Here is a 144179-nt window from a genome sequence, read left to right as displayed (position 1 = left end):
AAGAAAGGGAACTGATCGAAATAGGTGAACGAGTTAAAGCCGAACAGTCAGACAGACAGAGAAATGCCCTTATTAAGGGTATGTATCCTCTTCTTGCCGAGGGCTTGTCGAAAGCAACCCCGGAAGCACCATGTAATTTTCCGCCACCATTAGTTCCGATTAAGCTACGTCACAAACCGACCGCAGCTGATATTTTTCTCTCGTCCTATTTGGACGACACGGTCCCAGAATATGCAAATCCTGTTCCGCCCGCTCCTGTAAATAATGTAATTCCTGTTCCTCCAGCCACCGGGGCACCTGTTACAGCACCTGTTATGGTACCCCCGGTCCAGCCCATAGTACAAGTACCCGCTACATCGGTCACTCTGCCAGCACGAAGAGTATCAGTTGACGATTCTAGTTTAGGAGCCGCGGGGGGAGGTCCTCCTGGTACCCCGCCGCCACACAAACGTGTAACGTTAGTCGAGTTACATGAACGTGCGTTACAGCGTACGCCCAAACATCAGTCCGTTGCAGATATCAAGCGAGCTCTTACCGAATGCCGTTATGATCCAGTCCCAGGCGATGATAATATGGTTATATATTCATTGCGCGTAAGACGGGTGACCGAGTATTTGGACACCCTACCGAATATGAAAGAAGATCTAGACAGAATATATCGTTTCATCCGTACAGGAGAGGATCCAGACAGTATTGGCGAAATCATGTCTCTAAGGAAAGCTGAGACTCAGCTCATGCTTTTAAAGTTTCTAATTAATTGTTTAATAAGGGAACAAGATTATCCGACTAAAGATCCGACCGAAATGAAAGTCCTGACAAGGTGGAGTGATAATATAGCCGAGGGAAGACACAGGACACTCAGTTGTATAGAAAGTATGTACAAGAAAATTCGTAAGGAAATAATAAGGTTACACGAGAAACGCAAAGCAGCACAAGTAAGCGAGAAAGAAGACGATTCTGATACTGAAGAGGTAAACGACGAGAATCCCACCAGAATAGCGTATGTAGGTAGAACTAGACTTCCCGACCGACATTCACGCCTAGAACACAAGAAAGTTTCCCTTTCTCCAGTACCAGAACAAGGTTCTCTCGAACAAGTATTTCAAGCTACCGATCACATTCTGAAATCACGAATCGGTTATAGTGAACTTAGTACTATGCATGAACAAGAACTAGCCCGATCAGCAGTTCGATGGACTACTGATTCTACCACTTTTCCAGACGAAATAGTGGCACAAATGTTTCTGAAACTGCCCCCAGCCGAGCAGCGACTGGTGGGTATGTATATGATCCAGCACCTCATTTCATTGTATGAGGGACAGCATTCTGATCCAGGTCCGTTACATGATGTTCTGAACGAGTTACTCCAGTATAGATGGAAAGGTTTAGGTACCGATTTAATTAGTGTTATTCTAGAACAGCGCCACAAATATAGAACGTTTCTGAATCCGCATTTTGTTCATGTCCCACCTCCAGAAAATAAATCCTTTTACATAGATAGACAGCATCCGTTACGAGAAGTACACCCAGTTAGGACAGCGGGTGGTGAAATGCAACGAGTATTTGTTTACACCCCTATAACAAAGATGGAACTCTTAGAGATGAAAAAGTTAATTCCCTGTCATGATAAAGATCCAGCAGGGTTCCACTGTGAATTAAAAGACATGCTCCGTATGGGAGAATACACGTATCCAGATATCATTAAAATGTTAAAGGTCCTGTTGCCCGCAGGGTATATGAAAAACTCAAGGAAAAAGAATGGGAGGTGGGAGAGAAAAAGATTGATTGGACAGCTCTAGAAGCTGAAGATAAAATACGAGTACCAGGTACCGGTCTTGGGGACAAATGTAAAGAATTGCCCGAGTTATTGATACAAGTTTTGCCAAGGTTACTAGCCACGAAAAAGGAAGATTGGGATGCAATCTCAGCATGTAAACAGAAACAGGATGAAGACACTAGCGATTTTTATTCTAGATTTGAAAAATGCTTTATTATTAACAGTGGTTTGAAGACAGGTAGCGAGTCATACCCTCATCTTTTTGTTACTAAACTAGTCGAGAATTCAAGTCCACAAGTTAAAAATCGAGTTTTGAAAGTCGAAAGTACCTGGCAAGCTAGTACCCCGTCACAAATGCTTCAGATGCTCCAGTATCACCAGAATAGAATCAGGGAAGAGCAAGAACACGAAAGGAGACGTATGAAAGACACGAAAATGAAAGTACTAGTTGCACAATCTGTTCCACAAGACAGTCAGAAGAGGGGTCCGAATCAAGCCAGTCATCCTGCAGCTCCCGTTAAAGGGACATGCAATTATTGTAAACAGCCAGGTCATTTTATAAACAAGTGTGCAGTTCTGAAACACAATATAGCCACTGGTAAGACTAAAGAAAGACCACGTCCGCCTAGACAAGAACAAGTTTCACAGACTTCTCAGTCACCACAGAATGCACAACAGACAGTTCCAGCACCGCAGCCTATCGCTGCAACACAGCATGTTACACAGCAGATGTACCAGTATGCCCAGACAGAGTATCCAGAGTATCAACAGTATTCATGAAACAGCCTAGAGAGGGAGATAGGCTTGCCTCTCATCGAGATACCTGTAGATCAAGAGGGTCCCTATGTACACAGTCAAGTATTAGGGAAAGACAGAACGTTTTTGATTGATACAGGGGCAAGTAGGACTACTATCAGTCATGACGAGGTTCCAGGGGCTCCGCTCTCAGGCTCTAGAAATGTTTCCCTTGGATTTTCAGGAAAGCCTATTGTGAACGAGATTTCAAAACCAGTTTCTCTAGAAGTTGGTCCATTGTCCCGCACTACTGATTTATTACTTACGAAATCATGTCCAGAAAATTTATTAGGCATTAAAACATTGAAAGAATTAGGTGCAGTTATTTGCTGCTCTCCAGAAGGAATACGATTGTTTTTACGCGACTTTAAAGGTCACTATGTATTACGAGATTTTGATCCAAGATTGTCCAATGTTCCGCAGCATTTATGGGCGCAAGGTCCAACTGATGTAGGTTTTATGCAAATCACACCCCATCGTGTGACTCTCAAGCAAGGTATAGTCTTGCCACGAATCAGACAGTACAGATTGCCACCTGAGGCTGTAGCAGCCTTATCCAAAATTATTGATGAGCTCATCGCTCAAGGAGTGGTTGTAGAAACTGACTCCAATGTATGTAATTCTCCTATCATTCCAGTCATGAAACGTACTGATCCAAATGCACCTCCAGTATATCGATTAGTGATTGACCTTCGAGAACTTAATAAATGTATCATACCCCAGTATCCAGTAGTCCCAGATATTTCATCCCTATTGACAGCTATTGATTCTGAAGCTACATTTTTCACTGTCATAGACCTCAAGAATGCATTTTTCAGTGTCCCCATTCATCCAGACAGCCAGTACCTTTTCGGTTTTTGTTTAAATGGAAGGAGCTATAAATTCACACGAGCTCCTCAAGGTTTCCCAGAAAGTCCTAGTATTTACAGTCAAGCACTTAAAAGACAGCTAGACAATATTCACATGCCAACTGACACTGCCCTGCTCCAGTATGTCGATGACCTATTGATCACAGCCCGTTCTGAACGTGACTGCGAGCATGCGTCACTTACAGTCCTGTATTTTCTGGCCGAGCAGGGGCACAAGGTGTCCCCTTCCAAATTACAATTCTGTGTCCAGCAAGTGATCTACTTAGGCCACTTACTGTCCAAGTGGGGTAGGCAGTTGACACCAGACCGTATCCAGTTGATAGCGAGTCTTCCACAGCCCAAGACACAGAAGGAGGTACGAGCTTTTATTGGCCTCACTTCTTACTGCAGACAATGGATTCCTCAGTATGCATTTCTAGCCAAGCCACTGATACAGTTAACGACACAGGAGGCAGCCGTATCGACTGTCCTCCCTTGGACATCTGAACATACACTTGTTTTTAATGAATTAAAGAAAGCCTTATGCCAAGCACCTGTTCTAGCTACACCGAACTACAGTAAGCCTTTTACACTTTTTGTCACAGAACGTGATGGTACTGCATTATCTGTTCTCACACAAGATCAAGCCGGACAGTACAAGCCCTGTGCTTATTTTTCGAGCACATTAGATCCAGTAGCCCAGGCTCTGCCTGCGTGCCTCAAGTCAGTTGCAGCTACAGCTCTAGCTATCAGACAAAGTGATTCCATAGTATTAGGACACTCCCTGACAGTACAAGTTCCACACTCTGTGGAAGTTCTTTTAAACCGAACACAGACTCAGCACTTGACAATTGCACGTTTAACAGGTTATGAACTGACACTGTTCCAGCCACACATAGAAATCAGACGCTGCAACGTTTTAAATCCAGCTACACTGTTACCGTCAGTTACTTCAAATCCTGCCACACATAACTGTGTGGAAGTCATTAACACTATGACTAAGCCAAGACAAGACCTGACAGACATTGCATTACCTAATCCCGACCTTACACTTTATGTGGATGGTTCATGTATGAGAACTAGTACAGGAGAACTAGTAGCCGCGTATGCAGTGACTACTGACACCGAAGTTATAGAAACACATCGTATTGACACCTTGTCTGCTCAAGCAGCAGAGCTAGTTGCTCTGACCCAAGCCTGCATACGTGCCAAGGACCTGAAAGTAAACATATATACAGATTCACGTTACGCATTCGGAGTTGTACACGACTTCGGGGTGCTCTGGCAGGAGAGAAGTTTCATGACTTCTCATGGAACCAAGATTCAGCATGGTCTCCTCATTCAAGCTCTGTTAGATGCAATACATTTACCGACAGCTATCGCTATCATGAAGTGCAAGGCACATACGAAAGTTACTGACATCATTTCCCAAGGTAACGATCTAGCAGATCGAACAGCCAAGCTTACAGCTCAGACCCCAGACATTCCAGTTAACACGACACGGACACTCACTCTAGATCCGACTACTTGTATGACAGTTAAGGACCCTACACAAGATGTCATAGACATACAGTTACATGCTACTCCAGAAGAAATCAAGAAATGGTCCGAACAAGGAGGGGTCCAGACAGATCAAGGATGGGTGACGAAGGGAAAAGCCACATGGTTTCTCCCCGACTCTATGGTTCAAGTCATTATTAATACCGCACATAGTCCAGCACATCTAGGAGAGAAAGCTATGTTAGACAGTATACAGAACCTCTGGTTCAACAAGCACTTACGAGCTGCAGCCAAGCAGAAAGTCCGTACCTGTATGATATGTTGCCAGTTCAATCCAGGTAAAAGTGTCCCGGTGGAACAAGGTGGATTCCAACCCCCTGACCACCCTTTTGAAGTCCTCCAGATGGATTATATTCAGATGGAGCGATGTCGAGGTTTCAAGTATGTCCTTGTAGTTGTATGCGCTTTGTCCAGGTGGACAGAAGCATATCCAGTTCCAGATTATACAGCAGCGACCACTGCCAGGCAGTTGGTTCATGAATTCTTTCCCCGTTATGGACTCCCTAGGGTCGTGTATTCTGATAACGGCCAGCCATTCTCATCTGAGTTGATGAAACATGTTTCCCTTCTGTTAGGGTACCAGTGGAAGTTCCATTGTGTGCGCCATCCTGAAGCAGCCGGTCTCGTAGAGAGACATAATCAGACCCTGAAAATCCGCATTGCAAAAGTTTGTAAAGAGAAAGGTGTAGACTTGCTAGTTGCCCTGCCAGTTGCTTTATTCTTCATGAGGATGGTTGCACATTCCAGATCAGGTCTGTCCCCGTACGAGGTCGTATTCGGCCGCCCCCCAAACATGTGGGGTACACCTAGACCCCGCAGTATTACAGATGTTTCCAGTAATATGCTGACAGATTACCTAGCTTCCTTGATGTCTGCCCTACACTCTTGTCATTCACAGGTTGCCGCCGCATTTCCAGACAACACCGAGGTGAAACCGCATGAGGTCATTCCAGGCGACCTCGTATTGGTCAGGAACTTTGATCGTTCAAGTCCGCTGGAGCCTCGCTGGAAGGAACCGAGACTAGTCCTTCTGACCACCCGCACGGCCGTGAAGTTGGAGGGCCGCAAGGGATGGGTCCATCTGTCCCACATCAAGAAATTCCATGGACTTCGTAAAAAGACATTCGAAAAGGACTGTTCCATTCCTAAAGACTGCCTGAAACCAGAACTTAAATCTGAATTAAAAGTTCCTCTGTTAGAGAAAACTCCGCAGCAGGAGTATAAGTTAAAACTCCGGTCTAGTAAAATAAGTCAGCCAGTTTAATTGTCTAAGTCCCTCTCGGGTGAAACGGTTAGACAGGTATCTGACATGTATGAGATAGACCCCCATAGTGAGAGAGTTAGTCAAAACTCTATACGATGTATCGTTTTTCTAAGTTTCTTATTGTTTCTAAGTTTGATGGTTACTTGCACAAGTTATGCATTGCATTTATGTTTTCCAATTTCTCATGTAAATAAGTTTTCTAATGCTACAGTAGAGCACACATTTAGTGATCTGCCTCCTCACGAGTTATCCTATCGTCTTGCTATGCGTAATAATACATTCATTAGAATGTTACACTATTCACACCAGACCAGCAATGCCACTAATTGTTGGGTGTGTGGTCGACTCCCCCCTTTCCAGACACCGAAGGGAGTTCTGCCACTCTTTCCCTATCCGTTTTCACATAATGGTTCGTGTGGAGCATGGTCCACGTTAACGTCATCCTCCAATGATATGTCCCTTCTGAATAGAGCATGTTTTCCAGACAAGCAAGGTCTCCCCCATAGAACAGGGTTAGATCTAGAAAATGAAGTATATAATTTAGGTAATTATTCTTCGAATTTTATGGTATTGAATGTTCAGTCTGATACTACTCCAGACTTACCTGCTATTTCAGTACTACCAGTCAGAGGCGAATTATGTGTCAGAAAGAATGGTTCCGCACATGTAGGACATAGTGATTGTACTACTACTGTCGAGTATAGTGCCAGTGGGAAATCTATTTTCAAAGCCTCACGTCATTCTTATTTTGTTTGTGGTCAGACCGCATATATTCGTCTGCCCCTCGATTGGGATGGAACAAGTTACATTGCCTTCCTACTGCCACCAGTTTTTCTAGCCCCATCTGATTATCACAGAAACACACATCTAGTACACGTCAGACCTAGAAGGGAGATCGAGTCCCCAATTGTCGATCAAACTGAAACTACTCTAGAACAGTATCAAGACTTCAATAAAGGTTTCTTCTTCTTTATAGGCCCTGTCCAGAATAGTAAGTTAATACGTAGGTTAACCAGAACCCTCGAAGCAGTAGTGAATGAGACTACTTCTGCTCTAGGTAACTTAACCGAAGAGCAATCTGCTATGAGATTTGTCGTGCTCCAAAATCGTCTCGTTCTTGACGTCATACTGGCCGATAGAGGAGGAGCATGTAGAGTCATCGGATCTAGTTGCTGCATTTTCATTCCTAATAACGCGCTGTCTGTTTATTCAGCTATAACCAGACTTCATAAAATTGCCCATCAGTTACACCAGAATCCAGGCACCTGGACATGGTCCAGTTGGCTCTGGAGTATTATATCTGCCTGGGGATGGAAAGTATTGTCATTCCTAGGTATTGCAGTAATGATCATATTCAGTTGCTGCCTCTGTATACAATGTGGCCCTGCGATTTGCGGCATGTGCGCTACCTCTTGTATTCCTAGTCCTAAATCCCGTTCCAAGACAATTCGAGACGAGCAAATGATGCTATACGAAATGATAGATGGTATCATGAATATAGATGTTTCCTGATGGAAACGTAGGGCACAAGGAGGGAATGTGGAAAAGTAAATTTTACCATGTCATATGTGCCTACGTGTTCCCCATGTTATGTCATATGTGCATGATCGATATGCATGTATTCCCCTCTGATCGATTAAAGACGCAATTACAGTTGTGTCCATCTCTAGTATGTCAGTTTCCAGTCCTCGTGAATACAACGAATATCAGGCCTATGTAAAGCTACGTTGCCACGTTTTACAGTGTGCATGTTAATTCATTGAATTGTCCCCGTTTCTAGGCCTCAAAAGGGCCCGGACTCAGATTCAGCTCCTGTCTCCTGAACCCTCTCCGAGGAGCGATACAGCCCCCACCTGTATCCCTGACCCTTCACTTACTTCATGCCTTGCAGTGCCCGGCCCGGCCTGGCTCTGCCTCCCAGTCTGCCAAGAGTATGTTATGTTTCTAGTTATCAGTCCAGCCCTCCTTCTCTGCATTCCTAAGCTACTGAATCGCATCAATAGTTTCCGTCATGGTCTAGCCTTTATGTCTCCATGTAAGAGAAATACTGTATCAATATTCATAGAATATTCCTCGCACACGCACTACATATAGAATTATGCATGCACCAGTCTTAGTGTCTGTTAGCCTTTGCCCTGATAACTTTTGGATTCTATCAACATGTACTATAAACACCAGATACTAGATATGCCTGGGTACATGTCGCTCTGACACTCCAGACTTTCGTCTCCTCTTCTAGGGCAGAAGTCATAGCCCCCAGTTCTCCCTGGTAACACGTCATTGCCAGTTTGCGCGCACCACTAGGTTAGAGGTCCCAGCTGCTCAGGTAGCCCCCTCCATGTTTCCGCCCCTTTTTATGACATATTCTGTTACGTTTACATCACATGTCTATGTATACGCCCTGTACACGCCTTCTTGTTACATCATTTTGCCCTTATCTTTCGCGACTGCTACAAACCACGCCTACTGCTACGCCCCCTGTATTGAATGTAATGTATTTGTTTAACTATAAATATTGTGCATTGTTATTAAAAGTTACCCCTTATGCTCCCAGATCCTGCCCCCGGCAGCTGCCATCCCATTCCCATGCAGGCTGTCCTGTTCTTGTCCTTTATGCTTAATTAAAGCCTGTCAACTCTAGCTACCTCGTATCTTGACTCTTATTTATTGAGCTACCCGTTTATTGATTATAGTCAAAAATAGAACCGGTAATTAATTATTTATTTACCACAAGGTAGCCCCCTCCATGTATCCACCCATTTATGACACTTCTGTGACGTTTTCATCACATGTCTACGTGCACGCCCTGTGCACGCCTTCTTTGTACGCCCATATGTTCTTATCTTACGTTTGTCACTTGTTACGCCTACTGTATGCAATGCAATTATACTGTTTTACTATATATACTGTGTAATGTTAATGAGACGTTGCAGCTGCCATTCCATTCCATTGCATGCCACTTCATGGTCTTTAGGCTCGAGCCATCCGATTAAAGCCATTCTGACTCAGATATCACGGATCCTGCCTCTTATTTATTGAGCTATCTGTTTTAGTTAATGTATAGAAAAATAGTACCGGTAATTAATTATTTATTTACCACAGATGGTAGAGTCACGGTGCTGTGGTGGAGGCTGTTGGAGCCTTCAGTCCCTGAAGGTTGAATCAGGTGGCCAGCTGACTAGTCCTTGATGTCACTCTGGGTTCCGGTGTTCAAAAGATGCAGGTTCTGTCCTTCTCACCCAGGCAAGAGGGCAGCAGGTAAGCACAGGTGGGCAGCAGGCCAGCAAAGAGGCATTCCTTTCAGCAGCACATCAGTCCTTCTTCCTGCACAAAAACAATCCTGCCAGGCTTTTTCCTCGTTCTGTGTGTACTGCTGAATGATGCATGCATTCAAAGAGGAAAGAAAAATGAGACAGAAATATTTCTCCTTGTCACGACTCTCCTGGAGAGGCGTATCTTTTTGATGCATTTCCATATTTACAAGGTCTTGTAAATCTGTGAATGTGTCAATAGATGTTACGTGGGATTACACACGCAACACCCATGAAAACGGCTCCCTGGCGTACAGTAATGCAATGCAGCTCTTTGCACCGTGTTACATCGCTTGAGATTTATGACGCAAAGCAGGGCCACACTTGGGTGGCTTCATAAATCTTATTTTACATTTGCATCACTCTTGCACCACGTTGCGAGGTGCAAGAGCAATTCAAAGAGACTTATAACAATGCTGCTTGGTGTTTGAGTTCCAATATTTATACCCAGTTGTACCTTTGAAGTGGGATAAGCTTCTAGAGGCATGGCTCTGAAGTGCACAGGTGCCCTGCCTTCCTTGCCCTGGCTCCAGACTAACTACAGGGGGAACGCAGCCCTTTGCATTGAGGTAGGATACAACCTATTCAAGTGTAAGTGGGGTTGTGGCCAGCTCCTTCCTTCCCTCCTGCCAGTGATGGCCCATCAGGCACACCTAAGCTCCCCAGTGTGTGTGGGTGTCTAGGAGGAATACACAAAGCCCAACAGTCAATTGCACACAGCCATGTAACCCTGTGACACGGTGCAGGCACCAAATTGATAAGGCAGGAAACTGACAACTTTCTAAAAGCGGCATTTCCAAAACTGTAATTTAAAATTTTACCTCACCCTAAATTAGGAATTTTCAATACGATTTCAAAGACACTAAAGATGAAGGAGCATCTGTTGAAGGATAGGACTGTCATAACATTAACGCAAAGCATCTGTGTAAAAACATTTCATTAAGTCCGTATGGAAGATTAACATGGGTTTTCATCTTCATATTTTAACAGCGACCCCTGACGAAGGGCAAAATGATTGCCCGAAATGCATGGGGACTAAGAGCATTAGCTGTAACACATGAATTAATATTCCAACGTGACGTAGTACGAGGCCTGGATTTGCGCAACTACCTTATGCGAAACAAAGGGGCGTTTGGACAGTTTTATTGTGTGTAAGCAAGTCAAGCTGGATGAAATAGGAAAACTATGGAATAAAATGAACTTGAACTTGAAAAGTTTGTTACGTATTCTTGTAGAAGCTGTGCGATTGGTTTGCAGCAACGTGTAGATGCAATTCTTGTATGTATTCTGAAGCGAGACACGGTCCCAGTCAGCACGCAAAAAGGATTCAAAGAATTAATCCTGAGAAAATTCACAAACAAGGTGTGCAACTACTTCCTTTATGCAAAAGGTTTAGTATGCCAGGTCGAAACGGCAATGAAATCTGCACACACAGGCTGCAAAGATAGGCCTGAGAATATTAAAAGTGCTACTTTCGTGGGTGGCACAATCAGTGCTGTGGTCCCCCTAGTGGCATTTTATTTACAGCCCCTGGGAAAAAGGTTGTGCCACCTTACTAGGGACTTACAAGTAAATTAAATATGCCGATTGGGTATAAGCCAATCTCACTATCTTTTAAGGAGCGGCCACACGCACTTAAGCACTGGTCGGCAGTGGTAAAGTGTGCAGAGTGCTACGGCCATCAAAAACTGCGGCAGCAGAACAGAAGGTCTGAGGGCAAAAAGGGGAAAAAAACCACACCAAGGATGCTAAGCTTAAGAGTGATGAGTTAGTTATTTGGGGATGAGGAAATAGTCCCTTGTGCATTGGAAGCCCTGCATATGAGGCAGAGTGTTACACCTAAGAGCAAAAGGTGAGAGAATAGGTATCCTTGGGTAGAACAAAAGCCCACTCTAAATATGATTTAACCCTTTCGAAGCGGCTGGAATTCCCCCGCGGTGCAGGCGAATTCCACACGTGCGCAAATCAGATAGCCCCCGGTTGTCCGACGCACACACCGACCGTGACGTCGGACGGCCGAAGGCGTCCGAAGCATGCAACGGGTTAAAGAACTGGGACAAACAACAAACCTGGCAATCCGAGACCTGGAGACACCCAATCTGGAGTCCTATGCACTAAATTCGGGCAGATACTGATCCTGGCTCCAGCCCTCTTCACTCTTTCAACCGGAAGAGCAGCGAACACTTGCGTCACAGTTTCCTTCACCTGCTCTGCCCTCCCCAGGCCCTCATCAGATGCACTGTGGACTCGGAAGTTGGCACTACATGGATTTACCACCTGTTCCAGCAGATGGTAAATGGGTCTGGATATGGGTATAACAATTCCCTGAAGTGGGAAAATGTGTATTTAGATGCGGTATTCCTGGGTTTGCCTGCTAGTTCCTGTTCCTGTGGTAGGAGCTGCTAATCCGTGGATTAAGCAGCTGGGATTCCAGCACTCAAGCATCTAAATCCAGGGGCTCCGAGCAGAGCTTGCTAAAACAGCGCCCTGGGTGAAGAGAAATGTGGCACCCTTGCTGAGGCGAGCTAATGAAATGCGGTGTTAAAAACAGTGCCCCCTGTGTGATAATGAAGGATTAAAACCACTTTAAACTGGCAAATCATAGAAACACGAGCAGGCAGGGACACGGACCAGGCTGGGGCAAGAGAACAGGGGTGCTGCTGCTGGTATTCAAGTGCAAGTCTGGACTTCTTACAGCACTTCACACCTGTCACATTCGGCAATCCGTTCTAGAGAAATGCGGCGTCACTTCTAATGGAGGAAGAACTGAAGGAGCAGCGGCTCCTTGCGGCCATCTGAAGTACTGCAGGCATTCAGAACCGGCCGGAAGTAGACTGGCTCTTCTTGTTTATGTATTTATTTATGTATTTTTATAGAGCGCGGGCTTTACTCCAAGGCGTCAGAGCGCTTCACAATAGGACCAGTGACGTTACATGAGGAGAATGTTACAAAAGTACATGTTACAGAAGCAAACGAGATACAAGAAGAGGAATAGTACAGCTTTAGTAGGATCCACTCACAAACACCCTAGGGTGACACTTGTACAGGCAAAGAATACACATTGATAATAGGGAAAGAACTTCCTTGGGGGACTTGAAGGGCGTGTATTAGTTCTGGAAGTGTCTCTGGAAGAGACGGGATTTGAGATTAGTTTTGAAGGCTGGGGAGGAGGTGGTGGTCCGGGGCTTTGAGGTCCGTCTTGAAGGCCTGGGAGGAGGTGGTGGTCCGGAGCTTTGAGGTTAGTTTTGAAGGCCTGGGAGGAGGCGGTAGTCCGGAGCTTTGAGGTTAGTTTTGAAGGCCTGGGAGGAGGTGGTGGTCCGGGGCTATGAGGTTAGTTTTGAAGGCCTGGGAGGAGGTGGTGGTCCGGGGCTTTGAGGTTAGTTTTGAAGGCCTGGGAGGAGGTGGTGGTCCGGGGCTTTGAGGTTAGTTTTGAAGGCCTGGGAGGAGGTGGTGGTCCGGGGCTTTGAGGTCCGTCTTGAAGGCCTGGGAGGAGGTGGTGGTCCGGAGCTTTGAGGTTAGTTTTGAAGGCCTGGGAGGAGGAGGTGGTCCGGGGCTTTGAGGTTAGTTTTGAAGGCCTGGGAGGAGGTGGTGGTCCGGGGCTTTGAGGTCAGTTTTGAAGGCCTGGGAGGAGGTGGTGGTCTGGAGCTTTGAGGTCCGTTTTGAAGGCCTGGGAGGAGGTGGTAGTCCGGGGCTTTGAGGTCGGTTTTGAAGGCCTGGGAGGAGGAGGTGGTCCGGGGCTTTGAGGTTAGTTTTGAAGGCCTGGGAGGAGGTGGTGGTCCGGGGCTTTGAGGTCGGTTTTGAAGGCCTGGGAGGAGGTGGTGGTCCGGGGCTTTGAGGTCAGTTTTGAAGGCCTGGGAGGAGGAGGTGGTCCGGAGCTTTGAGGTCAGTCTTGAAGGCCTCGGAGGAGGTGGTGGTCCGGAGCTTTGAGGTTAGTTTTGAAGGCCTGGGAGGAGGAGGTGGTCAGGGGCTTTGAGGTTAGTTTTGAAGGCCTGGGAGGAGGTGGTGGTCCGGGGCTTTGAGGTTAGTTTTGAAGGCCTGGGAGGAGGTGGTGGTCCGGGGCTTTGAGGTCCGTCTTGAAGGCCGGGGAGGAGGTGGTGGTCCAGGGCTTTGAGGTTAGTTTTGAAGGCCTGGGAGGAGGTGGTGGTCCGGGGCTTTGAGGTTAGTTTTGAAGGACTGGGAGGAGGTGGTGGTCCGGGGCTTTGAGGTCCGTCTTGAAGGCCGGGGAGGAGGTGGTGGTCCGGGGCTTTGAGGTCCGTCTTGAAGGCCGGGGAGGAGGTGGTGGTCCTGGGCTTTGAGGTTAGTTTTGAAGGTCTGGGAGGAGGTGGTGGTCCGGGGCTTTGAGGTTAGTTTTGAAGGCCTGGGAGGAGGTGGTGGTCCGGGGCTTTGAGGTCCATCTTGAAGGCCTGGGAGGAGGTGGTGGTCCAGGGCTTTGAGGTTAGTTTTGAAGGCCGGGGAGGAGGTGGTGGTCCGGGGCTTTGAGGTTCGTTTTGAAGGCCTGGGAGGACGTGGTGGTCCGGGGCTTTGAGGTTAGATTTGAAGGCCTGGGAGGAGGTGGTGGTCCGGGGCTTTGAGGTTAGTTTTGAAGACCTGGGAGGAGGTGGTGGTCCAGGGCTTTGAGGTTAGTTTTGAAGGCCGGGGAGGAGGAGGTGGTCCGGTGATTTGAGGTTAGTTTTGAAGGCCTGGGAGGAGGTGGTGGTCCGGAGCTTTGAGGTCCGTCTTGAAGGCCTGGGAGGAGGCGGTAGTCCGGAGCTTTGAGGTTAGTTTTGAAGGCCTGGGAGGAGGTGGTGGTCCGGGGCTTTGAGGTTAGTTTTGAAGGCCTGGGAGGAGGTGGTGGTCCGGAGCTTTGAGGTTAGTTTTGAAGGCCTGGGAGGAGGTGGTGGTCCGGGGCTTTGAGGTTAGTTTTGAAGGCCTGGGAGGAGGTGGTGGTCCGGGGCTTTGAGGTTAGTTTTGAAGGCCTGGGAGGAGGTGGTGGTCCGGGGCTTTGAGGTTAGTTTTGAAGGCCTGGGAGGAGGTGGTCAGGGCCGGCCTAAGGCATGTGCAAGCTGTGCACCTGCACAGGGCCACCAAACCCCAGGGGCCGCCACGCCAATATAGATCCTTAGATACATATTTGTGTGGCGGCCCCTGGCAGGGATTTGGCGGCCTCGGGCCCCCTACCTACACTCCCTGCTCAGGGCTCCGTGAGCCTAGAGCCGGCCCTGAGGTGGTGGTCCGGGGATTTGAGGTCGGTTTTGATGGCCTGGGAGGAGGTGGTGGTCCGGGGCTTTGAGGTTAGTTTTGAAGGCCTGGGAGGAGGTGGTGGTCCGGGCCTTTGAGGTTAGTTTTGAAGGCCTGGGAGGAGGAGGTGGTCCGGAGCTTTGAGGTTAGTTTTGAAGGCCTGGGAAGAGGAGGTGGTCCGGGGCTTTGAGGTTAGTTGTGAAGGCCTGGGAGGAGGTGTGGTCCAGGCCTTTGAGGTTAGTTTTGAAGGCCTGGGAGGAGGTGGTGGTCCAGGGCTTTGAGGTCCGTCTTGAAGGCCTGGGAGGAGGTGGTGGTCCAGGGCTTTGAGGGTAGTTTTGAAGGCCGGGGAGGAGGTGGTGGTCCGGGGCTTTGAGGTTCGTTTTGAAGTTTGGGAGGAGGTGGTGGTCCGGGGCTTTGAGGTCCGTCTTGAAGGCCTGGGAGGAGGCGGTAGTCCGGAGCTTTGAGGTTAGCTTTGAAGGCCTGGGAGGAGGTGGTGGTCCGGGGCTTTGAGGTTAGTTTTGAAGGCCTGGGAGGAGGTGGTGGTCCGGGGCTTTGAGGTTAGTTGTGAAGGCCTGGGAGGAGGTGTGGTCCAGGGCTTTGAGGTTAGTTTTGAAGGCCTGGGAGGAGTTGGTGGTCCAGGGCTTTGAGGTCCGTCTTGAAGGCCTGGGAGGAGGTGGTGGTCCAGGGCTTTGAGGGTAGTTTTGAAGGCCGGGGAGGAGGTGGTGGTCCGGGGCTTTGAGGTTCGTTTTGAAGTTTGGGAGGAGGTGGTGGTCCGGGGCTTTGAGGTCCGTCTTGAAGGCCTGGGAGGAGGCGGTAGTCCGGAGCTTTGAGGTTAGCTTTGAAGGCCTGGGAGGAGGTGGTGGTCCGGGGCTTTGAGGTTAGTTTTGAAGGCCTGGGAGGAGGTGGTGGTCCGGGGCTTTGAGGTTAGTTTTGAAGGCCTGGGAGGAGGTGGTGGTCCGGGGCTTTGAGGTTAGTTTTGAAGGCCTGGGAGGAGGTGGTGGTCCGGGGCTTTGAGGTTAGTTTTGAAGGCCTGGGAGGAGGTGGTGGTCCGGGGCTTTGAGGTTAGTTTTGAAGGCCTGGGAAGAGGTGGTGGTCCGGGGCTTTGAGGTTAGTTTTGAAGGCCTGGGAGGAGGTGGTGAGGGCCGGCCTAAGGCATGTGCAAGCTGTGCACCTGCACAGGGCCACCAAACCCCAAGGGCCGCCACGCCAATATATATCCTTAGATATATATTTGTGTGGCGGCCCCTGGCAGGGATTTGGCGGCCTCGGGCCCCCTACCTACACTCCCTGCTCAGGGCTCCGTGAGCCTAGAGCCGGCCCTGAGGTGGTGGTCCGGGGCTTTGAGGTCGGTTTTGAAGGCCTGGGAGGAGGTGGTGGTCCGGGGCTTTGAGGTTAGTTTTGAAGGCCTGGGAGGAGGTGGTGTTCCGGAGCTTTGAGGTTAGTTTTGAAGGCCTGGGAGGAGGAGGTGGTCCGGGGCTTTGAGGTTAGTTTTGAAGGCCTGGGAGGAGGTGGTGGTCCGGGGCTTTGAGGTTAGTTTTGAAGGCCTGGGAGGAGGTGGTGGTCCGGGGCTTTGAGGTCCGTCTTGAAGGCCGGGGAGGAGGTGGTGGTCCGGGGCTTTGAGGTTAGTTTTGAAGGCCTGGGAGGAGGTGGTGGTCCGGGGCTTTGAGGTTAGTTTTGAAGGCCTGGGAGGAGGTGGTGGTCCGGGGCTTTGAGGTCCGTCTTGAAGGCCTGGGAGGAGGTGGTGGTCCAGGGCTTTGAGGGTAGTTTTGAAGGCCGGGGAGGAGGTGGTGGTCCGGGGCATTGAGGTTCGTTTTGAAGTTTGGGAGGAGGTGGTGGTCCGGGGCTTTGAGGTCCGTCTTGAAGGCCTGGGAGGAGGCGGTAGTCCGGAGCTTTGAGGTTAGTTTTGAAGGCCTGGGAGGAGGTGGTGGTCCGGGGCTTTGAGGTTAGTTTTGAAGGCCTGGGAGGAGGTGGTGGTCCGGGGCTTTGAGGTTAGTTTTGAAGGCCTGGGAGGAGGTGGTGGTCCGGGGCTTTGAGGTTAGTTTTGAAGGCCTGGGAGGAGGTGGTGGTTAGGGGCTTTGAGGTTAGTTTTGAAGGCCTGGGAGGAGGTGGTGGTCCGGGGCTTTGAGGTTAGTTTTGAAGGCCTGGGAGGAGGTGGTGGTCCGGGTCTTTGAGGTTAGTTTTGAAGGCCTGGGAGGAGGTGGTCAGGGCCGGCCTAAGGCATGTGCAAGCTGTGCACCTGCACAGGGCCACCAAACCCCAGGGGCCGCCACGCCAATATATATCCTTAGATACATATTTGTGTGGCGGCCCCTGGCAGGGATTTGGCGGCCTCGGGCCCCCTACCTACACTCCCTGCTCAGGGCTCCGTGAGCCTAGAGCCGGCCCTGAGGTGGTGGTCCGGGGCTTTGAGGTCGGGTTTGAAGGCCTGGGAGGAGGTGGTGGTCCGGGGCTTTGAGGTTAGTTTTGAAGGCCTGGGAGGAGGTGGTGGTCCGGGGCTTTGAGGTTAGTTTTGAAGGCCTGGGAGGAGGTGGTGGTCCGGAGCTTTGAGGTTAGTTTTGAAGGCCTGGGAGGAGGAGGTGGTCCGGGCTTTGAGGTTAGTTTTGAAGGCCTGGGAGGAGGTGGTGGTCCGGGGCTTTGAGGTTAGTTTTGAAGGCCTGGGAGGAGGTGGTGGTCCGGGGCTTTGAGGTCCGTCTTGAAGGCTGGGGAGGAGGTGGTGGTCCGGGGCTTTGAGGTTAGTTTTGAAGGCCTGGGAGGAGGTGGTGGTCCGGGGCTTTGAGGTTAGTTGTGAAGGCCTGGGAGGAGGTGTGGTTCAGGGCTTTGAGGTTAGTTTTGAAGGCCTGGGAGGAGGTGGTGGTCCGGGGCTTTGAGGTCCGTCTTGAAGGCCTGGGAGGAGGTGGTGGTCCAGGGCTTTGAGGGTAGTTTTGAAGGCTGGGGAGGAGGTGGTGGTCCGGGGCTTTGAGGTTCGTTTTGAAGTTTGGGAGGAGGTGGTGGTCCGGGGCTTTGAGGTCCGTCTTGAAGGCCTGGGAGGAGGTGGTGGTCCAGGGCTTTGAGGTTACTTTTGAAGGCCGGGGAAGAGGTGGTGGTCCGGGGCTTTGAGGTTCGTTTTGAAGGCCTGGGAGGAGGTGGTGGTCCGGGGCTTTGAGGTTAGTTTTGAAGGCCTGGGAGGAGGTGGTGGTCCGGGGCTTTGAGGTTAGTTTTGAAGGCCTGGGAGGAGGTGGTGGTTCGGGGATTTGAGGTTAGTTTTGAAGGCCTGGGAGGAGGTGGTGGTCCGGGGCTTTGAGGTTAGTTTTGAAGGCCTGGGAGGAGGTGGTGGTCCGGAGCTTTGAGGTTAGTTTTGAAGGCCTGGGAGGAGGAGGTGGTCCGGGGCTTTGAGGTTAGTTTTGAAGGCCTGGGAGGAGGTGGTGGTCCGGGGCTTTGAGGTTAGTTTTGAAGGCCTGGGAGGAGGTGGTGGTCCGGGGCTTTGAGGTCCGTCTTGAAGGCTGGGGAGGAGGTGGTGGTCCGGGGCTTTGAGGTTAGTTTTGAAGGCCTGGGAGGAGGTGGTGGTTAGGGGCTTTGAGGTTAGTTTTGAAGGCCTGGGAGGAGGTGGTGGTCCGGGGCTTTGAGGTTAGTTTTGAAGGCCTGGGAGGAGGTGGTGGTCCGGGTCTTTGAGGTTAGTTTTGAAGGCCTGGGAGGAGGTGGTCAGGGCCGGCCTAAGGCATGTGCAAGCTGTGCACCTGCACAGGGCCACCAAACCCCAGGGGCCGCCACGCCAATATATATCCTTAGATACATATTTGTGTGGCGGCCCCTGGCAGGGATTTGGCGGCCTCGGGCCCCCTACCTACACTCCCTGCTCAGGGCTCCGTGAGCCTAGAGCCGGCCCTGAGGTGGTGGTCCGGGGCTTTGAGGTCGGGTTTGAAGGCCTGGGAGGAGGTGGTGGTCCGGGGCTTTGAGGTTAGTTTTGAAGGCCTGGGAGGAGGTGGTGGTCCGGGGCTTTGAGGTTAGTTTTGAAGGCCTGGGAGGAGGTGGTGGTCCGGAGCTTTGAGGTTAGTTTTGAAGGCCTGGGAGGAGGAGGTGGTCCGGGGCTTTGAGGTTAGTTTTGAAGGCCTGGGAGGAGGTGGTGGTCCGGGGCTTTGAGGTTAGTTTTGAAGGCCTGGGAGGAGGTGGTGGTCCGGGGCTTTGAGGTCCGTCTTGAAGGCTGGGGAGGAGGTGGTGGTCCGGGGCTTTGAGGTTAGTTTTGAAGGCCTGGGCTGAGGTGGTGGTCCGGGGCTTTGAGGTTAGTTGTGAAGGCCTGGGAGGAGGTGTGGTTCAGGGCTTTGAGGTTAGTTTTGAAGGCCTGGGAGGAGGTGGTGGTCCGGGGCTTTGAGGTCCGTCTTGAAGGCCTGGGAGGAGGTGGTGGTCCAGGGCTTTGAGGGTAGTTTTGAAGGCCGGGGAGGAGGTGGTGGTCCGGGGCTTTGAGGTTCGTTTTGAAGTTTGGGAGGAGGTGGTGGTCCGGGGCTTTGAGGTCCGTCTTGAAGGCCTGGGAGGAGGTGGTGGTCCAGGGCTTTGAGGTTACTTTTGAAGGCCGGGGAAGAGGTGGTGGTCCGGGGCTTTGAGGTTCGTTTTGAAGGCCTGGGAGGAGGTGGTGGTCCGGGGCTTTGAGGTTAGTTTTGAAGGCCTGGGAGGAGGTGGTGGTCCGGGGCTTTGAGGTTAGTTTTGAAGGCCTGGGAGGAGGTGGTGGTCCGGGGATTTGAGGTTAGTTTTGAAGGCCTGGGAGGAGGTGGTGGTCCGGGGCTTTGAGGTTAGTTGTGAAGGCCTGGGAGGAGGTGTGGTCCAGGGCTTTGAGGTTAGTTTTGAAGGCCTGGGAGGAGTTGGTGGTCCAGGGCTTTGAGGTCCGTCTTGAAGGCCTGGGAGGAGGTGGTGGTCCAGGGCTTTGAGGGTAGTTTTGAAGGCCGAGGAGGAGGTGGTGGTCCGGGGCTTTGAGGTTCGTTTTGAAGTTTGGGAGGAGGTGGTGGTCCGGGGCTTTGAGGTCCGTCTTGAAGGCCTGGGAGGAGGCGGTAGTCCGGAGCTTTGAGGTTAGCTTTGAAGGCCTGGGAGGAGGTGGTGGTCCGGGGCTTTGAGGTTAGTTTTGAAGGCCTGGGAGGAGGTGGTGGTCCGGGGCTTTGAGGTTAGTTTTGAAGGCCTGGGAGGAGGTGGTGGTCCGGGGCTTTGAGGTTAGTTCTGAAGGCCTGGGAGGAGGTGGTGGTCCGGGGCTTTGAGGTTAGTTTTGAAGGCCTGGGAGGAGGTGGTGGTCCGGGGCTTTGAGGTTAGTTTTGAAGGCCTGGGAAGAGGTGGTGGTCCGGGGCTTTGAGGTTAGTTTTGAAGGCCTGGGAGGAGGTGGTGAGGGCCGGCCTAAGGCATGTGCAAGCTGTGCACCTGCACAGGGCCACCAAACCCCAAGGGCCGCCACGCCAATATATATCCTTAGATACATATTTGTGTGGCGGCCCCTGGCAGGGATTTGGCGGCCTCGGGCCCCCTACCTACACTCCCTGCTCAGGGCTCCGTGAGCCTAGAGCCGGCCCTGAGGTGGTGGTCCGGGGCTTTGAGGTCGGTTTTGAAGGCCTGGGAGGAGGTGGTGGTCCGGGGCTTTGAGGTTAGTTTTGAAGGCCTGGGAGGAGGTGGTGTTCCGGAGCTTTGAGGTTAGTTTTGAAGGCCTGGGAGGAGGAGGTGGTCCGGGGCTTTGAGGTTAGTTTTGAAGGACTGGGAGGAGGTGGTGGTCCGGGGCTTTGAGGTTAGTTTTGAAGGCCTGGGAGGAGGTGGTGGTCCGGGGCTTTGAGGTCCGTCTTGAAGGCCGGGGAGGAGGTGGTGGTCCGGGGCTTTGAGGTTAGTTTTGAAGGCCTGGGAGGAGGTGGTGGTCCGGGGCTTTGAGGTTAGTTTTGAAGGCCTGGGAGGAGGTGGTGGTCCGGGGCTTTGAGGTCCGTCTTGAAGGCCTGGGAGGAGGTGGTGGTCCAGGGCTTTGAGGGTAGTTTTGAAGGCCGGGGAGGAGGTGGTGGTCCGGGGCATTGAGGTTCGTTTTGAAGTTTGGGAGGAGGTGGTGGTCCGGGGCTTTGAGGTCCGTCTTGAAGGCCTGGGAGGAGGCGGTAGTCCGGAGCTTTGAGGTTAGTTTTGAAGGCCTGGGAGGAGGTGGTGGTCCGGGGCTTTGAGGTTAGTTTTGAAGGCCTGGGAGGAGGTGGTGGTCCGGGGCTTTGAGGTTAGTTTTGAAGGCCTGGGAGGAGGTGGTGGTCCGGGGCTTTGAGGTTAGTTTTGAAGGCCTGGGAGGAGGTGGTGGTTAGGGGCTTTGAGGTTAGTTTTGAAGGCCTGGGAGGAGGTGGTGGTCCGGGGCTTTGAGGTTAGTTTTGAAGGCCTGGGAGGAGGTGGTGGTCCGGGTCTTTGAGGTTAGTTTTGAAGGCCTGGGAGGAGGTGGTCAGGGCCGGCCTAAGGCATGTGCAAGCTGTGCACCTGCACAGGGCCACCAAACCCCAGGGGCCGCCACGCCAATATATATCCTTAGATACATATTTGTGTGGCGGCCCCTGGCAGGGATTTGGCGGCCTCGGGCCCCCTACCTACACTCCCTGCTCAGGGCTCCGTGAGCCTAGAGCCGGCCCTGAGGTGGTGGTCCGGGGCTTTGAGGTCGGGTTTGAAGGCCTGGGAGGAGGTGGTGGTCCGGGGCTTTGAGGTTAGTTTTGAAGGCCTGGGAGGAGGTGGTGGTCCGGGGCTTTGAGGTTAGTTTTGAAGGCCTGGCAGGAGGTGGTGGTCCGGAGCTTTGAGGTTAGTTTTGAAGGCCTGGGAGGAGGAGGTGGTCCGGGGCTTTGAGGTTAGTTTTGAAGGCCTGGGAGGAGGTGGTGGTCCGGGGCTTTGAGGTTAGTTTTGAAGGCCTGGGAGGAGGTGGTGGTCCGGGGCTTTGAGGTCCGTCTTGAAGGCTGGGGAGGAGGTGGTGGTCCGGGGCTTTGAGGTTAGTTTTGAAGGCCTGGGAGGAGGTGGTGGTCCGGGGCTTTGAGGTTAGTTGTGAAGGCCTGGGAGGAGGTGTGGTTCAGGGCTTTGAGGTTAGTTTTGAAGGCCTGGGAGGAGGTGGTGGTCCGGGGCTTTGAGGTCCGTCTTGAAGGCCTGGGAGGAGGTGGTGGTCCAGGGCTTTGAGGGTAGTTTTGAAGGCCGGGGAGGAGGTGGTGGTCCGGGGCTTTGAGGTTCGTTTTGAAGTTTGGGAGGAGGTGGTGGTCCGGGGCTTTGAGGTCCGTCTTGAAGGCCTGGGAGGAGGTGGTGGTCCAGGGCTTTGAGGTTACTTTTGAAGGCCGGGGAAGAGGTGGTGGTCCGGGGCTTTGAGGTTCGTTTTGAAGGCCTGGGAGGAGGTGGTGGTCCGGGGCTTTGAGGTTAGTTTTGAAGGCCTGGGAGGAGGTGGTGGTCCGGGGCTTTGAGGTTAGTTTTGAAGGCCTGGGAGGAGGTGGTGGTTCGGGGATTTGAGGTTAGTTTTGAAGGCCTGGGAGGAGGTGGTGGTCCGGGGCTTTGAGGTTAGTTTTGAAGGCCTGGGAGGAGGTGGTGGTCCGGAGCTTTGAGGTTAGTTTTGAAGGCCTGGGAGGAGGAGGTGGTCCGGGGCTTTGAGGTTAGTTTTGAAGGCCTGGGAGGAGGTGGTGGTCCGGGGCTTTGAGGTTAGTTTTGAAGGCCTGGGAGGAGGTGGTGGTCCGGGGCTTTGAGGTCCGTCTTGAAGGCTGGGGAGGAGGTGGTGGTCCGGGGCTTTGAGGTTAGTTTTGAAGGCCTGGGAGGAGGTGGTGGTTAGGGGCTTTGAGGTTAGTTTTGAAGGCCTGGGAGGAGGTGGTGGTCCGGGGCTTTGAGGTTAGTTTTGAAGGCCTGGGAGGAGGTGGTGGTCCGGGTCTTTGAGGTTAGTTTTGAAGGCCTGGGAGGAGGTGGTCAGGGCCGGCCTAAGGCATGTGCAAGCTGTGCACCTGCACAGGGCCACCAAACCCCAGGGGCCGCCACGCCAATATATATCCTTAGATACATATTTGTGTGGCGGCCCCTGGCAGGGATTTGGCGGCCTCGGGCCCCCTACCTACACTCCCTGCTCAGGGCTCCGTGAGCCTAGAGCCGGCCCTGAGGTGGTGGTCCGGGGCTTTGAGGTCGGGTTTGAAGGCCTTGGAGGAGGTGGTGGTCCGGGGCTTTGAGGTTAGTTTTGAAGGCCTGGGAGGAGGTGGTGGTCCGGGGCTTTGAGGTTAGTTTTGAAGGCCTGGGAGGAGGTGGTGGTCCGGAGCTTTGAGGTTAGTTTTGAAGGCCTGGGAGGAGGAGGTGGTCCGGGGCTTTGAGGTTAGTTTTGAAGGCCTGGGAGGAGGTGGTGGTCCGGGGCTTTGAGGTTAGTTTTGAAGGCCTGGGAGGAGGTGGTGGTCCGGGGCTTTGAGGTCCGTCTTGAAGGCTGGGGAGGAGGTGGTGGTCCGGGGCTTTGAGGTTAGTTTTGAAGGCCTGGGCTGAGGTGGTGGTCCGGGGCTTTGAGGTTAGTTGTGAAGGCCTGGGAGGAGGTGTGGTTCAGGGCTTTGAGGTTAGTTTTGAAGGCCTGGGAGGAGGTGGTGGTCCGGGGCTTTGAGGTCCGTCTTGAAGGCCTGGGAGGAGGTGGTGGTCCAGGGCTTTGAGGGTAGTTTTGAAGGCCGGGGAGGAGGTGGTGGTCCGGGGCTTTGAGGTTCGTTTTGAAGTTTGGGAGGAGGTGGTGGTCCGGGGCTTTGAGGTCCGTCTTGAAGGCCTGGGAGGAGGTGGTGGTCCAGGGCTTTGAGGTTACTTTTGAAGGCCGGGGAAGAGGTGGTGGTCCGGGGCTTTGAGGTTCGTTTTGAAGGCCTGGGAGGAGGTGGTGGTCCGGGGCTTTGAGGTTAGTTTTGAAGGCCTGGGAGGAGGTGGTGGTCCGGGGCTTTGAGGTTAGTTTTGAAGGCCTGGGAGGAGGTGGTGGTCCGGGGATTTGAGGTTAGTTTTGAAGGCCTGGGAGGAGGTGGTGGTCCGGGGCTTTGAGGTTAGTTTTGAAGGCCTGGGAGGAGGTGGTGGTCCAGGGCTTTGAGGTTAGTTTTGAAGGCCGGGGAGGAGGTGGTGGTCCGGGGCTTTGAGGTTAGTTTTGAAGGCCTGGGAGGAGGTGGTCAGGGCCGGCCTAAGGCATGTGCAAGCTGTGCACCTGCACAGGGCTGCCAAATCCCAGGGGCCGCCACGCCAATATATTTCCTTAGATACATATTTGTGTGGCGGCCCCTGGCAGGGATTTGGCGGCCTCGGGCCCCCTACCTACACTCCCTGCTCAGGGCCTCCGTGAGCCTAGAGCCGGCCCTGTGGTGGTGGTCCGGGGCTTTGAGGTCAGTTTTGAAGGCCTGGGAGGAGGTGGTGGTCCGGGGCTTTGAGGTTAGTTTTGAAGGCCTGGGAGGAGGTGGTGGTCCGGGGCTTTGAGGTTAGTTTTGAAGGCCTGGGAGGAGGTGGTGGTCCGGAGCTTTGAGGTTAGTTTTGAAGGCCTGGGAGGAGGTGGTGGTCCGGGGCTTTGAGGTCCGTCTTGAAGGCCGGGGAGGAGGTGGTGGTCCGGAGCTTTGAGGTTAGTTTTGAATGCCTGGGAGGAGGAGGTGGTCCGGGGCTTTGAGGTTAGTTTTGAAGGCCTGGGAGGAGGTGGTGGTCCGGGGCTTTGAGGGTAGTTTTGAAGGCCTGGGAGGAGGTGGTGGTCCGGGGCTTTGAGGTCCGTCTTGAAGGCCGGGGAGGAGCTGGTGGTCCGGGGCTTTGAGGTTAGTTTTGAAGGCCTGGGAGGAGGTGGTGTCCGGAGCTTTGAGGTTAGTTTTGAAGGCCTGGGAGGAGGTGGTGGTCCGGGGCTTTGAGGTCCGTCTTGAAGGCCGGGGAGGAGGTGGTGGTCCGGGGCTTTGAGGTTAGTTTTGAAGGCCTGGGAGGAGGTGGTGGTCCGGGGCTTTGAGGTTAGTTTTGAAGGCCTGGGAGGAGGTGGTGGTCCAGGGCTTTGAGGTTAGTTTTGAAGGCCGGGGAGGAGGTGGTGGTCCGGGGCTTTGAGGTTCGTTTTGAAGGCCTGGGAGGAGGTGGTGGTCCGGTGCTTTGAGGTCCGTCTTGAAGGCATGGTAGGAGGTGGTGGTCCGGAGCTGAGGCGGAAGGAAGTTCCAGATTCTCACCACGTTGCCTGAAAAGGATTGGGCCATCGATCTTTCCTTCTTGAAAGTGGGAGGTTCAAGCAGAAGATTTTCTGCATTACGTGACGGTCTCGAGCCTCCAGAGAGTTTCAGTTTATTCGACAGGTAGCGCGGAGAGGAGGAGTGCAAGTCTTTGTGGGTAATGCAGGCAGTCTTGTAGATAGCTCTAGCCTCGATGGGAAGCCACCAAGGAGGGCTATGTACGTAGCAAATCCAAAGGCACCGGATCAGACTTAAGGAGCATTTTAACATAGGGCATTGTGACTTGTCTGGGGACCTCGCGGCACTACCATTACCCAGTGTGACCATGCCTGGGCATACAATGAACAAGGCAAACCGAGCTAAGCCTCGTATCTGGAGGCGCCAGGGGGTCTTATGTGTAGACACACACACATCTAGGGGCATATTATCAAGAAATGGCGTTAAAATTATCGCCGCTTTAGTGGCAAAAAACTGCTGCTAAAGCGGCGATAATGGGCTTGGTAATATGCCCTTGAGAATTCCAATAGAAGCCCATATTCTGGTGTCTGCAGAAAATAAGGAGTTAGGTCCCGGGTTACAGGGTCAGCTGGACCATAGAATAATTTATACAAAGAGAAATGCTGGCCCTGCGATTTTTGATAGCTATATTTTGAGCAACAAACCAAATCCTTGTTATGATTTGTATGGTCGAATTTATTTAAACCATTTACTTTTTCATATAAATCTCATTAAGTTAAAGCATTGATTGCATGAGAAAAACACTACGTACAATCCAGGGACTCCCTGGATTGGTTTGGAGTGCACTTGGGAGCGTGTGTTTCTTCAAGATCACCAACATTTAGAACATAAAAACGAACATAAAAACGAACTGAAACCGGCTAGAAGTTAGAAAAACAGGGGAACTGCATTTAAACAGCCCAAGCGCCAACAATAAGGTGCAATAAGACGTGTCCACCGCCGGCTGGTGGGTGGGAGCTGATTTTTGTCCCACGCACGGCTGTTTCAAATATTTACCAAACAGAAGTGCAGACTACTGGTTTGAAGAACCGAATCTACATTGATTGAATAGGATCTCTTGAAAATTGAAAACCCGCTGCCAACTTGAAAATAAAGAAGAATAATACGAGAAAGCCCTGATGAGAACTTGCCAAATGCCAGAGCGAGTTCGAAACGCGTCGGCAATAGCAGAAAGGAATTGGCAATAGCAGAAAGAATTCAAGTTTATTTATCAGACAATTGAAAATTTGTATTTGTTACAATTCATTTTGTTTTCTTTTCCTTACTGCAAATAGCTTCATTGCTTAATACTACATAACGACTGATGCTTCTCGTATGATCGTATTTGTATATTTATGTACACTTAATGATTGGATGTCATTTTGTCATATGTATTTATGTATTTTTGTTAAAATTCTTTGTCAAATGTTTTTGTATAAATTGTATGTACGTAGTGTTTTTCTCATGCAATCAATGCTTTAACTTAATGAGATTTATATGAAAAAGTAAATGGTTTAAATAAATTCGACCATACAAATCATAACAAGGATTTGGTTTGTTGCTCAAAATATAGCTATCAAAAATCGCAGGGCCAGCATTTCTCTTTGTATAAAAAAAAAAAAAACATATTCTGGTGTCAACATGGGCTTCTATTGGAATTCTCTACGGCACATTATCAAGCCCATTATCGCCGCTTTAGCAGCAGTTTTCTGCTGCTAAAGCTGCGATAATTTTAACACCGGTCCTTGATAATATGCCCCCTAGGGCGTGTGTGACGGAGTAAGGAATACTTGTGTCTTGTTGGAAATCTAACGCAGCCAATATCTGCTTTGTGACAAGAGAGGCCAGCTTAACGTCTAAGAAAAACACAAACCCTAATAACTGACAGCGTTTGGCAGCGTGACGTGACGCACAACAGCTCAAGGGTCATATAACAAACTATTCCTCCAATGCTTGATTGGCCGTCGAGTCACACTGCTACATCATCAACAAAACGGGCCGGCCCTGTGCCCTGGTGACAGTACAACATGAACAGTTACAACACAAAATAGAGCGACCAGACACAGTCAAGGGTTACACAACTAAATAGCCCTCCAAAGCTTGACTGGCAACAAGCCGAGGGCACTACCACAACATAGAGGACTCTGCTTGGCAGTGACATCACGCACTCAAGGGCACGAGGGCTCGTCAGTGCTTGGCCATGGACACACAGACAGTGGCTCATTGCAGCATGGCGGAGTGCGGAGTCATAATCAACATATACAACTACATGGATCCGCGCTGTCAGCAGAGAAACAAACACCACACAATCCAGGGTCATCCCAAACGGGCCTGTCGCTTCTCCAAAGCCAAGGATTGGATAACACAACGGCGCGCCACTCGGCAGATAGGCACTCCACCATCAAAGGGCATGCAATCATAGGTTTTTCACAGCTTTTCTGAATGACAAGTTACTTTACAACAGAATGGCTGGTCGCTGCTTGGCAGGGTCACAGGGCACATTGACTCCTGCTCGTTCACATAGCAAGAACAGAAACAGGTCATCTCAACTTCATTTCCCCTTCTTCACATTTTTTTTATTTTAATTTTATTTTTTTATTTCAGTAAATGTTTATTGAAATTATATTAAAGAATCGTGGAGCCCCAAGAGTGGCTGCTCAAGCACCCTCTAAAATGGCAGGAATCAGCCCCATTCCGGACAGCGGCTCTTCAGGGGAGGGGCTGTGAATGCCCCCAGCACGAGTGAGGGGGGGTTGATGCTTCGAAGACAGACAGGGCCGGCTGTAGCGCTGGTGCCCCCCCCCCCCCACATCCAGCTCCACGAGTCCTCGCACTGCCACCCTGCAGCACCGCCCCACGTGTCTCCATAGCCCCCCTCTTACATACATCGAGCATTACTCATACCGGTGTAGGGCGTCAGAGCACTTTACATCACACACACATTATATAGAGGCGATGAATCATTCAGGCTATAAGAAACATGACATCACACAACGAGGATTACCAGATTTACGAAGCACAGTGTGATCCACCAGGAAGCAGCATATTTTAAGGTACTTTTTTCTAGAGATTTAAAACATAACACGTGGTTGGTGTCGGCTTCACTAATAAGAATATATTTCAACCAAAATGTTTTTAGCAACATTAGGACAATAAAAGACTGGTGTCAAAAACGATTTTCCAACCTATACCATACAGTTCTTTAATGATAGTTCATTTGCCTCTATAATTTATTTGGATTGTAACTTATGAACTGCAAGTAACAAAACGATCTCTGTGACAAAAGCAGTAACCCACTGGGCTATCCACCTTAAATGCAGTTAAGTAATCTGCAATGTAGGATTATTTGCAGCAAGCATATTAGCAAAAATAAACTTTAGGAACCAAACTTTTATTGGTGTTTGGGAGTTCATATTTATTGAACTGTTTTTGAAAGTAAAGGAGGCAAAACTTAATGTCACCACACCATTCATCAAGACAGAAATGTTAACATTTTTAGTTCAGCTACGCAATTGCAATCTTCCTATTCTGTGTGACTTTAATTCACAGGTCTAACCTTTTATAGCATGCAGCAAATCTGAAACACTATACCAAGTTGAATGTTGCTTTCTGTATAGATTTTAAACACTGTACCAAGTAAATTGTTACTTACTATATGGCTTTTTTTCGAGCTACCTTCCTAATGCACATTTTAAAAATGAAACAGGCGAACATCACGTAAAACACTTTGGGGCAGATTAATGATAACTGGCGCATCCCCAGGGATGTGCCAGTTATTTTGCGCCGCTGCTCCGCCACCCATGGTGCGCCGCATTGGACCATGGGGCAAAAACGGCACAGATGCGTGACGCATCTGTGCCGTAAAGGTGGCGCATTGCTGGAGTTGCTTCGCAAGCGCGACGCAGCTCCAGCAAGGCTCGGGGGTGCCCCATCTTTACAATGCTGCGTCAAGACCTACGCCTGCTTCAAGCAGGCGCAGGGTTTTGACGCAGCATTGGCCTGAAAGTGACTGAGTGAAATCTTATAGATTTCACTCGGTCACTTTTGCGAGGCGCACCAGCCCCGGAACGCCCACCCTGCGCCGGAACGCCCACAAGTGGTGCAGGGCTTTACAACGTGACGCATCTGCCTAGATGCGTCACGTTGTAAATGGTCGTAGGGATGCGCCACGTTTACGCCGCAGTTGCGTGACGCAAACGTGGCGCATTCCCAACATAAATCTGCCCCTTTGATGGATCAATCAATGTGACCAGCCTGACCTTTAATGCACAACCAAGAACGGAACTCACTTTCTACGCCACTGTTAATCCACGAAAAAGAACACAACATTTTGCTCCAGGTGCACTCTGCAAGCATGTGGGCAATGCGAATGGTGCTGATGTATGACCACAAATGGTGCAGACCGAGCTTGACACCTGGTGCAGTGGCACCGGTCGCCCCGCCCTAAAGCCGGCCCTGTTCGAAGATCATCCACCACGTCATCCATAGTGAACCTAATATTCGGATCTGTTTTAAGCATACGGGAGACAATGGGCGCGTATTTCGATCCACGAAGCAAACTCTTAATATTTTTACGACTGCAGTCATCCCAGTCAAGCCGGTACCCCAAGAGTACTTCTGCGATCACCTTCCCCATCGACCAGACATCGGACGCTCGGGTGCGAATGTATCCGTCGCGGGCTTCCGGGGCGGCGTACTCTTTGAACCCCTTGTTTACACCGGTGGAGTAAGGATTGCCGCTTTCAGTGTAGTTAACAAACTTGGCTAATCCCAGATCAATAATCACGGCCTCTTTTTTTGAGCGTCTAACCTGTAGCAACAGAAAAAGATATTCGTTATTGTGCAAATTAATTGAAAAAATTAGGTCAAGGAAAGCAAAAATCATAACAGAAATAAAACAGCAATGGGCAAATGTCTGACAGACAAGTGCATTAAAAATGTATGTACAGCTAGAGAAGCCTCAACCTCATAGTAGCCAGACTTAGGGCCAGATGTATCAATATTGGGAATAGCGATATCCTAATTGTGATTCTCTGCGAATCGCAATTAGGAAATCGCTATTCCTATTGTATGAAACTCAGGGCCACATGTTTCATGTATTTTATTGGTCGCAAATGGCCCGATTCGCAGAAATAGGTGGTAAAATGTGAATGGGTACCGACCACATTTCGGTCACTAAACGTTCTTACATACCACTGCGATTCGGTATTAGGAAGGGACGTCCCTTGCTGATAGCGAATTTGCCCGCTTTCCTTAGATCCACGGAGCCCCAAAGGAAGTCATGGGAGGCAGCGTATCAAGGCGGCAAATTGTATGTAACCTGCAAGACAAAGTTTTTAATCTTTGTAGCTTTTAATTTAGAAGGCTGAAGAATGGATTAAGATTGATGTGATGGATCCCGCTGAGTTAGGAAGTAATAAACGAACACATTTAAGTTCTAATAAAAAAAATGTATATGGTACAGTAGACATGGTTATTATTAGGCAAATTACACACACAGAACTACATACTTTACATACAGAACCTGAAACTATAATTTACAGAAGTCTTGGGCGATCTCACCCTGGTTCATAATTTAAAACCAGAACTGACTTTGTTGATGGACTCCAGTTTACTACATCAAATGCTTTGGAAAAGTGTTTGGTCATTTTAATCCAGAGCAAGACAGGTGTTGCCAGGAATTGTCCAAGGTCCCTTCCTGCAATTGGGACAGAAGTTTATGTGCCCGAACCTGTTCAGTCTCCGACTGTACCCTGAGGAGCAGAATTACTGAACCAGCCACAGAAATCTAACACTATCCTCCACTGCGTAGGACTGTGATATGTGTGTATTTTTCCACCATGTTTCTACCAAGGGAGAGTCTCAAGTTCTCACTCATAACATAAGACGCAGGATAGAAAAATGAAACAAAGTGAAATAAAGAACAAGTTACTTACCTGTAGACTGTGGTTCTCCCGTATTGACATCTTTTAAAGATTCACATGCGTGAATCTTCCCGCGTCGTCATGGTGGGAGTCCCACAGTACTTGATCAAGCAGTACAAAAAGGACTACTCTGAAACTATTGCAAAAGCCATTGGAGTTTGCTAACTGTAGGAGGCTGGATTAGTATATGGTGCAGACTTATTTAAGTGAAGCACCTTGCACTAATTCAGACAACCCTTCTGGTGAGTTTAGTGATCTTAGACAACCTTAGGAAGCTCTCTCAGTGGTAGTTGTGGAGAGCGGCCTTTGGGATTAGTGCAGAAGGAGTGCTAAGCAGCTTGTCTTACCAGATCTAATTACTTAGTGTAAATTACATGAAAGTGAACCACACAGTGTATTTATAAAACGAAGTCTATTTATTATATAACAATAACACTGGTATATCTCCTACCCGGAGATATCAACACAAATACAAACAATACTTCAATTGTAATCAGGTAAGCAAGAACAATACACAGTGGTCTCCAGAGGGAGACCAACCCATATACTAAGGAAGAGGAATGTGAACTGTGACCGAAGTCGGGACTTAGACCAGGAGACGCTGAAGAGTTGGGGACACAAGGATCCACCCAAGGGAAGTAGCCCGGAATCCCACAGAGGCTGTGTGCAGAGTGGAAACACAGCTGTGTACTCAATATATGTCAACAGGAAAGTTGTGGTAGCAGTTTTCAAGAAGAAGGACCCTGAAAAAACACTGCGGAAGACATAACGTTAGAGAATCACCCCACCCATAGATACCCCAGGAACCCGGATACCTACACAGGGAAACCGGGTGCATAGGTGCGAAGTGAGGTCGGAAATCACCGTAGACCACAATAGAGGACTTCAGTAAAGATACTGCTGGTGAAGACTGTGCAAGTGTCCGGTGGAATCCAAGGATGGATCCTTGAAGGGAAGAACCTGCAAGCAGAGGGGACAGAGTCTATACCACTCGGAAGTGACAAAGTGGCATGGAAGAGCAATGACCACGGATGACAGAATATGACAGAAGATGCAGGAGTGATGACAGTGACCTTGTTGGTGCAGCTGTGAGGACCAGGCGACACCGAGGAGCCGTTCACTAGCTGTCCCACGTCGAAAGTCAAGAACTACGGGTTTGGTGTCCCGTGGATGCACCAACAGGCCTTGGCAGCAGAAACAGACAGGGAAAACGATGAAGGAGCAACGTTAAGACCAGCAAGGGACTCACCAAGCACAGGAGAGACAAAGAAGGCCCTGAGCAAGCAGGGAAGCCCACTGAAGCATGATATGACCCTCTAGAAGACCCACAGGCCTAAGGCACAGGAGTCGCAAGAGCACCTCGAGCACCTCACCAAAGAAGAAGGCCACGGTGCAGAGGATAAATTAATTAATCGATCAGGGGTTTACAAAGCACACCACTCACCCGTAAGGGTCTCAAGGCGCTCGGTGGGGGGATGGTTGGGGTTACAGCTCCAAATCAGTTGAAGAGTCAGGTCTTGAGGTCCTTTCTGAACGTGTGCAGGGTCGGGGAGCTTCTGATGTTCACAGGGAGCTCGTTCCAGGTCTTGGCTGCGATGTAGGTGAAGGCTCTCCCGCCTGCTCTGTTTCTGCGGGGGACCTCTGCCAGGGCGAGGTCGGCGGAGCGGAGGTCCCTCTTGGGTATGTGGAAGGAGACTCTCTCGTTGAGGTATTTTGGTCCGATGTTGTGGAGGGATTTGTAGGCGTGGGTGAGGAGTTTGAAGATAACCCTCATCTCGACGGGGAGCCAGTGGAGGTCTCGTAGGTGTTGGGTCATGTGTTTGTGACGCAGTGTCCTGAGGACGCGTTTGGCTGCGATGTTCCTCCATGGTTTGGAGTTTGTGTAGAAGAGTAGTGTTAATTCCGGCGTAGAGGGTGTTGAAGTACATGTGTGCTGGTTATGAGCGCGTGGGTGACGGTCCTTCTGCAATCTGGGGGGATCCATTTGAAGGTCTTGCGGAGGATGCACAGGCAGTTTAAACTGGTGGAAGCGACGGAATTGATCTGGCAGTTCATGGAGAGGGAGGAGTCGAGGATGATGCTGAGGTTCCGGGCATGGTTTGTGGGGGTGGGTGGACTCCCAAGGGCAGAGGGCCGCCAGGTGTGGGGAACAGTGTTTACAACACAACTTTTACCACGCAGTACCTTTACCACCCAACTTTTACAATGCAAGTCGTTACAACGACTTGCCCTGGGGGGCGCTGTAGGATAGGGAATAGTTTAATTTACTATTCAAAACCTTCCCTACTATCCACGGGGACTGGAGTTGGAATAGTAAATTAAACTATTCACTATCCAGCGCCCCCAACGCAAGTCACAAGTCATTGTAACGACTTGTGTTGTAAAACCTGCGTGATAAAGGCATGCGTTGTGAAAGCATGCGTAGTAATGACATACATCCACCAGGTGTTGTCCCAGGCCGAGGTGCAGGGTCCGAGGATAAGGTCATCTGTTTGGTGGGTGTGGTGAGGACAAAGATCTTGGCATGAAGAGATGCTGGAGGCTGGAGCTTCTAGTTGTCCAAAGATCTCTGGAGTGCAGAGTCAACAAGTCTTGGCAACAGCAAGTCCACGTGGCGCACAGGGGTTTGGTCCCAGTGGTTCCAGCAAGGGGCACTGGCCTCAAAATTGCAGAGAGGACAGGTCAAGCATGGAGAGAGTAGCAAAACCACAACCTGTGTTGCTGAGCCTTTCAAAGTCTGTGGGACATCAGGAGCAGCAGAACGGTGAACTTTGTTGCGGTGCCTGCAGATGCAAAGGGGTGACTAAGCATGGGTGTAAAATCCGTTCCGCTCGCGGAATTTGCGGATTTTCTGCAAATTCGCAATCCGCGAACTCTCGCGAATTTGCCAAAAATTCGCACACAGCAGATTTTTTTTGCTTGGTGATACAATTTTGCAGCGTGCGGCGTTCACTTACCGTCATTCAGCGTTTGCAGAGTTGTTTTTCTCCATATTTTGTGTGTGCTGCGCCATTTTGGATCTTGCTGCGGGATCCCGCGGGAGTTTGGCGACCACGATTACGTCATCGCGGCTTGCCACCTTGCAGAGCACGCATCGCGAGAGTTCGCAATTGCGAACACGTAGATGCGGCGGGCAGCAACAATCTCGCACTCGCGAAATTGCAAAATTTGCAATTCTGCACAAGAAATCCACCAGCAAGCAGCATAAACCTTCTAGAAATGATGATTTTTATCAGAATACCTCCTCAGGTTGACATTTGCCAGCACTTTTTTTTGCAAGGAGTCCATTTTGGGGGGGAGGAAGGAAGTGCCCCACAGTCTCCAACTTCCTGTTCCTGTCCAGCAGGCTCCTCCCAGGGCTTTCTTCATGTGCTGGTCACTTTCATTTGGATCTTGACCTGGAAGGATTACTTTTTGTGGATGCTGCTGGATATTTGGATTTGAGGCCTTTTTGACTTTCTTTGGATCACTTTTGGATCAGAAATCAACTTTCACAAGTAAGTTTGTTTGGGGCATTACAGTTGCTGCAACTACAATTTTTGAACTTTTTCAGAACATTAAATAAAATATATTGTGGGTAGCCACAGTATCCAGTAGGACCAGGGTTAGTTATGGGTGCATGATACAACTGTTTTGTTGAATTTCAACATAATTGAGGCCATGGATGGGCTGGGATTGTGCTGAATTTTGGCGTTTTTGTCGATTTTTTGGGGCTGCTGTTGGAGCCTTTTGCCCAGGGGTAGTGAGTGGTGCATGGACTGAGTCTGCCTGTGGGGTCTCTTTAATGTAAACATCCTGGATGGCATTGGATTGTGGTGATTTTTGTGTGTTTTTCGTTTTTTTGGGGTGTACTGTTGATGTGGACTGGCCATGTGGGTGGTGGTGGCCATATTGAGTGCTGGTACAGGCAACATGTGCTTGGGGAGCAAGGGGCCATTTTGAAGACAGGCAGTGTCTGAGGCCTGCACCCATTTTGCCTAGCTTTCATCCATTATGCCCAGGGGTAGTGTGGGGTGTCTTCTTGAATTTAAACATCATTGAGGCCATGGATGGGCTGGGATTGTGCTGAATTTTGTGGTTTTTGTCGATTTTTTTGGGGCTGCTGTTGGGGCCTTTTGCCCAGGATGCTTCCCGGCTCCCTTTACCATGGTCTGGGCAGAAAGGAAGCTAAATAATAAAGAAGAAATAGAATAGGGAAGAAGAAAAGAAAACAGTTTAAAAAAGTAGTTTAAAATTAACCAAAAGTAGAAGAAAACACAAAAATATAGAGCTAGAAAAATAGAGAGATAGATAATAAGTAAATTAGATTAAAAAAAACTTCAAACAAGCAAAGGATGGCAGAGATTCAGAGAGGATACAGAAAGCATGCCCAGAACCATAGCAATGAATGAGAAACAAGATGGCCGCCCCCGTTCACGACCGCGTGGGTAAGTTCGCGTGAGATTTTCCTCGCGATCACACGCGAAATTGTACTAGCGAGCCGCACACTTTGCGAGATTACACATAGCGCCCAGAAACGGAATTACGTCACGCAAACAAGATGGCTGCGCCCATGTACGAACGCTAGGGTAACTTCGCAAACGTTGCGGTACAAGCGGCTTGCGAACACGCAAAAAAGCACGCAAACAAACACGCCGCAAAAAAAACAAATCGTGTATTCGCACGAATTCGCGGCTTCCGAAATCGATCTCGCACGAATTTGAGCCCCGCGAATCGCGCGAAATTGCAGAAAAACGATTTTTGCAAAACTGAAAGCACTCAGCAGGTGCAAAAGTACAATCTTACCATTAGTAACCATTCCCTCTAGTGCTTCCTGAGGGGCCCCTCCAGAGTTCAGTTGCCTATTTGCAACTATTCTATGACCCTGCTCTGACCCTCACAGCAGGCTCATAGAATAGCTACAAGTGGGCCACAAAGGTCCTGTGAAAAAAAATTGCACTGCAACAGAAAGAAAATTACAGATAAGGAAGCAGGTGCCAGACTGGCAGTTTAAATTCAGTGACACATTAATCAACCCCAAATTAATTCATGTCAGTTGAAGCAGGGCAGGTGTGCTTGCTTTTTTTCACCCCCATAATCTACAGTGATAAACCAACCAGAGGGTGGCAGTGATGTACCAGAGGGTGGCATGGTTGTACCAGAGGGTGGCAGTGGTGAAACAGAGGGTGCTGTGAACCTGTGATGATGAATCAGACGTAGAAACAACATAGTCACGGCCGTTGCGAGCCGACAAGTAAGCTCACAATTGCGAACTGGTACACAACCCTCGCGAACTGGCAGAAACCCTTGCAAACACAAAAAAAAAAAATCCGCACATTCGCGAGAGTTCGCGGATTTTGCGAATTGCGAATCCGTAAATACGCAAGTTCGCGGATTGCCAATTCGCAAAATCCGCCCATGCTTAGGGGTGACTTCTTCGCTCCAAGGGAGATTACTTCAGGTGTCCTTCATTCCTACAGGTCTGTTGAGGATAACGGATGAAGCACAGAAACAGCCGACAAAGAAGATTTGCAAAACAGCGATACCAAGAGCTGCAGGAGTTCCAGGCAAAGTCCAAGTGTCCAGATGGTCGAAGAGTGATGTGGTTTCAGGCTTGAGTCTTGTCCCACAGGTAAGTGCCTGTATATCCCAGGAAAGGTGTCCCTCCCAGAGGATGTGCTGGACATATAGGAGGATACTCTCATGTCCTTTGTCCAGTTTTGCACCAGAGTGGGAGCCAAGGGCTCCCAGAGCTGGTTCTAACGTGAGATTGTGGGACCCCATACTGGTCTCGAGCGGGACACCCTACGAGGGATGTTAAACCACTGTGAGCTGGAGTGTCTGTACGCAGAAACATCAGCGTCTCTGGTCAGTGTATCGGACGGGAAGTCTCGATCTCCTCTAGCTATCTTAGCTGCGAAGTATATACACCCATAGGTCTCCTCAGGGGTCCTACCTTGCTGTGTTACTGTGTCTGCCTAAGGATTGCGTCGGGCCTGAACTTTATAAGTAGATTTTTTACAGGAGATGGCAGTCCTGATTTGCTTCCAAGAACCCTCATGCATAATATATGAGATTTCGAATAGGGAAAACCGGCATTCTGAATGCAGTGTAATATCTAGGTAATAGGTCAGTCCCTGTAAACCGTGACAAGTGTAATGTAGGGAGAGAATATAGGTGAAGGGTAACGTGTGTACTAAGGCCTATATGGAATATAACACCCTAAGGAAAGGGTTATGCAAGGAGAGCACTAAATGAGCCCTTCAAATCAGTCTAGCGGTGCTAGCAAGCAACCCCACCCTGTCCCAATACAGTCAGTCTTGTCTGGGAGATGGTCACACCTCCTTATGATAGGAAACCTATTGACCTGCCTTCTCCTGCTCAAGCTTAGCTCAACAGCTGGAGGTCAGAATCATGTCTCTGGCAGCAGCCGTAGTTTGCTGTCCGGGTCTAGAAGATTGGTACCGGGAGCACTGAGGACCCCTGGAGAGCTTTACACTGCATGGAATCATACTTCCATACCGTTTACGGTGTTGGGGTATGCTTTCAACATGTTTGATACCAAACACACCAGGGTTTGTTATAGACAGTTCAGAGATAGTCATTGCATAATGACGCATGGCCACTCTATGTATCGTAATGGCTGAAGCACTGACAGCCCGGGATAATGGACTCCAAGGGTCATAGGGGTGTCCTGCTCATGCAGGGGCACCCTCATACTTAGAACTGAGCACCCTATCTTCAGGATTGAAAGGCCTGCCTTAGGGATACTTATAGGTTTTAAGGGCAGTGACCTCAAATTTAAGTACATTTATATCGGTCGTAAGTGGTGCTAGCACCAGCTTACAGAGGCTGCTATGGCAGGCCTGGAGTCACAATTTGAGTGGTCTCTCAAGGGTGGCAAAATACATGCTTCAGCTCATGGGAGAACCCTGGTGTTCCTATTCCCTGGGTAACTTAGTACCATATACTAGTGACTTACAGGGGTGCACTAGTACAGGGGTGTCCAAACCTGTCCTGGCGGGCCGTATCCATGCCATATTTTTGGGATATCCCCATCTGGGGATTACGGTTCGATCCCCGGTACCGGCGGCAGATTCTGGGGGGAGTATGGTTGCAAAGCTGAAACTTAAAGGAATTGACGGAAGGGCACCACCAGGAGTGGAGCCTGCGGCTTAATTTGACTCAACACGGGAAACCTCACCCGGCCCGGACACGGAAAGGATTGACCAGATGGCCGAGGCGATCCGGGCGACCAGATGGCCGAGGGGATAGGGGCGACCAGATGGCCGAGGGGATACGGGCGACCAGATGGCCGAGGGGATCCGGGCGACCAGATGGCCGGGCACGAAAGGGATGCCATCTGGTCGCCCCGTGCCCCGACGAAGGAGGGAGCGGGCGCCCGGGGCATGGCGGGCCGGAGGCCCGGGGCCCCAGCCGGGCCACAGCCATGGAGGCTGCCAGGGGCCGGCGGACCCTTGTCCTGGGCCCTGGGTGGAGCGGCAGCCCGGGGGACCGGGCCCAGGGCCGGAGCGCCTGACCCGGGGCCCCAACCGGGCCCCTGGACCCAGCCGGGGCTCCCAGACCTGGAGGCGCAGGGGAAGCCTCCCCGGGCCCGCCGGACCCCGTCCCGGGCACCCTGCCCCGCGGCAGGACCCAGTACGGAGCCTGGGGTGGGGAGGCCACCCTCCCCGGGGCCCTCAGGGGCCCCGGGTGGGGCTCCTGAACCCAGCCAAGCACGGGGAGGCTCCCCGGGCACCACGGAACCCCGTCCCGGGACTTTGGCAGTGCGGCAGGCCGGGGGACAGGGACCAGGGCCGGAGCACCCGACCCGGGGCCCGGCTGGGCCCCTGGACTCAGGCGGGGCTCCCAAGCCCGGAGGCGCATGGGACGCCTCGCCGGACCCATGGAGCCCGTCCTGGGCATTGAGCCATGCCGTTGGCCTGGAGATGGGTGCCCCGGACGCCCGGGGGAGGTCTGTCCAGGACACATGGAGCCCGTCCTGGGCATTGAGCCATGCCGTTGGCCTGGAGAAGGGAGCCCCCGGACGCCCGGGGGAGGAGTGCCCGGTACCCGTGGAGCCCTTCCCGGGTACTTTGCAATGCCGTTGGCCTCCTGGAGATGGGTGCCCCGAACGCCCGGGGGCGGGCTGCCCGGGACGCATGGAGCCAGTCCTGGGCACTTTTACATGCCGTCGGCCTGGAGGTGGGTGCCCTGGACGCCCGGGGGAGGCCTGCCCGGGACCCGTGGAGCCCTTCCCGGGTACTTTGCCAATGCCGTTGGCCTCATGGAGATGGGTGCCCCGGACGCCCGGGGGAGGACTGCCCGGTACCCGTGGAGCCCTTCCCGGGTACTTTGCAACGCCGTTGGCCTCCTGGAGATGGGTGCCCCGGACGCCCGGGGGCGGGCTGCCCGGGACCCATGGAGCCCGTCCTGGGCACTTTTACATGCCGTCGGCCTGGAGGTGGGTGCCCTGGACGCCCGGGGGAGGCCTGCCCGGGACCCGTGGAGCCCTTCCCGGGTACTTTGCCAATGCCGTTGGCCTCATGGAGATGGGTGCCACGGACGCCCGGGGGAGGCCTGCGCGGGACCCATGGAGCCCGCCCTGGGCATTGAGCCATGCCGTTGGCCTGGAGATGGGAGCCCCGGACGCCCGGGGGAGGACTGCCCGGTACCCGTGGATCCCGTCCTGGGCACTTTGACATGCCGTCGGCCTGGAGGTGGGAGACCCGGACGCCCGGGACCCATGGAGCCCGTCCTGGACACTTTGACATGCCGTCGGCCTGGAGGAGGGTGCCCCGGACACCCGGGGGAGGCCTGTCCGGGACCCGTGGAGCCCTTCCTGGGTACTTTGCCAATGCCGTTGGCCTCATGGAGATGGGTGCCCCGGAGGCCCGGGGGAGGACTGCCCGGTACCCGTGGAGCCCTTCCCGGGTACTTTGCAACGCCGTTGGCCTCCTGGAGATGGGTGCCCCGGACGCCCGGGGGAGGTCTGTCCGGGGCCCATGGAGCCCGTCCTGGGCAGTGTGACATGCCGTCGTCCTGGAGGTGGGAGCCCCGGACGCCCCGGACACCCGGGGGAGGGCTGCCCGGGACCCATGGAGCCCTTCCCGGGTACTCTGCCATCCTGTTGGCCTCCTGGAGATGGGTGCCCCGGACGCCCGGGGGAGGTCTGTCCGGGGCCCATGGAGCCCGTCCTGGGCAGTTTGACATGCCGTCGGCCTGGAGGTGGGAGCCCCGGACGCCCGGGGGAGGGCTGCCCGGGACCCGTGGAGCTCTTCCCGGGTACTTTGCCATCCCGTTGGCCTCATGGAGATGGGTGCCCCGGACGCCCGGGGGAGGTCTGTCTGGGACCCATGGAGCCCATAATGGGCAGTTTGACACGCCGTCGGCCTGGAGGTGGGAGCCCTGGACGCCCGGGGGAGGGCTGCCCGGGACCCATGGAGCCCTTCCCGGGTACTTTGCCATCCCGTTGGCCTCCTGAAGATGGGTACCCCGGATGCCCGGGGGAGGTCCGTCCGGGACACGTGGAGCCTGTCCTGGGCATTGAGCCATGCCGTTGGCCCGGAGAATGGAGCCCCGGATGCCCGGGGGAGGGTTGCCCAGGCATATCTCATCTGGTCCCCCGGGCAGAGAACTGCCAGCCTGCGAGAAGTGTCCAGGCGTACCCTGTCCCTAATAATCCGGAGGAAAATTACCCCCCTTTCTTGTAATCTGTGCACTCGAGGGGACAGAGGGGACCCAAGGCGCAAAAGTACCCGACCTCCTGGAGACCTTGCTGGGATCGGGGAGGCAAATGGCACCTCATCGGGACTTCCAGGGAAGCCCGGCCATCTGGTCGCCCCATTGGAAAGCATTGCGTGCGACCAGATGGCCGAGCGGAAACGTGCGACCAGATGGCCAGGATCGAAAGGACTCCCAGCTCCCCATCCATCCCAAGCCTTCGCGGTAGGGTTCCTGACTGCCTGCCCACGCAAGGCAGGGCTCTTGGACCCCGGCTGGGCCTCAGGCGCAGGTTGGGCCACCGGAGCTCTAGGGCCCGGACGACCTGGGGGAGGAATGCCCGGGACCCGTGGAGCCCGTCCTGGATACTTTGAAATGCCGTCGGCCTGGAGGTGGGTGCCCCGGACGCCCGGGGGAAGCTGCCCGGGACCCATGGAGCCCGTCCTGGGCATTGAGCCATGCCGTTGGCCTGGAGATGTGAGCCCCGGACGCCTAGGGAGGTGTTGCCCAGGCATATCTTATCAGGTCCCCCGGGCAGAGAACCACGAGCCTGCGAGGAGTGTCGGGGAATACCCTGTCCCTAGTAATCGGAGGAAGGCTACCCCTGTTTTTTGGAATCTGTGCGCACAGAGTGACGGAGGGGACCCAGGCCGCAGAGGCGCCCGACCTCCTGGAGCCCTCGCTGGGATCGGGGAGGCAAATGGCACCTCATCGGGACTTCCAGGGAACCCCGGCCATCTTGTCGCCCCATTGGAAAGCATTGCTTGCGACCGGATGGCCGAGCGGAAATGTGCGACCAGATGGCCGGGATCGAAAGGACTCCCAGCTCCCCACCACCCACCTTCGCGGTAGGGTTCCCGCGTGCCTGCCCACGCAAGGCAGGGCTCAGGGACACTGGCTGGGCCTCAGGCGCGGAGTGGACCACCAGAGCTCTCGGGCCCGGACGCCTGGGGGAGGACTGCCCGGGACCCGTGGACCCCGTCCTGGGCACTCTGATCTGCCGCCGGCGCCGGGGATCGAACCGTGATCACCAGATGGGGATATCCCAAAAATCTGGCATGGATACGGCCCACCAGGACAGGTTTGGACACCCCTGCAGCTAATCTGGAGTGTACCTAAGTACTCACCATGCCCAATTTCAGGAAGGAGCACAGAGACTTGGGGTCCTGGTGAGCAGAATCCCAGTCAGAATAGTCAGAAAAACATAGCAACACCAGGCAAAAAGTGGGGGTGACCACGCAGAAGGATGATCGTACCTTCCAACAAGCGCCCTTTCAGAATTTTCGACTTTTAAAAAGTAATGACAACTGCTGTAAAGAGACCTATATGGCCCATGTTCATGTCCCAGGCTATAAGCCAACCAAATCCCTAGAGAAACTTGGGCTTGGTTTCCAACTGCAAATTTGTGACATGTATATGTCCCACCGCTTTCATTGATCACCAGCTGATAACAGTACTCTCAATAATGACTTCCTCTCGAACCTAGGGGTACCTATCGGAACGGTGTTTAGGTCGATGTCAACTAGGAGGCATTTTTCATTGAGGGGTTTTGAGTGACATCATATGTATGTCAAGTCGTCTTAAATTTCACCTTAAGGTGACATCCCCGATGAGAATAGCTATGAGCCATGACTTTCTTGTTGCATATAGCTTGTAAATGGTTTATCAACTACCTGCAACGCCAAGTTGTCATACCTGTTGTTGTCAGTTACCCAACTGCAATTGCGTTTTGTATGGGTCCCAGACTCAGCTATGGAGATCCTGGAGTCAGAGCATCAGACAGGATTCACTCATATGGAGGGCAGGTCCTGTGTTAATGAAATATATACAGTCACTTCACCAAGCCAACGTCAGATAAGAGAGGACATATTTTGGCCAGTGGCTACCACTTAGTGACATGCTGGTACCACTGCACCATCCGATTCTGGGATCCCAGGTGGTGCTGGGGTGATAGGCGGCTGACCTGGAGCAAGGTACACCAGTGGGCATGATGCACATGCAGCGGGTAACAAGATGTGCATAGTTGTGCCAAGGTGGTGAAGAGAAGACGCAGTCAGTGCCTGCTCCACATAGGCCATAAGGTTGTAGTTTCTATTGGAGACCAGATTGGGAGGACTCTTTTAGTATGATCAAATGAGGCCTGCTCAGGGATGGACGTGTTTGAACAGAGTCTTTCTACTATTTTTTATAATGGGGAATATATTCCTTTTAGCCCTTGGCTAGGAGATGTCACATTGAGCACCAGCATTGCAGCTCCTTGCCTTTGCAAACAATGTATCTCCTCCAAGGTTGCTTTCAAATTAGAAGCAAAAAGATTCCTCATGAATATGTTCTTACCTTATTAGGATGCGCGATTGTCTGCTCTAATGTATTGGACATATGTTTTGTAATTGTGCAACGTTCCGTCCATCACTTGTGTGTTTTGCTGTTCACCCTATGTGGGAAGGGTATGCCCAGACGTGGGTCCTGTGCTCACTAAGCCACTGGAGTCAAGCTATCCTGGCTGAAGACGGCTGATAGCCAGAAACCAGTCCTAGGATGCTTGATTTCGGTCTGGGAAAGACATAGCTTGGTAGTTCGGGCTGGACTGTTCCCATGAAGCACAGGGTCAAGACTGATTTGCATATGGCCATGTCTGAACTGCAAGGCAGAGGGTAGAAGGGTGCAAGGCAGAGGGGAGAAGGGTGCAAGGTAGTGAATAGGGTGCAAGGTAGAGGGGAGAAGGGTGCAAGGCAGAGAGGAGACGGGTGCAAGGTAGAGAAGGGTGCAAGGCAGAGGGGAGAAGGGTGCAAGGCGGAGGAGAGAAGGGTGCAAGGCAGAGGGGAGAAGGGTGCAAGGCAGAGGGGAGAAGGGTGCAAGGTGGAGGGGAGAAGGGTGCAAGGTGGAGGGGAGAAGGGTACAAGGCAGAGGGGAGAAGGGTACAAGGCAGAGGGGAGAAGGGTGCAAGGCAGAGGGGAGAAGGGTGCAAGGCAGAGGGGAGAAGGGTACAAGGCAGAGGGGAGAAGGGTGCAAGGCAGAGGGGAGAAGGGTGCAAGGCAGAGGGGAGAAGGGTACAAGGCAGAGGGGAGAAGGGTGCAAGGCAGAGGGGAGAAGGGTGCAAGGCGGAGAGGAGAAGGGTGCAAGGTAGAGAAGGGTGCAAGGCAGAGAGGAGAAGGGTGAAAGGTAGAGAAGGGTGCAAGGCAGAGGGTGAGAAGTGTGCAAGGGAGAGGGGAGAAGGGTGCAATGGGAAGGGGAGAAGGGTGCAAGGGAGAGGGGAGATGGGTGCAAGGCAGAGGGAAGAAGGGTGCAAGGCAGAGGGGAGAATGGTGCAAGGTAGAGGGGAGAAGGGTGCAAGGCAGAGGGGAAAAGGGTGCAAGGCGGAAGGGAGAATGGTGCAAGGTGGAGGGGAGAAGGGTGAAAGGCAGAGGGGAGAAGGGTGCAAGGCAGAGGGGAGAATGGTGCAAGGCAGAGGGGAGAAGGGTGCAAGGCAGAAGAGAGAAGGGTGCAAGGCAGAGGGGAGAAGGGTGCAAGGCAGAGGGGAGAAGGGTGCAAGGCAGAGGGGAGAAGGGTGCAAGGCAGAGGGGAGAAGGGTGCAAGGCAGAGGGGAGAAGGGTGCAAGGCAGAGGGGAGAAGGGTGCAAGGCAGAGGGTGAGAAATGTGCAAGGCAGAGGGGAGAATGGTGCAAGGTAAAAAAGGGTGCAAGGCGGAGGTGGAGTTGGGTACAAGGGGGAGGGGGAGAAGGGTGCAAGGCAGAGGGGAGAAGGGTGCAAGGCAGAGGGGAGAAGGGTGCAAGGCAGAGGGGAGAAGGGTGCAAGGCAGAGGGGAGAAGGGTGCAAGGCAGAGGGGAGAAGGGTGCAAGGCAGAGGGTGAGAAATGTGCAAGGCAGAGGGGAGAATGGTGCAAGGTAAAAAAGGGTGCAAGGCGGAGGTGGAGTTGGGTACAAGGGGGAGGGGGAGAAGGGTGCAAGGCAGAGGGTAAAAAGGTACAAGGGGGATGGTGATGAAGTTAAAAATGTGCCCCCCCCGGAAACATTTCTGTGGAGGCCCATGGAACACACACTACTTTGTGAGAGAGAGTGGGAGGGAGTGGGGAGAGAGAGAGTGGAGAGAGAGAGTGGAGAGAGAAAGAGTGGAGAGAGAGTGGAGAGAGACAGTGGAGAGAGAGAGAGTAGAGAGAGAGGGTGGAGAGAGTGGAGGGAGCCAGTGGAGAGAGAGTGGAGAGAGAGAGTGGAGAGAGAGTAGAGAGAGTGGATGGAGACAGTGGAGAGAGAGTGGAGAGAGAGTGGAGAGAGAGTGGAGAGAGAGTGGAGAGAGAGAGTGTAGAGAGAGACAGTGGAGAGAGAGACAGTGGAGAGAGATTAGAGAGAGTGGAGAGAGAGTGGAGAGAGAGAGTGGAGAGAGAGTGGAGAGAGAGAGTGGAGAGAGAGTGGAGAGAGAGAGTGGAGAGAGAGTGGAGAGAGAGTAGAGACTGACTCAGAGACTGAATACTGACTGACTGGCTGAGAAACTGACTGAGAGAGAGAGAGAGACAGGGCCGGACTGGCCGTAGCGGGCACCGGGCAATCCCCTGGTGCGCCGCACGGGTGGGGGTGGGGGGCGTTTTGGGGCTCCTGGGGGCGTTTTTGTTACAGGTCCGTTTTTACAGCATAGCTGCAAAATCAGCCATGTAACAAAATCGTCCAAAAACCGGCCCGGCAAAGAGCTCGGCGGCACCCACAACCCCCCCGGGGGGAGGGGGGCAGCCGAGCACTTTGCCAGGGCCAGTTTTGGTTCCCAGTCCGGCCCAGGAGAGAGAGACTGGCTGACTGACAGAGTGACTGACTGACTGACAGAGAGAGACTGATTGAGAGTGAGACTGACTGATAGAGAGAGAGACTGACTGTCAGAGAGACTGAGAGAGAAAGGCAGAGACTGACTGCCTGAGAGAGCTAGACTGATTGACTGCAAGAGAGACTGACTGACTGAGAGGGACTGACAGAGAGAGACTGACAGAGAGAGAGACTGACAGAGAGAGAAACTAACTGACTGGGAGAGAGAGCGACTGACTGGGAGAGAGAGACTAAGAGAGAGAGAGACTGAGAGACTGACAGAGAGAGAGACTGACAGAGAGAGAGACTGACAGAGAGAGAGACTGACAGAGAGAGAGACTGATAGAGAGAGAGAGAGAGACTGACTGAGAGAGAGACTGACCAAGACTGACAGAGAGAGAGAGAGAGACTGAGAGACTGACAGAGAAAGAGAGACTGAGAGACAGAGAGAGAGAGACTCACAGAGAGAGACTGACAGACAGAGAGAGAGACTGACAGAGAGAGACTGACAGACAGAGAGAGAGAGAGACTGACAGAGAGGCTGGCTGACTGCGAGAGAGAGAATGACTGACTGAGAGAGACTGACAGAGGGAGAGAGAGACTGTCTGGAAGACTGACTGACTGAGAGAGAGAGAGACTGCGAGAGAGAGGCTGATAGAGAGAAGGACTGACAGAGAGAGAGACTAACTAAGAGAGAGACTGACTAAGAGAGAGAGACTGACTGACTGAGAGAGACTGATTGAGAGAAAGACTGACTGACAGAGAGACTTGACTGACAGTGAGAGACTGACAGAGAGAGAGAGACTGAGAGATTGACAGAGAAAGAGAGACTGACCGACAGAGAGAGAGATTGACTGACAGAGAGAGACTGACAGAGAGAGAGACTCACAAACAGAGACTGACTGACAGAGAGAGAGACTGACAGAGAGAGAGACTGACAGAGAGAGACTGACTGACTGAGAGAGAGAGACTGAATGACAGAGAGAGATAGACTGACTGACTGAGAGAGAGACTGACACAGAGGCTGGCTGACTGTGAGAGAGAGAGAATGACTGACTGAGAGAGACTGACAGAGGGAGAGAGAGACTGTCTGGAAGACTGACTGACTGAGAGCGAGAGAGACTGCGAGAGAGAGGTTGAGAGCGAGAGACTGACAGAGAGTGGGACTGACTGACAGAGAGAGAGACTGAGAGAGAGACTGATAGAGAGAAGGACTGACAGAGAGAGAGAGGCTGAGAGCGAGAGACTGACAGAGAGAGGGACTGACTGACAGAGAGAGACTGACTAACAGATAGACTGACTAAGAGAGAAAACTGACTGACTGAGAGAGACTGATAGAGAGAAGGACTGACAGAGAGAGAGACTGACTAAGAGACAGACTGACTAAGAGAGAGAGACTGACTGACTGAGAGAGACTGATTGAGAGAGAGACTGACTGACAGAGAGACTGACTGACAGAGAGAGAGAGACTGAGAGACCGACAGAGAAAGAGAGACTGACCGTCAGAGAGAGAGATTGACTGACTGAGAGAGACTGCCAGAGAGAGAGACTCACAGAGAGAGACTGACTGACTGAGAGAGAGAGACTGAATGACAGAGAGAGATAGACTGACTGACCGAGAGAGAGACTGACTGACTGAGAGCGAGAGAGAGAGAGAGAGAGAGACTGTGATGGAATTGGGGTCCAAAGTGTGCATGAAGCTATGCAGTGCCTCTTAAGATTGCTGTTGTCTACTAATAAAAATGTATTATCAAAATGTGCTCTTTGTAGTTACATCTGCTTTTGAAATACTGCATTGTCGCTTTGTCTAATGTTTTAAAACGTAAACGAGAAGGAGCAGTGGATGCACTTTTGTCAAAACTGAACGATGAGTGGGCCCGATGTTATATATCATGACAGGAGTCTGCATCAGGAAACCCACCTAAAATTGGGCACATTTCCCCGGCCTACTGATGGCAGGGACCCTGTAACCTATGATAGCCTGCTGGCAGACTAAGCCCAACCTTTACCTCCACCATCCAGTGTTACTTATCGGCTGTATTGGTGACAGTGGCGTAACAATATTTATTTAGGAGTTTTATATAGTGCTAACTGGACCCGAGGGTATCAGAGCGCTTTACAGCAAGTAAATTATGAGCAAGTATGCAGTACTGAGTATAGACAAACATGTGGATCAAGCCGAGAATAGGACGAACAAAGGCGCAGTTGCGTGGGCGGGCAAGGAGGATGCAGTTCAAACAGGGCGCCCCTCCAAAGGTTGCTTTGTTCACACCGGACGCGAGTCCAGAAAGATTTTCTTAATCCAAATCAGTGTCACTGGTCAAAATATAAGGAGTGCAGGCTGGAGTGCATCCTTGGCTTCTATCGGTTCGTTCGAGAGCGGTCGAGGAAGAGGATTTTGAGCAGATTTTTGAATTTGGGAAATGAGGGTATCGTTCTGATGTGGGGGGGGTTGGAGTTCCAGATTTTGGGGGCGTTTCCGGCAAACGATTTTGTCGCGGATTTCTTATTGCGAGATGTCAGTGGGATGAGTAGCAGAGTGTTGGAGCTCCTGAGGTTTCTGGACTGGCCGGCCTTTTTGAATTTGGCAGCCAGGTATTCCGGTTTGTCTGTCTGCAGGGCTTTGTGGGTGAGGCAGGTTGTTCTGAAGCTGGCTCTCAGTTCAATTGGGAGCCATTTGAGTTCTTTGAGTGCAGGGGCGATGTGATCAAATTTCTTAGTACCAGTGTCCATTCTGGCTGCTGCATTTAACGTTGTTTTCAGGGGGCGAGGTGAGATTTAGAAGTCCCCATCAGGGCTGCAATCCCGTAATCAATTCTGGAGAGCACTAGTGCTTAGGTTGCTTGTTGCAGGTCTTTGGGTCGGAGGAAGGGTTTGACTTTGTACAGTAATTTCAGATTGAGGAAGGCACTTTTGCGGATTTTGCAATATGTTTTTTCATCTTTAGTTTCGGGTCTAAGGTGATACCTAGAGATTTTACCGACTCCGCCAGGATGAGGTTGCCATTGAGGGCATCGATAGCTTTGAGCTATTCCGCGATTTGTGGGTTTTCGTCTTTATTGGAGATGAGGAGTATTTCCGTTTTCTCTTGGTTGAGTTTTCGGTGATTATTTGAGAGCCAGTCTTGTACCTCCATGAGTGTGGCGTTGAGTCTCTGGATGTCAGCACTGGAGGAGGTTTCCAGATAGAGTTGTGTGTCATCCGCATATAGGTGGAAAGGGATGTTATATTTCCTGAGTAGGGAGGTAAGGGGTTCGATGTAGATTTTGAAAAGCTGAGGGGAGAGCACTGATCCTTGTGGACTCGAAGTTTTGAATTTTTATTCTTTGTGAGCGGTTGTGGAGAAAGGAAGAGAACCAGTGGAGGACCGTCTCTTCAAGACCAGCCCTTTCTTGTAGAGTCTTGATGAGCAGTTTGTGATCGACTGTATCGAATGCAGCTGATAGGTCTAGGAGGATGAGAAGGCAGCATTGGTCTGAGTCCAGTGATTTGTGAAGATCGTCTATGACATTAAGGATTGCAGTTTCAGTGCTGCCGCCTTTACTGAAGCCAGATTGGTGGGGGTCTAGGAGATTGATGTTGTCCAAGTGTTGGGCTAGCTGAGGGAGTACACATCTTTCCAGGATTTGGACAGAAGGGGTAAGTTTGATACAGGTCTAAAGTTGTTAAGATCATCAGTGTCTAGCCCCGTCTTTTTCAGCAGTGGTGTGCCTTGGCCAACTTTGAGGCAATCCGGAATGACTCCTGAGCTCAGTGAGCTGTTGATGGTCTTGTACCATAGCAGAGCTAGGATGAGCTTCATGTCCTTCGTCACTTGAGGAGGAAGTTGATCCAGGGCGTGGGATGAGGGTTTAGCATTGGAGATTAGGTTGATATTCTCTGCTTCCTGAATGGGAGTGAAGGAGGACCATTGTTTTGGGGGGTTTAAGGAGGCGCCGTTGTTTGATTCAGACACCTGGGTCACGGTGGAGGGGATGAGATTTGGACCAAATGCGAGGTCCATCTTGGCAATTTTGTCGTTGTAAAAGATGGCGAAGTTTTCACAACGTTCATCAGATGTCGCTGGCTTAGAGGTTTGAGTCCTGATGATATTGAAGAGTTCTTTCGGTCGGTTTTTTTGCGGTGTCTAATGCGGAGCAGAAGAAGGATGTATTCTTGTTCTTAATGTGCCTTTTGTAGTTCCCGCATCCCCTGCAGTATGGTGGGTCGCTGGCCTGAGAGCTCTAGAATGGCACGGAGAATGGGGGGCCCCTCCATGTAGTTTGTAGGGGGGCCCCCTCAAGTTTCTTTACGCCACTGAGCAAGAACAACACTTTCTAGGCGGGGTAAACGCAATCAATAATTTGTCAGACTTTCTATGAGTTTTTGTTCTTCCAATATAGAATTTCAGATGTCTCTTGAACTCCAAGGAATGTAAAGATTTTTTTAATGATCACAATTCCTTTTTTAAGTGTTCTCGATGTTGATGTGACCTCCTGCGAGGTATGCGCAGTTCAGCATGCATCACAGCGGGTCTTTTTCGGGACTGTAGATGCAGGTGTGGGCAGCCTATAACGATTAAGGTAAGTAAACAAGTCAGGTATTTTCTAATGAGAGAAACCTCAGCCATAAGGTGCCTCAACTGGGGACTTACAAAGTCATTATTGTAGTGAGAATCGAGCGGCAGAGTTTCGGATACTAGGATAGCGTCATTAACTGTTTCCTTCAAATAATGTGGACGAAAAGGATGTCGACATGATTTGGTGTCCACCTTCTGGTTAAAATCTAGGATTTAAGGTGTGCCAAGCAATTAATTAGACAAAAAAATAGAGCAATAATGCATCACGGGCAATAAGGCGCAAGGCCTACCTTAGGCGTGAGTTTTTTGCATTAGAGGCAAAGATGAGTAAGAGTCCCCCATCTGCCTGGAGTCTATAATTAATATAAACGGAAACAGTTTGGAACATTATATCCCCACACGGTGTCATGGACAAACTCCATGCTAGACAAACGTGTCCCACCTTTCAGAAGATGTGAAAAGCTGAATTGTAATTATAAGAATGAATCTTTGGTTAAAGAAACCACCAATCGGTTGGAATCTACAGTGTATCATTTAAAAAAGGTGATATTTTGTTTGTGGGGTCTAATATGATCATCTGCAAACTTTGCATTATATCAGAAACTTGGTATATATGACACGGGGTGACGGTTCTATCAGCTTTAACATAACCAGTGGCCTGCTGGCAATATTATCTCCTTCTGTAGCCTCATTCATGTTTTTCTCAAAGCTGAATCTGAACATATTTCCTGCCGGATTTTGGCATTGGGAGGCATATTGGAAATCTTTTACCATTTCCACACTAGTTCTTTCTGGTGAACCATATCCTACCTCTGATAAAGCATTTGTTCATCTCTGTTTAAGGTTAAATATTGCCTCATTCAGGTCTGTGAAAAATGTTATGCTGTTTCTCGGTTTATTTGTATAAATTGTCTCTACGTTTTGGGCACAATAGTCTATTTACTATGCACATTTTGGGGACTTTCTTGCTGTTTGCCCAGCAAAATTAAATTCTTAGAAACCACAAAACAAAAGTCAAAAACTTTCTCAATTGCAATGCCAATATCTCTAACTTTCAACACTGCAAGACCGACTGCATTGCAAAAGCTTGTTTAAATTTGAAGTGGTGAACAAGCAACCAGTTCATCATTATCTAGATATCACATTGGATTCAGCTACACCAAAATGTATTTTAAGTCACACATTTGAAAGAATTTCTATAACAATAATAAGGTGAGTGATTATTTTAAGAAGCCCCCCATGTGAAAAAAACAGAACCAGAAAAGGAGCAATGTGACCAGCCAAGCGAGCATCAGCAGTCAACGGTTTCTCTGCGGAGATAGAGAGTCTTTTTACACATCAATCAATCAATCAATCAATCAATACATTTGTAGAGCGCGCTACTTACCCGTGAGGGTATCAAGGCGCTGAAGGGAGGAATAACAAGCCATAAAGGATGAATACACAATGTGCTGCGGGCACATGACTATGGTCTGCCCTTGTTTTTGTCAACGGCATTTCAACCCTTCGGTGGGTATCAGGGACTCACCAGGACTGAAGAATCGACCAGACGGACGATGCAACTCTGAGCATGGGCTATTGGTAAGTTGTAGCCCGGGTCCGAAATGTGCTAGCCAATACAGACCAAAACTAGAGCGATCCTGCGTAAAAGAAAGTCCTCGAAGGGCCCTATTATACAGTCAGAAGTATCCGTATTCAATGGAGTAGAGCCGTGGTCACAGGAGTCTTGGAATGACAGCGATGACGCTTTCAATGTGGCCCCATCCAATGATAAACTCTGGAACGACTGTGTCTTGCAGTCTGTCGGTCAGAGATCCGCTCTGAGACAATGAAGACCAGGTGGCCTTCTTCAGTTCATTCGGGCAGCCCCTGGACCTCTCCGGCATCGGCCTACCTTCAGGAATTTAAGGGTGATAAAAAAGGTGATTTACCAAAGTGACTACCTTCGCGGGTTGGGCCCCCCAATAACTATGACGGAACTGGAGATTGCAACTGGGTCTGGGCCCTTGGCCACAGCTCCAAGAACGGTCCGGTCAGTAGGGTAGCGAGGAATCCTGCTCAAAAGCCTACCCTTCACCCTGGAAGTTATCCTCAGTGGTACAAATTCCAGGAAACGTTCCTGCACCAAACACCCTTTTCCAACTAGATCAGGTTTCCAAAGTCAAGCAAAAGGGGTGCTACGCTCGTCAAAGGCATGGTCCCTTCCGGTGCCGCCTCGGTCTGGCTCTGACGACTCAGCAGTACTGTTGGTTGAGAGTCACTTCCGGTAGACCGTCCCCCATGAAGACTCAAAGGGCCCTGTGTCTTGAGCACATCTCTGCTCCTTTAGACAGTGCGAATGAAGCTGAGTTCATTCTCCAGACCCGGGCTTGAGTTAGTGGACCAGGTCCAAGTCTGAAGCAGCGACGTCTGAGGGGGATTTCCATTCTGATGAGTTCTGTCCATCCAGACGGGAAACAACCTTTATGACGCAACTTTTACAAAGCACTACCATTACAACAAAACTATTACAATGCAACATCGCTAATTGCGAAGGACCATCCCGTTGGTGTGGGGGTGGAAGAAATCAATTCCAGCCTAGATCAGCGCATCACGGAGGCCCTGGACCTGGTGGCTCCACTTGGTGCGGCCAAAATGGGGGGCAGAGTTATGAGATCAGCTCCCTGGTTCAATGAGGACATGCGGGTGGCCAAAGCAGCTTGCAAACGGGCAGAGAGGCAATGGAGGATTGCCTATTCAACTCCCGCCAAAGCAGAATACATAGATTGCAGGCGTAACTATCATAAGCTACTCAGAAAGGGATAAATCAATGTACTTCTGCACTAAGATCGCTGAAGCTGAACAGTCCACCAAGGAACTCTTCTCTATTTACAAATCCATTGCAATAGGGAAGCCCGCTGTGATGCCCACGAAACTCTGCACTACTGAGGGCTGCGACCGTATTGCAGATTTCTTTGCCAACAAAGTTATCAATATCTATAACTCCTTTCCTCATCAGGCAAACACCAACAGCCCCCCACACTGGAAGGTCACCAAACCCATAGGAGAACGACAGCTTACCACCTTCGCCACTCCCACGACTGAAGAACTGATCCGCATTGGCGGGTCAATAAAATCAGGTTCCCCAAGAGACCCGACGACTCCTAGTCGACTCAGGGGTAGCCTGCAAATACTTGAACCCCATGTCCGCCTCTTACTTGACACCTCCTTTAAATCTCAGAGTGTCCCTAAAGCCTGGAAGCAAGCAATTGTTTTACCCCTACAGAAAAAAGCCAATGTTAATTTTGATAAACTTGATAACCTCCGCCCTATCTCCCTCCTGCCTTACATGGCTAAAGTGGCGGAAAAAATAGCCAATACCCAACTTATGCAGCACGTGGAGGAGGCCTCGCTGCTCCACGACTCGCAATTTGGCTTCCGCCCCCGTCATTCGACGGAATCGGCACTTCTTGTGGCGGTTGAGGCACTGCGACGGGGCGTGGATGAGGGCCACACTATGGCTCTGATCTTGCTTGACTTAAGCGCAGCATTCGACACTGTAGCACATTCCACCTTGCTACAGTGTCTGAGTGGAGGAGGGGTTGCAGGCGCTGCGCTGGGCTGGATCGGGTCCTTCCTGTCTGACAGGTGTTTCCAGGTCAGGCTGGGCGAGTGCTATTCGAGGGAGATCAAGTTGGGCCAGGGCGTGCCTCAGGGTTCGTCCCTGAGCCCAACCCTATTTAATATCTATGTCTCCCCCCTAGCGGCCATCGTGGAGGGTCACGGCCTCCGCCTGGTGTCGTATGCCGACGACACGCAGCTGGTCGTCTCCCTATCGCGTGCACCCGGTCTTGCAGCGGACATCTTCAGGAATTGCATGCAAGATCTTGCAACGTGGATGTCCGCTAACTGTTTAAAACTGAACGGTAGCAAGACCGAGGTGCTCGTGGTGGGGGGAGGGCCCTCTGCCTGGTCGTCGGCATGGTGGCCGCCATGCCTGGGTGAGGTCCCTGCTCCTTGTCAGGAGGCCAAGAACCTCGGCGTGTGGCTGGACAGAGACCTGGCTTTTGGTCCCCAGGTCAGCCGGGTGACGGGGATGTGCTTCGGGGTCCTAAGAGCTTTAAGGAAAGTCTTAGATCTGCTTCCCATTTCTGCTCGAAGGACGCTGGTGCACGCCCTGGTCACCTCGCGCCTTGACTATGGGAATCTGCTCTATCTGGGGGCCACGAAAAAGGTCATGGGCCGCCTTCAAGTCCTTCAAAACGCTGCGGCACGGCTTGTACTCAGGCTCCCCAGGAGATCACCATCAATTCCTGCCCTTCAAGCCCTCCACTGGCTTCCTATGGAGAAGAGGGTTGAGTTTAAAGCCCTCTCCACATGTCATCGGATCTTGAATGGTAAAGCCCCTGTACCGCTTCAGAATCTGGTGACCCATTACGAGCCCACCCGTAAGTTACGGTCTTCTCAGACCGGACTGTTGACGGTTCCCAGGGTAAGGAAGGCTCGTATGGGAGGGAGATCTTTTAGATTTCTCGCTCCCAGATGCTGGAATATTTTGCCTCCAGAACTACGTCTTGAACCATCTGAAACCCTGTTCAGGAAAAAGCTCAAAACTCCCCTTTTCAGCAGGTAACCTTTAATGGGAGGGAGGGCGGTCATTTCTCACTTACTACAGCGCGGGGACACGCCAGTGGCGTCACCAGGCGCTTTACAAATGCCCAAAATAGAAATAGAAACATCCATTACAACGCATGCCATTACAACACAACCATTACACCGCATGACACTACAACGCACACCACTACAACGCGTGTCTCTACAACGCAGTCATTACAACGCATACCATTACAACGCATAACATTACCATCCAACACTTACCCTACTGTTGCACCCCCTGGAGTTAGAATAGTAATTTTAACCCCTACACTATCCAACACTTACCAAACATGCAATGTAATGTTATTGGTTGTAAAGGTATTTTGCGTTGTAATGGAATGTGTTGTAAATGTAGTTTTAAAAATGTTGTTGTAATGGAATGCATTGTAATGGAATGCGTTGTAATGGATGTTGCTTTGTAAAAAATGCGTTGTAAAGGTATGCGTTGTAAAAGTGTGCGTTGTAACTTCATCCATCCATCCAGACACCCCGCAACGGAGCTTTGCAGGTCAAGATGTCCAGCACTGGCATAACATGACTTCCAGACAAGAAGGCTAAAGCCTGCCTCCAACACTCTGCTAGATTTTAACCTCTAAATACAGGCAAATTCACCTGACTGAGCCCATAAAGACTTACCTTTACCAGTATGAAAGATTTACTACAATATAACATTATAGCAATGCAGAAAATAATAAAAATGGTTTAGCGAATTTACACTATTACTAAAAACTAATGAATTGGGAAAATGCAATTCAGAAACACTAGGCTCGGGTCCACTGTTGGAAGAAGTTGAAAAGTTTGTGCTGCTTTTGTGTTAAACATCAGGTCAAGGTATACATTGCTTTGGCGGCCTCTAGTCATTCAACTTCACTAGTTTACTTACCATGATATTGTTTGGCTTCAAATCCTGATGGACAATACATTGGGAATGAAGGTACCTCAGGCCGTTGCACATTCCAAAGATGATGCGGTCCTTCTCTGCAGTTGACAGCTTTGAATGAATAGTTTATTGTATGATTAATTAAAACCTTACAACATATATGCAGTAATTCTTAATTATAAAATCCAATTATAAAAACATTTGGGCATATTGGGCCCGATTTACAGAACTAACTTAAGACAAAATCTTAAACTTACTACTATTTTGGTATTCACTTAAGGCACTTACTACCATTTCGGTATTCACAGAAGTTAGGAGTCCTAACTTTAGGACTCCTAAATGCCTTCTGTGAATACCGAAAGTCTTAAAGTTAGGATTTTTCTCAGTTTCGGAGTAGTAAAGTTAGGAGTCCGAACTTTACTACTTCTAAACTGAGAAAAATCCTAACTCTAGTCTCTTGGGCCTTTTTCTTTTTACTTGAGGCTACTGTTTTAACAAAAAAACTTTGAATTTTGGAAAACAATTTCTCATGAGCAGCCATCATGTAATCTGTGAAGTCAGTCATCCCGTGATGGGACTTAATCTTAGAGACTTCATCCACCACTATTTCCTTTAAGGTCTCTATTTTTGCAATGTCCTCTAGGAGCATACTCCACTTCAAGTGGCGGAGATTATTTGAGCTTACGAGGTCTTGTGTAACCATCTGATCCCCTCTTGGGTGGTCGGGTAATTCATGGTAGGGATGGAGTGTCAGGCACAAAGGATTGTGATCACTTTCTATTTTGTCCTTCACTTCCATATCTACCAATTTATCCCATGCTCTTACATCCAGTAGTATGTAGTCTATTCTACTGGCCGATCGACCATTATCAAAAGTATTTTTCCCCATAGAGTCTGACGGAACCCGCCCATTTACTGCTCTAAGCCCTCTAGAAAGACAAAAGCTTTTCAATTGGATTGCTACTGTGCTCCATTTTTTAATTGCTGGGATATCTAATTGAGGAATTCTCCACTTGGTATCCTCATCATCTGCCAGGATTCTATCCTCCTCGCCCATGGGTTCGAAGGTGGTATTGAAATCCCCGCCTATTATTATATGGGGTAACACTGGTAGCATTTCAATATGATGCTCAAGGGTCGTGAGTCACAACCCACACCTCAAGAGATTTTACAAAGGCACCAAATGATTGCAGCGCCAAGTGAGTTACCATGGCAGATGCGTGTTATGCCATGTACAAAAAAGCTGCCCGTATTACGACTATGTGCTTATATTTAGCTCACACTCGTGACACACTCGCCCCCTTCCTTCACTAGATGCAGCAACACCCCCAATTAAGCTAAAGGGGAACTTTACCTGTGCTGAGAAACTAAGATGACAGGACAGCGACAAACAAGCATGGAGAACATTGCATTAACTGGCAATGAAGGATGGACTCTGTGTAGCTGCCACTTGCCTATAATGTGCGCTTCCCCTCACTCTCACCTAGTAACGTCTAAGGGGCATATTATCAAGGGTGGCGATAGTGAATTATCGCCGCTTCAGCGGCCATTTTCGGCTGCTAAGTGGCGATAATTCTATCGGCCTATTAGCAAGCTGTCGCTAACAGCAGTTAGCGACAGCTTGTAGGCGATAGCGAGCGGTTTGGGGCCCGCTTTGCATGTCAGCGATATTTATCGCCAATGACATGCAAAGTGGGCATTCTCAACCTGTTAGCGACTGACAGCAGTCGCTAACATCGCTATCGCCTATTACCAACACAGGCGTTGCGTTGGAAATATTCACGCTAAGCGCGAATATCTCCAAAAACTAACGCCTGCTCAGACCAGTTCTTAGCCATGTTATCCAATGGGAGGTGGATAACATAGCTAAGAGCATTTTGTCGCTAATGCGTGAATATCGCTGTATTCTCAGCGATATTCATGCATTTCGCCGCTATCGCCGGAAAATTTATCGCTTTGGAGATAAACGTGGTTAATAGCACGCTATCTCTGCGATAAATTCCGGCGATGCTCAGCGATAAAAAAATCATCGCTAAGCATATTTAGCGATAAATGTCGCTACTTGTTGGTAATATGCCCCTTATTGTGTTGACACAAATGCCACCAGAAATTACAATGCTTTACCACACGGTATCTCAAGCTCAAAAGTGAGCATTTTTCTGCGCTAGAAATGTGTTTTCAGTAACTTTACAACAGGTGCCTCACCTTCAACCAGGAAAAATCTGAAATGTATTTTATTTTATTTGTTTTGCCAAAAAGAAGTTATATATATTTTTCCATCGCACTCACGTTGGTAGATCAAATATTCAAGCGTTTCTGCTCCTAAACCACACCAATGCTTGTATTATGCATCACCTTTCCTGCAGGAAATATCAGGTCTTCCAGAATGCACCCATCAATGAATTCCAGTGGAATCAGCCATCCATCCGAACCTCGCTCTGGAGGGCCCAGCAGCTTCACCACGTTTTTGTGATTTAAGGCTCTGGAAAAAACGAGACGTGCAAGTAAATTTATGGTTCAGGTCTGTTGCAAAGTCATCCTGTGCCCTGGGCACCCCCAACTGTTTGCTGACTGGAACTGGTGTTAACTGACTCTGACTGAACCTGGGCTCTGTTTAACCAGGCCCAGGGCCAGTGCCAAGCTAAAAGGAACACATTAGAATGCAGTTAAGACACCCAACATACACTAGGGTACACTATGGTATGGTGGGGTGCCCCTGTAATTGGCATGACCTACCCCATAAGCCCCTAGTATGTAATAGAGCAGGGGATTGAAACTACCTAGAAGTCTCCAGTATGCTGGGAATTGGCAGTTCAGAGGCCAGCAGATTCTCAGCACCAGCATGTGTGCAGTGCTGAAGCCTGAGGTCCGTCTAAAAGCAGAACTTGTGGCCAGGACAGCTTTTAAACCTTAAATTGTGCCCAAACTCGACTTTGGTGGTAGGGGCCCTTAAAAATGAAAAATCTACCATATGTTGTCATATTTGGGACCCCCAGGGTCACCGCTAGGTATCCCAGGGGTGGGGGGTCAGTTATCTATAAGTTACATCCTTATAAAATGAGTTTTTAGAAACCTGGGTAAAGTGAAATTTTACATTTCACTCCCCACATTGTATTAAAGAGGTGCTCAAATTCGACTTTGATGCTGGAAGAATTGGGTAAGGGTGATCTGCAATATTTCTGCAGATTCAGAACACCTGGAGTCTCCCCTAGTTGCACAAGGGGTGGGGGTCCGGTAGAAATTTGGGAAATACTTATAAAATATGGTTTTATAAGCCCTGGTGCTTCAAAAGTGGCGCCAGTCATTTTCCCCATTGCAAACCACATGGCCCATAGGTTAACATGGTAGGAAGTGATTGATTAATAAATATTGATAGGCGAGGACTAGCCGGACCATTCAAAGACTTCCCAGAATGGTCGTAGTAAATCCAACGATATTATATTGTTGAATTTCTCCTAAAGTGTACATACAATAAGTTATGAGACTTTCTTGTTTGTAAGTCCAAATTCAGCCTTTCAGTGGTCTGCCCTGATTGGTCAGAGTTAAGTGGATTAGCCAGGCTGCTGGGAGGGCAGTGTGCTGGTCTAAAGGAATGCCAGGCCAGGAGGTGGCGTCGTAAACTATGCTCTTCAAAGGCAGAGGGGAGGCCTGGGTTTCAGTCCACTCTGACAGTCTTGACCCAGAGTCAGGGCTAGGCTTAAGGAAGGTATGTGCAGATGTTACTGGGATGGTCCATGGAAATGAGATATCCCAGGGGGGGTGTTTAGCCAGCTCTTACCTCCTTGCTGGAAAATCAGCCATTATGGATTTGGAAGAATGATGCACTCTGAGACAAACTAATGCCACACTCTACAGGATGTGGTCATAACTATGAGGAGTTGTCCTGCTCTCATTGGTCAGCAGTGACCTGATGCTTGACCCAGAGAATTTTGAATAAGTATCTGAGAGGGGCAGAGCCCTCCAGATCTGCTGCTTGAAACTTACTGAAGCAAGAAGTGCCCTGTTGAATTTTTTTTTGCTGTGCAAGGAACTCTAAGACCTGACGTATGAAGACTGCGCCATCTGAAACTGCAGCCCTGTGGATTACCTTGCTGCCAAAGGACTCAAGAGTGGACTCTCTGCAAGCTAGCTACAGGTTAACAGAGCTCACCTGGACAGCCCCCCAAAAAATTCCAAGCCTGGAGTACCAGTGGATATGTAAGGGTTTGGTTCAGGTGGATTGCGGAATTGAAGTTTCACACTTTCAAGGACCCTCTTGGAGATTCCAGAACCTTGGATTGTGTGTTGGATACTTTGGGACCCGCAAGCAGAATGCCAGGAGGGTGTTCTAACTGGACCCCGCTTGCTGAAGAAGGCGGCCCACTACAGTGGTGAGAAAATTCTTCAGAACAATTTATAAAGGTGTGTCCCTGACAGAGAAAACGAAATGCTGGGACAATGTCTTCTTAAAACTGCCCAGCCCATGGAGATGCCTGTGAACAAGGAGTTTTTACTCTGAAACGCGTAAGGCTTTTAAATCCTTCTGAAATAAAGAAATGCTGACTGCCTTCACTAAGTCTGCGCCTGGCAGTGCTCTTCGAACCGGGGAGAGTTTGTTTTGCATATATAGAGAAAGATCTCTTTTTATTCTCTCTTTTTCTATATATATATAAGAAAAAGATATATGTTTTTATAAAAAAAAGACATATTTATCTAAATGTGTCTTTTAATATGTGGGACGACAAAATATAGTATTTTGTCTACTTCTATGATCATGTGATATATGATGTCAATGGTGAGGGCGAGCACTTCAATGCATATAAAAAAAGCAACTAAACTTTACTAACTTGCAGTGTGAACAAGGGCTCGTCTAGCCCGAAACGCGTAGCTGTTTCTGCTTGTGTAATTAAAATCATCGTTGCAACTGATTCTGTGGTCCGTCTCCTTTCTCGCTGGCGTTGCAGGCTTGCTTGCTTGCTGGAGGTGTTGTGGAGTACTCGTCGATATTGCAGCGGAAGTTGGTTTGCTTCGCTAAACGGACCCCCTCGCCAAGAAGACGGCAGCCACCATCAAACCTTCTCTCTTTCGTTTCCGTGGCAGAAAATAAAGCGGCTTCCCCCTGAGTTGCCGAAAACAATCACTGAAGCAGAGGAAAGGAATTTTAAAACTGTTCGGGTCGGAGGACCTACGGTAGGACTATTCCCGGTACCCGGTGAGTGACAAAGAGGCATTTTCTCAGGTGGGAGGTAAGGGACAGAATATATTCAACAGCGGGCACGATTAACATCGGCTTTACAAGTATAAAGGCACAGCAGAATGTCAGCAGAAGCTGTAAAAATGCGCGAAGAAGCAGCGGCGGAGCTGTTTAGTAGAACATCTAATATTTCGAAAAAAAGTAAAACGCCAAATGAAAACTCTAATGAAGAAGGCAAAATCAATCTTAAGACTCTATTAAAAACTCTGGAAAAAAAAAAAATAGAAATTACCAAATGGTGGCAGCACAAATCTCTAAGCAAGTACGCCGAAGTGGGCAGAATTCCCAGCGGGTTACGTATCCTCTTGGCTCCAAGCTTTGATAGACCAAACCCCGCTATGTTAACAGAGTGGGGTGAAAGCAACTTATCAGCCTCAATGAACTTGGTGCACATCTTGATAAAGTATGCGACCATTGATCGGGACACAATCCTAGACGAAATTGAAGCTTTAACATCTGAAATTGATAAAAGAGGAGCAAATGATGAAATAAAAAAGTTATCTGACTCTATGAATGATAGATTACAGAAACATGAGGAAAAAAAAAAACTAAGAAAGGCGCACAAATTTGCGAGCGATGAAGGCTGACTATAACACCGGTCAAATTTTTACTTTTGCCCGCAAATATAATGCGACGAAACGACAAGAATATAGTAGTAAAAAAAGCAAAAGCAACGCACCACTAGAAAATGCATCCACTAGTAGATTTATCGATACCAGAATTGAGGAAAGTGAAGACAATGAAGACTTGACCAGTATTGATTCTATTTCTCTCACAAGTGGGTCCAGTTGTGAATCAGTTCTTTCTAATCAACAAATAACATCCAGATTAAATTTAGCAGAGGAGCTAGATTTTTTAGTAGAAGAGAGACTCTCAACGTTAAGACCGATGGTGACAAGGCAACAAACAAAAAAAGAAGAAACAAAAATCAGCCAAAAAAGAAGAAAAAAAGCACTTGGAGCAACAGGCGATAGAGGATAAAACTATAATAAATGTATCTACAGTAAGTAACTCTTAATAAAGCAGAAGACCAATTGTTGTCTCTTGGGCTCAACTATTGTCCTGTTCAAAGCCTCAACTATGCTATGACTCGAGTTGACGTCTTTTGTTTTATCCGAAAACTAAAATTAAAGAAACATTTTGCCTTAAAAGATGCCAAGGTAACAACACAATCTGATATTGACAAAAGTGAAAAATCAAGTAAAGCAACTTTCCAATCTTCAGATGCTCAAATCATATTAACAGTGCATGATTTGAAAAATTCAACAGAACCATCTGAATCAGATATGGACTTAGCTACACAAGCTAGATTACATAAAACCGATATATATCAGAAAGGAGCTGGCTTGAGTCCCTTCAAAACAAAATCAAATTTCATACCTATGATGCCTAAAGATTCAATCGATGTATTTCATGAGTGCGTGACTAATGGTATCAAGAAGTTCTATCGATCAATAAATAACAAAAAGAGAAAGAGAACTCTTCATATGACAAAAGAATATGGAAAATTGATGAAAAAACGTGCAGAAAATATTGAAATTGTGGTCAACAACTCTGACAAAGGTGGTAACTTGATCATTTGGCCCAAAAAAGATTATATACAGGAGGCCGAGAGACAACTGAGCGACAACACTTGTTATGAAAAGACTAATCAAAAAGAATACGTTAAAGCTAAAGAAAATTTACAAAAGATGTTGGGACAATAGCGCAGGGAAGGCTTAATTTCTCTTGAAGAATACCAATTCATGAATATAGAATTTCCTGTTTTGCCTTCCTTGTACCTGATTCCAAAAGTACATAAGTTGGTAAATCCCACTCCCAGCAGACCCATTATTTCTGCCATCAACAGTATGGGAGAACATGTGGGAGAATACATAGATTAATTCCTTCAGGATCTTGTTAAGACCTTACCTAGCTATGTACGTGATACAAGTGATTTTTTAATTAAAATTCAAAATCTAAAATGAATTCCAACATGCTTTTAATTACGTTAGATGTAGAATCACTCTACACAAGTATCAATCATTCCCAAGGGCTTGAGGCTGTTAAACATTTGCTATCAAGTAGGGACATTGAATACTATGAACATAACAAAATGATTGTCCACTTAATTGATTGGTGCCTAAACCACAATTTCTTTGCATTTGGGAAGGACTTGTTTAGACAACTCAGAGGAGTTGCGATGGGATCCTGTTTCTCCCCCAGCTATGCGTGTTTAAACGTAGCCTGGTGGGATGAACGGGTCCTGTCCGTTACACACAAAAGCTGGGTGGATAATAATATCTGCTGTTATCTCCGATATATAGATGAAATTTTTATCCTATGGAGGGGAGAAGAACAGCAAGCTCTAGACTTTGTGAAAGATATTAATCAAAACTCCCTTAATCTACATTTCACATCCCATGTAAATAAAAACAGAATAGAATTTCTGGATGTAGAAATATATGTGGAAAAGGAAACTATCAAGTCTACTCTACACAGAAAATCCACTGCCGGGAATGCTACACTGCATGCTACCAGCATGCATCCTAAGCACCTTATTTCTAGCATCCCTTACGGTGAGATTTTAAGATTAAAGAGGATCTGCAGTTCATCCCATGATTTTGATCTCTGTCTTCATGACATGGTTGCTCGATTCAAGGCAAGAGGTTACACAGATATAATTTTACAAAATGTGATTAAAAAAGCTGAACTTAGACCTAGGGACAGCTTATTTGAAAAGATGAATATGGCACAGATTGCAACAGATACCTCTGATAAACATCCAAATCCAACACTGCTAAAGAATGTCCACGACTAATAACAACTTTGAGCAGTGAGGAAAGAAAATTGAAAAATATCATTAAGAAAAACTGGCCCATTGTTTTATCTGACACAGTACTGAATGATAAACTTCCGGAAAATCCGACCATTACCTTTAGACGAGCCAGGAACATGGGGTCTGCCTTGGATAAGGCAGCACCAGAAACTAAACAAAAATTATCCCGGTTTCAATCTGTTAATGGTTTTAGAAAATGTACTAGTTGTCGTGCTTGCAAATTTGGTCTCAATGCGACTCACTACTCCACTCCATTCAGCTCATGTGAGGTACCCATTAGAGGCAACTTCAACTGCAAAACAGAATTTGCAGTATATGTTCTCACATGCACCTGTGGCTTAAATTATGTCGGAAGTACAAAGCTACAGGTGAATGTGAGAATATTACAACATTTAAGAGCCATACTCCATAGTGACCCTAATTACCCGGTGGCACGTCACTTTAAAGATTTTCATAACAAAGATATGACTTGTCTAAAATACTATGTGGTAGGTGCTATTTCTAAACTCAAAAGAGGAGGTAACCGTGAGCGTTTACTAAGACAACTTGAGACCAAAATTATTTTAGAGTTCGACAGCAAATGGCCAAATGGATTGAATAATACAGAGGAAATGCATAGCTTTTTATAGTGTTTTTATAATATTTTTATAATATTTTATTATATTGTATGAATATTTTATAATTTTTTAAGCTATGCAAATGAATTAACTCTGAGTTGGTCTGTAAATATCTAGCAATATAATATACTTATAAATTCAAGTATTTGCTGTATTGGCCCTATAGACTACATTTTACAAATATGTGACATCCCAATAAATATATTCCCTAATATTGAGGTAAATAAGATGTAGATAGGACAAAAATAGGGGGACATTACAATACAGTATTGATGTCACTGACCATGTCATGAATGATGTAATATGTGACATCATCAGCAGTGGATTGCGGGTGCGCGATATATAGTTAGTGCAACTAACTATATATGGAATTTCAATGGTTTTGTGTGAATAAAATAAGGTTTTTTAAATGCTAATTCCTAACTATATATGGTCTATAACCTATGGTTTTTTCAGTGAATTTTCAAGGTTTTGTAAATGCTAATTCCTAACTATATATGGTCTATAACCTATGGTTTTTTCAGTGAATTTCAATGGTTTTTTAATAGCAAATATCATAAGCTGTCGAATGTCAAGTACGTGGTAAGTAAAAACATTTTCGTGTTTATGCACACTGATCTGCTTTGAATGCTGCCCCCCACCCCTCATTTCTATTAGGAGTACTCTCTCTTTGCAGATAGTGAAGGGTAGTTAACGCAGCCCTTTGCCCCATTTGTAATCCGTCGTGCCTGCTTCTCTCTCCATTTGATTGATTGTTCTCTTTGGTTCATTCTCTATTTACAAACAAGCACAGAGTCAAAATACTCTGTTTAGTCTTTGCAGATAGCGAAAAACCGTGTAAAAAAACAAAAGGAATCGAGCAAAATCAGTAGGCCACTAATGGGATCTCTTTTTGACCTCGCTAAAATAGAAACATTAGGAACAACCTGTTGAAAATAGCAATGCGTATGTATATAAGCGGCGTTCATTTGTGTTCACAGTACCCCTTGTTGATTGTTTGAATCGAGCATTGAATTGTTCGAAGTTGGTTCTCTTAAGGATCTTCTCTGCCTGCAAACGAGGAAGAATAGGAATATTCTCTCTCCCTTTGCAGATAGTGAAGGGTAGGTAACGCAAGCCTTTAACACGTCGTACCTATTTCATTCCTCATTGATTGATTGATTGTCCGAACATTGACTGTTTGGGAATTAGTTCTTTTTGGAGGTATTCCCTGTTTGCAAATAAATGTAGGAAAATCTTTGCAAGTAGTGAAAGGGTACGTAATGCGGACCTTTCTCCCCCGTTGTAATCTGTCATGCCTATCTACTCCCCACTGATTGATGCACCTGTTTCACCCGGACCATTTACTAGACATACGTCATCTGGCCCAACCAGAGAGCACCCCTAGTGAAAAGGACATATGCAATAATAACGAAGTGATCACTGTATCCTGTTAACAGAAACTTTAGCATGAAACAACCTGGAAAGAAAAGAATAGGAAATCGAAAATCAGTAGGCCACTGATGAACATGAACTTTTATTAAACAACGAACAAAGAAACGATAACATAACTTAATGTTAAAACCTATTAATGTCCTAGAAACAAGAAAACGTTAGAAATATGCCAGTGGTGAGAGACCAGAAAAACAGTAAGAGAAACCAAATCACCCCTCGCTGTCCCACCGCCTGCCACGCCAAAAAAATCGATAGACGAGGGAAAATGCAAGTCAGTAGAACATCCGCCCCCACTCTGGAAACTTCCAAGGTGGGGCAGGGTTCCGGCTACGCCCAGCCGGGAGCAGCCCATATAAGGCAGGTCCTGCTGCCACGCCTCGGCCAGGAGATCCTAACGTAGGGTGTAGCCGGAGGAGAGGCCGAGACCAGCGGGACCCGGCCAGGGGATTGCCTTTACAACGCTGAACAGTTGCAGGGGGGGGGGAATGTCTCCTCGACCCTCCCCTCTCTCTCCCAGTCCGGCCGCGGTGGCCCTTGAGAGTTGCAGGTAGTCCCGCCACATGCTCTTCCGGTCCGGCCACCAACGGTCGGGGGGCCGAGGCCGACGGGATCCGGCTGCAGCCAATAAACCAAGAAACCCGTTCATGGGGCCAGAGCCAGGGGCGTCCGGCCGACATCTACCGGAAGCCCGGCCCGAAGACGGACGGGACACTTCTTCTTTCTTGTATAATTGCTGCAACAACCCTGGGGGGGGATGTCTTGCACATGCCTCCGACCCCCCCCCCCCACTCGTCCTCATCGCCTGGTCCGGCCATAACAAATCTCAAGCGAGACGCCGTGGGGTGCACTGGGAGGGAGAGACGGTGCGAACAGGCCTCTCCCGCCTCCCCAGGTGGAGGCTTCCCACCTGCACCCTCAGCGCTCCAGGCGCCCGGAAAAGGGTTCTTCCACTGTGGCCATGCTGCAACGTCTCGCCCGGCAGGGTGGAGCCCGTCCGCTCATTTGACCCCGCAATCGCCAGTAGCTACCGAACTCTCAAAATGGCGGTCGACCTGGCAAGAGCGGGCCCAGCATAAAGAAATGGCCCGGTCACTGGTTGACTCCACCACCGTAGTCCTCCACGACCTTGAAGATTCTAGAGGAGCCGCGGGAGTCTCCGACCCCCGATGGGGAATGACTGCCATGATCACCCGTGGAGTGACGAAACTAAATCCGCGGGACGTCGGCGCCAGCCTCACTTTGAATTACTAGAATCCTGCAGACCTCACTTCCGGTGAAAGCACAGTGTGACCCGGTAGGAAAAATTGTTGCACCCCCTCCCCTTTTTGACTGATAGTTCAAACCACCGATCCTTTCCTTTGCCCTTTTAACGGAACTTTGGACTGCCTCCCCCTCTTTTACATTTTCTAGAGAAAACAAAACATTAAACACTACAATAACATAGCAGTTGACACCAGAACTGTTTTCAAATTGAAAACCAACAACATCTTCAACAGAATCCTTTTTGTTTCTGCTGTGACCCTGCTACAGCACAGGCATTGTCCCCAGCAGTAATTCTGCAATGCCGGTAAGAATAGCTGTGGTGCCTACTGGACTCACTCACCCCCGCGGCGCCCCACGCCGTTATTTGCTGGGCGGCAACTTGCTAGACATCACTTTCGTGCCATCTAGATTTCAGCGCGTTCTGCTGCCTTGGAACTATTCGCACAACAGACCGCTACTGACAAGAATATTTCATTATTGGTGCTGTCAATTTCAATAAATCTATTGGATAATTCAAAAGAAATTGCCACGGTCTCTTCGTTGTTTAAATGTTTTTACTGTTTTTGTTTTGTTGTATATATTTATATGTTATTAAAGTTTTATATTCCTACTACTTTGTTGGAGTGCTATATATTTTTAATGTGACACATAATTGTAAAAACTTTGATGTACAAAGAGTGATTCCTGGAATCTTCCGCTTCAGGCTCGGTCCCCTCCCCAATCACAATACAGGATAGTTTTCAGATAGTAGGAACACGTGTGGTGTGACGGATCTCATCGGGTGTGGGCCTTGATCTACTATAACTCCTTTGAAGAGGGGTGATTCTTTACAGCTGGGGCCATAAACTACATCTGCAGGGCTAGCTGATAGCCTGGACAATCGGACACAGAGGAAGAGGAGTGTCAGAGGGTGCGGTAGTAAATAGGGCGAAAGGGAGGTGTCGGGCGGGCACAGTGTGATTCTCAGGGAAGAGCAGCGCAGATGGGGGGAGGTTTATTGCCCATGCATAAGACAGAGAGCGGGGGTGACCAGTGCCTGGGGAAGATGCTTGCGAGGGTGAGGAGCCATGCTACGAATCGACAGCGTGCAGAGAGTGGGTCTGGTCAAGACATCTAAAATGCCTGCCGTGCACGACAAAAGTGTGGCATTTCAAAAAAGGCAAGATGGCGCAGACAATGTTTTTCAACACTTCCTCATTTCCTTCGAATCGAACGTTAACAGACGTTGGGGCATATTACCAAAGTTAAGCAATATTTATCGCTAACGATGCTTACCAACGAATTTTTTACCGCTAAGCATCATCAGAAATTATCGAAGATAAACCTTGCTATTATCAAGGTTTATCACAAATGCGATAATAAACGGCCGCAATGCATGAATATCGCTAAAAACTCAGCGATATTCATACATTACCGAGCTAATGCTCTTAGCCATGTTATCCACCTCCCATTGGATAACATGGCTAAGAACTGCTCAGGGCAGGTGTTACTTTTTGGAGATATTCGCGCTTAGCGCGAATATCTCCAAAAGTTGGTAATAGGAGATAGATATCTTGCATGTTGTAATGCAAGTTATTGTGGTATATGGAACTCATACCATAATCTCTCAGGAAAGCAGAAACTGATCCTTTTGGGACCGCCTAAAAAGGCCTAGGGGGTGAGGAGTACTCTACTTTGCCCCCTTTTCACGTTCCGAACTATTTTATTTTACTCTCTTCTGTAATTACACAAAATAGCAGCGATAAGATGCATCGGAGACACACAGTGAGAGAAAGGAGGCCGGAGATGAAGAAGAGATGTCAAATATACATTGGAGATAATATAGTGGCAGAAGGGAAGTAAATATGAGTAAACTTACCATGTAACATAAAAATGTTGCACTCTATACTATAAGTCTCATTTTATACTACAATCACTTCGCTACAACCTCATAAATTAAAAATAAAAATGAATAATGTCTCAAACAATTTTTGATTTCTAAATATAAATTTATTCTTCAGAATTTTCTAAATTTGAAAGAACTAGTAACATGTCCTCATCAGCAATGTCCTCATGAAAAGTCTCCAATAATGATTCTTGTAACTCTATGGTCTCCAAACACTCGATAAATTCGCCATCAAGAGATTGATCAAAAAAATCATTCAAGTCATCTCCTCCTTCTGACAATATTTCATTATTGGTGCTGTCAATTTCAATCAATGTAGTGGAATCATTCAAGTCATCTCCTCGTGACAATATTTCATTATTGGTGCTCTCAATTTCAATCAATGTAGTGGAATCATTCAAGTCATCTCCTCCTTGTGACAATATTTCATTATTGGTGCTGTCCATTTCAATCAATCTAATGGAATCATACAAGTCATCTCCTCCTTGTAACAATATTTCATTATTGCTGCTCTCAATTTCAATCAACGTAGTGGAATCATTCAAGTCATCTCCTTGTGACAATATTTCATTCTTGGTGCTGTCCATTTCAATCAATCTAATGGAATCATACAAGTCATGTCCTCCTTGTGACAATATTTCATTATTGGTGCTCTCAATTTCAATCAATGTAGTGGACAATTCAAAAGAAATTGCCACGGTCTCTTCATTGTGAGCCATTTTATTTTGAAATTGCTTGCTGTAAATTGCAGAAAAAAATAATCACTTTCATTTATCGTTTTTAGTAATACATAATATAAAACTAACTTTATCAAGTATTTAGTATAACAGAAGGACTGCAAATAAATAACAGAAAACATTTTTCAAATTATCTTCAAGTGTACAACATAGTTCCCCTTACAAATTAACAACTCACCTTTTTAAAAGTAGGAAAAGTGTTAGTACTGTGTAAATCAAACACCAGAAATTCACCACCAAAAATTCCTCACAAATGTACCTCAGACAGTAGTATCACAAAATGGCTGTGGTTTCCTCTCATTTGACATATATACATAACCAATTAACTTTCATCACACACAAATACAAAACCAAAGTAACATTTTAATTGGTTCTAAATTTCAACACTTTCAAATGTGTTTTCCCCATGCAATTTTCCATAGGACATTTACATACGTCTACAGCCTGAATGGCTGAACGGAATTACACCAAACTTGGCAAAATGGTACATCAAACCTAAGAGGTCAGGAAGGATCTACTATGCCCCCTTATGGTCATTTCCCCCTTCGCTTTGACCTCCTCTTGTCTCTCAATCCTACCGAGAGACAAGATGGCGGCCGCTACGGACTGTTTGGAATGTTGACAGACGCCGGAGAACCAATCAGCTTCGCAAAGCTCCGTAACGCGAAAAGTACGCGAAGCGGAGCGCTGTTACAGATATATATCTTTTTTTGAACGTTAATTTCTCAAAATCCACTGGAGCACATATATTGAGACCTAGCAAAGGCACATCGGGCTACCAGTCCCTAATATTTTACCAAGTTTCGTGCAAATCCATTCAGCCGTTCGATTATTATTATTATTTTTTTTTTTTGCCCCGCGGGGCCCTTTTAAAACCTCCACATCAAACCTAGGGGGTCAGCGAGGATCTACTATTCCCCCTTATGGTCATTTGCCCCTTCGCTTCGGCCTCCTCTTGTCTCTCGATCCTACCGAGAGACAAGATGGCGGCCGCTACGGACTGTTTGGAATGTTGACAGACGCCGGAGAACCAATCAGCTTCGCTTCACAAAGCTCCGTTGCGCGACAAGTACGCGTCCTGGGCCGCTGCCCGGTCCGCTGTTACAGATATATATCTTTTTTTAAACGTTAATTTCTCAAAATCCATTGGAGCACATATATTGAGACCTACAAAAGGCACATCGGGCTACCAGTCCCTACAATTTTGCCAAGTTTCGTGCAAATCCATTCAGCCGTTCGGGCTAAAAGTGAGGCCAACCGCCCTATGGAAATTAACATGGGAAAAACGTGTTTTGGGACCCCCCTTTTTTCTCGGCCCCCCCTTGACGAACCCCCCCAAAATTTTCAGGGGCTGCTCAGAAACAGAATGTGCCATTTTCCTGAAAATTTCAGCCAATTCCGTCCACAAACGCCAAAGTTATTAGACATAGAATTTTCAAAAAACCCATAGAGAAAAAATCCTAACTATATATACCTACAGGCGACCGCCAGTAGGTTATGTATATATATATATATATATATATATATATATATATATATATATATATATATATATATATATATATATATATATATATATATATATATATATATATATTTGTATCTGTGTACAATGATCTCGCAACCATAACGTCTCTGTTTTGATACTAACTTGTATATAATATGAAATGAATTTTTAAGGACATTTTATTGTTTTTCACTTTTTTGTAGAACATAATACTGTGTAAATATTCTCACCTTTTATGAAATCCTTTTTTATTAATATTGCTGTTTAGATGAGTTTTTGAAGGTTATCTATATGATTTTAGCAGATCTATTACAGGGCTCCGATATAGATTATTGTTATAACTATCGATGCACTTCTTGAAACAAACAGTTATGTATATAACTTTTTCTTCTTTGCACCAAATTTTCCAAATTTGCACAGCGTTCTGCACTTTAAGATAGGTTGCTGCTTTGCTTAGTTTTGCACTTTGTTTGATCATATAAGTCAATGCATATATAAGAAATATTTATTTTGTATTAGGGATATCTGAGAAAATATATATATGACGATATAGAGATAGATATAAACATGTTCATTTATTTTTCTACTGAATTGAGTTCTATTATACGTATTTATATGGACATAATGTGAGTAAATTAGAATATCAACTGAGTTAAAAAATCAACATGTTGCTGTAATATTCCTGATTAATTCAGTTATATATCAAATTGCATTCATGCAGAAAGATCTCTTTTTTTTCTCTCTTTTTCTATATATATATATAAGAAAAAGATATATGCTTTTATAAAAAAAAGACATATTTATCTAAATGTGTCTTTTAATATGTGGGACGACAAACTATAGTATTTTGTCTCCTTCTATGATCATGTGATGTATGATGTCAATGGTGAGGGCGAGCACTTCAATGCATTTAAAAAAAGCAACTAAACTTTTCTAACTTGCAGTGTGAACAAGGGCTCGTGTAGCCTGAAACGCGTAGCTGTTTCTGCTTGTGTAATTAAAATCATCGTTGCACCTGATCCTGTGGTCCGTCTCCTTTCTCTCTGGCGTTGCAGGCTTGCTTGCTTGCTGGAGGTGTTGTGGAGTACTCGTCGATATATATATATATATATATATATATATATATATATATATATATATATATATATATATATATATATATATGCACGACAACCATTCCCGGCTGTTCCCAGTCTCTGATTACGGCGAGTCTGTGCGGGTGCCGGCCACCCTATTTATGAAAACGACTGTTTCCTCCCAATTTCGAAGAAAATTGCACAGACTGCTCACGATGCTTCAATGATTTTATTAACACGAAGTCAGCAGCTCCCTACCGACGCGTTTCGCCACTTAAGGCTTGGTCACGCCTTAAGTGGCGAAACGCGTCGGTAGGGAGCTGCTGACTTCGTGTTAATAAAATCATTGAAGCATCGTGAGCAGTCTGTGCAATTTTCTTCGAAATTGGGAGGAAACAGTCGTTTTCATATATATATATATATATATATATATATATATATATATATTACCTACTGGCGGTCGCCAGTAGGTATATATAGTTAGGATTTTTTCTCTATGGGTTTTTTGAAAATTCTATGTCTAATAACTTTGGCGTTTGTGGACGGAATTGGCTGAAATTTTCAGGAAAATGGCACATTTTGTTTCTGAGCAGCCCTTGAAAATTTGGGGGGGGTTCGTCCAGTGGGGGCCGAGAAAAAAGGGGGGTCCCAAAACGTGTTTTTAACATTGAGTTTTCCATAGGGCGGTTGGCCTCACTTTTAGCCCGAACGGCTGAATGGATTTGCACGAAACTTGGCAAAATTGTAGGGACTGGTAGCCCGATGTGCCTTTTGTAGGTCTCAATATATGTGCTCCAGTGGATTTTGAGAAATTAACGTTTAAAAAAAGATATATATCTGTAACAGCGGACCGGGCAGCGCTCTGGTTCGCGGACTTTTCGCGCAACGGAGCTTTGTGAAGCGAAGCTGATTGGTTCTCCGGCGTCTGTCAACATTCCAAACAGTCCGTAGCGGCCGCCATCTTGTCTCTCGGTAGGATCGAGAGACAAGAGGAGGTCAAAACAAAGGGGGAAATAACTATAAGGGGGCATAGTAGATCCTCGCTAACCCCCTAGGTTTGATGTGGAGGTTTTAAAAGGGCCCCGCGGGGCAAAAAAAAAAAATAATAATAATAATCGAACGGCTGAATGGATTTGCACGAAACTTGGCAAAATTGTAGGGACTGGTAGCCCGATGTGCCTTTGCTAGGTCTCAATATATGTGCTTCAGTGGATTTTGAGAAATTAACGTTCAAAAAAAGATATATATCTGTAACAGCGCACCGCTTCGCGTACTTTTCGCGTTACGGAGCTTTGCGAAGCGAAGCTGATTGGCTCTCCGGTGTCTGTAAACATTCCAAACAGTACGTAACGGCCGCCATCTTGTCTCTCGGTAGGATCGAGAGACAAGAGGAGGCCAAAGCGAAGGGGCAAATGACCATAAGGGGGCATAGTAGATCCTCGCTGACCCCCTAGGTTTGATGTGGAGGTTTTAAAAGGGCCCCACGGGGCAAAAAAAAAAAATAATAATAATAATCGAACGGCTGAATGGATTTGCACGAAACTTGGTAAAATATTAGGGACTGGTAGCCCGATGTGCCTTTGCTATGTCTCAATATATGTGCTTCAGTGCATTTTGAGAAATTAACGTTCAAAAACAAGATATATATCTGTAACAGCGCTCCGCTCGCGGAGATAAAATTATATCTGTATTACCTAGCTGTTGCTAACACCAGTTAGCGACGGCTAGTAGGAGATAGCGACCATCTTGGGTCCCACTTTGCATGTGAGTGATATTTATCACTAATGACATGCAAAGTGGGCATGCCAAGATGTTAGCGACTGGAAACAGTCGCTCACATCGCTATCTCCTATTATCAACTTTTGGAAATATTCGAGATAAGCGCGAATATCTCCAAAAAGTAACAGCTGCCCTGAGCAGTTCTTAGCCATGTTATCCAATGGGAGGTGGATAACATGGCTAAGAGCATTAGCTCGGTAATGCATGAATATCGCGGAGTTTTCAGCGATATTAATGCATTGCGCTCGTTTTTTATCGTATTTGCGATAAACCTTGATAATAGCAAGGTTTATCTGCGATAATTTCTGACGGTAAAAAAATCTTTGCAATGCATCGTTAGGGATAAATATCGCTTAACTTTGGTAATATGCCCCAACGTCTGTTAACGTTCGATTCGAAGGAAATCAGGAATTGTTGAAAAACATTGTGTGCGCCATCTTGTCTTTTTTCAAATGCCACACTTTTGTCGTGCACGGCAGCCATTTTAGATGCCTTGACCAGACCCACTCTGTGCACGCTGTCGATCCTTAGCATGGCTCCCCACCCTCGCAAGCATCTCACCCAGGCAGTGGTCACCCCCGCTCTCTGTCTTATGCATGGGTAATAAACCTCCCCCCATCTGCGCTGCTCTTCCCTGAGAATCACACCCTGTGCCCGCCCGACACCTCCCTTTCGCCCTATTCACTACCGCACCCTCTGACACTCCTTTTCCTCTGTGTCCGATTGTCCAGGCCGGTCCTAGGCTATCAGCTAGCCCTGCAGATGTAGTTTATGGCCACAGCTGTAAAGAATCACCCCTCTTCAAAGGAGTTATAGTAGATCAAGGCCCACACTCGATGAGATCCGTCACAGCAGAAGCGTTGCTATTATCTGAAAACCATCCTGTATTGTGATTGGGGAGGGGACCGAGCGTGAAGCGGAAGATTCCAGGGATGACTCTTTGTACATCAAAGTTTTTACAATTATGTGTCACATTAAAAATATATAGCACTCCGACAAAGTAGTAAGATTATAAAACTTTAATAATTTATAAATATATACAAGAAAACAAAAATAGTAATAACATATAAACATTTTTAGGGAAAAACAACGAAGTAGCGGTCGGCTGTGCGAATAGTCCCAACGCAGCACAACGTCCAGATTTCCGGCGTGGGGCGTCGCGGGGGGTGGGTCATCAGTAGCAAACTGTTGTGCGAATAGTTCCAAGGCAGCAGAACGCGCCGAAATCTAGATGACACGAAAGTGATGTCTAGTAAGTTGCCACCCAGCAAATAACGGCGTGGGGCGTCGCGGGGGGTGGGTCATCAGTAGCAAACTGTTGTGCGAATAGTTCCAAGGCAGCAGAACGATGGCACCAAGGTGATGTCCAGTAAGTTGCCGCACTGGTTTTGGTATCCTACAATGCTGCTCCGAATAACGGCGTGGAGCGCCCCGGGGGAGGCGGCGTGAACGGGCCTCTCCAGGTGGAGTCTCATCTGTTTTAGTGGGGCGCCCCTTTACCGTTTCAGTTGCCATTCCGTCCGCTTTTGGTCCACTGTGTCAAAATCCGCCATTCAGCTGAGTTGCGCCCACTCTTGCGGTGCAGCGATAGGCGGCTGCCACAGGACTCTCAAAATGGCGGCAGGCTCTTTCCTTTTTGGGCGTGGTCCACTGAAATGGCCCTGGGACACCTTGGAAATCGGACGCTTGTCTGCTAGGTCTTGGACCCCATTCTCGAAAGCGTCCCCTCCGCCTTGAGAATTCATCAAAAGTTTTGGGGGCCCCGACTCCTGCAGGCTTCTGGTGGGGAGCGGCTGCCATGATTGCTCGCGGAATGACCACGACGGAGCTACGAGATGGTGGTGCTCTCATGCTGACGCCAGTTTAGTCTGAAACATCCAGAAACAAGGTGGGGCTTTCATCGTTTGGGGGAAAAAAAAAGTTTTCATCCAATGAAAAGTGTTGTTTTTAGGTCATATGATCAAGCCTTCCATCATTCGGAAACCAAAAGTAAAATGAACCAATGAAAAGTTTTATAAACAAGTCACATGACCTGTTATGCGGCATAGGGTATAAAATGCGGAGAAAATACGTTGGCACGTGAGGCGGCGTCAGTAGCGGACCGATGTGCGAATAGGCCGAAGGCAATACAACGCGCCAAGATCCGGATGGCACCGAGATGGTGTCCAGCAAGTTGCAGCACTGGTGTGGCCATCCTACAATGCTGAAAGTCGGCGTGGGGCGCCCCGTTGGCCTGTGAGTTTGCGTCAGTAGCGGACCGATGTGCGAATAGGCCGAAGGCAGCACAACGCGCCAAGATCCGGATGGCACCGAGGTGGTGTCTAGTAAGTTGTCGCACTTCTGTGGCCATCCTACAATGTTGAAAGTCGGCGTGGGGCGCCCCGTTGGCCTGTGAGATGGCGTCAGTAGCGGACCGATGTGCGAATGGGGCCAAAGGCAGCGCAACAATATTTTCTGACTGACACCACAAGGCGCTGAGATGCCAAGATCCGGATGGCACCGAGGTGATGTCTAAGTTGCGGACTGATGTGCGAATGGGGCCAAAGGCAGCGTAACAATATTTTTTGTATGGAAGATACCACTAGGCGTTGAGATGCCAAGATTCGGATGGCACTGAGGTGATGTCTAGCAAGTTGGTGTGGTCATCCTACAATGCTGAAACTCGGCGTGGGTCGCCCCATTAGCCTGTGAGATGGCGTCAGTAGCGGACCGATGTGCGAATAGGCCGAAGGCTGCACAACGCGCCAAGATCCGGATGTCACCGTGGTGGTTTCATAGTTGAGAGGCACTTCATCTGCAGTGGGGCGCCGAGATCCGGATGGCACCGAGGTGATGTCTAGCAAGTTGCTGTACTGGTGTGGTCATCCTACAATGCTGAAACTCGGCGTGGGTCGCCCCATTAGCCTGTGAGATGGCGTCAGTAGCGGACCGATGTGCGAATAGGCCGAAGGCAGCACAACGCGCCAAGATCCGGATGGCACCGTGGTGGTTTCATAGTTGAGAGGCACTTCATCTGCAGTGGGGCGCCGAGATCCGGATGGCACCGAGGTGATGTCTAGCAAGTTGCTGTACTTGTGTGGTCATCCTACAATGCTGAAACTCGGCGTGGGTCGCCCCATTAGCCTGTGAGATGGCTGTTCTTTGGATTTGGGCCTGGTCCACCAAAATGGCCCTGGGACACCTTAGAACTCGGACGCTCGATTTTTTTTTCCTTTCCTGTACATGCAAAAAAAGGTAAATGCCCGGTACGTTACACGCTTCATCTGCCACGATGAACTCTCCAGAGGAACCGAAAAAAAATATAGTTGTGGTAACTATACCATGCATCGTCATATGGAGAGGTGGCACCAATTAATTATAGTGCTGCATAAAAGAGAGATTTGGAGGAGAACCCCTGACCTGCTAGTACATTCATCAAAGAAGTGGCACTGAGAGCTTCAGAGGCAAGGGAAACGGTCCCAAATATTTAGAAGAACTTTGGAAAGATTAAAATGACATGTTTAGATTGTGGCAAATTAATTTCATGTGGACAGATGAGTGTTACTCTAATAAATACAGCATATGAACATCATCATAGTCGATGGTTGGTAGAGACATTTTGACTATATCCTGGACCTGCCCGTCCTCGCCCAAAATGGCGCCGGAATAAATGGGACTCGTAACTCCTTGTTGTGTACTGGTTGCAGAACCTTGAAATCACGAGATACGTATGCAGTTTTGAAGCACATGGCGGGCGGGGACGAGAATTGATTGAATATTTCGACATCCCTATTGATATTAAGTTCTGATGTGTTATTGATTACTGTACTGTTGAAAGTTCGAATTAACGTCACCCATGGTACTTGCCCGCAAATGTATATCTAGATAATTTTATTGTAACTGGCCCTGTCGTATTTTAATTATAAAATGTACGTCCACCGATTCCGTAACTGTTAGACACCTTAGTTCTTGCAACCTAATGGCCCGCCCGTTACGTTCCTCTACAGTGTAAATGTCTATTCATCATATACGATTACAGTTTGCTCTGTGGCAGGCCCACGTGGTTATAGGCTCGTATTTGTATAATGAAATTTTCACAATAAAGGTTTTTAAAAGAAAACATGGTAGTAGTATATACATTGGTAAAGTTTTTAATAATAGTGACTGTTTTAGAATCATTAAAAGGCAAGTGAAATAAAGCAGACCAATTACATGAAGGGTAAAAGGTATAATACGAAGGAACGCAGTAAAGATAAATGGTCAAGGGCTGTTGTGTTTTCTATTCCTGCAACATAAAGTGATCGATAAGAATCTCATATTCAGGCGTATCGGCGACTAAGACAGCAGGTCGACCCTCTTTTGCTCAACGGCTCCGTCATGGGACGAAGAAACGCTCTTTTTCTCGAAAAAAGAATATATTTTACTTGCAGGACAGTTGTAAAATTTCCGGGAAAGTACATTAGCCTGGAACATTCTAACATATATTTAAGAAATAATAATGTTCGGAAGTAATGAAAAGCGTAATTTTTAGGTCATATGACCAAGCCTTTCATCATTACAATAAGAAAAGTAAAATGAACCAATGAAAAGTTTTATTAACAAGTCACATGACTTGTTATGCTTACGTTACGCGCTGCGCGCCCCGGATGACTTCCGGATGCGCTAACGCGGCGCGTCATATGACGCATTACGCGACAACGCAGGTACAGAATATAGTCAAAATGTCTCCACCAACCAGCGGTCGGAACACAACCCCTTTCAGCAGGCTAAATAGTTCTGTTAAATGACAACAGAAGGGACAGGCAACAAGAACCATCAGTCAAAGAGGGGAGAGCTAGTTCTTCTCTACCGGGTTACATTGGGGCGCTACCGGAACTGATCGAATTGGTAGTCTACAGTGTTTCTGGATGTTTCAGACTGAAGCTGGGGTTAGCATGAGAGCAGCACCATTTCGTAGCTCCGTCGTGGTCATTCCGCAACCAATCATGGCAGCCGTTCTTTATCGTTATTTTGGGCGGGGTGGGTGGCGGAGCCGAGCTGTTTTGCAGCCATCATTGTGTGGAGTTCAGTTCATCTCACTAGTTTTGTATTTGTCATGAGGGGTTGTTCCTAATGTTTCTATTTTAGCGAGGTCAAAAAGAGATCCCATTAGTGGCCTACTGATTTTGCTCGATTCCTTTTCTTTTTTTTTTACACGATTTTTCGTTATCTGCAAAGACTAAACAGAGTATTGCGACTCTGTGTTTGTTTGTAAATAGAGAATGAACCAAAGAGAACTAATTCTAAAACAGTAAATACTTGGATAACAATCAATCAAATGGAGAGAGAAGCAGGCACGACGGATTACAATGGGGGCAAAGACCTGCGTTAACTACCTTTCACTATCTGCAAAGAGAGAGTACTCCTAATAGAAATGAGGGGGGGGGGGCACCATTCAAAGCAGATCAGTGTGCATAAACACGAAAATGTTTTCACTTACCACGTACTTGACATTCGACAGCTTATGATATTTGCTATTAAAAAACCATTGAAATTCACTGAAAAAACCATAGGTTATAGACCATATATAGTTAGGAATTAGCATTTACAAAACCTTGAAAATTCACTGAAAAAAACATAGGTTATAGACCATATATAGTTAGGAATTAGCATTTAAAAAACCTTATTTTACTCACACAAAACCATTGAAATTCCATATATAGTTAGTTGCACTAACTATATATCGCGCACCTGCAATCCACTGCTGATCATGTCACATATTACATCATTCATGACATGGTCAGTGACATCACTGATGACATCACTGATGACATCTCAAATGACATCACTGATGACATCACTGATGACATCTCATTTGACATCATTCTTGTGCTAATACGATAAACCTCTTCAGACTCTAATATAACCTTAGATACACTCAGTGTATACAGACACTCACACACTGCCACTCATCCATGGAGTTACTCACACACCCAGTCAGTCATGCAAAGAAACAATCTCATCTCCATTTCTTCAACTATACAGTTAAACACACCTTACTTATTGAAACATATACTAACACATATTTACTCTCTTATACAATCCCTGATACAAGTTCACAATGATCGATACAACCACTCACTCATTCGGTGGCTCTCATGCACAGTTATTTATATATGCCAACTCTCACATGTACTGTGTTTTACATATGTACTTACTATGACATGTAGCATTGAGATATCCATTCACTCATCAATACACTCATGCACACAGTCAACTGCCCATGTAGCTGTTTCCACATGCACTCTTGAACTCATACACCTAGTGAATAAACTGTTCACACATCTATGCATAGAGTCACACACCTTCCAGCCACCCCCACACAAACTCAATCTCCCATAGAAATACTTGGGCAACCAATTAATAACACATATAGCCTCTCGTATAGCTAATGATCAACACATGCAGCAGTTTACAGAACAACAGACATAATGATGCACAAATTAAGACAGTTTAGTCACTAACCCATGCATTCAGTGAGACACATTTAATCACTCACTCATACAGTCAGTCACGCACCTACTAAATCCTTCATCCAGACACTTATACATCCACTCATTCTTCAATATGTAAGACATATTTTAACTTTACAGAAACATACAGTCACTGGATGTTGTCATCAGTGATGTCATCAGTGATGTCATTTGAGATGTCATCAGTGATGTCATCAGTGATGTCACTGACCATGTCATGAATGATGTAATATGTGACATGATCAGCCGTTGTTTTTCAGGTGCGCGATATATAGTTAGTGCAACTAACTATATATGGAATTTCAATGGTTTTGTGTGAGTAAAATAAGGTTTTTTAAATGCTAATTCCTAACTATATATGGTCTATAACCTATGGTTTTTTCAGTGAATATATATATATATAAACAACTTGCAAAGTCCGAAACCAACACTAGATGGTTTATACACACATATATATATATATATATGTGTGTATAAACCATCTAGTGTTGGTTTCGGACTTTGCAAGTTGTTTTTCTCGAGGTAGTCTTTTTGTTGCTAGTATGGCTTTGTTTTCACCTCCTTGAGTGAATGCGCATGTCCAATGGCTCCTTTGTTAGATTGCTTTTTCCGCCATCAGGTTCAGACGGATTGCGCCAGAGCACCACGCAGCTTGGACGTTAGGTGTCAATAGGCCACAAAAGCATTTTGTAACGGCCTCTACTCCTCGGATGTAAGTTCAAAGACTCATCGGCGACTAGCGGATCAGAGTTCTTCAGATGCTGGGAAACGTCTACCGTCGACTTCAGAAATAAAAACTCTCTTCCAGGACCTGTCGAGAATGTTCGGCTCTGGGCAATGGGAGGTAAAAAGACAGTCTCTTCCGTGAATGCCTTCAATGCAGTTCTAAATATGCCTACTCAGACACACACGACATCTGCAATCTCTTCCTGTGGCTATAACACAAGCAACTGGACAGTGATACCTGTTCAAAAAGAGACTGCGGCCCTACAAGACTGTTAGCTGACCAAGAATTTGTAGTTGGCAACTGAAGCACAATTTTCACCAGAAGAAAAACAACTTCAATTCTTTGGTGACAAAGGAGAAGGTGATGTGACTGAGGACACCATCATCTCCAGCACTACGTCAACTCTCCAGCCAGCAAGAGAAGGACGAAGATTCGTCCTTTATCCCATTTGATGGGGAACTCCTATTCAGACTAGAGGTAGATTCCCAAATAAAATAGTTTTTTAAAAAGACACTGAAACTGCTAAGTCTATGAGAGTCTTGCAGTCGGCTACACCAAAGCAACATTGCTTTCGGAAGTATCCTGGAAGAGGAGCTGTCAAAACACCACTCATGGCTCCCAAAATTACCAAAAGCAGCAGCAAACTGGTAAAAGCTATTATAATGGGAGGGTTTAAACAGTGAGGAAAAGGTAGAGGAATGCCGGCAAGGGGGGCATCTCCCTTTACGCAGTGATTTACCTTCTATTCCCCGATCATACAAGACTTGTTGGGGGAAGGCTACAACAGTTTCACAAGTTGTGGCCAGAACTAACATCAGATCAGTGTGTGCTTGACATTATCTGTGAGGGGTGTTGCTGAGAACTAAAAATCAACCCCGAAATATTCCTCCTCACAAACAAACCCTCAGCATGTACAACCTCTCAAGGAAAAAGTTCCAGCTCTACTGCAAAAGGGGGCCATAAAGCCTGTGCCCCACAGACACCAAGGCAAGAGGGTGTACTCCCTGTATTTCTTAAGACCAGTACTTTATCTCCAATCCCTCAACCTACGCCTCTTATCAGAACACTTCCACATGGTGACACTATGCTATGTGATGCATTTGCTACATAAAGGGGACTTCATGACGGCACTAGCTTTGAAGGAGGCATATTTTCATATACCAATTCACCCTGCACAGCACCAGTACCTCCGGTTTGTGGTAAGTGGTCATCATTACCAGTCAAAGTACTACTTTTGAGGTAACAGCCCCAAGGGTTTTCACAAAATGTCTAGCTGTGGTAGCAGCTCATCTCAGAAGACAGAACATTCATGAATTCCCGTGCCTAGACGACAGGCTGATCAAGAGTTTCACCAAACAGAGGTGCTTGCAAGATGCACAGGCCTCCGTCAATCTCTAACACAAACTGGGATTTAGAATAAATGTCACAAAACCCCACTGATAACATCTGCAGATACAGCCATACCCGGGAGCGATACTCAATTCGATATCTGTCAAAGCTGAGGGTTCTCCATCTCCAGAACCACCTGGTCCCTTTTCAGCCACATAAAAGAGTAACCAACCACTTCTGGGCATAATTGCTTCTAGTATAGCAATAGTCCCACATACCAGACCACATATGTGCCCATTACAAGAGTGTCTAGCGCAGGTTCCTCCAAAGGGTAGCTCGTGGGCTACTGGTAGTTCTCAATCTACCTGTAAGTAGCTCTCCTGTGTGCAGCTCAGTCTGCTGTATTAGAATCTCTTGTTTGGTTGATTTAATATGTGTACCAACACAGAGTGTGATTTGGAGACAAGAATGTTTGTATTTTCAGAATTCATATGTGGATATGTATAGAAAATGGCTTTTTCTAAACAAATGTAAAACTGATTTTGGAGTGATAAAACAGCTCCTGGATTCTCCCAAAAATCTTTATTCGAGGGGTACCTGGGCCATGAATAAAAACAGACTAAAGAGTTGTGGCTGAGAAGGGAAAATGAAACCTGTATCAATCCTAGTGAGCTGTGCGGGGGGTTTCTTGCCTCAATCAATCCAGGGACGGATGGATATAGGGCAGGTCCCCAATCCGGAACCGCGAGGACTGCAGTTGGACCTTCTCGCAACATTTAGCGAGCTCCCCGACCCGTCTCTGCTGGGGAAATACTATCCCCTTTTCTAGGTGCATAACTTTCCAGAAGGTACATTTACACCTCATGCAACTTTTTTCACCTTTTCACACTTTTAGGATTACTGTCGAATCCTGACTTAAGGGGACGTGACACACAGTCCCCACTGGCAAAATACTACTTGCCGCCCCCTTAGAGTAGATGAGGATATACAGATCCTGAAGGATTGCCTGGATCCTACCGGACTGATTGAGGCAAGAAACGTGTGATTGTGTTTGTCTTTAGTGCGAAGACACCTCTTTCTGCCTTCTCTCACATGCATTCCCAGAACAGACAGTACAGCTTATTTACTAATATTTAAAAGGCCATAGGAAACAATAATTTGCAGTGATCTGTTGAGTAGCCTCAACACTTTCTTTCTCCTCTTGTTACCAATCCAACTCACAAACATCATCTAAGCAAGGGATTCAAAACATTTCATGTTGTGAGACCCCTTCCAGATTGGTCCACCTCATTGTGAGCTACTTGAGCCTAAACAACCTGAACATTATTTGGACATACCCACACGTACAGCTATATTATCTTCATGCCTAACCTTTTAAGAGTCAGATACTATGGTGTGCATCACATACAGTGACTAAGGGAGGTTTGGGAGAGCTGCCGTCGGCCAGGTTTTGGGGATGTATGAACAAGTGTGCGTTAAAATGGGACATACTAGTCTGGCTGATTGAGAGGGTGGCTCATTTAGACTGGCGATACACAAACAAATGATGGGTGGAATGCTGAATAAAGTATATATTCACCCCAGTCAAAAGATCTGGGTTAAATCCATCGTTCTGCTCACTACGCCCCCCAGTTTGGACCCGGTCATAGCCAAATCAGCCTTGACCCGGTGCCTCATGGGAAGAGTCCAGCCCGAACTGCCAGGCCAGGTCCTCCTTGGACAGAACATGCACTGAGCTGTCAGCTAATACTTTCAGGTGAATTTTCATTTCAATGCAAAGACATTTCTCACATCCTCAAACAACACCCTGTACCTAGCTAAATCATTTAGTCCACTACACTTCAATCGCAACACTTATTATATTTCCGAGTAGTAGTATAAGTGTTGCGATTGAAGTGTAGTGGACTAAATGATTTAGCTAGGTACAGGGTGTTGTTTGAGGATGTAGCTATCTCCTATTACCAACTTTTGGAGATATTCGCGCTAAGCGTGAATATCTCCAAAAGCCAACACCTGCCCTGAGCAGTTCTTAGCTATGTTATCCAATGGGAGGTGGATAACATGGCTAAGAGCATTAGCTCGGTAATGCATGAATATCGCTGACTTTTCAGCGATATTCATGCATTGCGGCCGTTTTTTATCGCATTTGCGATAAACCTTGGTAATACCAAGGTTTATCTGCGATAAAAATCACCGATGTGCGGCGATAATGTTTGTCTCTAAACAAGTTAGAGACAAAAATGATCTCTATTGGTTGGTAATATGCCCCTCAGTCCCCAGATGTAAATACCAGTTTATAAAGAGGATGACATTGGATAGAGAGAAAAAGAACAAACTAATGTTGGAACTGTAAACAATGACTGGGTAACACATTGTGGACAGGTGGAGGGGGGTGGGGTGAGGAGGAAAAGAATATCCGCTCTTGAGATTTGTCAAGAAGGGCGTGCCGGGTGTCTGAGATGGGATGTTCACTGAGGCCTTTCATTTCTTCCCTCTGTAGCAGTGTGCTCTCGGCTCGGGCCCATGCTAGCATGGAGTGTGTCTATGCAGAGGCAACTGGCGACTTTGTCGCTTTCAATTTGAGGTTAATGAGTCGCTTGGCCAGGAGGAGGGCTAAGTCAGCACATTTGATCACTTCCATATATTTTTTATTTTGGTTGTAGAGCCCCAGAATGCATACCTACCAGGTGTGGTGGAGGACGGAGCCTGTGCGAGATGCTTAGTAAGCAGTGACATCCCACCAATATGTGTCTAATGCACGGCAGGACCAGAGCATGGGCACACCCAGCATTAGGCACCAAGGGCATGCAGCAGCAGAGTGATGTACCCCAGAGAGGTGGCCATTAAGCTCAGACTGTGGCTAGTTCAGTTCAAAATCCTACAAAAATACATGCGATGGCCAGGGCAGGGACACTGGAGTGTTTGCGCTGTGGTACAGCCAGAGGCTCCTTCATTCATACGTTGTGGGACTGTCAACAAATACATAGTTAGAGGACACCGATTGTGCAAGAACTAAACAATGTACTGCATGTGCAAATCCCGAAAGACCCCAAATACGTTCTGCTAGGTATCCACACAGACGTAGAAATTTCTAGATACCAACTTTTGCTTCGTAACCTTGGTCTCATAGTGGCTAAACGCGATATAGCTAAGTGCTGGGGGAGACCTGAACTTCCCACATTGAAGGAATGGAGGAGTGGTATGGATATGCATATGGGAGCCGAAAAGACTGTATAAAAAAGCAAGGGGATGCCCTCAAAAGTTTAGGAAAATCTGGATGCGATGGGTAAGCTATTACAATTTAGAGATAGAGAAGGACGAGAGGGATGCACTGGACAACATCTGAAGCAGGGCAGCGGTGGGGGGTTCACTCTCCTAAAGTTAGATTTGTGGGTCTCTAGTTGGCACAGGTAGGAACTTGTGACAAATAGGGACCCTTGCCTCTAGTCAGCTCACCCCCTTAGTAGCTTAGCACGAGCAGACAGGCTTATCTCAGCGGCAATGTGTAAAGCATTTGTAAAAACATACAGTAATCAAGTGACAACACTACAGATGGACACCACACAGGTTGTATATCAAAAATAAGTATTCTTTATATAGATTTAACACAAGACCACAAACGACAAAATCCACAATACTGTACTTAAAATGGTAGGTTTATCTTAGTTCTCTTTAGTTCTTACAGTGCGACATTTTGAGTCAATGTACCTTATGATGCATCACGCTTCTACAACGAAAGTGTTGCAGGGATGGAGATGCAGCAATGATCCGGTGCATCAAGTTGTTACTGATGCACTTACCTGTCATTTACCTTTTTTGTGTTTCCTAGGACTCCATCAGGAGCGATCTATCATCATGCAGCTGTAGCCTTACAATAGGTATACAGGGTGCTGCCTCGCCCTGCATGTTTTTAGAGGGTTTAATTACTTTTTATTACGTGCACTTCATACATTATTATCCTGGTCCTGAAGAAGCGCCAAAGACCCTTATGGCGACGCAGGCGCGAAACATGTTGACCTATGATCTCATGACACCCGGGCATAGTGTGCCTCAGGGACAAGATTTTATCTACCAGTTTATCTGCTAAGGGTTTACAATTCATACATTCGCTGCATGTTTACCCTTTATACAACATTGATTTTCTCACCACTTTGCACGCACACCTCCTTTTTTAACCCTCATTAGACCCATACCCCACATACCCACATGCACCTTCCGGCAGTCCTTAAAAGATCTCCGATAAAGAGACCCTTCGGGGGACCCGTAGGGGATTGCAGCGCCGGCCCTACGAGGAGCAACTGCCCGATGATGAAGCATGACACTCCTCGGGGTGTGTGAGGGCAACAGAGGACAACAGTGTTTGTTCCACTTCACTAATGGGTCACATCAACCTAGGATGTCTTTTCCTCTTACTTTTCTTTTTTCACTTTTCCATTGGTTGTGCACGGGTGACTATTTGCACCCCTATGCGAGGGTGACTTTGTTGTACCCCGCTACCGGAACAGTGTCTTCTTTTTGATAACGTATGTTGAAATGAGGAGCATGGACACTGGACCTTTAAATGCTCCTTGGCCCCCCTCTCTCTTTTGTGAAAAAATTATGTACGGCGGATCAGTCGTGGGCCATTATTATGTTCTTCTTTCCTTCCTTTCCCTACAGGCACACGAGACATTATCGCACACAGTAGGGCCACGACTATGGATCCTGCATTTTATGAAAACCGGAGTGGGGACCATATTGTTATTACCCCCCACTAAATTCCCTTGCAAATGAACTTGAGGAGACAGATTCCTGAGGGCATGCAAGGGTCACTTTTCCCTAGACATTCACCCAACAATCCTCAAGGCTCTCTCTCTTTTTTTATAAGGTTTGGGGAGTCTATCTAGCAGGAACAACCACTAGCAACATGGACTATCATCTTACTTATTTCAGCACGGGGATATTGTCCAGATATAACTTTATGGGATCTGTGCCCATGCGACAGGGTATTTAATATGAGGTACTTGGCAATGAAGTTTAATTCTGTGGGCTATATATAAAAATATGGATATTCTACTAAACATTGTGGTACGATCACACATTGCCCACTTCAGCATGTTTCCAACTATTATGCCTATCCGCATACACTGGGGAGTATGTTCCCTGCCAATGCGCATGCGCTGGTGATCCCTGTTTTTGGCGCATGCGCACTACATTGGATTTTGTGAGGACAACCCGGTAAGGGGTACCGCCCACACCTGACCACACTCTTTAATTTGACTCGCGTCTTGCCACTAACGTTCCAACAACCGGCAGACGCATGGAGGGGGTAGGTGTATAGGAGCCAATGCCCGGAGGAAATTGTAAGTAGATCATTATGGCATGAATTAGGGACATGGTGAGCGTTTTGCCCATCAGAGCATGTGCCGTTTTCCTGTTCCTACACGTTTCTGTTTATACTATTTTCCTTCTTTCAACAGCCCGGTAATGTACGGGCGTCCCTTGCTCTCGCCGGTGGAAGTGTTTTAGTAACATGGCGAGGTAAGCATTTTTTAGAGCTAACCACCTTATGGCACTGGTATAGGGGGTATAAGATTCACATGCATTACCAGTTGTTGAAACCTTATGGATATTTGCCGTATTTGAGACAAAGGGAGGTCACGAGTGATACAAAAATGTTTTACAATGAGTAATTGACATGGCGTGCTTTGAGCATTGCACAGAGTCAGGCCCCTTGTTTTGATAATGCTGATGTGTCTCCTGTGCCTGTTTCTTTAAATAATGTTGTTTGATTTAACTGATGTGCACACATGTGTGGCACATTATAAGGCATCAAGTTGTTACTGATGCGCTTATAAGGCATCAAGTTGTTACTGATGCACTTACCTGTCATTTACCTTTTTTCTGTTTCCTAGGACTCCAACAGGAGCGATCTATCATCATGCAGCTGTAGCCTTACAATAGGTATACAGGGTGCTGCCTCGCCCTGCATATTTTTAGAGGGTTTAATTACTTTTTATCACGTGCACTTCATACATTATTATCCTGGTCCTGAAGAAGCGCCAACGACCCTTATGGCGACGCAGGCGCGAAACATGTTGACCTATGATCTCATGACACCCGGGCATAGTGTGCCTCAGGGACAAGATTGTATCTAGCAGTTTATCTGCTAAGGGTTTACAATTCATACATTCGCTGCATGTTTACCCTTTATACAACATTGATTTTCTCACCACTTTGCACGCACACCTCCTTTTTTAACCCTCATTAGACCCATACCCCACATACCCACATGCACCTTCCGGCAGTCCTTAAAAGATCTCCGATAAAGAGACCCTTCGGGGGACCCGTAGGGGATTGCGGTGCCGGCCCTACGAGGAGCAACTGCCCGATGATGAAGCATGACACTCCTCGGGGTGTGTGAGGGCAACAGAGGACAACAGTGTTTGTTCCACTTCACTAATGGGTCACATCAACCTAGGATGTCTTTTCCTCTTACTTTTCTTTCTTCACTTTTCCATTGGTTGTGCACGGGTGACTATTTGCACCCCTATGCGAGGGTGACTTTGTTGTACCCCGCTACAGGAACAGTGTCTTCTTTTTGATAACGTATGTTGAAATGAGGAGCATGGACACTGGACCTTTAAATGCTCCTTGGCCCCCCTCTCTCTTTTGTGAAGAAAAAAAAAAAAAAAATGATAAATAGCATTCTCCGAAAATACAGATACGCCACAATTAGAAGGGGAGCATGTGGTGGTGGTGCTTTAGCAAATGGGGGAGAATGGGTGAGGATGCATTCCACATCCAATGGGGGGAGAAGTGTTGCGGTGTCCACTATTTGCTGTCCACCAAACCAGTGTGATACCCATTGCAGTTGTGATGCCAAGTAGTAATATTCTAGATTAGGGACATTGAGTTCACCCCTGTCTGTCAAAAGATATAGTTTTCGCATGGCTACACTGCGGCGTGCATCACTCAATAGGCGCTCGAGAGAGCAAATAAGGGGTGTCGAATAAAAAGTGGGAGATTGGCAAAATAGTTTAATAATCTTGGTAGGACCACCATCTTCGTCAGAGCTACTCAGCCTGCCACATACAGTGGTAGAGACTGTCAGAAGAACATATGTGCACGTATCACCACGACCACCCAGGAGAGGTTACGATCGACGAGGTCTTCCGATGTATGATAGATGCAGGCTCCCAAGTATTGAAAATTAACGGGTTGCAGTTCTGTGTTGTTTACGTGTATGCACGGTTTGGGGTCTGAGTGATGAATGGGAAGAGACCAGATTTAGGCCAGCTAAACTTAAGGCCAGAGATAGATGCAAATTCTATGAGCAGTGTCGCAATATCCGTGGGAATAGCCTGGATGTCTCTTAAGTAGAGGAGCATATCATCTGCGTAGAGCAACAACGAGTGAGCATTATCGCCTCGAGGAATGCCCTAGGTCCGCCCCTGTGTACGTAAATGATGTGCCAATGGCTCTAAAGCCAGTGAGCATAAGAGTGGGGATAGTGGGCAACCCTGACAGGTCCGCCTTTGTATCGCTATAGGATCTGAGATGTGACGCCTAATTTGCACTGGAACACAAAGGGTACAAATAGCCTGTGGACAAAGAGGGAACAAGTTACTTTGGCAAACATTTCCCATTCATATATGCACCTGTTCCTGTGGGTTCCCATTCAGCTGGCTGTACTGGACAGGACTTCCCTGGTGAGGAACTCCAACTCCTCAGGGGAAAAGGCAAGGACCCTCTCACCTGCTTTGCCCAGCATAAACCCAGCATTTGTAAAGCACAAACTAATCACCCCTAAGGGTCTCAAGGCGCTGGGGGCCGTCGGGGAGATTAAGTGAGCTACTGCCCAGAGTCATAGGGTGCTGGGCTGAGGTGACTCCGCGACGGGAATTGAACCGTGAGCCTCATGCTCCAGAGTCAGCGACCCGGGCCGCTGCGCCTCAGCTCTCCAGGCTCCCAGAGGATGGTTACAGCAGCAAAAACCACGAGGAGGTCTCGTTGGCTGCAGTGTTAGAAGGCAAGTGAACTTTTTGGCCTATACTCAGCGTACGCCATCCGCGACGGAGACAGACAAAGGCATTGGCTTTTGTACATAGGCAGGCAGTGCTTCATTTTGCGGCCAGCGGTTCTTTTCACTACAATATGACAGTATCTGGAGGCATGTCACAGCCAACTCTCAGTGGTGTGCGACAAGGAATCCTTGTTTTAATGATGAGACACATCAACAGCTTCAGCCAGTGTCCAAGAGCTCAGGATTTGGCCAATGTGAAGGGAGACTTGTATGATTTGGTTGGCCTACCACATGTGGTTGGAGCAATTGATGGCACACATATTGCCTTGGTGCTACCTAACGACAGGAAACAGGTCTACCGCAATTAGATGAAGTCCATTCCATCAATGTGCAAGTTGTCTGCTTACCGGATTTATATATTTCAAGTGTGTGTGCCTGCTTTCCTGGATCCACACACCTTTCCTTTGTACTACAAATAGCACCATGCCCCTGCAAACGTCACAACTTGGACCAGAGAGATCCTGGCTTGTTGGTAAGTACAATATGACTTGAGGATCTTTTGCTTTACTCCTAGTTTAGGATTCTACACTGGCCTGATATGATTTCAATCTATCAATTTATTGTTTCCATGTAGAAGACTAAGCGTATCCTAACCGACCATGGTTGTCGGCACCACTGAGGAATCCAACAACTCTGGGGGGGAAGATCGCTTCAGTGAGGCCAATCGAAGAACACGAAGGTCAGTGGACAAGGCTTTTGGGCTACTGAAGGCCAGGTTTTGGTGTCTGGACAAGACCAGTGGAGCTTTCCTCTACTCACCCGATAAGGTTTGCCAAATCATGTTTGCCTGCTGCACAACATTGTCCGGCAGCGGAGCATCACAATCATCCCAGAGGATGGAGACCGTGAAGAGCCACTGGGTGAGGATGTTACAATGCCCAATGACGATAAAAGTGTTGAAGAGGAAGGAATTGACCAATGTCAAGATGTTGTTGCTTGAACTCGAAATACCTTAAAAAACAGGAGACAAGAGAGGTTTGGCAAAACAGGAACAGTTTGTTTAAATAAACAGAGCAGCTGGGAGAACAGTTACAGATACAGGGTCTACGGACTGTCTCAATTTACACATGGTTTGTGGTTTTCTTTTATACATTTCATTGCTAGCAATAAAACGTTTCTTGTTGTCCATGTATGGTGAGGAATGTTGGTTGCTGCCTTTGAGGTCATAAATTGTCTCCTGGATATGACAGGTGAGTCTCGACCGTGCGTGGACACAGTTTGACCAGCGGTGAGAGTGTCCAGATGTCCGACGTGGGGAGCATGTGACCACTACGTGTGCTGGGCCCTGATTGGTTGTGTGTTCCTAACTTGTGTTGTATCTCACTTTATGGTGTTTTGGGGAATGTGCGTACTCACTCCAGCCATGTGTGTTGTATTGGAGCAATCTCCTTGGCAATGTCGCTGCGCCTATCTGTGGGAGCAATCAACTTTTTCCTGCCTGTGCGTTTTGTCTGCAAGCTATGCGCCCTCCCACCTGTGACCTATCAATCGTAAAGCGAGGGGCTCGTTCTGAGGGCATGTCTAACTACATATTTGCATGGGGTTGATGTGGAGTTCAACATGGGTGAATCTGTTGTTAAAGAAGTGATATCATTTTCGCCTACAGTTACAATTGCTTCCATAAAAACAGCCACAATAAATTCCATATTGACGTTTTGAATGACCACTTCTTCACCTGAGTGTAATTGTACCCTTACATACTGTGACATCCAATGTCTGAACAACTTGTGACGTAGGGAACATATCAGTCAGGGATGGTAATTTGGTAGCAATGATCAGTTTAGGAAAGTCCAAGGCAAACATGTTTGTGGATCAGAGTTTGCCTACATTGACTACTGTTTCCATTGACATAGATGAACTTTGCATGTGCTAAGTATATGTGTCCTCCTAACTTGTCAGCTGAGTCAAATTGTGTATGTTAAATCATTCATTTCCCCTTGTTGTTCTGTTTCAGGGTCCTTCCCTATGTCATCTTCAATTGGACATTTCAAAGGAGTGACGCTGTCAGTGATGTGTTTCTGTTGGAAAGTATAAAGGGGACGTGGGCTGATCCTGGGGCAGACCGCCACTTGGGATGGGCAGATCTTGCACAGGGACAAATTGCATTGTGATTGAATGGAAGTTCTTGAGATTGTAACAGACCTGTTTGCTGCGTGATGTTGCCACCAAGGCAATATGTGCTGCTTCACGTGTGGTAACCTCATGTGTATAACAGGCCATAGCATACTGGTCTCCCGTCACATGGGCAAAAGCTTCAGTTTGTGTTGAGTGTAGGACGCTGTTGATGTGTCTCCTCAAAGTTGAGCTGTTTTGTAGCACACCACTCAATGGTGGTTGTGACATCGCCCCAGATACTGCCACAGTCTCGTGGAATGGTAATGTGGTCTCAGAATGTGCTATTGCCATGATGTAGACTATTGGTGTTATTGGTGTAGGATACGTATTGTGCGGGCTGGACGTGTTGCTCCAGCGGAGGTCATGCATAAATAATAGTTAGCCTACGGAATTGGATTTCTTTTAATATTCCCTTTCGTCCAGGGCATCAAGGTTCTGGATTGTCTAAATGGCACACACTGTTTGGCGTCTGCATGGTTTGTGTAATGCATATTTGATTGTGTCACAAACGTTTCACCGAGATGACACCAATACATTCCAATTTCACTGTTTCATTGTCCATCTTTTTTAACCCGTTGCATGCTGATGACGGAACCGCTCCGTCATCAGCTGCGGGTGCGCTGTGCTGATGACGGAGCGGTTCCGTCATGGCCCGCTCGCCGCTCATGCGCGGCGCGAATTCCGCGCCTGCGCTGAGCGTTCTATTGAGCGGGGCGGGAACCGCTCCGTCACAAGCACATCCCAACCGCGGCTGGTGACGGAGCGGTTCCGTCACCAGCATGCCCCGCCCCCTTAGCACTGCAGCGAAGTAGCCGCCGCAGTGAAGGGGATAAACATGTAAAACAAATTACCAAGTTGGTTTCGAGGATTCGTTTTAGTATCATTGTGTCTGACAGATTTCAAAAGTGATGGTGTTCGGAAGACATAGAAACTGATTGACCACAATGAATACAACACCAGTGTTACACTTTGCTATATATGCATTTATTTGGAACAGAAAGAGGAGTGTCATAGTTTTGACTACAGAAAGAAACTAGGACAGTAATAAAAAAATAAAGAAATCCATCATGGTGGAGGAAACTATATTTGCTGAGAACAAATAATTTGGAGTCCAATGTACAAAATACATTTCAACTAAGAAAAGGAAAATGTGTCCATGAAATAGTCAACAGAGTGAATGGTATACACACACCGGAAGAAATTAGGTTCTAAGGGCCAGATGTAGGAGACCAAATACCGGTCATTAACGGCCGATTTCGGCCGTTACCGACCGGTATTTGAAGATGGAGATGTAGGGGCATGTAAAAATACAGAATCAGTAATTTTATCGAATCGGTAATTTTACCGATTCTGTAAAATACCGAATTGGTAAAATTACCGAATCTGTATTTTGACATATAGGTAGCACTTAAAGCAGTGCTACAAGGGTTTAAGAATTCGTTATTTACCACCAACTAGAAGTTGGTGGTAAATAATAAAAACCCTTTAAAAAGCATTTTTTTGTGATTTTTAAACAGTGTCATGCCCTAAGGGCATGTATGTCTGCAACATGTGACACCCTGCGACCCTCAATGTTTCTTCCAATTACCGAATCGGTAATTGCCATTGATTCCTATGGGCCTTGAGCCAATTCGGTAATTGATTCGGTAAATATACCTACATCCCGATTGCCAGTTCTTAAATACCGAATCAGTATGATTCGGTATTTAAGAATCGGAGATTACCTACATCTGGCCCTAAATCTCTTGGAGATGGTGGTGGAGGTATTGCCATCCTCTCTTCATGGTCCGGAAGAACGTCCCCTCCAGTGCAGGGACTGGCATCGGTGTAACAGTTCCCTGTTGTGGGAGGGCCTCCGTGTCTGTGGCTGCAGAAGTTGTATTGTCTCCTAATGTAGAAGAACCACAGACAGAGGTAGATGGTCCAGGAAAAGACCCGAACATGTGATGATAAATGTCAGACCTCACCCTAGTCAAGGAGCACAAATTGGCGTTGAGATTCTGTATTTCAATGTTGTGCTTCCTCTGCATGCACCTGCTTAAGGTCCCTGACATCTATCAGGGCCTGGCCCATCACATCTTGGAGCTATTGCATTGCTCCTAAGACTCACTCAGTGGTGGGCTGGGTGACAGTGACACAAGAGGGCGATAAGGTACCCAAAAATTAGTTTACGTCTTTGGAATCTTGGGCATTAAGAGTCAAAGAGGTTTCTGGTGAGCAATTGGCTATACTAACTTTAGCAAATCCTTTTTTTCATCCTTCTTTCTTAGGTCTACTTTTAACTCACAGATGTGGGTACACGGTGAGGTATCTTTATCTTGGCCTAGACTTTATCTATAACTAATAGTTCTACCCATAGAGCAGTAGCAGCCATTAGTACTTCCTAAAAAGAAACTTTAAAGGGCATTATGAGTGACTTTGATCCTTCTCCACTTGTAGATTCCCCATCAAACCTCGGCTGCATGAACTAAAGAAAGACAGCGCTCCTGAGGAAGGTGGATTCAAGTCATTTTTTATGCAACGAAACGAGCGTTGGCCAATTTTTTTCCAGCTGGTGGCTTAACCATGGATAATATTCAAGGATCGTATAATAGATGTTGGTTGAGTGGGGGGTTATGTACATTTATGTTTCCGTTTTCCCCTTTCCTCCCAGACCACATAATCAATCATTAAGGGGTACCTGGGGTTTTGTATGGCAAGGGGCTTCACTTTCCTGGCCCACTGGATCCCTCCCACGACACCGAGCCCCACTACCCTGTTCCCTTAAGGCAGTGTGGCCCACCCCTAGGTGTCCGAGCACAAGTGGAGGGGATTGCTCAACCGTACACAGGTCTGGGGGGTGTACGGGGGCACAAGATGGGAGATGTTGTCCTTTGGATACAGGGAGTAGAGGTATCCTTATCCCTAGTGGTTGTACCGGATGGGGTAGGAGGTGTAGGCCAAGTGTGACTCACTGAAGCTGTCTGCCCTGGCAGAGTAGATGGACCAGGCCTCCCCTCATCACCTGGACTTCCAGGAGCGGTGTCTTCACTGAAGGCCAGATCCCGGCCTACAGTGGAGGCATCATGGCGTGCAGAGGGTGGTCAACTGGCCTTGGGTATGGGTCCTAATATGAATTACATAAATATAAACACATTTACGGTCTGTATTGCACTTCATATCTATCTTCAGCTACAGATGACACAACCTAAATGAAAGAAAAAATAATGATTAATGGGATGTTGAAGTCTTTGTTTTATTTTTCACTTTTTGCACATGCATGTTAGTGTTCACAGAGGCACACTGCAGTAACAATGATGGAGACATGTGCTGACATGTAAAGTGTTATTTAGGAGGTGTGCATTCCATGTACCATGCATGCAACTCAACACAGTAGAGAGGAGATTTGAGAGCTGATCCACCTCAAGACCTGGAAGCCTTTAAAATACACCATGGTGCAACTTATTTGATGACATGGCATTGGTCATCATATGAACACTGCACAGCAATGTGTGTAGCAATCATTCGGCATGCCACAAACATGATTGGAAAACTTTGTCGATACACACTGTGATTCCTGCAAGGAAGTAGATCTATTCAATGGAGTTACAAGAAGGTGACGACACACTGGATCCACACAGCAGATGACATTTGTAAACATACATGAAATGGTGAATGATAACTACATGAAGCTTTGTCTTTTGTGCATATGTGGAAGGAAAGAAAGATTGGGCGACATCACACCGCACTGTTGTTTCGCAGACACCAAAGTCAAGGCTTCGTGGCAGTCGTAGTCATTTGTGGACACTGTTGCCAATACTTGTGATAAATTGAGTTACAAATACCTATACAAATTAGTACAGTGAAAATTAAACACACATTTCCTATATGTACATATAATGTGCATAGGTAATAAACCACTTACTAGAACTATACCTCCATGTGCACATGGATGGAGTTTGGAACTTGTTTTATGAATAAGTTAAACAATGTATATTGAGATACAGCAAAGGACTCAGCAAACGCAAAGGATGATCCGGCGAGAACACCACACAATCTGACAACACATGTTGGTGATTGGTAAACAGATTGAAACCAACCAGGATGCTACTGATTTGTATAACACTAGGGCTTTTGAGAACGGAAGTTTAAATATATGTTTTGATCGGTGTCTAGAAACATTCTGAAGACCTACGTGAAGGACAAGGACTCCATTTGTGATTATTTAGACACACATAGGTGCAGCTCACCAGCTCCCACTCCACCAGGGACTCCTGTCAAGCCTTCAGGATGTCGGGTCTGATGCTGTAGGTGGGGCTGGGAGAACCCCCACCAGTCCTGCTGGCCTCCAGGTGCTGCTTGGAGGTCAGGGACTTCTTCATGTGTTCCTGTGTGCTCAGATTGTTAGCCTCAGCAGGCACTCTCTTGACTCTTCTGCCCTATCTTTTCCTTTTCTGATAGCATTTTGTACTCGTGCTCCAGACAACTGTAGCTCTACATTTCATCCACCATGAATGGTCATTCGTCCTCCTCCCGGCCATTGTGATCAATAAGAAACATATACAAGTGTCCCTACAGTAATACAAAAATAAAGCAACAATGTTAAAGTGAAAGAAATAGAGGGAGGACAAGAAAACAAAAACTTCCCTGGATGTTGATTGGCGAAGTCGTCCTCAGAATGGTGGTCAGCGGTGGAATGGCAAAGGATCATGATCTGAAATTGAATGTGTTTTATAGTGTGTTTGCAGGTATTCACAAGTGTCCAGTACACTTCAGGCGTGCGCTGCTAACATCCATCCAACGGCTGCAGCTACATTCAAATGGTGAACAAGCCCCACAACAGACTCCGCTGTGCACCTCCAGCATGACCGTATTATCTACAAAGGGTTGGCGCAATGCTGTCGTCCTGACGCGACAGAGGGCTCGTCGCCAGCAGTGGAGTCACCATGTAGGCTGCTAGTTAGCGCTAGAGCGACAGAGTACTCTCCGTCGATGTGGACAGCGGCTGGACGGCCATAGCTCCACATACAGCGGTCAGATCACTGTTGGCTTGACGAAGGACTAAAGACCGCCACAGCTGTAGACTGGCGGTGACACCGCCACGCTCTAAACCAGGCCCACACTCTTTCAGTTGAGGAAATCAGTTTGTAGCAAATATTCACAATAAGAGAAGTTACCATACTAAAGCGTATTTTTGAATTATATAACCCATGTGCAAGGGTAAAGACTTGCTGGCCAATTTATTTCTCTAATATTTTACACTTTTCTGAATGGTTACCAATGGAAATACCATAGATTCATGATTCTAGTATGATTGCTGCCTCCAGACAACAAATGTCTTAGTACTGTGGTTGTTCGACTTAATTTTCAACTTAGAATGTTAAAAAATGTTCACATATGGGTTCTGTTTAGTGTGCACATCCATGTGAGTGATTGAGACACTGATGGCTCTTAATGAGGGCACATTAATACCTTGTGTTAGAGTACTAGTCTACAGAGAAGCACAGCTTACGACTGCAGTGTAAATAACATTACAGTCCGTACGTTGAGGTAGACCTGCCTCCAGGCACATTAGGGCACGTATAAACCACTACTAGGGATTTCCAGTAGGCCTGGTATATGCAACCCTGCGGCTACCAATGCAAACTCTGCCCAAGGGCATTGGACGGCTTTACATGAGCACCAAGGGCCTCATTTATGAGGGCGTGCGTCAGTTTTGCGCTTCCGATGCGTCACTTTTTGTGATGCATTGGCGGCGTAAAACATGCCTCCTGTTGCGCACTATTTACAAAGTGACGCATCTAAGCAGATGCGTCACTTTGTAAATCCCTGCACTACATTATACCTGCGTCAGGTACAATGTATGCAGAGGGGGCGTTCCCCCGCAAAAAGCCTCGTAATAGGGACGCAGTAAAATCTATGAGATTTCACTGCATCACTTCTAGGACACAAATGCGTCAATTTCCTATGCCTGCCTCATGGCAGGCGTAAGACTGACGCAGGCCCTTTCACATGGAGCTCGCCCCATGTGAACGGACGCATTGCTGGAGTTGCGTCACTTTTGTGACACACCCCAACAATGCGTGACTTTTGAGCTTACAGATACGTCAGAAATACTGACGTATCTGTAACTCCTTGCGACACGATGCGTCATACTGTAAATATGACGCATCATTGGTGTCGCAAGGAGGGCGCAGTGAAAAGTGACGCATCGCTGTTTTCACGCAGCGAAGCGTCACTTCTCATAAATGAGGCCCCAGATACATTGCCCAACGTCAGAGTATTATTATTATTTTTTTAAAGGCCTGAGAGATGAAGTGATATGTCCGGAGTTCCAGGACGTTGAGCCTGCGCCTGGATTCGACTGTGGTGCCCCAGGTCCAAGGTTGGCAGCTCTGGCTGTAACACCACCTCAACTTCTCTCAACATCCTGCCTTGAGGTCCAGAGTCCTCAGCCTGCCAAGAAACCTCTCAACTTCCACACAGCCCAGTCCCACTCTGGGTATAATGCTACCCGCTTTCAAGAGGCGTATCACTAGAGTAGATAAGTCATACACTACTCACTCGTAGACGCGGCATTCTCTCCTAATGTCCGCTTCGCTCATGATGTCGTAGGGGACGCTTTTGATAGCGGCCCTTCTGCCCAAATAAGATCCTTGACGCGCTTTGCCGCAGCAACCTTCACCAAGAGTATTAGATATGATTTCCATTGAGGCAGATCTCTACCCTAAAGAACAAAGCAAACAACAAGCATTTGCAAAGGCAATCATGTTTTATACGGATACGATTCTCTCAAACTTAAGATACAGAGCACAGGTACTATACAGACATCACCAAGGCTAGCTGTTTTACCTCATAATAAAATGTAGAGACAGCAGCCACAAGGCATGCTTCCCCCTCCCAATCTACTGCACAGCAATTGCAGTGCAAGCTTCCCCCCTCAAGGAAAATGTACTGCACAAGAGCTCCAGTGCAAATCTCCTTCCTTACAAAATATGTATGTGAGCAATTAGGGGCATATTTACAATAAGTGGCGCATCCCTGCGTATCAGCAGGGATGCGCCACTTATTGTGCGCCATGCCTCCGCCACCATGGATGCGCCGCATTTACAATGCGGCGCATCATGGGGCAAAAACGGCACAGAGGCGTCACGCATCTGTGTCGTAAAGGCGGCGCATTGCTGGAGTTTCGTCGCAAGCGCGACGCAGCTCCAGCAATGCTCTGGGAGCTCTATCTCCACAATGCTGCGTCAATCCTTGCGCCTGCTTCAAGTATGCGCAGGGTTTTGACGCAGCATGGGCCCCAAAGTGACTGAGTGACATCTTGTACATTTCAATCAGCCACTTTTAGGAGGCGTTCCTGCCACGGAAAGCCCCCCCCGCGCAGGAACGCCTCCTTCTGGCGCAGGGCTTTACAACAGGACGCATCTCCCAGATGCGTCACGTTGTTAATACCCCGCACCACGGCGAATCTTTTGCGACGCCACTGCGTCACAAAAGTGATGCAACGGCGGCGTAAAAGACGAGCAAGGGGCTTGTAAATCTGCCCCTTAGGGTATTGGTCCCGGGGGTAGGAGGGTAAGTTGTTGATGAGAACCCACCTCAAATAATAAACACACCCTTGACAGGGCGAACCACTAAAACCTCTAATTTAACCCGAGCTCAACTCCCTGGTAGGTTCGGCACAGATCAGACAGGCCTAACTCAGAGGCAAGGTGCAAATATTTATGCTGCAGTCAATCAATAAAGTTAAAAGGCAATGCAAGAAAAATACCAAACCAACTTAGAAAAGGGTAGTACATTGGAACCTCTTTGCTGCTAACCCCCACCCCCCCGTGCCAAGCCTTTTTTGTGGCTGTTTGGGGCACCCTGTAACGTTTTGTTCATATAAGGTATCCACCCCAAATTTACGTCCTTTTCTTCCAACATCTTGAAGATTTGAAAGGTACCCAGGATTTGTGGATTACTCTGGAGGGGACTGATAAATTGGCCAAAATACTGCTATCTTTTGTGTTTTTTTAGGAAAAATTGGGAAAAAGTACTGCAGAGGAAAGTATTTGTTTTTTTCCCTGCAAAAGGTATCAAAAAGGGTTTGTGGTGCTAAAATAACCATCTTCCCAGATTTCAGGAACAGGCAGACTTATGTCAGAAAACCAATTTTCTACACAGTTTTGGCATTTTCCTGGGACATAGCCTGTTTTTCCTATTTTGTGTGCTTTCAACCTCCTTACAATTAGTTGTAGAAATGGGTGTGAAAGCAATAATGGATCCAGGAGAACTATACATTTTTTGAAAATTAGACAAATTTCTAAATTCAGCAAACGGTCATTTGTGTAGACCATTAAAGGCTTTTCTATCGAAACTAACAATTGAAATAAAACATATTGAAATTGAGTTGGAAAAAACAGCTATTTGTGCCAATGTTTTCACCTGTAACGTCTTCTAAGTATGGCAGATTTTTAAAGGAATATACCGTCACATCCACTAGTTCTTTCTGGCTGCTGGTATATGTTGGACTTGTAGGTCCACCAAGAACCGGGGTACACAGAGCCAATAACTGAGCTATGTCTTGCAATAGTTTTTCATTGTGTACCGGGTATATAGCAATTCATTTGGAAAAATATAAAGAATGGAGAATAGGTACTAAGGAAACCAATATATTCCGGAAATGGGAACAAAATATAGAGTTTAGAAGCAGTGGTTATTTGCAAATCTCCTAAATTGTGGGCACCCATACAAGCAATAAGTGAATTTGAGGAAATTTTTTAAAATGACTTCTTTTTTACACATTGTCTTACATTTGGAAGGCAGAATTGCAAAGAAAGTAAATTGTTAATAACACTTGTTCTACTATTTTGTGTTCCCCTAAGTCTCCCATTAAAATGGTACTCACTTGTGTTGGTAAGCCCAGTACCCGCAACAGGAAACAAGTGAGATACAATTTTTATCAGGAGACTTGGGGGAATGCTGGGTGGGTGGACATTTGTGGCTTCCCACAGATTCCAGAACTTTCCTTCACAGAAATGTGAGGAAAATGTGTTTTTATTGACTAAGTTTGAGGTTTGCAGGGTATTCCGGGTAACAGAACCTGGTGGGAGGAAGTTGGGGCATTGGCATGCCCATTCTGGGCTGCCCCCACCCCAACATATAAAAATAATAATATTCCTTGGTGCCTAATGGTATTTCTGCCCCCAGGGCCTATTGCCCCTATCTGCCTCATTCTGTGCCGCCCCCCACCCCTGAACTTTGAAAGGAAATAATCCCTGGTGCCTTGTGGGCTTTTTCCTCCCCACCCAAGGGCCAAACATTTTTGGGGTGGGGGCATTGGCATGCCCATTCTGGGCAGTCCTCGCCCCCACGTATAAAAAAACCCGAATCCCTGGTGCTTAGTGTGCTTTCCACCCCCCTCGGGGGCAGATCAGGGGCTATCGCCCCCATCTGTCTACGGGGAGGGGTGCAGAAAGACTGTCTTTTTTTTTTAGGGGAATAGGGGCATTGGCATGGCCATTCTGGGCAGCGCCCACCACTGAACTTTAAAAAAAATACCTGGTGCCTAGTGGGCATTCTTACACCCTCCTCCCCGGGCAGATAACAAGCTATTGCTCCCATCTGCCTTGCAGGGGGGGTGGGGGGCAAAAGACATTGGCACTTTTTTGGGGGGTGGGGACATTGGCAGGCCCGCTCTGGCCAGCCCCCATTCCTACGTATAAAAAAACCTAACTAAACTCTGGTGCCTTGTGGGCTTTCTGCTCCCCTTAACTCCCGGGTGGCAGATCAGAGGCTATTGCTCCCATCTGCCTCCTGGGGGGGGGGGGCATATTCAGTCTGGGCAGCCTCCACCGCTGACCTATAAATAAATAATCCCTGGTGTCTAGTGTGCTTTCTGTCCCCCCCCAAAAATACTGAATATGCCAAATCTTTATTGACGGAGTAAAGGCCCATGCCCAAGGGGCGCTCCTATGCCCATGCCCTCCTGGGACCATCCCCAAGCAAGAATCTACTAGGGAAGGATACCGTCGGAAAGGGGAGATTCTTCTCTTTCCAACGATATCTCTCCCATATGCATCGGTGCTCAGGGGCCACCAATCACAAACTATAACGAGCCGATCGGCTCATTTTAGTTTCAGATGTAATGATGTCAGCGCGCCCCGCGTGCGATCGTCATTACATATGAAAAAATAAAAAGCCACAAGAGGTTGGGGAAGCTCTTCCCCACCTCCTGAGACAAAAATGTAAAAAAAAAAAATCCACTGTAGTCTGCAGCAGAGAGATATTGTGCTTGTATGCGCATGATGGAAAGGTTCAGTCATGAGGACACGAGCACTGGTGCTCATGACGGAACCATTTCATCATGAGCACCGGAAGGGGTTAATAAATATAATCACACCAGAACAACAAAAACCCTATTAAGGATCTGGAGTTCTAGATTTTCTAAATTAAAGGTTCAAAATAACTCCTTAACCCCTTCCACGCTGATGACGAGCTGGGCTCTGAAATCTTCCCTGAAAGACACAGCTCTTCGAGGAGTTTTGATTACCTATAACAGCGCATGAAGTCTGGGAAACATATGGGATTCAAATTGACAGTTACATATCTCTCACCGGGTTCCACGAAGCTGAGAAGATCATTCCCTGACACTGCGTCCTTAGTTATGATGACGTAGTATCCACTACGCATTGTTACGAGCACGTATCAACGCGCTGACGTGCTCCAACTACTCTGTTAATCTCGAATCTCCATAGTTACCGTCCTCGACATTATCACACTGAAACAAGCACTGCTACTTACACCCCGTTATCTAAAGCTGTTTCAGAGGAGAATTCATATTATCACACCCCTGACTTTTAACAAATTTCCTCGCTTTTGACAGCAACAATAGAACCACTCACACCTAGTCAATCACTACGCTGGTTCTTCTGCCTACGCATCGGACAGAAATTCGCCTTGAAAGTGAATTGCTCATCTTACCGGTTGATTCCTGTAACCCTACGCTGATACACACAGCATCCACTTGTGTTTGTCAAGCATTCTCCTGTGTTAAAGTGCAAAGTTCGTTTGTTTAAACAGTTCACTCGCTATTTTGGAAAACAGAAAAGGAACAGCTTTTACCAGCTCATACTGCCATCTAGTGACAGAAGTTGGAACTGAACCAGAATTGAAAATTTTTCTTCACAGCTCCTTGCTTCTGTGACACACTCACAACCTTTACAGTGTGTCATTTCCGTGATACACACACAATTTTTGCAGCATATTACTTCTGTGATATGCACACAATTTTCTAGTTTTAAGTCTAAAATGTTTTTAGAGTGTTTTTTTTCCACAAACAGCACACATTACATCTAGATTTCTAAAAAAAAAAAATGTTTTTTTTCTTCTCTCCAAACAAATTTTAATCTACATATTACCAATACATAGTATTGCGTATTGTTCTATCGCAATATGCAAAGTGTCACTCCACCTGCATCATTTTTACAAGTACCTGGTGATCCCCCATTAGAATGGAAATTGTGGATCAGATCTTTCATGGCCTACTTAGGTGCCATTGATGGCCAGAGATACAGACCAGAAAGAAAAAAAAACCTTATGTATTATCATCTGGGGGTCGAAGGTCAAAATGTATTTGATCATTTACCTCCATATGATCCACCTGAAGGTCAGGATCTAGATGAGTTTGAATTAGCTAAAGCAAAACTAGAAAAATATTTTACTAAAACAAAGAATTTAGTTGTACATAGATATAAATTCTTCACAAGAACACAAAAAAGTGATGAAAATATTGATACCTTTATAACTGCTTTGAAAATGTTAGCCGCAAATTGCGAATTCGACAACTTCACGTCACAACTCATTAGGGATCAACTTGTTGCACGATGCTATTGCAAAGAAATTCAAAAGAAGTTACTCACGTGCAAAGATCCTACGTTAGATAAAGCTGTTGATATAGCCAAAAGCATAGAAACCTCCATGGATGATGTTAAACAACTGGAAACAGCCATGTCTAATACCACAGTCTCTGGTGCTGTTTCTAGCACTCCTACAACTAAAATTCCTTTTGTACCACGTGGTAATTTTAGAAGACCCAATATATCTAGAGGTGGCAGGTTCAAACAATTTGACTCTAGAATGTTCTGTTATAGATGTGGTTCTTCTTTTCATGTTTCTTCTTTTAAGAACTGTCCTGCTATCAATCAACAATGTGGTCAATGTGGTAAAATGGGACATTTTGCTAAAATATGCATGAGAGGCAGGAGAGGTAGTGTAAGAGGAAATATTCGATGTGTCATTAATGACGAAAATAATGTTGATAATAGCGACTGTTTTTCTAATGAGGATGATTTTTCACATGAGGACATCATGCATCAGGAATATGTTGTAGTAGTCCAAGATTCCCATGACAAACATATTTCTGATCCTGAAGTTGATGTTATCATTGAAAAAGACCATGTTCAATTACTAGTAGACACTGGCGTCACCATTATATCACAGGATAAATACAACAAGTTTTGGACCGATAAAAACCTATTGCCCTCTGATATTCTTACTGTAGCATTTGAAGGTAGTAGGATTAATTTACTTGGTTACTTCTGGGCTGACATTAATGTTTTAGGAGTGACTATCAAAGGGAAAGTGTATGTAGCCAGGAAAGGAATTAATGTTCTTGGTCTTATCCACCAAGCGGAAATTGGTTTGACTATTAAGCCAGGACTAGATAATCCAGTTTTCATTGACAAACAAACTAAAGAAGAAATTTCTGTTACTATGATTACTAACCCTACATCCTGTTCTCGTGTTCACAATAATTGGGAACAAGAATTTAGTAAAATTTTTGAAGACCGTCTTGGTAAAATCACCAATTTTCAGCATTCTATCAGAGTAAAGGACAATGTCGTTCCTATCAAGCATAAGTTACGCAATGTTCCTTTGAGCATTAGAAGCGATCTATCTAAGCATTTGAAAACTCTGTGTGATCAAGGGATCATTGAAAAGGTTGAGTCCACTCTATGGCTTTCCCCCATTGTTTTAGCCAAGAAGAGATCAGGCGATTTGAGAATGTGTGTTGACTTACGCACTCTCAATGAAGCTATTTGGGTTGATGGGGTTCCTCTACCACGCATTGAGGACCTTATTGCCAAAGTGGGGTCATCTACGTGGTTTACGAAGCTTGATCTCAAAGCAGCCTATCACCAAGTAGTGTTGTACCCTCAATCCAGACATTTCACTGCCTTCGTCACTCCAGATGGTGTTTTTCAATTCTGTCGTCTTCCCTTTGGACTAGCGTCCGCTGCAGCAGTCTTTCAAAGACTCATGTTGGAAATGTTTGCTCATAATCCCAACGTAGTTGTCTTTCAAGATGACATTCTCATATTTACAAAAACTGAGAGTGAGCACAACCAAGCGATTAGTGAAGTTTTTAAAGTACTCGAGAATAGAGGTTTAACGCTGCAAAAAAGTAAATGTATATTCAAAGCCAAAGAAATTGAGTACCTAGGACATATCATTTCGGAAAAAGGTATTAAACCCAGACCAGGTTTGGTTAAGAGTATTATTGAAGCACCAGCTCCCCAAAATAGAGAACAACTCTTGTCCTTTCTCGGCTTATGTAAGTTTTATGCAAAATGTATGAAAGATTTTGCAAAAACCACCGAATGCTTCAGGTCTTTGTTGAAGAAGGGAGCTGTTTTTGTTTGGTCTGAAGAATGCAAAAAAGGTTTTCAGTACATCAAAGATCATATACTTTCAGCTCCAGCTTTACAAGCATTTGTTGAAGGTAGACAAACTTTCGTCACGGTTGATGCATGTGAGTACGGCTTGGGTGCAGTTCTTTCTCAATGTTCTGGGGGGAAGGAGTACACAGTAGGGTTTGCTTCTCGCACCCTCCGTCCTGTTGAACGGAAGTATTCCGTCATTGAAAAAGAACTCTTGGCCTGTACATGGAGCGTGGAGAAATTTAAACCATATTTATGGGGTAGGTCATTTGTCCTCAAAACTGATCATCGACCATTAGTTGATATTCTAAATGGAAAAAATGTCAAACGCACGACAGCTCGTTTAGCAAGGTTGTCCACGAAATTACTAGAATACACTTTTAATGTGGAATACATACCTGGGGGAAGAAACAGCAGGGCGGACTGCCTTTCTAGGCTTCCCATTCCCGATAGTGATGAACAAGATTGCGAGACAGAAGTAGAGGAGTGTTTTGTAGCTAATGTCTGTCTAGAATCTATATTCTTTTTAGAGGATGACTGGATCAAAGAATTAAATGATGACATAGTTCTTAAAGAAGTTTCTACCCTCATAAGAAAAGGATGGCCGAAAGAGAAATGTCTTTCTCCCGATCTTCAAATGTTTTGGAAGATTAATACTGAGCTTTCAATGGAAAATGGCATAATTGTTCGAGGTAACAAATTGGTTCCTCCATCAAGTTTTAGAAAAAAAATCATTTTAGCTGCACATTCAGGTCATCTTGGTACCACCATTACCAAGAGGAAAGTGAGGTCTGATTTTTGGTGGCCGAAAATGGATTCTCAGGTAGATGAAATTGTCAAGCTATGTTCACATTGTAATGCCAGTGACAAAGTTTTAGTCTTGGAAGACCTTGTGGAATCTAAGGCTTCTATTCCTGGTAGGGCTTGGCAGAAGTTAGGAATGGACTTTCTTGGACCGTTTCATGTGCTTCTCAGCAATTCAAAATACTTTTTGGTTCTCGTGGATCATTTATCAAGGTGGGTTGAAGTTGAACCAATTAGTATACCGAATTCAAAAAGTGTTATCGATTGCTTGAACCGTATATTCTTGAGAGAAGGTTACCCAGAGGAGATTTTGACCGACAATGGTGTTCAATTTATTTCTCATGAAATGAATTTTTTTTTAAGGTCGTGTGGTATCAAACACACCAGAACTCCACTCTATCATCCGCAAAGCAATGGCAAGACAGAAAGGTTTAACAGAGTTATTGTGGAGTGTGTTCAAGCAGCTTTCAAATCTAGAAGTTGTGTTTTCAAAGCAGTCAAAGATCTTGTGTGGTCTTACCGCACTTCGCCTCATTCTGCTACCAATTTTACCCCTTTTGAACTCATGAGAGGTAGAAAAGCTTGTTCACAAATATATCCTTTCTGGATGGTACGAAATTTTAGTCAAGGCGGCAACATGAGCATTATGTGGGATGCTGCTCACAGAAAATCTTCTGATGTGAGTTCTAAATATGTTAAGCCTGGAAAGAAAGTTTTTCACAACATTCAGATTGGAGACTGGGTCAAGGTTAAAAATCCTATTTCAGTTAGAAAAGGTCTTTCCAAGTTTTCAGACTCGCAGCAAGTAGTAGACACTTGTAAGAATGCTATTAAATTGACCAATGGCAATTGGTGGTGTACTTCTCAGATTGCCAGAGATCCCTCTGGTTCTCCAAGTAATGAAAATTTTAACAATGTTTCAGAGGGGAATGAGGTTAGGAAAAGCACCAGAGTGTCAGTCAGACCCAAGAAATTACGAGATTATGTTTAATCTCTTTGTATTTTACATTCAACCTTTCATGATTCTTACTGTACTTATTGTTTGTTGTTTTTCCTGTTAAGAGGGGAGGTGTGGTGATATGCATTGCGTAATATGGAACTGCATTATGTCATTCAGAATGTTCCCTGTGTAGTGTTCCTTCCTTGACAGTTACTGATCTAATTACCACCTGTCTGCTGGGACGGCTCTCCCTTTTCTTACAATAAACCACTTATGAAGATTACCTTCCTGCGTGATATTGGCATCATTACACTACTGCGCAGTACTACGAAAATAGGGACAAAGATGAAAAGGATAGAGCAGACAAGAAAACGAAAGAGTTAAAAACGAAGGTCCTTTTACAAAAAGCGTATCCGCCACGTGGTGGTCAGAGTAACTATCGGCAACCTCAACAGTTTCAGAGGAACTCGCAAAGGTTCGAGTATCCTCAACAGCATGTTCCTGTAGGTCCCAATCAGTGTTCATATTGTAAAGAAGAGGGTCATTTCAAGTATAGTTGTCCTATTTTGTTACAGCGATTGAATGGTGCTTCTGGTGCAAGAGGTCGGGGTGTTCCACAAGCGCCTAGAGGTAGAGGACGTGGAAATTTCCCCCAAAACGCGCGCCCATTTCCACCCAAGAATTCAATGAATAGTTTTGATCAGCAGAATAACGCGTCTGGTAGGACGCCTCAGTACTATGCTGATGACTACTACGCAGAAGATGAGAATATGGAAGGTAATGATTGCTAGGACAGCCATGGACAGAGAGAGGGAGTTGTTTCAGTTCCAGTAGATCAGAGTGGACCTTACGTTGAGGTGATTACATCAGGTGTTTCAGAGCCTTTTCTGTTGGATACTGGTGCTACAAAGAGTTCCATTATGCACTCTAAACTCCCTGGCGCACCTTTGTCTGGCGAAATGAATGTTTCAGTAGGTTTTTCTGGCGCCCCGGTTAGAAACCCGATTTCTAGTCCTATATCCCTTTCTGTTGGACCTTGTGAATTAGAAGCACCCCTTATTCTGACAACAGGTTTTCGTGAGAATTTGTTAGGATTGGATCTGTTGAAAAGGTTGTATGCGACATTGTATTGTTCTCCTTCGGGAGTACAACTTACACTAGGGAAGGAAGTAGTCTCCCCAATGTACTTGTTAAAGGATAAACTTCCAACAGAGTTGTCGTCTCTTCCTGATATTATTTGGGCTACTGGTCCTAATGATGTGGGTCTTTTGGAAATACCGCCATATGTTGTGACATTGAAAGCCAATGTTAAAATGCCAGGAATTCCCCAATATAAGATCTCTAGTAAGGTGAAAAAGCGTTGCTAGCGATCATTTATGATTTGATTGAAAAATATATAATTGAAGAGACAAGAGGCAACGTTTGCAATAGCCCTGTTCTGCCTGTTTTGAAGCGTACTGACCCTTCTCAGCCACCTGTTTACAGATTTGTGATCGATCTTAGAGAAGTGAACAAAATCGTTGTGCCACAATTTCCAGTTGTTCCTGATATCACTGCCCTATTGACTATGATTCCAGCATCCGCAACCTGGTTCTCGGTGATTGACTTGAAGAATGCGTTCTTCAGCATCCCGATTGCCGAGGAGAGTAGGGATATTTTCGGCTTCAGTTTAGGTGGCCGAAGCTTCTGCTTCAAACGCGCTCCCCAGGGCTACTGTGAAAGTCCATCAATATATAGTCAAGCTTTAAAAACACAGCTTGATACGATTGTTTTACTTGATGGCGCTACCCTTATTCAGTATGTTGACGATTTGCTTGTTGCTGCAGATACTGAGAAAATCTGTAAAGAAGCCACGTTGTCGTTGTTGCGTCATTTGTCTGATTTACATCATAAAGTGTCTCTTTCCAAATTGCAATATTGTCGACAAGAAGTGACCTACTTAGGTCATCTCTTATCGAAAGAGGGATGGAAACTGACCCCAGAAAGAATTCAGGCAATAGCGAAATTGAGTGTGCCTAGGACACAGAGAGAAGTGCGTGCTTTCTTGGGCATTACATCTTACTGCAGACAATGGATACCGAATTTGTCTTTGTTGGCCAAACCTTTGGTGGCATTAACTTGTAAAGATACACCGAATCCCCTCCCATGGTGTGAAGAGTGTCAGAAAAGTTTTTCCGAATTGTGCAATGCATTATGTTCGGCTCCTGTGTTGGGTGGAGAAGTGTTGCTCAGGGGTGGAGAAGTGTGGCTCAGGGGTTAGAGGCAGCAGACCCGGAAGCTGAGATCGGTCCTGGACCAGGGTTCAATTCCCCGCCTCGGCGGGTCTTGGGCTAAAAATTCCACAGACTCGATAATTCTCGCCCCGGTGCCTCCTCGACTCACGGGTTCACACTCTGCGACTCTGGGCAATAGCTTGCTTAATCTCCACAACGGCCCCTCGCGGCGGGATGCCTGACTTTCACCTTGTGGATACCCTGCTATCCCACAGGGGAATACCAGGAAGGGTTCCCTAAGCAAGCGCCGGGAAACCCACTGCGGGTAGCTGTGCGCTATATAAGCTCAACTACATTTACATTTACATTTACCCCCGACTACAGTAAGCCCTTTACATTGTATGTCCACGAGAAAGAAGGTTGTGCATTGTCAGTGTTGACACAGTTGTTCGTAGACAAGCAGCGTCCATCCGCGTATTTTTCGTCGACTTTGGACCCGGTAGCTAAAGCCTTGCCGAGTTGCTTAAGAGCCACAGCGGCAGCAGCTGTTTCCATTCGGCAGTCTGCTGGCTTGGTGATGAATAATACGTTCATTGTAATGGTTCCACATGCAGTGGACGGATCACTGACAGAATATCGACTGAAAGAATATCGACTACCCAAAATATCGTTGACAAAATATCGACAGTCAAAATATCGAGTTCCAATCTACAAACAGGTAAGTACAAAAATATCGAGTACAAAATATCGTTTACAAAAATATCGTTGTAAAAAATATCGACTTTACTAAAAACAATGTTTAATTACATTAATATAAAAAATTAATTACTAAAATATAATTAACAATACTTAAAATAACTTTTAATAATTAAATAATTAATGAAAGTAAAAAAATAAAAAAAATTTCATCATATTTCTTAAAACATATATATATAGTAACAAAATTTAATTAAATAATAGGCAATATTGTATATGTACCCCAAAAACCCAAAACTGACCCTGAACCCTAAAAATACCCCTTTACCCAAAAACTGAAAACTGACCCTGAACCCTAAAAATACCCCTTTACCCAAAAACTGAAAACTGACCCTGAACCCTAAAAATACCCCTTTACCCAAAAACCCAAAACTGACCCTAAACCCTAAAAATACCCCTTTACCCAAAAACCCAAAACTGACCCTGAACCCTAAAAATACCCCTTTACCCAAAAACCCAAAACTGACCCTGAACCCTAAAAATACCCCTTTACCCAAAAACTGAAAACTGACCCTGAACCCTAAAAATACCCCTTTACCCAAAAACTGAAAACTGACCCTGAACCCTAAAAATACCCCTTTACCCAAAAACTGAAAACTGACCCTGAACCCTAAAAATACCCCTTTGCCCAAAAACTGAAAACTGACCCTGAACCCTAAAAATACCCCTTTGCCCAAAGACTGAAAACTGACCCTGAACCCTAAAAATACCCCTTTGCCCAAAAACTGAAAACTGACCCTGAACCCTAAAAATACCCCTTTGCCCAAAAACTGAAAACTGACCCTGAACCCTAAAAATACCCCTTTACCCAAAAACTGAAAACTGACCCAGAACCCTAAAAATACCCCTTTACCCAAAAACTGAAAACTGACCCTGAACCCTAAAAATACCCCTTTGCCCAAAAACTGAAAACTGACCCTGAACCCTAAAAATACCCCTTTAATTTAACATAATTAGCAATTAATCAATTAAATTAAAGTAATTGCCAATTACATTTTAATTAATTAAAAAATAATTTTTAATTTACAATTATTTAAATATTACTACCAATTATTAAATTTACATATTTAATTAATTATAATTAAATTACTTCCCACCCTATTCCCCTATAAACCCACAACCCGCTACAGAAAATACATTATTTTAATTTACATAATTAGCAATTAATCAATTAAATTAAATTAATTACCAATTTAATTGTAAATAATTAACATATATTATTTAATTACCAATTAATTAATTATTACTACCAATTAATAAATTTACATATTTAATTTATTATAATTAAATTACTTCCCACCCTATTCCCCTATAAACCCACAACCCGCTACAGAATAAAATTACACAATAATTTAAAAAAATTATTAATTAAAAATAATAATTAAAAAAAATGACACTTTTCACATATAATATAACATAAAACACTATAAATAATTAAATATTATTTAAAAAACTATATTTTTTACTATCTAGATTATATACTTGGATATTTTCACTGTCTATATTATTTACAGTCGATATTACTTCACTTACCTTAAAAACGATATTTTGACTGTCGATATTCTGTCTAGTCGATATTTTCTCCAAACGATATTTACAACTCGATATTCTTTCCAGTCGATATTTTGGAGTCGATATTATGTCTGTGCACCGCAGTGGACACGTTGTTAAACAGAACCAAGACACAGCACTTAACTAGTGCTCGATTGTCAGGTTACGAGTTGACACTTTTAGCGAGTCATGTACAAATAAAGAGATGCAACACGTTCAATCCAGCTACGTTGTTGCCGATTGTAACAGAGACAGATGCTTCTGAACAGCATGATTGTTTTCTCAGAACAGAAGAAGAAACGAAAGGGAGAATAGACCTTCAGGACACTCCTCTTGTGAAGTGTGATGGTACCTTATGGGTGGATGGTTCATGCTTCAAGCTTCCGAATGGTGATACGATTGCGGCATATGCTGTTACGATTTTTCATACGATTGTTGAAGCTGCACGTATCCCACATAATTCAGCTCAAGCAGCAGAGTTGATTGCACTTACAAGAGCGTGTGTGTTATCAAAAGGAATGAAAGTGACCATATACACTGACAGCCAGTATGCATTCGGTGTGGCCCATAGTTTTGGACGATTGTGGAAAGAACGTGGGTTCCTGACTTCGCATGGAGCTAAGATACAGCATGGTCAGTTGGTGAATGAGCTTCTCGAGTCACCTACGTTGCCCTTGCAAGTTGCGATTGTAAAATGCAGTGCACACAAGAAGGTGACTGATGATGTTGGTCGTGGAAATGCATTTGCTGATGAAGTCGCAAAAGAAACAGCGATGGATGTGATGAGTCGAATGTATGTTGCAGGCCCTGCGAGATGGGTTGGTGACATTGGAATGTGTGAAGATACGAAAGTGAGTGAGAAGTCTATTCAAGCTGAAGCTACAGAGAAAGAGTTGAGTGTGTGGAGAGAAAGTACGGGTAAATTGGATGCAAATGGTTGTTGGGTTGAATTGTCAGAGCATCAGCGATGGTTGTTACCCCATGCGTACGTGCTTGCAGTAGTTACAATGGCCCATGGAATGGCTCACATCAGTGTGAAAGGGATTTGTAAGGTGCTGGCTCCAGTATGGCAAAATGCTGGAATTCCCAAGTGTGCAGAGAGGATCACTGAAATAATATCGACTACCAAAATATCGACTACCCAAAATATCGAGGAAAAAATATCTACAGCCAAAATATCGACTTTGTATGTACAAACAGGTAAGTACAAAAATATCGAGTACAAAATATCGTTTACAAAAATATAGTTGTAAAAAATATCGACTTTAATAAAAACAATGTTTAATTACATTAATATAAAAAATTAATTACAATACTTAAAATAACTTTTAATAATTAAATAATTAATGAAAGTAAAAAAATAATATTTTTTTAATCATATTTCTTAAAACATATATATATATAGTAACAAAATTTAATTAAATAATAGCCAATATTATTAACGTACAAATACAAAAGAGTAAAAATTACTATTCCCACTCCAGTGGGTGCAACAGTAGGGAAAGCGTTGGATAGCGTAGGGGTTAAAATTACTATTCCCACTGCAAAGAGTGCAACAGTGGATATATGACGTTACAACGCAACTTTTACAACGCACTACCATTACAACGTAAGTGTTGGTAAGTATATAATAATTTTTTTAATTTAAATTATTTAAAAATATTTTAATATAATTTAATTTAATTTAATTTCATTAAATTAAATTAATGTAAATTTAATTTTACTTTCTTTTTACACTGTACCCCTGTACCCCAAAAACCCAAAACTGACCCTGAACCCTAAAAAAACCCTTTACCCAAAAACCCAAAACTGACCCTGAACCCTAAAAATACCCCTTTACCCAAAAACTAAAAACTGACCCTGAACCCTAAAAATACCCCTTTACCCAAAAACTAAAAACTGACCCTGAACCCTAAAAATACCCCTTTACCCAAAAACCCAAAACTGACCCTGAAACCTAAAAATACCCCTTTACCCAAAAACTAAAAACTGACCCTGAACCCTAAAAATACCCCTTTACCCAAAAACTAAAAACTGACCCTGAACCCTAAAAATACCCCTTTACCCAAAAACCCAAAACTGACCCTGAACCCTAAAAATACCCCTTTACCCAAAAACTAAAAACTGACCCTGAACCCTAAAAATACCCCTTTACCCAAAAACTAAAAACTGACCCTGAACCCTAAAAATACCACTTTACCCAAAAACTAAAAACTGACCCTGAACCCTAAAAATACCCCTTTACCCAAAAACTAAAAACTGACCCTGAACCCTAAAAATACCCCTTTAATTTAACATAATTAGCAATTAATTAATTAAATTAAATTAATTACCAATTACATTTTAATTAATTAACAAATATTTTTTAATTAACAATTAATTAAATATTACTACCAATTAATACATTTACATATTTAATTAATTATAATTAAATTACTTCCCACCCTATTCCCCTATAAACCCACAACCCGCTACAGGAAATAAATTATTTTAATTTACATAATTAGCAATGAATTAATTAAATAAAATCAATTACCAATTACATTTGAATTAATTAACAAATATTTTTTAATTAACAATTAATTAAATATTACTACCAATTAATACATTTACATATTTAATTAATTATAATTAAATTACTTCCCACCCTATTCCCCTATAAACCCACAACCCGCTACAGGAAATACATTATTTTAATTTACATAATTAGCAATTAATAAATTAAATTAAATTAATTACCAATTAAATTTTAAATAATTAACATATATTATTTAATTACCAATTAATTAATTATTACTACCAATTAATAAATTTACATATTTAGTTAATTATAATTAAATTACTTCCCACCCTATTCCCCTATAAACCCACAACCCGCTACAGAATAAAATTACACAATAATTTAAAAAAAATCATTAATTAAAAATAATTATAACATAAAATGACACTTTTCACACATATTATAACATAAAAACACTATAAATAATTAAATATTATTTAAAAAACGATATTTTTTACTATCTAGATTATATACTTGGATATTTTCACTTTCTATATTATTTACAGTCGATATTACTTCACTTACCTTAAAAACGATATTTTGGCTGTCGATATTCTGTCCTGTCAATATTTTGTCCAAACGATATTTAAAACTCGATATTCTGTCCAAACGATATTTTGGAGTCGATATTATGTCTGTGCACCGTGCAGAGAATGTGGTCAAAAATTGTATGGTGTGTCTGAAATACAATCCTGGTAGGAGAACTCCAGCTGGTCATTTTTCACCTCCAACGTATCCGTTCGAGGCTTTGCAGCTAGATTTCATCCACATGGAAAGGTGCAACAATTTAAAATACGTACTCGTTGTTGTTTGTGCCTTTTCCAGATGGGTAGAAGCAAACCCCCTGAAGGACAACACTGCCTTGTCCACAGCTAAAGCCCTTGTCAAAGAACTTTTCCCTAGATTTGGAATGCCGAGAATGGTCTGGAGTGACAATGGGAGTGAATTTGTAGGACGAGTGATGAAGAAAGTATGTGAAGGGCTAGGCATCCAACAGAAATTCCACGCTGCAAATCACCCCCAATCAGCTGGACTAGTAGAGTGCTACAATGGCACATTAAAACTGAAGCTGGCCAAAATCCAAGCGAACTCTGGTCTTAAATGGCCTGACGCTCTGCCTTTAGCACTCCTATCAACAAGAATGACTGTGAATTCGCGAGTGGGACTTCGTCCATATGAAATTGTGTTCGGCCGTCCGGCCATCATATGGGGAGTGCCAATGCCGACAAAATTCTGTGAGATCGAACACCCTGTACTGCTTGACTATTTGTATGAATTGACGGCTAAATTGCGTGTTTTACACCAACAGGTTCACGACACTCTGCCTCAGGTCTCTGAAGCTCCAGGACATCATATCGATCCTGGATCCTGGGTGCTGGTCAAGAATTTTCAACGGACAAAGAATCACCAGCCCCGGTGGACCGGCAATCACCTAGTTCTTCTCTCAACAAGATCAGCCGTTCGAGTGGAAGGGAAGAAGAACTGGATCCACGGCGTACACTGCAAGAGGGTCCCTTTGCCTCTGCCGTACGACCGGTGAGTCCAGGAGGGTGTTGCTGACTCTGAGACTGAGACTGTGCCTCGTTTTCTGCCTTTCAGTGATGCACGCATAAAAGGAACAATTTCTGAACAAGAAAGTGACAATCTTTTGCAAGAAGCTGTGCCACCGTCAATTCGATTGGACACTACAGAGCCTGAACTCCTGTTTCAGGACCAGACAGTACCTGGGAAGAAACGCTATAATCTGAGGCCAAGAACTATGGACTAATACATTTTTTTTCCCTTTCCTTTGCCTAAGTTTTGAAAGTGCAACTCTCTTATCTGAGAAACTTTTTTATTTTTGTTTTTCGAACCACCATCCGGGTTCCCCTGTAGGGTCGCGGTTGCCCAAGTCTTTGGAGTGCAGCTGAAGACGTTAGGTCGACAGTTCTGGTTGGTCTAAGGGAGTTGCCCTGGACTGACAGAAGCATTCCTTAGCATAGAACACCCTACCATCGCGAGCAGCATTCAGAGAGGATGGAGTTTTTCGAGATGGAGAGACCTGCCAAAACAATGAACTTTAAAGCTAAAATATGTAGAATGATGACCAAGAAAAGCTTTTTGATATCATGCATTTTTATGTTGTTCAGTGTAATGATGGTTTTAATAGGATATGTGTTATTCTCTTTTCAAGTGACATTTGCACCCACTACACAGTCCATACCTCCTCCTACTGTTTCCTCGCTTTCTTTCCACCCTTTTCCTGAACATGAGTCTGTTAGGAGATTAGAGTTTATTAATAACTCCTTCGTTCAGCTTTTGCACCAACACCAACTAGTAATGAACACGACTAACTGTTGGGTGTGTGGTCTTATGCCTCATACAACGGATAAAGGTATCCCTTATCTGGTCCTGCCATTCAGTCACAATGGTTCTGTGTGGGCATACAGAACAATGTTCATCTACGCACATGAAGTCTACCCCCTACGTTCTGGAAAGGACAATCCTAAAAATAGTGCTCTAGTTAAGGGTATAGTAGATATGATTAGGGAAGATATTTCCTATGAGACTATCCCGAAAGATGAGACACTAGTATATATAGGATGGAACGTGACCGGATATGGAGTTACTCTGAGTGAGAAACAGCAAGCTAAGAGATCTTCCCCGATTTGGATTGTACCCCATCAGGGTCACCTGTGTCTGCAAGGTAATGGCAAGAATCCCAGAGCTCAGTTAGGGAAGAGTACCTGCACTGAAACGTATGTTTTTGCGTCTCAGACTTCCCCTTCGTTCTTAGCAGCTAAGGGTACCTATTTCATCTGCTATGATAGAGCCTATACATGGTTGCCCACTGACTTTTCGGGCACATGTTTTGTTTCGTTCCTGTTGCCTCCCACCTACACCGCTGCGGCAGATTACCACAAGACAAGGATAGTTAGAGGTGTCTTCAGTAAAGAAGACACTGCAGGACAAGAATTGGGAGACTTCTTTAGGGGTTTTCTGCCGTTTTGGGGACCCATGGTTAACAGCAGGAACATAAGGCAATTGACGAGGGTGGTTGAATCCACCGTAGATGAAACTGCCGGTGCCATTAGTAATTTGACTGCTGAGCTCCAGTCGGATCGCCTTATGACCCTTCAGAACAGGGTCGCGTTGGACGTCATACTTGCAGACCGAGGTGGGGTATGTAGAGTGATCCAATCGAGTTGCTGTGTTTTGATTCCAGATAACGCTCCAACAGTGTACCAGGCCATCTCCAAACTACATAAGATTTCCGAATCTATTCATGTGGATAAAGGAGATTGGTCGTTGATGGGATGGTTCTGGGAACTGATATCCGCCTGGGGATGGAAAATTCTGATGGTCATTGGAATGATCTTAGCCATTCTTTTCCTGTTCTGTCTGTGTGTACAGTGTGCTCCTGCAATATGTGGCCTCTGTGCTACATCGTGTATAAGGAAACCTGTATCGAGGGACGAGCTAAGTAATAGGATGATGCTACAGCAACATCTCAATGACTTCATGAATATAGACCTGGACTCAGATTAGCAAGAGTATAGGTTATTGCCTATGTAAGGGCAAAACGAGGACCTGTGGTACTGAAAATTTTGGACCTGTGTCATAAGCATCGTCGTATCATGACGAATTTGATATCAGCAGACCGAGAATGACTAGTAGACTATGCACAAACATTTTCGTCATATTCGAGTGACGAAATCACCCTGAATTCTGAGTTTTCGCCCTGAACCCTTGGGTTCCATTTTGTGAACGGCAGTCATTTTGTGATAGGCCGGTGACTAAAGCCAAAACCGAGTTTGAAGGACACGTACACCTTTTCTGACTTCTGCACGACCTGGGCAAGCTGACTCCACTGCCTAGGGCCAAACCTGTTCGGTCAGTTCCTCTCCCAGTGGCCGGGCGAGATAGTATCAAGGCACAACATGCCATAAACCCTTCATCGCGCACAAACCCTTCCTAATCTTACACACACCTGCCTCTGTTTCTTTCTTTATGACTTGCTTTACGAGGAGGAGGCGCCCGTTTTTATTGGCGTTTCGTCGATATCTGATGAAAATACTGGGCCTTGCCGGGTAATTGATTGTGGGCTGAACAAACTGAATTATGGGCTTGTCATCATGACTCTGCTTTTTCTTTGTATTGAAAATATGTGAATGGTCAACTGTAAAATAAGGAATGTTTGCCTGAAGCATAATATTTTGTATAAAAAGAGAAGGCTGGTTTTGTAAGATTGAGCAGTCTCCTGAGAATATACACCGTGTTGTACTTCTAGGACGCCTGTTACTTGGTTGCAGCCAATAAACACAATCTTTGACTTCGCCTAGAAGACTCTGAGTTTCTGTAGTCTGAAACAGGAAGGACCCGAAGTCTAGGGTGTGTCCCCGGCACCTCTGGGTTCTGAAAAACCCAGTACTTCAATGTAAGCCTTTCAAAAGGGGTTATTTTAAAGGTCAAATGTGCAGCTGGTGCTGCAGCCCATCAGGGAGATTTAATGGAGTACACTTTCAGTGCAATCTACTAGGGACAAATAAGTAAGTTAAATATGCAAATAGTATTATGACAATTTCATCATGATGAAAGAGGGAACACAGGTGCTTTACCACTGGTTAGCAGGGGTAAAATGCACAGAATGCTGGCAAACCTGTCTGACTCCAATTCAAAAACACAAAATGGCTGGGCTATAAGATCTGCATTTTGCCCCTTGACCTGGTCTGTAGGGAGCATGCATCATTCTCGCCCTTGTGATACTCTTAGGAGCCTGAATGTTCCCATGATCATCCCTAAGACACAAAGAGGTTCTTGCTATGTTGCCTCAGCATGGGCGTGGTTCACATCAGCCACAATAGTCACACTGATGCCAGAGTGGTTACCACTGTCTTTGTAGATGCTATGTTTCTTGAGTTTGAACTAACAATGGAGAATCTCAACAGCAAATGGCTCTTCTACAATACATACCCTTAAGTCTGGTGTAACGGATGCGTTGTTTCCCTGAAAGACTACATAAATGTTTTTTATATTTTGTTGTGACCAGATGGTGTAATTGTTTTGCTTCAGTACCACTGGCTAAGGACAAATCCATGGGTCCCACTAAAATAAAAATTCCATCTTTTAACTAAAGTAGTGTGTATTGGCTCTTTTCATGAATAGAGTCACATATTTGCATTAAATTAGTTTACATTTAGATTATATAGTTATTTACCAGAGAAAGAGCAAGAAACACTGCATAATCGCTACCTAGCACTGAACCAATACACCCAGCACTTCCTCACCCCAGTGCTGCGCCAATATGACTTTGACCCCCCCCCCCTTTTTCTATGCAAGGAGCAGAGGTGATACAGAAGTAAGAAAAGTTTTCACAATGCAAAACATATTCCTAAGAAGATAACAATATAAAAAAATACGGTTAGCATTTGGCAGGGTCAGCAAAATGAATCTGGGACTAGAGAAGAAAAAACAAAAAAAACAAAAAAAAAATGAGAAAATTCTACAGTCCATTAAATCCATTCTCTTATAGGGGCCCGTACTTTTAACCCTCTTGTCCTCTTTCGACTATTCTTAGTTTTGTAGATTGCAGCCTCAATATTATACGTAGACAAAATCTGAGCCCTCCATGAGGAAAATAACGGAGGATCTAGAGAGATCCAGTCCTTGGTGATACAGGCACGCAAGACAGCCATACAATTAAAAAGAAAGGCAACAGTGGCCTCAGGTCTGGATTGCCCATTAGATTCAATTCCTAATAACACCAACTCCCCTGAAATACATATTGGTGGACCCATTAATTCTGCCAAAAAATGTTGAATAGCCATTAAGAGGACATCAGCAGCGAAACAGCCGCATCTCCTGCAGCTGGATCCAGCTCCTGGACTCCATTTAGAAATTTTGCGGGGGGAGTAATATAAATCATATAAGACCATGTAATGTTGTGACCGTATCATGCCAGAAATCAAGACTTCATTTGCCAGAGTGATAGAGAGACTGAGGTCAATTGTCTCTACGTTTAATTTTCTTATCCATTTATCTTGGCACTGCTCTATATCATCTGGCAATAATTGTATTAAATTCGAATAAAAGAAACCAATCGACACTCCTTTTCCAATCCCCTAAATTAGTGGAAATTTCCTGAACCGGGAATTGTTTTGCCCTAACGTACCATAGAAGCTGCGGATTTGCAAGTATTTAAAAAAATCCTGCTTAGGTAAACCATATTTGAATTGTATCTCTGTAAAGGACAAAAATTGTAGATCTTGAAACCATTCCCCTAAACAGCTAATATCTTTCTGGCGCCACTTCCTGGTAGTTGAATCACGAAAAATGGTTGGTAGAATACCGGTAGCTTCGAAGGGAGTATAACCGTTTATATGAAGTAATCCTAAATGGCGCTTAATCCGCCTCCAAATGGAATAAACTGCTTTCAAAATTTTAAACTTGTTTTTTTTGTAGTAGCTTGGTTCTACAACTTTCAGAAAACAGCTATTGACTTCTTCACCGATCCCAAATGTATATATTGAGGGATTATGACATGGCAGAGATTTAGCTTTTTCGCCGACAACTAGGCGGGAGATGAATTGCAACACCGCCGCCCAGTAGTAGAATAAGAAATACGGTACACCCCACCCCCCACTAGCTCTAGGAAGTACCATTTTTTTTATAAACCCTCCTATGTCGTTTGTATCCCAATAAAAATCTAGAGGTGATATTTTCCAGCCTTTTAAAGCAAACAATGGAATTCTAATGGGACGGTTCTAAATAAATAAAGAAATTTAGGGAGCACCAGCATTTTTAATACATTTTTTCTTCCATATATTGATAAGTGGAGATGACTCAGGGCCATATGTATCAAGCAAAATTGCATTCACAAACGCCGAAATTCGCAGAATATCAGCATTTGCGAATGCAATTTTGCTAAATGGTATGTATTAAGGCAAAATAAGGAATCGCAAAATTTGCGATTCCTTATTTTGCGATTGCATTTAAGGAATCGCAAATTTTGCGATTCCTTAAATGCAATATAAGAAAAACCAAAAAAGTGCAAATTGGCCTTAAGGAATCGCAAATTACCACCAACTTTAAGTTGGTGGTAATTTGCGATTTCTTTGAAAAATGCACTTTTTTGCATTTTTCAAAGTGCAATGTGACGCACATACATGCCCTTAGGGCATGTATGTGCGCCACATGTGCACCAATGCTTATTTCAGGGGTGCAACAGGGTGTCATTTTGACACCCTTGCACCCTTGAAATTGCATTCTCAATTTGCGATTCGCTAATTGCAAATCGCAAATTGAGAATGTCTTCCCATTCATTCCTATGGGCCTCTAGGCCCTTAGGAATGAATGGGGAGGTATTCCTTAATTAAGGAATATGTAGGATTCGCAAAATGTATTGCAAATCCTACATACATAGCATTTTGCGATTCTCAAATAGCGATTCGCAAAAAATCGCTATTTGAGAATCGCAAAATGACTTTTTGATACATATGGCCCTCAGACGCTCTAGGGTAGAGTTGACTTTATCTAAGACTGGGTTGATGTTGATCTCAGGAATCTTACTGACCGGTGCAGTGATTTTAATCCTGAGGTAAGTTGCCTCTGACACACTGTGACATTCATCGGGGGATCGCCCCCAACATAAAGAATCTGTGTCTTATTTAGATTTAACTTATACACTGAGAAAAGACCAAATTGTAGAGCCAAATCTTCAGTTGTTGAGAGGGCCAGCGGTAAGTCAGTGGTTATGACAACTATATCGTCTGCATAGGCGAAGGCTCTATATTCGGAATTGCATATGTTTACTGGTTTAATATTTGTGGATTCATTTATTTTAGCCAAACAAAATCAATATATAACGCAAAAAATACAGGTGAAGTAGGACAATATTGCCTTCTTGCACATGAAAACGGAAATGCTTCAGACTCTCATCCCGCTAAACATATTGATGCAAAGGGTAATCGATATAACATTCCAGGCCTGAACCCCTTCAAGCGTAACACCTCCCATAAATAAGGCCAGGACACCCTGTCGAATGCCTTCTCGGCATCCAACACCGTGATACCGATAGGGGTCTATGTAGCTTCGGCCCAGTCCATCAGTGCAATAACTCGCCACACATGATCAGTAGTATCGCGGCCGGGTATAAATCCATGTTGTAAAAGTGAGACCAGCATGAAAATTATTGAAGAGAGGCGAGTAGCTAAAATTTTTGAGTAAACCTTACTGTCGGCATTGATTAATTAAATTGGCCTCTATGAGGCTGGTGAAAGTGAATATTTATCCTTTTTTAAAAACATTGTTATTATTGATTTGCGCCAGGAAATCAGCGGTGACCCTCTCTGTGCAGTCAGAAACAGGTTCAGAAGTTGTTTCTTCAAAACTGAAAAAAAAGTAAGGTAAAATTCCAACGGAATCCCGTCTGGGCCTACTGCTTTTCCTGTCACTAGGGATAGAATTGCTGCCTCAAGTTCCTCTACAGTAAAGTCGGTCTCTAGTTCTTCTCTCTGGGAAATAGTAAGCTTAGGGAACTCCTGGTCGCCAAGGAATTCTACAAGCTTCTCTACTGTGTCAGGGGAGTCCTCATTTAAATAAAGATGGCTATGGAACTCATTAAAAATTCCCAACATTTTCACAGGATCAGTATATATTAGACCATGTGAATCTTGTATAGCTTCTACTCTTCTGGCTACTTCCTTCTGCCGTAACCTTTAGGCTAGTATTCGTCCAGAATTCTCTCCCACCTCATACATATCGGCACGATGGACCGCTATTTTAGCAGCTAATTTGTCAGCAAAATGTTGGTATATTTTCATTTTTTGAATATCGAGATCTTCGACCCTCTGTTTGTATTTTATGAGTAGTGCCATCTGTTTGGATCAATCCAATCTCTAGGGCACGCAGTTTGGTCAGCTCCTAATCTTGTTCCGCTCTTATCCTATGCTGCTTATTAATAGAAAAGCTAAGAGTCTCTCCACGGAATCCAGCTTTGAACGCGTCCCATACTATGCCATCTGAGGCGGAGCCGGAATTAAATTCGAAAAACTCTGGTATCCATTTACGCATGTGTTCTATATAAGCTGGATCCACAAATAGCTGACGCTCGTAAGTCCACGGTCTCCTATTGGATCGAGACAGGGTTTCTATTTCTAATTCCAGAGTAATTGGGTTATGGTCCGATATTATTTTAAGGAGAATATCAATTTTGGCATTGGTTAATAATTCAAAAGGGGCAAAAAAATAATCAATTTGGACGTGTTTTTGATGCGGGCAGAAAAGAATGTATATCCACGGGCTTCCGGATTTTTGAGCCACCAAGCATCAACGAGTCCAAACTCATTAATAAGACCCTTTGTAGCTCTAAAAATCTTGTTCTTTCTGCCTTCGTAAACGCAATTATTACGGATGTCAAAATCTCCACGCAAATGCAGATTAAAATCTCCGCAGAGAATTAGGGGTGATGGCCAAGAAGCAAGTTCTATACTAATGTCATTGAGCATATCAGGGTCATCCAGATTAGTACCATATAAGGAACATATCGTGATTAGATAGCTATCGATCTTGAGCTCAATAATCACCCATCGACCGTGCTGATCTGCTTTTGCGCGTTTACACTCTCCCGATCCATATTTTTTAAAGATAGCAACCCCTCTTGTTGTTGATCCCTGTCATGTACAGGACAGAATTTCAAAACCCAAGTCTCTCAACCAGGCTCTGTTTTCCAGACAATATGTGTCTCTTGAATACAGAGAAAATCAACCCCCATAGTTTCAAGAATCTGTGCCATGACCCCTCTTTTCTTTCTATTATTTAGCCCGCATACATTCCAGGAACAGATAACAAATGTACCCATCATCATAAAGGAATCGTGTTATCATAGCTGAAGATTTATTGTTACACCGAATCTGACTCAAATTCTCCTGATTCAATTTCCCACCTCTGTTCCTTCTATTCCTTCTATTCCTTCTGTCACTTCTGCTCCTTGCCCCTGAAACCCACCCCAATCAGCCGCCCACCCCCCCACCCCCTCCAAAAACAACCCACATCCAACAATGAGAGGCAAAGCGACTGAATAGTCCCTTTATGTGATGACGAGAATGGGATGAATGCCCTTCCACCCTCCCCGCCCCCCCTGCCCAGGCAATAGAAATCAAAAAGAGAAATGAATAGGTAGAAAAAAAAGAGACACCTCATATCGAATCAAACCATGCGAGAGCGGGCACAGGCATAGGCGAATTACAAAGAGACAAATACAACAACAGCAAACCTAATCCTTAAAGACACTCTAAGAATTCCTTCGCCCTTATCTCCGACGAGAAGAATGCGGTTTTATCTCCAGAGATAACCTTAAGCTTCGCATGGTTTAGTAAAAATGCCTGTGCCCCTTTTTCCTTGAAAGGATGAAATAAGTTGGCGCAAATGCCATCTTAATTGGACCGTAGCCTGACAGTAATCAGGGCGAACAAAGAATTTGCAACCCTTAGCCTTGCGCTTGCGATCAGGGCGAGCCAAGTCATATAAATGCTCACGTAGTATAAAGTTATTAAGGCACCGTCCTCTCCTGGACACGAACGGCCGCTCCCCTGCCTCCTCCTGCGAAGACCTGGTATCGTAGAGCCTAACTCAGCAGAAATCTCATCGTAGCGCTGTCTGCTAACTTGTGATTGTAGCGCCTGACTCTACCCCTGCATTTAACATCGTAGCGCTTTTGTGCAGACCATCTCCCATTTATTAGCGCTTGACTGCACTGTCTCTGTTTCAACCATTGTGCCTGCATTGTTAGTACTTCATATCGCTAGCGCGCACTTCTTGGCTGTACTTATTAGAATTACTTGGTTATTCAAAAGCGCCTCCGTTTCCCCTGCTGCAAAGCTTGTTGTTGTTGCAAAAAAGCTTGTTGTTGTTGCTGCCATTTTGGGTGCATCCCCTGGCCCTTCCCCCACCTCGCTCCCGCCTCCCGGCTGACCCTCCCACGCTCCGCCCCCTCCACTCTCCACTTAAGACAGATGTCCCAACGCGCAGCGTCCACGCGCTCCGGCCGCGCCGAAGGTGCGCCAAAGGTAAGCCCGTCTTCGCCCGTCCACGCCAGGACCGCGCCCAGCGCCAGACCCCCTGGTTCCCGCAATGACCAGCCCACTCGCATCACTTACGATGCCACCACCCTCCTAGCCCTGAACCCCGGCCGTTCCCCCAACTGCATCCAAGCCGCTCCTGGACACACCCATGGACCCTTCTCTTGCTACTCCTGCAAGTTCGACGGCACCAAAACCAACTCCTCAACCACCAACACGAAACAAACACCGGACACCAACCACCTACAATGCATTCTGCTCAACACCCGCTCGGTCCACAGACACGCCATCGACCTCTGGAATCTACTAGACACCATCTCTCCGGACGTCGCCTTCCTAACAGAAACATGGATGAACGCCTCTTCAGCCCCAGACATCACCATTGCCATCCCGGAAGGATACAAGATCATCCGCAAGGACCGTATCAAGCAAACAGGAGGAGGCATCGCTATCGTCCATAAGAATTCCAGCCGCATCTCAACCAGCTCTGACGCCAACCTTGCCAGCGCCGAACACCTCCACTTCCAGATCCACACCGACCCCAAGACCACACTCAGAGGCACCCTCCTCTACCGGCCTCCAGGACCCCGTACACAATTCAGTGATGACATCACTGACTTTATCACCCCACACGCCCTCCCCTCCGAGGACTACATTCTATTGGGAGACCTCAATTTACACCTGGAAAAGAGCAACGACAGCAGCACCACCACCCTTCTGGACAATCTTGCCAACCTCGGACTCGAACAACTTGTCACTGCCCCCACCCACATCGCAGGTCACACACTCGACCCCATCTTCTCATCCAGCAAACATGTCTCATTCAGCCACACCACAGCTCTTCATTGGACGGACCACAGCTGCGTTCACTTTACCTACAATAAGACCACAATCCACAACCATCCTCAACCCACCCTGCGAAGAAACTGGAACAAAATCACCATCGACCAGATCTCCTCATCGCTTCTTCTAAACCCCCCCGCCCACTACTCAAACTCCGACCAAGCAGCCATTAACCTCACCCAATGGCTTTCCAACAGCGCCGACATCCTAGCACCATTGAAAAAACATCAAAGCAAATTTACCAGCAAAAACGCTTCCTGGTTCAACGAAGATCTTAAGAAATCCAAGAAACTCTGTCGCTCCCTCGAGAAGGCCTGGAAAAAAGACCCAAACACCAGCACCAGGGACGCCTTCAAAAACGCCACCCGCATACACCACCAACTAATCCGGTCCGCCAAGAAAGCCGCATTCAAAGACCGGCTAGATAACAACACCCACAACAGCAAGGAAATATTCAACATCGTCAAAGAATTTACCAACCCATCAGCCAATTCCAACGACATCACCCCCTCCCAAGCACTCTGCGACTCCCTAGCTTCCTTCTTCCACAACAAAATCGCAGACATCCACAACAGCTTCGACAACCGACCCGGAGACCAACCCACCCAACCTTCTGCAGGACCTTCACCCCCCTTGAACATCCTTAACGACTGGAACCCAATCTCCACTGAGGACACCATCCGCCTGATGAACTCCATCCACTCAGGATCCCCAACTGACCCATGCCCTCACCACATCTTCAACAAAGCAGACTCCATCATAGCACCACACCTCCGAGATGTCATCAACTGCTCCCTCAACACCGCCACCTTCCCTGAAAGCTGGAAACACGCAGAACTCAGCGCCCTTCTGAAAAACCCACAGCTGACCCCACCGAACTCAAAAACTACCGCCCCATCTCGCTTCTTCCATTCCCGGCCAAAGTCATCGAGAAAGCTGTCAACAACCAGCTCGCCACCTTCCTCGAAACCAACAAATCCCTCGACCCCTCACAGTCCGGCTTCCGAGCCAAACACAGCACTGAGACCGCACTTATCGCAGCAACAGACGACATTCGAACTCTTCTGGACAATGGAGACACAGTCGCCCTCATCCTCCTCGACCTCTCCGCTGCCTTCGACACAGTCTGTCATAGCACCCTTCTACAGCGCCTCAAAAACATCGGAATCCAAGGAAAAGCACTGGAATGGATCACCTCGTTCCTTACCGGAAGAACCCAGAGAGTCCGCCTCCCACCATTCAAGTCTGAGTCCTCTGAAGTCATCTGCGGCGTGCCACAAGGATCGTCACTCAGCCCCACCCTCTTCAACGTATACATGAGCCCCCTTGCGGCCATCGCCCGCCAACACAATCTCAACATCATCTCCTACGCTGACGACACTCAACTGATCCTCTCACTCACCAAAGACCCTAACACTGCCAAAACCAACTTACACGAAGGAATGAAAGAAGTAGCCGAGTGGATGAAGTACAGCCGTCTGAAACTGAATTCAGACAAAACAGAAGTCCTCATCTTAGGCACCTCCCCCTCCGCCTGGGATGACTCTTGGTGGCCAGAGGCCCTTGGAAAAGCACCCATCCCGACGGACCACGCACGGAACCTGGGCGTCATCCTGGACTCCTCACTCTCGATGACCAGACAAGTCAACGCCGTTTCATCATCCTGCTTCAACATTCTCCGCATGCTCAAAAAAACATTTCGCTGGATCCCCACCGAAACTAGAAAAACGGTCACCCACGCACTGATCACGAGCTGCCTGGACTACGGAAACACCCTATACGCCGGTACCACCGCAAAACTCCAGAAAAAACTCCAACGCATCCAGAACGCTTCAGCCAGGCTCATACTAGACATCCCGCGTAAAGAACACATCTCTGGTCACTTGAAAAACCTCCACTGGCTCCCCGTAAATAAGAGGATTACTTTCCGCCTCCTAACCCACGCACACAAAGCACTTTACGAACTTGGACCCGAATGCCTCAACACACGACTGTCCTTCTACACCCCCTCCCGTCAGCTACGATCCTCCAACCAAGCCCTTGCCACTGTACCTCGCATCAACAAAACCACCATGGGAGGCAGATCCTTCTCCTACCTGGCAGCTAAAACCTGGAACTCACTTCCCACTCACCTTCGACTTACTCAGAACCACCTAGCATTCAGAAAGCAACTTAAAACTTGGATATTCGACAAGTAATTCCCCATCCTTCCTCAAGCGCCTTGAGACCCTATGGGTATGTAGCGCGCTATACAAATTTCCTGACTTGACTTGACTTGACTTGAAGGCAGATGAGAATTTCACTTGGTTTGACCTTGGCTCCCCTCGCCCCCCCCCCCGGAATCTGAAAAGGGAATCTGTGAACCCTCTGGAGCTCCCATTCCCATTTCCAATCCTTTAGCTCTGGAAAAGCTTCTATACACAAATCGATAACAAATTTGCGGATATCTTTCCCCTCTAAACCTTTGGGAACCCCCAGTATACGGAGATTGTTTCTCCTTGCCCTATTTTCCATATCAGTCAACTTCCAATTTATATCATCCCAGACTGAGTGTAGGGCTAAGACATCGGCTTTGCATGCAGAAAAATCGTCCTCTATTGTGGAAATTCTGCCTTCAGCCTCGCCCACTCTTGCGGAAAGTTCAGAGCATGTTTTGGAAATACGGCGCATTGAGTTCTGTAACTTGCGCACAGCTCCATGAATACGAAGACTCTCAGCCTTCGTCTCCTCTCGATGTATCATAATGGCATGGTAGATTGTAGAGAGAGTAATGCTGCTGTCATTTTCCTCAGAGGAAGGCCTTGGAATCTCTATGTTCTCATTCACGTCAGGGACCTGCGTTGCTGGCCCAGAGTCCAATAGGGGAGAACCTTCATCAGTAAATACATGTGCTGATCTTGTATTGCACATCTCCTGTACCTTTAGTACCTTGTTGTCGCCCCCTGGTGACGGTGAGAGGTTATCGCCTTCCTCCATAAGAGCGGAGCTGGCCAGGCTTCTGCCGTCTGCCCATCAAGATCGGCACTTTCATCCTCTGATACCCCAGAGACGTCAGACATTGAATAAAATTTCCCCCCCAAGCCACAGTCCAGATCATTCACATTTTCTTTCTCTGACAAAGGGTTCAAAACATCACAGACTACGCTTTTCTCTGAACTACTATGAGCAGGCTCTGTCCCCAGAGGGTCAGGAACATCGTTGACCAGAGAGTGCTGGATGTTTCCAGTCAGTGTACTCACAGCTACACTAGATAGATCCGAAACAGCAGTTGCCGGCTCGTTCATACCCTTACGTGGTAGATTTCTTTTCTTATTGAAAATAGGCGGAATTATTACCTTCGGGCCTTGAGTGGAAGTTTTAGAACCAACTGTCGCAGAGGGGGGTCCGCTTGAAGAGGCTGCGCTGTTGATGCTCCCATTAATTCCATTACTTCTATTCTTGGATTTGTCAGCCTTCCTCCCATTCTGTGAGTTAGCGCTATTAGCCATGCTGCTGAGATCTGGTTGTGCCTGTAACATAGGACCAGGTGAAGAAGGGATGTTTGTGGCGACCGCTGCCCTTGTTGTTGCCCCCTTTGATGTTGTGTTAATGTCTGTGTGCTTAGGTCTCATTGTAGGCAGTTCGGAACTCCACTCCGGGATTTTACAGTGACCCTGCAGCTGCAGCCTGGTTGATGGGTCCACTATCTTCTATTTCCTTTTTTTTCTGGCAAGGCTGTCCTAGCTCGGCCGCCGTGCTGCCGCCAAACCACCGCCATGCTTCTGCTTCCGATTCGCCTGCCCAGCTCGCTCAGCTCCGCTGTGCTCTACTCCGCTATGAACCACTCCGCAGAAGCCGCCAGACGTTGGAGAGCCGAAGAAGACACACCGGTTCCTGGCAGCAAGTAGATATTGAATGCGGCGTTTCTGACAGGTTATTCCAAACCGCATAAGAAGAGTCAGCATATCCAGGAAAAATCACGTCTCTTTCGTGTCTTCTGCTCAAAGTTTGTTTAGTTCCCCAATGCAATAACACCGTCAGATATCCTCAGCTGAATGTGGCTTTGCTTAGAACATTATGCCGACAAAATACCCGTCTCCAGTTTAAACAAAGTGCATTCCGCTGATAATGCCGTATAGCGTCTGAATCATTTGTTTACTCGAAGAGGCAGGGGGACTGCAGCAGGGAGGTCATAGGAGAGCACCCGCAACCTAGCTCACTCGGTAACAGCCGTGTCTGCCATCTTGCCCCTGTGCATGATATGACTTTGACCCCCAACACATAATCACAACACCATTAACAGATGCACCTACCCATAACACTGTACCACTGCTGCCATAATCTCAGTACCGACTACTTCCTGTATACACCACAGCTCACACCACACACACACACGCACGCACTAACAACCAGCAATAAACCTCTCCCTCTCAGCATGACCGCACTACCCCAGCAGCATACTACAACCTCACAGCACCATACTCATAGCACCAGTACACAGTCCTCCATTCATGCATCACACACCAGCATGGCACAACCATGCTACAGAGTTCAACTACAATTTGCTGGTAGTAACCTCAACTACAGCACTTTCACAATCAACACTACCAGCCCAACTTGTCAGCTTCTCAGCTTCACAATGCCTCAGCTGAGCACTGCAGAGCTATTCCTGGTACTGTATCAACAGGACTGTTTCATTCTACCTGTTGAATTGTGGGATTTGCAGTCCAAAATCTGTTGTTTTTTTACTCTACCCCTGACTACCTGTTTTCCCTCCTAATTTTCCCCATGATCTGTGCTGTGTGTGTTAAACAATCCACCCCAGCTCCCACTTTGTTAGCAAGTGAGTGTTAGAATGGGGGGTCTCTAGTTGGCACAGGTAGGTACTTGTGACGAATAGGGATCCTCTCCTCTAGTCAGGATAAGGGGACTACACTCCTAAAATAACCCCTGCTCACCCCCTTGGTAGCTTGGCACGAGCAGCAAGGCTTTATCTCAGCGGCGTTGTAAATTAAGCATTTGTGACCACATACAGTAACCCAGTGACAACACTACAAATGGCCACCACACAAGGTTGTATATCAAAAATAAGTATTCTTTTATATAGAGTTACCACAAGACCAATAAACGGAAAAAAATAATCCAAAATACTATTAGAATTCAAGAGTTCTGGATAAAAGGCTTAAATCAAAGTTCTGTGCGCGTCGGTAGCCCTGTCTGCCTACAGAGTTGTTGAAATAACACAGAGTCTAACAAATCCAGGGGACCGCGTCGGTCCGGGCCCACTCAAATGTCGCCAGACTCAGTCACAGTACCTTTTACTTGATGCGGCCGGCACAGACGTGCGAGCCGGTTCCGGTGTTCATCGCGGTGCAGAAAAGAAAGCATTGCAGGACGCATTGTCCCTCGATGTGGTGCAGGCAGCGGCCCGTTGACAGAGTCGGTGGATCCAAGGTGTACGTTGTAGGGCAAGACGGTGGTTCGTTGCGGTGCTTCCAGCTTGCGGTGCGGCGACAGAGCCGGAGTTCGGGAGCTGGTGTTGATCAGTCTGGATAGCGGTGCGAGTCAGGCGATGCGTCGCAAAGCGTACGAGGAGGTGCCCAACTCCGGTGCGTTCACAGGACTCGAAGTCAGCAGCAGTGACCGCATCGGTCAGACCAGTACGAACCGGTGTAGTGCGGCGTTGCACGTCGCAGTACCCACCAGTCGCGGTGCAGGCAACGTCTCGGTGACGGCGTCAGGACAGAGTCGGTGAGCTCAGAGCTTGCGATGTTCGAGGCGGACGTTGTTCGATGCGGTGCCTACAGGACACCGGGCCGTTCGTGAGAGTCGGTCACAGCTCCCTGCCTCTGTAGCCACTGAAACAGTGTTTCCAGTAGCAATCCGCAAAGGCTGGTGAAGTCTACTGGTCCTGAGACTTCGGTCAGGGGGCAAGCTCTATTCCAAGCCCTTGGAGATCTTTCACAAGTTAAAAATAAAGTACACAACGTTCTTTCTCCTCTCTTTGGCAGTCTGGGAACCACTTCAGGCCAATCCCCCAAGCAGCACTTCAGCTGGGGAATAGTCTCTCCTCAGTTTCTTCAGGTGCCTCTCCTCAGCGAAGGTTTTTTCTTGTAGTCCAAAAGTGATCTAATTTCTTGGGATCAGGGTCTCAATATTTATATCCCACAATCCTTTGTTCTCTGAGGGGAGAGGGGCCTGTGCTCAGTTCAAACCAGTTCTGAAGCACTCTGTTTACCAGACTTCTCCTTTCCTTTCACAGTGCAGGACAGGAACATCAGATGCCCCACAGGAGCTGGAGCCAGCATTGTGGAAGGCAAGTACAGCCCTAAAGCACTTTGTTGACAGTCTTCCCTCTCTTCTTTCAGTGTGCAAGGCAGAGACATCAGACCCACCACAGAGGGTAGAGCCAACTCTAAGGAGGGCGGGCACAGTCTTATTCAGGTTACAGGTGCAACTCCTCCCTCCCATCTAAATGTAGATCTCTCTATTCACCACTGGGCTGACTCATCCTGTCTCCTGGAATCCTCTGCACCCTCTTCCAGAGTGTAGTACCCACCCACCTGGAGTGGTACCCCTAGAACCAGGACACTGATTAAAGTCGCCCCTTCCTCCAGGTCAGACAACACCTGAACTTGGCTTCCCAACCCAGGGACCAAACTCTGCGGTTGAGCACTTGCCAGGCGCACCAGGACTTCCTTGGGAGCACGCATGCCCCCCCTGAGGGTAACACATAACTCATGTGTTGTGTGATCGTCTTCCTGGCGCAGATCTCCCGACCCCTGTCCATCTGACAGTGCGCGAAGATTCCCCAGGACAGAAGTGGTGTCACCATGGTCATTCACTTGTGACGCAGCCCTTCTGGCTGGCCCCTGACCCACTGGTTCTTCCACTGGGGACTCTTTCCCCTTCTCACCCCTCCATCTGGATTCCTGCACCCTCCCAACTGGAGCGGCACTGTCCGATACTAGAACTGCTGGAGCTCTGCTTACAGAGGCTCCACGTTCTCTAGACAGCAGGAGATCCTCCTCAAATGGCCTACAAGTACAGCGGAGGCCCCCAACCTGATGTTCCCTGTTAGAAAGGCTAACCCGGGGGAGGCAGAAGGTGTCTGACTGACCACCCCTAGGTCTACCCCTCCTTCAGAGAAGGGACCGAGCGATGTCGAGAGGCCTCCGACGGGAGGGCCCTCTCCTAGAATCGTACAGCAGAGTAACCACACCACTCCAAATATACACCACACGTAGATAGAGTTTTCAATCTTTATCGGGCAATAAGTATCGTTTCAATATATGCAGCAGATCCAGAGATCTGGAAAGTCTCGTAGCAAGGGGCCAGGTAGCGGGACAGTCTTATAGATGGTCGGTTGCAATGGGACCCTACGCACAGCTCTCAATCCTCGAGCTGGGGGGTTCCGGAAGGTTGGGCCGCGGCAGCGCCAGCAGGCTCCAAGATGGATCAGTGAGTGTGGACCGCGGCAGCGCAAGCAGGCTCCAGGATGGTTCGGCGAGTGTGGACCGCGGCAGCGCCAGCAGGCTCCAAGATGATTCAGCGAGCGTGGACCGCGGTAGCGCCAGCAGGTTCCGAGATGGATCAGCGAGTGTGGACCGCGGCAGCGCCAGCAGGTTCCAAGATGGTTCAGCGAGTGTGGACCGCGGCAGCGCCAGCAGGCTCCAAGGAGGTTACAGCGAAGATGGACCGCGGCAGCGCCAGCAGGCTCCAAGATGGTTACAGCGAAGATGGACCGCGGCAGCGCCAGCAGGCTCCAAGATGGTTACAGCGAAGATGGACCGCGGCAGCGCCAGCAGGCTCCAGGTAGAACAGCAAGGTGAGTTCGTCTCAGGGTCAGCCGCGACAGCGTCAGCAGGGCTTCTCAACTCCGGGATACAACTGCCGTCCTACTCCGGGGCTGGCCCAGATATAGGTCTGGATTCCTTTGATGTCCGGACCCTCTCGCCTGGGGATCAGAGGGGCCGAGATGATGGTGTCCAGACACCCAGCAGGGGGGTGGAGCCGGAGCCCAGGGAGGCCGGAGGGTGATCGAAACCAGGCATCCGGGGACGGTTGGAGAGCCATCGAAACTCCCCTCTCCTTGTCTCTGGTTGAGTGGCCACTCTACCACCCGGAGGGCTCTTGGTGCCTCGATGGCGGGCTCGCTGGGGCCGTGGCCGCGGCTGGTCCGGGACCACGTGTCTGTGACGTGATGGGCCCAAGATGGCGTCGGGCCTGGAATGAGGGTCCGAGGTGGGCACCGGACCGGTAATGCTGGGGCGGCCCGAGGGTGTCGTGTCAGTGGTTGTGGGCCGCCGGGTGGCGGATCTGGTGGTTTGGAGGGCGTGCAGAGGTATGCCCGAGGCCGACCCGGGCTGGATGGAGGGCCGATGTAATCCGGGGCCCGCCAGGCGGGAGGGGTAGGACCACGCCACGAGGCTGGGTCCAACACGCGTCCCCCCCAGCTGAAGGCAGGGGAGAGTCACCCATCTTCTTGGGGATTCTCCTCGCCAAGGCGGAAGAACCTGGAGAGGCCGTCAGCGTTGGCGTGGTCGTTGCCAGGGCGATGTTCCACGGTGACGTTCATCCCTTGGAGGGAGATGGACCAACGTAGCAACTTCGGGTTCTCGCCCCACATCTGCATCAACCACCGCAGGGGCCGGTGGTCGGTCTGTACTAAGAAGTGGGTGCAGAAGAGGTAGGGCCGGAGCTTCTTTAGGGCCCACACGACGGCGAATGCTTCCCTCTCGATGGTGCTCCATCGTTGTTCTCGGGCCAGCAGGCGCCGGCTGATGAAGGCCACAGGAAGGTCAACTCCGTCAGAGTTCATTTGGGACAGTACGGCCCCAATGCCGTGTTCCGAGGCGTCATTTTGGACGATGAACTCTCGGCTGTAGTCGGGGGCCTGGAGCACCGGGGCGGTGCACATGGCAGTCTTTAGGGTCTCAAAGGCTACTTGGCACTCGGGGGTCCAGTGCACCTTCGGGGGTAGTCTCTTGGAGGTTAGTTCTGTGAGGGGCCCCACAATGCTCCCATAGTCCTTTATGAACCGCCGATAGTATCCAGTGAGCCCCAGGAAGGCTCGGACGGCGGTCTGGGTGACGGGGGGCTCCCAGGCCTGGATGGCGTCGATCTTGGGTTGAAGGGGAGCCACTTGGCCGCTCCCCACTTGGTGTCCCAGATAGGTCACGGACCCTTGACCGATCTGGCACTTGCTGGCTTTCATTATTAGTCCGGCCCGTTGGAGGGCCGTCAGGACCTTCCAGAGGTGGGTCAGGTGCTCGTCCCAACAGAGGCTGTACACCGCAATATCGTCCAGATAGGCGGCACTGAACTCTTCCAGCCCCGCCAGCACCCGGTTCACTAGTCTCTGGAAGGTGGCTGGAGCATTCTTCATGCCGAAGGGCATCACGTTGAAGTGGAAGTGGCCATCGGGGGTCGAGAAAGCGGATCGTTCTTGTGCCCCTGGCGTGAGGCAGATTTGCCAGTATCCGGCCGTGAGGTCGAAGGTGCTGAGGTACCTGGCGGCCCCCAGGCGATCGATCAGCTCATCCGCTCGGGGAATGGGATGGGCGTCAGTCCTGGTGACGGCATTCAGTCCCCGGTAGTCGACACAGAACCGCAGCTCCGGGGGCACTCCGGGGGCGGCGGCCTTAGGGACCAGGAAGACGGGACTGGCCCATGGACTGTCTGAAGGTTCGACTACCCCTAGAGCTAGCATCTTGGAAACTTCGGCGTGGATGCAGGCCCGGACTCGGTCGGGGACTCGGTAGGCTCGGTGCCGCACGGGCGGACTGTCCCCGGTGTTGACGTCGTGAACACACCACTGGGTGACTCCGGGGGTGAGGGAAAATAAGTTCGCAAATTGACCCAGCAGTTTCTGGCAGTCCTGGCGCTGTTTGGGTATCAGCGCGGGAGAGAGGGAGACTCCCTCGACGGAGCCATCTTTCTCGGAGGTGCTCAGGAGGTCTGGTAGAGGCTCGGAGTCGCCCTCTGCTCCGTCATCGGTAGCCAACAACAGGCTCAGTTCGGTGCGGACAAAGTGGGGCTTGAGCCGGTTGGCGTGTAGGACCCGGAGGGGGTTCCGGGGGGACTCCATGTCCACTAGGTAGGTGACGGGGCTCTTGCGCTCCACCACTTTGAAGGGCCCGTCCATTTGTCCTGGAGGGCGCCGGGGTCGACCGGGGACATGACCCAGACCTGCTGGCCCTGCTCGAATTCAATGGACGAGGCATTTTCATCATACCAGCGCTTCATCTCCTCTTGACTGGCCTTCAGGTTGGTTTCGGCCAGTTCCCGGAACTTCCGAGTCTGGTTGCGGAGAGTCAAGAGGTATCGGAAAACATCGGGCGGAGTATCGGAGGCGGCCAGCTCCCAGCCTTCCTTGACCAGGCTGAGGGGGCCTCGCACCGGGTGGCCATATAATAGTTCAAAGGGGCTGAACCCCAGGGACTTCTGGGGTACCTCCCCGTAGGCGAACAGGAGGCATGGCAGCAGAACGTCCCATTTGCGCCGGAGGGGCTCTTCTAGGCCCTTGATCATTCCTTTCAGGGTCCTATTAAATCGCTCCACTAGTCCATTCCCTTGAGGGTGATACGGTGTGGTGAACTTATATGCGACCCCGCACTGTTGCCACAGGGACCGCATATATTTCGATATAAAGTTTGTGCCCCGATCACTGACGACCACTCGGGGGAAGCCGACTCGGGAGAAGAACCCCATTAGCGCCCGGCCCACTACGGGGGCGGTGATAGTCCGGAGGGGGATAGCTACTGGGTAGCGGGTGGCATGGTCCACCAGGACGAGGATGAAGCGGTGCCCCAGGGAGGTTGAAGGATCCAGGGGCCCCACGATGTCGATCCCTACTCGCTCGAAGGGAGTGGTCACCACGGGAAACGGTTGGAGTGGGGCCTTGATTTTCCCCCCACTCTTTCCGCTGGCTTGGCAGGTCGGACAGGTTCGGCAGTGGTTGTACACATCGCGGCGCATCTTCGGCCAATAAAAGTGGGTCACCAGACGGCTGTAGGTTTTGTCCTGCCCCAGGTGTCCGGCGAGGGGCACATCATGTGCCAGGTTTAAGAGAAAGTCTCTGAAGTGGAGGGGGACGACTAGCACTCGGCCGACCCCCAGCTCGGCGATCTTCTGTTCACTGTACAGGAGGTCCTGGTCCCAATAGACCCAGTGGGACCCCGAGGAGTCTCCTGTGGCTTGCGTGGCGGCTTGTTGTCGGAGTCCCTCAAGGGACGGACATGTCTTTTGTTCCCGACGGAACTGCTCGCGGGTGGGGCCCCCTTCTTGGCGCCACTGGGCTAGTTCGGGAAGGGGCCCGAGCTCGGGAAGTTCTTCATGGCTGGGGCCCTGCGGCCCCAGGTCGGGTTCGGCCGTGGCAGTGGCGGGTGGCGGAGGTGCCGGCCATTCAGGTTCTTCGGGCAGATTGTCTTCGGTTGGGATGGCGTTCCGGGTGGACATGGATCGGGTCATTACGCAAACCCATTCAGGAAGGCCTAGCATCCCCAGATGCTCTCTTCGCTCGATCTGTGCCCAGGGGGAACTTTCCAGGTCGTTCCCTAGGAGGCAGTCCACCGGGGCATCGTCTCGGACGGTGACTTTCAGCAGGCCGGACACTCCTCCCCACTCGAAGGGGATGCGGGCCATCTGGCACAGGCTCTCGGAATTGTCCACGGACCAGACAGGGCACAGAACGTGGGGCAAGATTTGTTCTGGGGTCACCAGATGGCAGCGGACGGCGGTTATGCTGGCCCCCGTGTCACGGAGAGCCTCGGCCCGGCGTCCGTTAATGGTGACCCACTGGCGGTACTTCTGGGTGTTGACCGGAATCTGGTCTCGGGGGATCATGTCTTTGTCGCCCAGGGAGGCGAGGCACATGGCCGCGGACTCCCATTCTTCTGGTTCCATAGGGACCTCTTCTTCTTCATCCTTTTCTGCGCTTAGGGCAGCTGCAGTGATTTGTCGACCGGGGGGCCCGGTGGTGCCGGGCCGCTGGTTCATGGGGCAGAGAGGATCATTGGCATAGTGACCCAGCCTTTGGCATCGGTGGCACGTAACGTTGGGGCGTGGCCCCGGTCGGGCTGGAGGGGCCCCCCTCGGGCTGGAGGCTGGTGTGGAGGAGGCGGGCGAAGACCCCGGCGGAAGGTCTCGGCCTCGGCTGATGCCAGACCCGCCGCCTCGCGGCCGGTGGTTCCCCGGGGACCCTCGTCCGTATTCTCCTGTGGTGTTCCGGTGCACGCGGTTGCTCGCCCACCGATCTGCTTCGACCGCTAGCTTTCGCGGCTCGGTCAACTTGCTGTCGAGGAGGTGCTGTCGTAGTTCAATGAAGCAGTTGTTGGAGAGGTGCTCCCATAACATCAGGCCGACCAACTGCTGGTAGGTAGTGACCTGACTGCCTTTGACCCACCCCTCGAAGGCTCTGCTAAAAAAGTTCACATACTCTACCCTAGTGGTACCGGGGATTTTTTTACAGTCTCGGAACCTCTGCCGGTACATTTCGGGGGTGAGTCCGTAGCGCGTGAGTAGGGCCGTTTTCATGTGTTCATAGGAGGTCATTTCGGTGTCAGGGAGTTCCAGCAGGGCGTCTCTCCCTTCGTTGACGAACTTTCCCCACAGGCCGGCGCCCCAATCCTTCAGGGGCACCCGATGGGCGGTCATGGCCACCTCGTAGGCTTTGAACCATTGTTGGATATCATCGTTCTTGTAGTATTCTTTGACTACATCTTTCGGTAGGTGAACTTTGGCGTCCACGGGAAGGGCCGCTGTCTTGGCCCCGGCCGCGCTATCTTCGTTGATCTTGGCCTTGATTTCTAGTTCTCTCAGGCCTCGTTCGTGTTCATAGGCTAGTCGTTTTTCTTCGAGGTCACGTTGTCTCCGTTTCTCTTCTAGATCCCCCTCCAGCCGTAGTTGCTCGAGGGCTATCTTTTTCTCCGCTAGCTAGAGTTCTCCGTCTAGCCGGAGTCGTGCAAGTTCCACTTCGTGTAGCCGGTTGCGCTCTCGTTCTCGAGCGTCTTCATAGATGAGGTCCGCGTTTAGTGTTGCGGTTCTTTCCCCCGTCGGGGGTGCGCTGATTTCCTGTTGCCCGTTCGGGCCATTCTCCTCTTGGGGTGGTCTGTCTCGGGTTTCCACCCAGGCTTGTAGGGCCGATTTGAAGTCCTCTTTTGTGCTCAGGCCAGTGGTAGCGATACCCATGTCTTTACAGAATTGTTTTATTTCTTTGTGGCTGTATTCTTCTATCTTCTCTTTCTGGAATTCGGCAGGTAGGTTGGTTCCTTGGGTCGTCATGGTCTCTGTGTGTTTTTCCTTCGTAGCGGGTAGATCACTCTCTGTACGATTTCGCGTTGGCTCAGATCGCAGCACCTGCCACCAATGTTAGAAAGGCGAACCCGGGGGAGGCAGAAGGTGTCTGACTGACCACCCCTAGGTCTACCCCTCCTTCAGAGAAGGGACCGAGCGATGTCGAGAGGCCTCCGACGGGAGGGCCCTCTCCTAGAATCGTACAGCAGAGTAACCACACCACTCCAAATATACACCACACGTAGATAGAGTTTTCAATCTTTATCGGGCAATAAGTATCGTTTCAATATATACAGCAGATCCAGAGATCTGGAAAGTCTCGTAGCAAGGGGCCAGGTAGCGGGACAGTCTTATAGATGGTCGGTTGCAATGGGACCCTACGCACAGCTCTCAATCCTCGAGCTGGGGGGTTCCGGAAGGTTGGGCCGCGGCAGCGCCAGCAGGCTCCAAGATGGTTCAGTGAGTGTGGACCGCGGCAGCGCCAGCAGGCTTCAGGATTGTTCGGCGAGTGTGGACCGCGGCAGCGCCAGCAGGCTCCAAGATGATTCAGCGAGCGTGGACCGCGGCAGCGCCAGCAGGTTCCGAGATGGATCAGCGACTGTGGACCGTGGCAGCGCCAGCAGGTTCCAAGATGGTTCAGCGAGTGTGGACCGCGGCAGCGCCAGCAGGCTCCAAGGAGGTCACAGCAAAGATGGACCGCGGCAGCGCCAGCAGGCTCCAAGATGGTTACAGCTAAGATGGACCGCGGCAGCGCCAGCAGGCTCCAAGATGGTTACAGCGAAGATGGACCGCGGCAGCGCCAGCAGGCTCCAGGTAGAACAGCAAGGTGAGTTTGTCTCAGGGTCAGCCGCGACAGCGTCAGCAGGGCTTCTCGACTCCGGGATACAACTGCCGTCCTACTCCGCGCTGGCCCAGATATAGGTCTGGAGTCCTTTGATGTCCGGACCCTCTCGCCTGGGGATCAGAGGGGCCGGGATGATGGTGTCCAGACACCCAGCAGGGGGTGGAGCCGGAGCCCAGGGAGTCCGGAGGGTGATCGAAACCAGGCATCCGGGGACGGTTGGAGAGCCATCGAAACTCCCCTCTCCTTGTCTCTGGTTGAGTGGCCACTCTACCACCCGGAGGGCTCTTGGTGCCTCGATGGCGGGCTCGCTGGGGCCGTGGCCGCGGCTGGTCCGGGACCACGTGTCTGTGACGTGATGGGCCCAAGATGGTGTCGGGCCTGGAATGAGGGTCCGAGGTGGGCACCGGACCGGTAATGCTGGGGCGGCCCGAGGGTGTTGTGTCAGTGGTTGTGGGCCGCCGGGTGGCGGATCTGGTGGTTTGGAGGGCATGCAGAGGTGTGCCCGAGGCCGACCCGGGCTGGATGGAGGGCCGATGTCGTCAGGGGCCCGCCAGGCGGGAGGGGTAGGACCACGCCACGAGGCCGGGTCCAACATTCCCTTAAGAAACCAGCCAGGCCCTGAGACTGGGTTTCGGGTACCTTGGGACAGAACCCACACTCACTCCTCCTCCTCGGACACAAGACGTGAGCCCCGACACCCCTCCCACTACTCTGGGACCTAGCTGGGCTACACTGAACCTCTTCCATCACACAGGACTGGAAGATACCTGAGCTACTCTTGTTAGAATCACTCCCCAATACCTCTTCAGACCCTCTGGAATCCACCAAATGGTCTGCCTCCAATGTGAGTTCCCTGGGGTCAGAGAATTCCAGCAGGTGTTGGCATAGCTCTGGAAAACAGAGACTTACAATATGCTCTCCTACAATTGGATCACACAGCCCCCTACAGGGGTTAACCAAACTATCCTTCACCTCACCATCCAGTGCCTCGCACACGTACTCCACACCACTCTCCTGAGATTGGCAAGACAGCATCTGACTGTCTCTGTCACACAACCCACACCCTTCTGGGCGGTCTTCACACTTACATACAAGGACTTCAACTTTGGGGGAACCCCTCTCCCTGCACCTCTCATCTAGAGTCAGTAGAGTATCCCTCCCACTATTAGGAACATGAACCCCTGCACCAGTTACCCTATTCCCCTCAGGGATACTGCGCACTACTGGAGCTACCTCATGTCCTTGAACCTCCTGGTGTATGTTAACCCGCTCCAAGTCAGGTGCCTATCCCTGGTTGTGTGAACAACTCCCTCAGCACTAGAAAATTCAATTTGGCTGACAAAAGCCGAGCTGGACTCCACCTCCAACTCAGCAAAGCTCAATCTCTGAGCTACACACATTTCTTGTTGCTGAGCTGAGACACTCATGGCCTCTAGCCCCTCGAGCTCTAAATCAAGCTCCCTCATTATCAACTCATGCTCCATTTGCATTCACTTTTCCTCTAGGGCCAATTTCCTATACTCTACCTCCAGTTTTACACTCAACTGGAGCTTGGGCATCTCCATTTCATGCATCCTGTTTTCTCTCCTGTCTGCCAACTCCTCTGGAGACAGTACTCTGGCAGAAATACTGCTACCCACCGGGGAAGTTGCACCCCTCCCTTCTGGACCCAGTGGTCCTTCAAGCTGCTGATCTGCATCCTCATCCTCATTCCCAGGGAATTACTTGCCTCGACCCAGGCCCTCAGCGCCTTTTGGAACTGCTCCTTTCTGGAGAGTCTAGTCATGGAAATTTTAAACTTTTTGCTGAAGCTCCTGAGCTGGTTGTTGGTGTAGCTTTCTAGGTTCTCTTCCTCCCAAACACAGTCAACAAATGCAATGGATGCTGCCTTCTCCATGATGACTGAATCAGGCATGACTTTTCAAAAAAGTGAAGATCCCTGGCAAAAACAAGTATCAGAAGTACGTAGTTGCGTTATGGTCTGCACTCACTACGTAGAGTTCACCAATCACTGTACATTTTTTTTGCAGAGTTTTATATAGCGCGAACTAGACCCGAACCGAATCAGGTATCAGAACGCTTTACATATGATTCCAGTTACGTTACATTTTTACGTTTCCAGTTACTTTCATTTTAGGCACGGGGAGATTAAGTGATTTGCCCAGAATCACAGGAGGTTTTGGCGTCATTACCGAGAATCGAACCCAGATCCCCAGGTCTGAGGTCGAGCGCCCTAGCCGTTAGGCCAACCCCTCTCCCCACATGAGTCACAAATGCAAATACAGAATCCCTTCCGCGGCGCTGACCACAAATGTTAGAATTGGGGGTCTCTAGTTGGCACAGGTAGGTACTTGTGACAAATAGGGACCCTCTCCTCTAGTCAGGATAAGGGGATTACGGGGTATATTATCAAGGGGTTTTATCTCCGCTTTTTTGGCTTTAAAAGCCAAGAAAGCGGAGATAAAATGATCTCCCTATTACCAAGCTGTCGCTAACACCAGTTAGCGACAGCTAATAGGAGATAGCGACCATCATGGGCCCCACTTTGCATGTCAGTGATATTTATCACTAATGATATGCAAAGTGGGCGTGCCAAGATGTTAGCGACTGGAAACAGTCGCTAACATCGCTATCTCCTATTACCAACTTTTGGAGATATTTGCGCTAAGGGCGAATATCTCCAAAAGCTAACACCTGCCCCAGAGCAGTTCTTAGCCATGTTATCCAATGGGAGGTGGATAACATGGCTAAGAGCATTTGCTCGATAATGCATGAATATCGCTGACTTTTCAGCGATATTCATGCATTGCGGGCGTTTTTTATCGCATTTGCGATAAACCTTGCTAATAGCAAGGTTTATCTGCGATAAAAATCGCCGATGTGCGGCGATAATTTTTGTCTCTAAACAAGTTAGAGACAAAAATTATCGCTAGTTGTTGATAATATACCCCTACACTCCTAAAATAACCCCTGCTCACCCCCTTGGTAGCTTGGCATGAGCAGCAAGCCTTCATCTCAGAGGCGTTGTAAGTTAAGCATTTGTGACCACACACAGTAACCCAGTGACAACACTACAAATGGACACCACACAAGATTGTATATCAAAAATAAATATTCTTTTATATAGAGTTACACCAAGACCAATAAACAACAAAAATAATCCACAATCCTATTAGAATTCAAGAGTTCTGGTTAAAAGACTTAAATCAAAGTTCTGTGCGCGT

General features: G+C 47.3%; 1 protein-coding gene across 1 annotated transcript; it reads right to left on the bottom strand.

Annotated features, from left to right (window-relative positions):
• Nucleotides 1–29169: 29169 nt before the first annotated feature.
• Nucleotides 29170–99116, bottom strand: LOC144770017 (5'-AMP-activated protein kinase catalytic subunit alpha-1-like). The gene is made up of 4 exons (XM_078654209.1): nt 98971–99116; nt 57707–57833; nt 55355–55462; nt 29170–29676 (listed from the first exon to the last, which is right to left on the bottom strand). Exons 1-4 carry the CDS (start codon nt 99114–99116, stop codon nt 29170–29172), a joined length of 888 nt encoding a protein of 295 aa, XP_078510335.1.
• Nucleotides 99117–144179: the final 45063 nt, after the last annotated feature.

Source organism: Lissotriton helveticus, chromosome 7 (assembly GCF_964261635.1).
Source record: "Lissotriton helveticus chromosome 7, aLisHel1.1, whole genome shotgun sequence".
Taxonomy (NCBI): Eukaryota; Metazoa; Chordata; class Amphibia; order Caudata; family Salamandridae; genus Lissotriton; species Lissotriton helveticus.
Note: the sequence above shows the minus strand (reverse complement) of the source record. Positions and strands in the feature narration are given on the sequence as shown.

Coding starts and splice junctions, on each gene's coding strand:
- LOC144770017 (XM_078654209.1), bottom strand. CDS start 99,116: ATGGAAATCATATCTAATACTCTTGGTGAAGGTTGCTGCGGCAAAGCG. Junction 57,834..98,970: donor AGAGAATGCCGCGTCTACGA/GTGAGTAGTGTA, acceptor CGTTTTTTCCAG/AGCCTTAAATCACAAAAACG. Junction 29,677..55,354: donor TGAAGCCAAACAATATCATG/GTAAGTAAACTA, acceptor CTGTTGCTACAG/GTTAGACGCTCAAAAAAAGA.